Raw genomic sequence first — 144,179 nt, 5'->3', positions numbered from 1 at the left:
ATCACATCTCAGAGCTCAGAGCTGGAGCTCAACAAACCTGAGGTGCTGGACGAGATCTTGAAACAAGTGAGTCATATGTTCGACTCCCTCCTCAGAACCCTGTGCTGCTTTCACACATGCACTGAATTTCAGACATTTGTCCCGATACTGTCAGGAGGAGTGGTTTGTTAGAACACGAATGTCAAAGTCAGTTGCTTTGGACATTGGAGCTTTTCCTGCCAGACGCTTGGTAAAATGTTGGCAAAATGTGAGTTAAATATCCAGACAGTTTACAGATAAGACATTCTGATACAAGATGCAGAGATGGAAAGGTGACGCGGCCGTTTAAGATTAACTTAAAAACCTGGAAATCTGGAAATGTTCCTGTTGTTGTGAAGGCGTCTGACCCAGATGATCTCCTGCTGCAGCTACTCCCAACAGAATCTCCTGACATGTCCGAAAACAGCACTTGTTGTTGTTTTAAATCTTTTTTTTGTGTTCTTCAATTGTACATTTTGCGTAGAAATAAATGTACAATTCAGTATGTTTCCTTCTTATATGTTGATTTCCTGGTCTGCTCCTCAGATCAAGCTGGAGCTGGGGAGAATGAATGCGACTGAGGGTTTTTCATTGAGATGGACCAAGCGTCCTGACGGAAGGGTTTTGATCAAGGAGCCTGACGGAGGCAGCTGAAGACAGAAGAATCACAGACAGATTCTGTAACTCACTGCAGAAGCTCGTGTCTTGTTTATGTTGATTTTATTTCTGTTTTGAATCAATTAATATTTCTGTTATTGTCAATGTAACCCTATGGCTTCCATAATGCTTGTTTGATGCTTTTAATGTGAAGTACTGTTGTTTTAGAATTGCTGTTTGAATAAAGTTTTACTTTACACTGGTGGAATAAAGAAACTCTTGCATGCGACTTACTGATTCAGAGACAATATCATTCAACTTTCACAAATTACCCTTAGAAATATAATATATATATATATATAACCAGGAAAAGTTGTTGCATTAGCTTTACCTGATAAAATGCAAAATTAGTATATTTAAGGGAAATGCATTTATTAGGGCCCGAGCACTGAGAGTCACTGACAGACAGTGAGGCCCTATTGAAATTGTAAGGATTATTATTATTATTCAGGCAAATGAATTGGCTTTTTGAGGGCTTTATCATGCTCAAATTCTTACCAAAATTTGCAGAAGTTAGAAAGTGGTGAAAATGTACGTATTCTGGAGGAATTTTCATTTACTTATAGTTTCTACCATTGTTTTCGCAAAAAGTCTCATCTGTTGAAGTAAAGTCACTCTACTATAACTTATTAATTCAATAATACTTTACAATTGAATTAATTAGTAATATAAATATTACTGTTTAACATTGTCTTTCCACTGAAAACTGACCTGTTTATATATATACTTTCATGGAACTGATCATTTCAGTTAAAGAAAAGAAAAGGGTTCGGAGCAGAATTCTACATATTTTATACTTTCTTATCAAAATATGTTTTACCATCAAACCTCTTCCATTTATCGGGAGTTAATTTTGAGAAAACACATATTATGATTGTGTTACGTCACCATAATGACTCTGTTATAATCGGGTTGAAGTATTGTGATGTAACACCCCCCCTGCTGACAGTGGTACAGTCCACATGACAGCTGGCCCCAGCTAGCTTTAGCCTCTCTCTCTCTCTCTCTCTCTCTCTCTCTCTCTCTCTCTCTCTCTCTCTCTCTCTCTCTCTCCCCCCTCTCTCTCTCCTCTCTCTCTCTCTCACTCACTCACAGCCTCGCTTCACACCGACCACACGTCTCTGTCTGTCCCTCCTGTCCCCTCGTCCTCCACCGACAACCACCGACATGTCCTCGCCGAAGAAAGGAGACTTGTCCCCCAGCGAGAAGGAGCTGTTCCAGGTCATCACTGCAGGTAAGCCAAGCCCCCCCACCCAACCGGCTAATGCTAATCCCTCAGGAAAGCATGCAGCAGCAGCTAGCTCCTGTTAGCTCGAGTTGTAATGACAGACACACAAAACAACACAACACACTGTCAGTTCTGCTCGTTGTGAGTTGCTCTATGCTAAATCACAACTCTTCATTCAGTCAGTGGTTAGTTCGAGGGGGGGAAGCTAACGGTAGCTAATGCTAGCTAGCAGCCAGGGATGTGCAGCTTCCTGTCTTCATCTCCACCTGTAGCATGAATAATAAGTTGTTTGTACACAAGTGTTTGCTTTGTGAGTGTGTACAGCAGAGTGTGTTGTGGGTCAGTGGCTGTCAGTGTGTGTAACATCACCTCGGGGTGCAGGGTGTGGAGTTGTGTGATCTGCTGGAAGAGCTGTGTGTTGTGTTTCATTCCTTTAATACCAAGTTGTGTGTTTCTAGGAAACGTTCAGGAAGCGTCGAGGCTGCTGGGGTGTAAAGATGTCAGAGTCAACTGTTTGGATGAGGTAACAAAGTGATCTATATTTATATCTATAATATCTATATCTATATCTACAGATTAAAAAAGCTTTAATCCCTCCTAAATCCCAAGGGAGGGGGCTGAGGTGTCGATTTAGTGTTTAGTAATATTTCTATAAGCACAGGTAACAAAACAACCAATAAAATAAATTTAAAAATCACAACATGACGATCGTGACTTAAAAAGTGTAGAACACTTGATTTAACATTTTCATGTTAATTCATATTAAGCTTTTTAATATATTTGAGGCCGATAAGATAATATACATGTTGAAATTCACTTGTTACAGTGATAAATAGTCAAAATGAGGAACACAAGAGAACAATTGCAAGTGTAAATAGAACAGTTTAGGCAACAGAAATCATATATAAAGTAAAATAAGTTACAGAGAATATATACACTGCAGTCCAGAAATCTCAAATAAACTTAAAACTAAAGAAATTAGCTTAAAGTGCATTGAATACAATCTGATGTGAGTATAAAAAACATTGTTAAATAATTTGTTCAGTTTTTGTTTAAAGGTTTAAATCTGCAGTTTTTCAGGACCATTAAACATCATTTATTTTATTCACCTGTTAATTAATTACCAACTCATTACATTTTCATTCATGTGTTATATCATTCTCATATGTTTCCTGCATCAAATGACCCGGCAGGTGAACAGCTCCTCTCGTGTTTATTCCCTGACTCGACTGTTTTCATAACCTCAGAACTGTCATGTGTCACGAACACATCAGAGACGCTGAAGCCGCTTGTGCAACGTACGATTGACAACATGATGAGTTCCTCCAGCAGAGCTCGTCCTTTGTTTGGGGACATGTGTGAGGGACAAGAGGACTTGAGTCTTCAGGCTGAAGAGCCCTGGAGGAGATCCTCCTTCTCTCTGTCTGTCGCTCTTTGTGTTCACCTGTCACAATCAGGTGTTTCACTCACATGTTCTGTTAGGTAACTGAAGCCATGTCAGTCTTTTCAGAAGCTTCTGGACACTTCCAGTGGATCAACAAGTCTGATCATCTACTGTGAAATATAGCCGAACTAATGAGCTGTTATAGAGTTTAAACTTATCAGAGGCGACATTGCAACGCTGGTTTGTTAGTGATCTTAATAAAGACATTCATATTCACGTTAAAACTCTACTGTTCTTGTAGATACCTTTTAGTTTTCCTGATAAAGTGATGTGTTCGATGTGATGTGCACAGAGCTCTTCAGCCTTCTTGTCTCGTCCACAGTACGGGATGACCCCTCTCATGCACGCTGCCTACAAAGGAAAGGCCGACATGTGCAGGTTGCTGCTGCAGCACGGAGCCGACGTGAACTGCAACGAGCACGAGCACGGGTACACGGCGCTGATGTTCGCCGGACTGTCAGGTACCACCTCAGCGTAGCAAGTCAAAATCATTAAAATCCTCCTCCTCTGTTGGTCTGGAAAGTCCCTCTGTGGATGTGTTGTGACTTGTCCTCCTCTGTGCCTGCAGGGAAGACCGACATCACATGGATGATGTTGGACGCGGGGGCGGAAACGGATGTGGTCAACTCTGTCGGAAGGACCGCGGCACAGATGGCTGCCTTTGTCGGTACGGATGTGATCTGTCCTGACTAGGGTTGCAAAATTCCGGGAATATTCAAAGTTGGAAACTTTCCATGGGAATTAACAGGAATATACGGGAATTAACGGGAATTAACGGGAATTAACGGGAATAAACTGGAAATGTTGTGGGTAATTTATACTAACTGTATTTACCTTGTCATATACAGACATAAATATAAACATTTTGTTTTGTCATAGGCTGATTTGAGCCCTGAGGAAACTTTGGGCACTTGACTATATGCTTCTGCATCGTTGTGTCATTCTTAACATAGGTCTTTGCACAGTATTGGCTAATGTTCACAGCCTTTCCTTCTACATTGGATGAGGTGAAATGTCTCCACACATGAGAGAGTGCACGTGGCATTGTTCTGTAGAATAAGATGAGAAAAAAGTTTGTAAAAAAAACACTGATGCAATGCCAGAGATATAAATAGTTAGCCAAACAATTGGAATAGTCTGAAAAAAGATTTTACAATTGATGGATAAATGAATGGAAATAGGCTAGATGAACAATCCTCAATCAGCATGCTAATATATTTTCCCGAGTAATATCATGGAAACTGACCTGACTAGTCCTGAACACTACAGCAGGCCTCAATAGCCCTGCTGTAGTGTGCCCCAAATTCCCGAGCTTAATATTCCCGTGGAAAGTTTCCGGAAATTTACCGGAAACTTTCCGCCCCTTTGCAACCCTAGTCCTGACTCACACAGTTGTTTTCAGTTAATACATCATGCACACAAGGACGAGGGGCCACTTCTTTACGTGAATGTAGCTCTGTCTCGACCTCAACATGTGACCTATTCATGTTTCCACTTCCTGTCTCCGTCCTCAGGGCAACACGACTGCGTCACGGTGATAAACAACTTCTTCTCACGGGCCCGACTCGATTACTACACCAGGCCGCAGGGTTTGGAGAAGGAGCCGAAGCTGCCGTCCAAACTGGCCGGACCCCTCCACAAGGTCATCATGAGCACCAACCTGAACCCGGTCAAGGTACGACACCTCGAGACCTATATATATATATAAATATATGTTCAGATTTTACCTGTTTGTGTCCCTGTACAGCTATTAAATTAAAATGCTATATGAATAAACTTAACTTACATAAAATGGTTTGAGGAAATAAAAGACTGCTCATTGAAAGTTGTGTTAAAATTAGGGTTGCAAAGGGGCGGAAAGTTTCAGGTAAATTTCCGGAAACTTTCCGGAAACTTTTCACGGGAATATTAAGTTCGGGAATTTTGGGAATTTTGAAAAAAAAAAAAACTATGCAAATTAAACGCTGAGCAATAAAAACATCATTCAAAACTCTATTTTAAAGATGTATGGAACGTTGAATTTCAACCCTCCACTGTGCATTCTTCCATCACATGCACAGATAACTCCCAGCATCCTTCACTCTACAGCAGGGCTACTGAGGCCTGCTGTAGTGTGCAGGACTAGTCAGGTAAGTTTCCATGATATTACTGGGAAAATATATTAGCATGCTGATTGAAGATTGTTCATCTGTTCATCTAGCCTATTTCCATTCATTTATCCATCAATTGACATTTCACCCCATCCAATGTAGAAGGAAAGGCTGTGTACATTTACAAATACTGTGCAAAGACCTATGTTAAGAATGACACAACGATGCAGAAGCATATAGTCAAGTGCCCAAAGTTTCCTCAGGGCTCAAATCAGCCTATGACATAACAAAATGTTTATATTTATGTCTGTATATGACAAGGTAAATACAGTAAGAATAAATTACCCACAACATTTCCAGTTTATTCCCGTTAATTCCCGTTAATTCCCGTTAATTCCCATGGAAAGTTTCCAACTTTGAATATTCCCGGAATTTTGCAACCCTAGTCAAAATACATAACAAGTTTTTGGTGCAATCTGAATTCTTGTGTTTCCCCAGATGGTGATGCTGGTGAAGGAGAACCCCCTGCTGGCCGAGGTGGAGGCTCTGGAGAAGTGTCGCCGGGTGATGGAGCTCATCTGTGAGAAGTGCATCAAGCAGCAGGACATGAACGAGGTGCTCGCCATGAAGATGCACTACATCAGCTGCGTGCTGGGGAAGTGTGCGTCCTTCCTGAAGAACCGCGAGGACAAGCTGGACGGACTCGTCAAGAGGCGAGTGTCATTACAGACGTCAACTGTTAGAAAACTGAAATGTTAAATGAATCTGAGGTGGAGTAGATTTTAAGAGTATCGCTGTTTGGCTGCATTCACGTAGTTTTTAGTTTTAAAACTAATTTCTTTTGATGTTGTGTTAAAGTGCTGGGTTTTTTCCAACGTTAAGGTTTTCCTGATATCTCCCTGCTCTCTCTCTCTCTCTTGCAGTTTGCTGAAAGGCCGAGACAGCGATGGCTTCCCTGTCTATGAAGAGAAGTTCATCAGGGAATGTATTCGTAAGTTCCCGTACTGCGACGCCACTCTGCTGCAGCAGCTGGTCCGGAGCATCGCCCCCGTGGACATCGTGAGTCTGGAGTCGTTTATTAAAAGAGAATTTAGATTGAGTGAGAGCCTCTTGTAGATGTTGAACAGGTTTGTCTGTGCTTGTCTTTCAGGGGAATGACCCCACGGCTCTGTCTGTGCTGACTCAGGCCATCACGGGTCAGGTCGGCTTCATGGACGCAGAGTTCTGTACGTCGTGTGGAGAGAAAGGAGCCGAGAAGAGATGCTCCATCTGTAAAATGGTGAGAGATTCAAACTGCAGCAACTAAATCAGTTTATATGTGAGATAAGTTTTATGTGAACAAGATGTTTACCTTATAAACCAATGATCTATGGGTCAAGGTGTTTCATTGTTGACCTTCTGCAGAAATGTCTTTTATCTACATAGGATTATTTTCACTTTGTACATAACAAAATTAAAGAAGAGTGACAATTAAGATTTTCCCATAAGACACGACGAAATACTTTTCATAACTTTCCTATTATAATAAAACCTTTTGTCCACCAGGTGATCTACTGCGACCAGGACTGTCAGAAGATGCACTGGTTCACCCACAAGAAAGTTTGTAAGCAGCTTCAGGACCAGAGAGAGGCACAAGAAGAAGAATCAGCCAGACTCAGGATGCAGCAGACAAATGGTGCGTTTATGTTTCTATGACACAAATATGAAACGAATTATCGCTTGTTACAAAAGAAAGTTTCACAATAAGAGGTGAATACTCCATAGTGAACAGAAGTAGCATCGATACCACAGTGATTCTAACGACTTCAAGTTTAATCTGTCTGCAAACTAACTAGTGTCAGTCAGTAATGGATGCAGATATTTTTCAAAAAAGATAATTTTAAGGCTTTATGGAGCTTTGAATTTCTAGTTTTATCAAATATCCAGCATTATTTGCATTGAAAAACATGCAAAGGACTCGAATTCCAATTTTCAATCCAAGTTTTTGGGACCATATACCATCATGGAAATTTGTTTTGTAGTTTTCCAGTTGACAGTAAATAGTTGACAGTAAAAACAAATAGACACGGATGAAAACATGAACATGTCTTGTCCATTGCATGTGAGGTTCATAAAACTATATGGCTGCACATAACCTCCTGTTGCCCTCAGAGCAACAGGAAGGTCCGACCTCCAGTTCCGAGCTGTGTTTGTGTTTCTTTCTTGATTCTTGTTGTTCTTGGTTTGTACCCTCAGGGTTGAATGCACTTATTGTAAGTCTCTTTGGATAAAAGCGTCAGCTAAATGAAATGTAATGTAATGTAATGTAATGTGATGTTTCAGACGAGAGCGCCGCGGTGCAGGAGGCCACGGACTCCATACAGGAGCTGTCGGTGGAGAACAGCAGTGAAGTCGCTTCTTTGGACGTCTCAGAAACCTCAGCCCCCCCTTCCGCCGCAGCCGCTGACAACTGAGGACCATGTGACCGTGGGCGTGTCAGCCGCCACCTTCTCCAGGAAACACCCCCGTCCACCGACAGAGACCTGGCAGCGAGACGTGAAGCCAGACCCGGTCCGACAGGAGGGAGGAGCCTACATATTTATTATGGAGCTGAGACTCTCACACTAAAGCCTCTAAGGAAGGTTTGTGGCACAGCCGCCAACCGTTTGTCCTTTTTTATGTTTTCTGGTAATATCGTGGTATGTGAATTTGAGCCCTGGTGTAGGCTGATGTGTGTGGTAGAGGTCTGGGGGGAGGAGTTAAGGGTTCGTATCCATCTGCCTTAAGAAGAGATAGCAGCCTGTGTGGGGGATAAAGTGACTGATGTTTGTTCACAATTTACTTGATTTGATATTGATTGGTTGTTTTTTGTACTGATAACCTCGTGGTAGATTGTGAGTGGACAGCGTGGCTGCACACTGATGACCAAAAATGTATATTTTTTAAACATGAAGGATATAATTATGGCTTTATTTTGGAATTGATAGATGACGTTAATGCTCAGGATTTTCCTAATTTCTCATTTCGCTGATTCACCTGTTGACAGAATGTTGTTGTACAAGAAAGAAAGATACATGTTCATGACTTACAAACAAAACTTCTTTTACTTTGAAAAATCAGTGATAATCTTTGATTATTTTCCAGTGTACCGAGAAGCTGAACATGTGCAACAAGACTGTTTGTCCCGAATTATCATTAAATAAAAACCATCCTCATCATTTCTGCTGTACATTTTTATATTTTACAGTTAGTATTAAAATGGGTCTGCATTTAAGGTTGGTGTCCAGCAGAGGGGGCTGTTTCATCAGTATTCAGACACTGGCTCCTGGAGTTCACAACTTTTGTATTGCATCCAATTTCTAACAGTTGTGCCTCAACTGATATTTGTATTGGGGTAAAAGTAAATTATACCTTAAAATAATTCAGATCAAGTACAGATACATGACAAATATACTTCATTATATCCCACCAGTGGATGGTCACAAGTCTTGCAGATAATCAATCGGCTGATTGGCTGATCAGCTTAAGACTCAACATGTCTGTTTCAAACACTGACCATATAATTCCATCCATCCTCTATGTTGGCTCTTGTTGAGCGGTGCATCCACTAGAGGGCAGCAAAGAGTTTCTGCCAGCAAACAAAGTCTCTTCTCAAAACGTTCCACTGTGTTGAAATGTCTTCCTTGTGTCCTATGGTCGTCTCGATTGAACTAGTGGTGACACCCCCCCAGAGCACGGAGAGAAGGCTGTCAGTCCCTGAGAGGCTGCTGGTTGTTGTCTCTGGGGGACATGATGAGAACCTCTGTGGACGTTGGGGGACACCAGAGGCCCAAGGACACATTTTGGCCCCCGGGCCCTTCAGTAGGTTAATGTGGCCATGTTTGAACTAATATTAAAAGTAGGCTATTGTCATATCGTTCTCTCCTTCTATTGTTTGCCTCCTGTTGGGATCTTTTCCCAACTTTCTTTCTTGGCTTTGTCCTCGGTGCTGTAAATACCTTTTGCCCCCCCGACCATGCCTCTCGTCAATATGCTATTAACCCAGCCACCGCTCATTTCCCATGAGGGTTAGGGGACAACCAAATTCCTGCTGCCGAGTTTCAGTGGGCACAGAGAGGGAGTCCGCTCTCAGCTTTCTGTTTCTTTACACAGTGAAAGTACAAAAGCCGTTTTGGGGGGGTGGGGGGGTGCTATCATATTCACGTCTCAGCATTCAGGCAGCACGGCTCTCAGAAGAGGCTCGGGGGGGCGTCGGAGTGTGAACAGCTTCCTGAGAGGAGCCGACCGTGTTGTTTCTTTATCTTCTCTCGGAAGTGGAGTGAATGAGCCTCTGGTGTCGAACAGGAACAACAACAGACAGCGAAGGTGAAGGTGAACAACAGACACGGGTCAGTTTCAAAACATAAATCTGACGAGGAACAATTCCATTTACTCCAGTTTTAAAGGGTCTGATACTCCAGGATTTCTGGTCCCTTCACATTTACATCTCATCATTTATTTCCTTCCCTCTGTCCTCCTTCTTCCTCCTCTTCTGTCATTCATCACTTCTTCCCATTCTTCCTTATCGTCACATATCTGTCTTCCTTTCTTCTTCCTGGACCTTTACTCCTCTATTACCTAATTTCCTTCTCTTCTTTCTTTCCTCCGTCATTTGATATATTTCCTTCCTTTCTAATCTTACAGTTTTCCTTGGCCAATTTATTTCCATCTTTCTTTTATATCCTTCTTTCTCTCCTTGCTCTTGTTTGTCCAATTTCATTCTTTCATTCTTTCCTAAATTCGTTCTTTTTCTTACTTCCCTTCTTTGAAATCCAAAAAATAACAAAAATTTGAACTATTCAATATTCTCCTGCAAAACTAAACTCTTCTCTATATTTTATGAGTGTGTCTGCACTTTTCCCTGAACTTTATCTTCAGTTTAAACTTTGTGTTGTTTCTGGATTTGAGTTTGTTTCTCTCACTGCTGATTCCACTGATAACCTTTCACTCAGTAAAGAGAAAAAGACCTCGGGCCTCCTCCTCCATCTTCTCCATCCTGTGAGAGTCTGTGTGATCTGCGGATCAGATTTCACTCACATGAGCAACGATTAGTGTCCGTGCACGACGCAGCTTTTAAATCACTGAGACGAGCCGGGTTTGAATGTTCCACACACGAGTAATTATATCTCCTCTTGTTTAGTGCGGCGGACGCACAAAGACTCCAGTTAGTCAGAGCACTTTTAGACGTGTCACTGAGAGGAGCTGAGGCGCCAGGAGGACGTCTCACACTCACAGACACACAAACAATATCGGCTTTCATTCTTGGATTAAACGTGTGACCGAGAAATAAGACGAGAGGCTTTTGTTCAAACAATGACTCTAAATAAAGAAGAAGTGAAAAGTGAAGCCAAAGATTCTCCAAGGCCCCCTGGTGGCTGGCTGCAGTATGAGTCATAGACCTGGCCTCCTCCATGTTAGCAGATGGGACATGAGACAAACTACAAAGTCAAAGCAGACGTCAAATATGTTTTTCTCAAAGTTAAGGGAGTTGTTATCACACTGATGTTCAGGGGTCATGTTCTTTAATCAGTTATTTGTTGATATAAAAAAGAGGTGAAATGTCGTGATTGGCAGTTAATCCAATCTTCATCATCATCATCATCATCATCATCATCATCATCATCATCATCATCATCATCATCATCATCATCATCATCATCATCATCATCATCATCATCATCACAATAAACTTCATCATCATCATCACAACAAAAGTCATCATCATCATCATCATCATCATCATCATCACAATAAACATCATCATCTTCATCATCTATATCGTTATCATCACAATAAACTTCATCTTCACCATCATCATCATCATCATCACAATAAACTTCATCATCATCATCATCATCATCATCCTTGTCACAATAAACGTCATCATCATCACAATAAACTTCATCAACATCATCATCACAATAAACTTCATCATCATCCTCATCATCATCATCACAATAAACTTCATCATCATCATCATCATCATCACAATAAACGTCATCATCATCACAGTAAACTTCATAAGCATCATCATCATCATTATCACAGTAAACTTCATCATCATCCTCATCATCATCATCACAATAAACTTTATCATCATCATCACAATAAACTTCATCATCACCATCATCATCATCACAATAAACATCATCATCATCATCACAATAAACTTCATCATCATCATAATTATCACAGTAAACTTCATCATAACCATCATCATCATCATTATCACAGTAAACTTCATCATCATCCTCATCATCATCATCACAATAAACTTCATCATCATCATCATCATCACAATAAACGTCGTTATCATCATCATCATCATCACAGTAAACTTCATCATTATCACAGTAAACTTTATCATCATCATCATCATCATCATCATCATCATCATCATTATCACAGTTAACTTCATAAGCATCATCATCATCATCATCACAATAAACTTAATCATCATCATCACAATAAACTTCATCATCACCATTATAATCTTCATCATTATCACAGTAAACTTCATCATTATCACAGTAAACTTTATCATCATCATCATCATCATCATCATCATTATCACAGTAAACTTTATCATCATCATCATCATCATCACATTAAACTTAATCATCATCATCACTATAAACTTCATCATCTCCATTATCCTCATTCTCCTCCTCATCATCCATGCTCTAAAGCAACCCTCCAAAATAAAAGCACGTGGGCGTGTTTACATTATGAGTGGACCAATCAGATCGTCGAGACAGAGACACACCTGAGCTGCAGCCAGAGCTGGAGGCGGAGCTACAGTATAAAAGCAGCGGCTCAGCGGAGCCTCCGCTGCACTTCACCCAGCATCAGTGCACCTCAGTCCGGGTAGCACCGTCACCTCCACCCGCTGCACCTCCTCCACCTCCTCCTACACCTCCTCCACGTCCTCCACGTCCTCCACCTCCTCCACCTCCTCCTCCACCGCCCAGAGGCAGACATGATGCAGGTGCGCGCACACGAGTCGCTGGTGTTGCTGTGCCTCCTGCTGAGGAGCTGCCAGGCCTCCAGGAACCACCACACGGAGCTGCTGCTCCCCCAGGAGGAGGCCCCGGAGCCCGGGGAGCCCCAGAGCAACGTGTCCCTGAACCGAGCGAGGACCGGCGGCAGGGGAGAGGCCGCCGGGGAGCCGCAGGAGAGAGACGGTGAGTGGAGGAGGAGGAGGGGAGGGGAGAGGAGGAGAGGAGAGGAGGAGATAGGGTGAGGAGAGGAGGAGAGGAGGAAAGGAAGAGAGGAGAGGAAAGAGAGGAGAGGAGGAGAGGGTGAGGAGAGGAGGAGAGAGGAGAGGAGAGGAGGAGAGGGTGAGGAGAGGAGGAGAGGAGGAGAGGAGGGGAGTATGGGAGGAGGAGAGGAGGAGAGGAGAGAGGAGAGGAGGAGAGAGGGTGAGGAGAGGAGAGGAGAGGAGAGGAGAGGAGAGGAGAGGAGAGGAGAGGAGAGGAGAGGAGAGGAGAGGAGAGGAGAGGAGAGGAGAGGAGAGCAGGCGAGGGTGAGGAGGGGAGGAGGAGAGGAAAGAGAGGAGGAGAAGTGAGAGGAGGAGGAGGAGGAGAGGAGGAGAGGGTGAGGAGAGGTGAGAGGAGGAGAGGAGGAGAGGGAGAGGAGAAGAGGAAGAGGAGGAGAGGAGAGGGTGAGGAGTAGAGTAGGAGAGGAGAGGGTGAGGAGTAGAGGAGAAGATGAGGAGAATAGGAGGAGAGGAGAGAAGAGGAGAGGAGGAGAAGAGAGGAAAAGAGGAGGAGAGGAGGAGAGGAAAGAGAGGAGGAGAGGAGAGGAGAGGAGGAGAGGAGGAGAGGAGGAGAGGAGGAGAGGAGAGAGGAGGAGAGGAGGAGAGGAGGAGAGGAGAGGAGGAGAGGAGGAGAGGAGAGGAGAGAAGGAGAGGAGGAGATAGAGGAGAGGGTGAGGAGTAGAGGAGGAGAGGAGGGGAAGAGAAGGAGAGGAGAGGAGGAGAGGAGGAGAGGAGGAGAGGAGGAGAGGAGGAGAGGAGAGGAGGAGAGGAGAGGAGAAGGAGAGGAGGAGAGGATGCTCTGACATTTGCTGAGGCTGTCAGAGGTTATCTAAGGTTTTAATGATAGTTTATAATCGAGCTAGATGATGTGACCAAAGATTACATCCAGAAAAAAGTTTTGATATCATTGATATTGTTTATTATCAAGAACAACGTCACCGTATTGTTTCTTTCAACTTTAAAGACTGAAGCCATGATGGACAATTTCATAACATAATAGAATTTGAAGTTTTAGAGCTGTACAACAATGTAGACTGGTTCCAGTTTGGCAATATGACCAAAAATCATATGAAAATTAAAAAATGTAAATCGTTCATATCCATAGTTATCGCAATAAACGTCATGACATGTCAAGACAAATATTTAGTTTTGTTAGATAAGTGCAACAAAAATTAGTTTTGTTATTACATTATTGTTATAATAAATGGTGAAATTACTTGGCATCTCTTATTGTATTTGATAATATGGCCCAAATATTAAATCAACATGAAAAAATTATCATATCAGTCGATAATAATCGTGATAACTGTTGCTTTAAGGGCAGAATTTTGCTCCTGAGTGAAAGTTCTGGTTTTAAACTCTTCATCGGAGAATGAGAAACACTTTTAAAACACTTCAGAGATCTGAGACAGATGAATTATATGTTTCACCTCCTCACTGTGCACAATATATAAGTATTATATCGATATTTATTGGTATTTCTGTTGCATTGATAAGCGATAATTCTTGATGTTTGCTCATCAACAAACCTGATGTTAATGGATGTTTTGTGCTTGTAGGTACTTATTTTAACTTATTATAACTTATTTTAAGTTATAATCTGTTTATACTCCACAACCTTTGACACATCGGCTCCTTTCAGTTCTAGTGTTGTTTTAATCCTGAGGAATCATCTGATGCTCTTTGAATGAGGGTCTGTGATCTGGTTACTTTCATGCAGTCAAACAAGCTCTTTGCAGCTGATGAGGCCAAATTGAGGAGCACGAATAACAGACGAGAAAAGAGAAGGAGCAGAAATTAATCTGTTCCACGTGATTTGTTCTTCTCTGCTTGATATAATTAGTTCTGATTCATTAAAAGGTGCAAACAACCCAGAGCTCTGGAGAAAGTTCAGGTGTAGGTGTCACATTTCCTCTTTTTGTCTCAGGGACATAATCCCATCATCCCTTTAATCACTGAGAAACTATTTATCAAAAAAGAACTTCATAAATATCACAGAGTTTATTCTGATAAAAAAGTCAAGAGACCACAAACGATCCTGTCACTGCAGAATGTAATCCCATCCTATAGTTTAAAAGAGAATTTAATAGAGTTTTGAAGACGCCCCAAAAACCCCTGATACAGATCTGCACCAAGATTTAATTGGCTCTTCCATGACACAGACAACCTCCTTCCACCAAGTGTTGTCCTAATCTGTCCATTAGATTTGTGTAATTCTGCTAAAAACAAACACACACACAAACAAAAACAGATAAGGTTGACGGATGATCATTAAAATAAAGCCTCTGCTCAAGCAACAGAGATTATTTCTGGGATGCAAGGTGGTCACGGTGTCGTCCACAGGAAACCATGTGACCCCTGCAGCCCAGGAAGGGAGATAGTGGGGGGGGGTAAAGACATAGACCTCACATCTATTCATTCTTCAAACGCTGTCACAGAGAGGGGGCCATTGTCACTGAGGTGTATGCAGCTGTATGAATGGAGCTGAGCTCTGGTTACAGGGGTAGAGGGGGGGGGGGGGCAGGGGGGACAGTGATGTCGCCTGCAGCACAGAAATAATCCTCCTGGTGTATAAATGTATTATACACTGAAAAATAACAAGTTTAATTCCTTTTATGAAGGAGAAAGGTCACGATGCTCCTGAGCTCTTCAGGGTCCTGAGGCTGCAGAGAAGCTCATCACCTATAATAGAGGATAAAGTTCAGGGTAAAGAGCTGGAGAGAAGCTCATAATTATCATTTAGACCTATTATGTTTCAATATAATGAGATTGTGTTATTGTGAGGATTCGCTGCTTTTCTTTGACTGAAAAGACTGTAAATAAAGACGGACGACAAGCTGACACCGACTCGTGATTGGTCACAAACTCTGGCTCCGAATGACATCATCGGCACAAGATGGCTGAATCCAGGATGTTTTGGCTTAAGGCCAATTTATGCCTCTCCGTTGTTTCTATTACGGACAGATAAAACCGCCCTATCGGTCGTGAAACGTCCTCTCCGAGCGCCTCCGACAGCTTTTCGTACACGTCTGATTTTTCTAACTATCCGTCTTCATGTTGGAGACCCGACGGACCGCTCTTGGCTGTGATTGGTCCGCGAACGACATCATTTCCGTATGACGTCATTTCCGTATTTCCGGACCTCAAACTTTCTGTTTACTTGTAGCAACAAACACGAACACAACTATGATTCTACGATTAATGTGACGTGTGTGTTAAGCCAGCGGAGTTGTCCGGCTGACGGTGGCTCGTTAGAGCACTGAGGGCATGTGTGCACGGTCACAGACGGTTATAACGAGCTTTCAAAACGGCGCTAGCAGGCTAGGCTAGCGGGCTAGGCTAGCCACCATGCTAACTGCGGTGGTAAGAGTGCAAGAACCCGCCGTCACGACTTTAATTCCACTTCTATCATGACACTGTTTCTATAATACCGTCAGGTTAGAAGCAAACACTGGATAGTAGTAGTTAGTGTCGGGAGTCCCTGCTGACTGTGTGTGGAAGCTGGGGGGAGCTAGCTCCGGGTAGCTTCTAGCTACATGTAGCCTCAAGCAGATTCAAGCTGTGGAATCAGCAACACAGTTCGGAAACAAGACCGGGGAACCGCTGCGCTAAGAAACGATTACATCAGCATCTTGACCCGTTGGGTGTCACTTTATTTAGTTCTGTTAGTTGCCATGGTTCAGTGTGTGGGACGCAAGCTAACATGTCAACAGAGACACGTGGACTTCTTCTTCCCAAATGGGGTAGGCTTCTCTGAGCTCGTCTTCCGTTGCGCCACCTATGGGTTTGGCGGGGAATTGTTTTTAGACGGATAGTCGTCGGAGAAGTAAAAATCAAAAAGACTCTTTGTCCCCCGCTGAGACCTCTCCGAGAAACGGATACGTAGAAGTATATAAGAGCCTTTCGTTTCTGGGTTGTGGGAGGAAGTGGAGACGTGACGTCCATCTTTATTTACAGCCTGTGGTCAAACGTGAGACGTGAATGAATATGTTGTTATGTTGGAAAACAACTCACAATTCTCCGTCATTGTGTTTCCACAGATCGAAGCCAAATCGGCTGCAGAGAGCTGAGATCCACCAAGTACATCTCTGACGGCCACTGCACCAGCATCAACCCCATCAAGGAGCTGGTGTGCGCCGGCGAGTGCCTCCCGGCTCAGATGCTTCAAAACTGGATTGGCGGCGGCGGCAGGAAGTTCTGGGGTCGCCGGAGCAGCGGCAACCAGGACTGGCGTTGCGTGAACGACAAGACCCGCACCCAGCGCATCCAGCTGCAGTGCCAGGACGGCAGCACGAGGACGTACAAGATCACCGTGGTCACCTCCTGCAGGTGCAAGCGGTACTCGCGGCAGCACAACGAGTCGGGACACAAGCTGGAGGCGCTGGCGGTGTCGCCGCCGCAGCTGCTGCACAGACACAAGTCCAAGAGCAAGAGGAGGCTGGGGAAGAACCGGCTGAGCGAGAACTGGCACGAGACTGAACCCTGAGAGCCGGCAACACACACACACAGACACACAGACTCTGAATCCACACACACACACAGACTCTGAATCCACCCACACCTGCAGGAAGTGGTCATCCAGAGCTCGCCATTGTGGATTATCATTGACTGGGACTTGCTGTGAAGCTGGTTCCTCACTCCAAGCTCCGAGGGGGCGAGCTGAGGACTTGATGTTTGAATCCACACGGTTAAAGACAATGTGAACAGACGTGGGGGGGGGCACAGTCTGCAGAGCTTCCCCGGACCCATGAGCAACGCCACATTGTCCCATGATGCAGCCGTGTGCTCGTGTTCCCATTTTCATTTCATGCCAACACCAGTAAATGACACCAAACATCTAAAAAAATACAATCTTGTGTAAATACTTGTACATATATCGAATTCTTACTTGCCTTTTGAAGTATGGCCATGTGTATAAAATTGTACTATGTAAGATTTATGGTGTATGATGTAATATATTTTTCTGTGGCAACATTATACCGTGATACATACGTGACGTCAGTATGTGGGTGAAGTCGGGAAAAGCTTCTTCATCGTTCATTCTTGTAATAACTTTGAAATAAATATAACTTTTTATCACGTATTGTTGTGAGTGGAGAGTTTGATCTGCAGGTGGGTCGAGATGAAGAGTGAATATTATACATATTATATGTATCACTTTAGTACTGTTATATAAACACAGGAAGTTAGAAGGAGGATTAGAGAAAATGGTCTTTTCTGGTGAAATAATTCCCCGTAAATGACAATAATTTCTGTATCATGAATTTCCCACCAACATAAAGTAAGGTCTAAGATTCATCTTGTAAGTTTTTTTCATACAGCAAACAAGTTTCTTATTTCAAATGCATAATGTAGTATTGACATCTCAGGAGATTTCTGACTTGGGCCGACTTGGAGCTTTTTCTAATGATGCATCAGAATTGTGGATTTCACTTGAGCTTTACCAGAAGTGAAATGAGTTCTTTAAAAGTGAAGTTGAATATCTAAATCAAAAATAACGGATAAAAACCAATAAAATAAAATAAAAAATCAACTCAGTGTGAAATATTCAGTATAATTTATTATGTAAACTACACCTATTCCTGGTTAACGGAATGTTCAACCTACTCAACTGATATTCAGCTTCATTAACCAGGAAATACATTTATTAGTTTTCTTTGAACCATTGGAGGCTACCATTGCTTACCTTCCTGTGAAAAAATAATTCAACAGATTCCATATTGCTATTTCCTTTAACAGTCAGAAACGTAGATATTATGTTTTTCTACTTATCATTTTTTTAAAAATAAATAATTCCTATTCTGAGACTGTTATTCTCCAGTAAGACACAATACACAAATAAATGCTTAAGAGGCTTTAATAAGTCATTTGCTGCAATATATGTATATGTTTTGTATTTAATAAATGAATTAAATGTTATGTAGTAAAACGTACATGTTTATTAGCTCTTATAGGTGGTGGGGTAGATATTAAACTGACATTTTATTGACCCTCTAACAAGTATCCACTTTTTATTGAGTTTCCAATTTAAACAGGAAACAATAAACAAAAGACGTTTATTTTGAAAGTGTTCACCGGAAACGTGCGTTTGAATCCTCCACCTTGACAGCGCTGTTCCTCCACGTTGCGGTGTTTACCTGATTAGAACCGTAGATTCGAGCCGGTGATGGACCCGTCCTGACCCCGTCTCCTCCCCCCGGGGAACCACCCGGACACAAACCACATCCACATGGAGGAAGACCGCAGTGATCCGGACGGGCCCTCTCATCCCCGGGCTTTCCCAGCGGGCCAGGCCGGGCGGAGGGACCGACAGCTCGGGGAGCTCCGGGTGGACTTCCCGGTGTCGGTGGTCCTTCCGGCCGGCGGCACCGGGGAGAGAACCGGGCTCTCGACCCCCAAACAGTTCTGCTCGGTCCTGGGTCGCCCGCTCATCAGCGTCACGGTGCAGGCGTTCGAGAGGTACGAGCCCATAGAGACAGGAAGTTAAGATTCAACGTAAAGTAAATTAATATCCAGGGTTTGTTATTGTTTATTATAAAGAGTCTGGGATACAGGTGGAGAGTGAACAGCAGGAACAGCGCCCCTACCGGCTGGAGTGTGTCAGTGCAGGCTGCTCACACATTCACACAAGCTAAATGTCTAATTCTTAAACCAAGTCTTAACCCTAAAACAATAAAAAATGTCCCCAGAATGATGGTGTTGAACAAAAGTTGGGCCTCATAACTACAGATAGACATTTGCACAGACACACACACACACACACACACACACACACACACACACACACACACACACACACACACACACACACACACACACACAGTTCTGCATAATGTAGTGTTGACATCTCAGGAGATTTCTGACTTGGGCCGACTTGGAGCTTTTTCTAATGATGCATCAGATTTGTGGATTTTACTTAACTTAGCTTAACAGGAAGTGAAATTAGTTCTTTAAACTTGAAGTTGAATTTCTAAAGCAAATATAATGGATAAAACCCAATAGAATACACACAAACACACTTCTATCTTAGTGAGAACTGGACAATCATTGACATAATTCATAACCATCCAAACTAAATTCATAACCCTTACCTACACCTAATTCTAACCCTAAAACTAAGTCTTAACCCCCAGAAAACCCATTGAAAAAGAAGGCACCAGACAATATGTGCTCACAATGATTGTATTGAACCAAAATTGTAGAAAAACAAGCAGACACACACACACACACACACACACACACACACACACACACACACACACACACACACACACACACACACTGGTATCTATGTGATGGAAAGTAACCAAGTTCATTTACTCAGTTTCTGCACAAAAGAATAATTTTGATGTACTCTCACTTTAGGCTACTCTAAGTTTACTTTTAAGTTTTCACGTTTTCTGTCATTTGCTTCTACTCCATCACATCTCAGAGGAAAACATTGATGTTTGAATCTCTGGATGTTTGTAATCTCCACCTTTCCTGTTCTGTCTTCACTCCTCTTCTAAGCAGCAGTTGTTTTCTTGCAGGGTGTCGTGGATCCAGAGCGTCGTGGTCGTCGTTGCCAAAGAAAACATGGAGCTGATGACGGATATCGTCCAGCGCTTCCAGCACAGGAAGGTCCGGGTGGTGGCGGGCGGCTCCACTCGCCACAGGTCGATCTGTAACGGCGTGCTGGCTCTGGGTGAGGAAGAGGACGAGGAGGAGAGGCCGAAGGTCGTCATCATCCATGATGCTGTGCGGCCTTTTGTGGAGGAGGAGTTTCTCTACAAGATAGCGATGGCTGCTAAGGAGCACGGGGTCAGTATCGTAAAAGATAATTCAACCAAATGCATTTTATAATTTTATCTTAACTTTGTTTCCTCCATGATAATGATTTAATAGTTACAGAAAATGATTGAGCAACTTCTTTGCTCTATTTTCCCATCTGTCATAGTCTAAAACTACAAAATATTGATTTTATAGACAAGTAAAAGTAGTAGATCTTCACATTTGAGAAGCTGTAGCATCTATATTTGAGATATTAAATGTATTATTATTATTTTTAATGATTTATCACTATTATTGAGATACTGATGCTGGAGAAATGTGAATTTGTCTAAATTTTTTTACCTTTTTTTAATTAAAAAAAATTCATCCAATATCACTAAAAAAAAGAAACAAGAAAGTAAAAGTAGAAGCTCAGATCAGAAGATGTCTAAAATATAATATTTTACAACAAAATAAAGGAGAAAGAAAACAAATTCTGCCAGGAATTATGTGAAATGCTCCTTTTTTTCACTGCAAACATTCAAGCGTTTGTAGGAAAAATTACAATAATCAACGTTATCTGCAAAGCTCCCATTAGTGAAAATGAAGTGAAGATGTGTAACCTCTCCAGGGGCCTATGAAGGCAGGATGTGTCTATTTCCTGGAGCAGGTCAGAACGATTATAATGCGCCTACAAGGAAACAACCAGTCAGCCAGCATTGCTTCATGCTTGGAGAGCAAAGCACATTTAATCAAATCTCAGCCGTGGCTCATACTTCATTTCTTTCTTGAGCTTTGAGCTAAAAACCAGAGAAGTTCAATTACAACCCCGAGTATAAACAAATCCATCATCTCCACAGCGGTTATAGGAGCTGGCGTCCAAGCGTTCACCTCTCAAGGACTCACCGTGCCGCGTGAACATAAACAAACCAAACACCAAAACACGTCAAAGTCAAGATTTTTCCACTTTCAGACCAAAGAAGACAAATAATCCCGGTGATCGGCCTTTTCCATCTAAACTGTTTATCGGATTGACACGTCCGCTGCTCCCGGTGGTCGTGTTGACTTCGTCTGTGATAAATGGAAAACACGCCGCCGAGGGGAAGTTTGATGATGATTCATGTGTGGAGGTGCGGCAGCTGAGAGGAGACGCTGCTGAACGCAGGTCACACAGATTGCGAAGAAGGCAAAGAGCTCACGGACCAACATGCACGACCTGCGTGTGTGTGCCTGTGTGTGTGTGTGTGTGTGTGTGTGTGTGTGGTGAACTTTCACAGCAGGCGGCCTGGTCTTCATTATTTCACCCGGCTCACAACAGAAAGTCTGTCGGCGCCGAAGAGCAGCAGATTGATATCGTTTTTTTCTGCCATGTGTAACACGCAGAAGACATTCCACGCTTCCCTTTCATTTGAGTTCCCCCCCCCCCAGCGCATGCTCTCTGACTTCCTGCTCCTGGAAACTGTCTTTAATCATGTTATAGTGGGATGAAAATATTATCTCAGAAAAGTCGATTATTTTTAATTTTCCCAGGCAGGAAGTGCGAGAGGGGCGAGCTCCAGCTGGCCGTGAAAGAAATTCAACTTTGATATTTTTCTGATGCTTTCGACTGCATTTCCTCGTCTTCGCTCATAAATTAAGATTTGTGTTTAAACTATGAGGAGATTGTCTTATTAAAAACAGAAATCCTCTTTCCTCCTCTCAGGCCGCGGGAGCCATCCGACCTCTTGTTTCCACGGTGATAGCCACCACGGCAGAGGGTTACCTCGACCATTCCCTGGAGCGAGGAAAGTACCGAGCCAGCGAGATGCCTCAGGGATTCACGTACAGCGTCATCCATCGAGCCTATCAGAGGGTAGGACGCTCACTCACTACACTGTGATTCTCACTGTCAGAGGAAAGGTTCAGTGGGAAACTGGTACAATAAAACACCTCAATGCAATGATTCTTACTAGGGACGGGAATCGGCAGGGACCTCCCGATACGATACTATCACGATACTTAGGTGGCGATACGATATGTATTGCGATTTCTGTGGGTATTGCGATTCGATATTACGATTTCCTGGGATTTCTTTTGGTTATTTTTTTTTTTAAATACTGGACCATGGAAAAATGTTGAATCATTCCTTCAAATACAACACAGTCAAATTCACTTAGGGCTTTACAAGTTTTATTTCAAATATTAACATTAACTTAACGACTGCCGGGCAGCCAATAGAGAAAATAAATAAAAATGTTCCCTATTATTGTATAGCCCCTGTCAACTGCTCACAAACTGACAGATTAAGAAATGTAAGCCACTTAGGCTTCTTTTAAACAATAAATAAAAGGTAAATTAAATAGAATGAATAAAAGTTTACTTAAAATATAAACTTTGAAATAAACAAAAAGTAGGCTATTGTTGTTTGCATGTAGGCGATACAAAGCTAGTGCTTGGGTATGTTTAGATTCTTGTGCAAAAACAAGAGCTGGTCAACATGCTCTGGGGTGATGTTGCTCCCCCAATATATCACCCCCGGTATAAACCAATAAATATGTTTTTAAAAAACATCGATTTGGGAGGCAGCATGGCGATTTAAAATCGTCATTCACAAGAATCGCGATTTGTAACTGAATCGATTTTTCCCCCCATCCCTAATTCTTACTAACGAACACATTGAGATTGTTGCACCACAGTTATCTGATGAATTTATGCAACTGAAGAAGTCAAAACATGGATTGTTTTGAGTACATGCAAGTCGTCCAACGTGTTGTTGGTTGCTCGTGTGAAATATTTACAAAACAAGTCTCTGAAACCTCACGATATGACAGTCGGGTCGAGATTTATGCCGTCAAAAATTACACCACTTAGATGACAAAGGCCGTCATGCTCCTCATACATCACAGCAGGACTTCACAGTCCCTCATTGTTCAGCTGATATGCCAGAACCTGCAGGGTTTCACAGCTCGTGGCCCGGGTGCTATCGCTTTCACCCGGCCTCTTCTGCACGTGGGAACATCTTGACGTGTTCTCACTTTGTGCCACGCTGCAGCGGACCAGTGTGTGTGTGGAACGAACCCGTGAAGCTGGAAAAACTCTGAAATTACACGGCACATTTAGGTGGATTGGGATTAATAGTGTTGGCGGTTGAGTGTGTTTTAATGTGTACCTGGAAAAAAAAAATGGAAAGAATTTACCCGCTGATGTCAGCTGTAAACGTGTGGATCCTTCTCTCAGGAGCAGGGGCTTACTGCTGAGACTTGGCAGCGCAAACAAGTGTGAAACTGGAGTTGCAGAGGTTGACCTTATTTATTTTTCAGACACTTTGAGTTTGCTTTCTCAACCTCACCTCCGTTCGATGGTTCTTGCGATAGCCAAGTTTTTTGAAGAACGCAGCAAACTTTGAGCCGAGAGGTGATTGGAGCAGTGATTTTTCACTCCTGGCCGGTTTGGGATCTTAAGATCGCTCTGAGAGCCTTGTTGGCTTTGGCCTTTTCAGTAAAATGAGCTCACATTTTGCGCCGAGCTGTTCGAGGCCAGTCGGGTTTCCAGATATGAAGACAAACCGGGGAGGTCACCGGGAAGGTCACCGGCGAAGGGAGGGTGGGCTGGGGTCCGCTGAGAGACGGTGTCCCCCCCCTCTCCCCGGGTTGTTCTCCTCTTCAACCCTTCAAAAGACGGGAAAGTGTCAGGTTAGGACTGTAGGACATGTGCATGAAAAATCTCCTGAGAGCTGCACATTCGTAGCTTGACATCCATTGAGTGGAGGAGAACTCAGGGCTGAGGAGACAAAGGGGGAGACACTTTATCCAGGACGTCCCCACTGACGGCTTTTGTACCGGGAGAAAATGCTAAAGGTTAAATTACCTCAAGAACCGAGAGCATATTTCTCCTGTAATTTCTCTCTTCAGTTTCCAGGGTCGCTGGAATAAAAGACCCCTCTCTCTTTTATAGCTCGATAAAATATCACCCAGGTATAATCTCAGGTAGCAGGAACTCGTCTTTGTCTTTTCAACCCAATGAGCTCATCGCCTCATGAGATCTGCTCAAACCGAGCTTTCCCAGCAACGAGTGAGTGGGTACAATAAACTGGGAAGTTATTCATCTTGATTAAGATTAGGAAAATAAATCACGGTTGGCAGCGGTGACGTAAATGCACCCACAGCGAAGGACAGGCTGTTAATGCCGAGCTTCCACTGAAACTAGAGAAGCTACTTTTGAGTTTCAAGGGTTTCCAGTCAATATTCTAACAATGGATTAAATGGCTGTGAAGTGAGAAGCTTCTTTCACTTTCACCTGATCTGAGGTCCTGACATTTTGCTGAAGATTTCCAGAGCAACTGTATGTGAGAAGCTGAGAACACAAATGACCGAGGCAGTTGTTCCGGATATTTTCCGGAACCTTTCCCATCATACCCCCAAGTAAAATGTCAGGGAAACTGGAGGAATATAAATATCTTAGGATGAAAAAGAGGAGTCTACACGTGTAAGATGCAGATGTCAACTTGGAAAGACAATCTCCTGCTAAGCTGTTAAAGACAATCTGAAAAATGTAAGAAAACTTCCAGACATTTTCCAGAGTTCATGCCTGAAAACTTCTATAGTGACGGACCCTCAGAGAATCATTGTCTTAATCTGGTTTCTCTTATCGACTCTAAATAAAGGTGGACGACGCGTTTCCACTTCCTCCCGTTATCATTGAGGAGTCACGGTTTACGACCTGTACTGCAGCCAGCCAGCAGGGGGAGATCCAGATGTTTCTGGCTTCACTTTCAAGGAGCTGTCATATCGTCCATCTTTATTTTCAGTCTATGATCCTTCTCAACCTCTGCAGCGAACAGCAGCCACTCACAGGTTGGGTAACAAGCTGAGGACCTCAGAGAAACGTTTAGCAGCTAAACATCTACTGGAGCTGCTGGAGACCTTTGGCTCACTCGTTCCTCCGCCTGTTTATGTGGGAATTCCACCAACACAGATTTGTCTCAGCCCCAGAAACATTTGTCATAACTTCACATTTATTTAATTCCATTAAAATGTGACATTCAGCTGATTATGAGAGACGTGTTTTTCCCTCTCGCAGCCAATGTCATCCCAAGTTCTTTAGAAAAAATCCCCAAAACATCAAACTTTAACGTGCGGTATATCCTTCCAGTCGCATATGTCGAACTGCTTCTTTCAAATCCACGGAATAAGTGATTAATGCAAATATGAGCCTCACCACATAAATATACATTTATCACTCACCTCATAAGCATATTTGCATCCCGACCCCCTGGGAGAAATAAAAAAATTAATCAACAATAATGATTGATAATAATAATACAAAAAAACAACAATGATTAAAGTTGTAAAAATGTTTTAGAATAATTAGTTGTTCTTTTCCAATATTTACACTATTCAGCTCTCCAGAAACTCTCTTGTAAAGTCAACCAACACAATAAAATATTGTGTAACTCTGATGTTTAAACAGTTCGATTGAAAATGGTGAAACAATATTTAATCTTTACATAAGTAGGAAAACATTACAGGATCCTGGATCATGTTGCTTCACCATTAAACAATTATTTTACTTAAATAAATAAAACAACTCTCGCAGTAAACTACAATTAGGTTTTTACCGTTACTTGTTAATGCAGAAACAACTTCTTACTCAATTCTTACTTTCTAACTTTGCCCAATGTGGGAAAATAACTCCAGTGACCTGGAGAAACCCAACGTGCACATTCTAACTCTCAGCTCAGGAAGATAAGAGCGTTACCGTGCCAACCGTCCGTCAGCCAAAGAAAACATCGTCCTTCCGATGTATCTGCTGAGAAATGTGGTGACGGCAGCTTCATGTAACGAGCCTGTTTCTCTTCTGTGGAGACGATGATCTATCTGAGATATCTGCAGAACATTCAAGTGAAACAACAAACATTTAAATCAGAGAAATGTCAGATCAGTGAGTTCACAGCAGGTTTAAATTTCACTGAATCCAAACTCTTTAAGACGAGTGTTAAAGCAAGAGAAGTGAACTCACATATACTGATATTATCTCTTCTGTTTCTGCCTGACTCGTACCACTGCTTTAGAATGACATGTTTTATCGTTTGGCTGGTCCACCCACTCATTTCATTAGGATGAGGGGTCAGAAGAACCACTGACCAAATGAGCCTCATGACATTTTGTAGGTTGTAAAGATTCCTGTGACTCCCAAGTGTCCAAAATGACCCTTTGGCCAAAAATCAGTAACCTAACATTTCCATTGATTCAGGAAATAACAACAGAGGCCACATTGGCAGCTGACCTGATCACAGCTAATGTCAAAATCCAAACTTCAAATGAATGTGAAATCCAAACGTGAGAGGGATCGAACAACCCAAAGTATCTTAATCTATTCAGCAGCGTACGATGTGATGTTTTAAGGACATAAACTTTAAACGTGTCCGGTATTGGCTCAAAGAAAAAGCTCTGATCTCTGGAGTGTTTTCTTTTGTTTGATGTACTGGTCATTGCAGGATTAAGTCTGTTAAAAAAAACCAGGATTTTAATGTTATGTAATGAAGTATATGGCCCGATGGCGATGAAATAAAAGGACAATTTCAAAGGGTTTTTTAAGAGTTGTCCCTTTTTTCCAAGAAGAAGTTTCCCACAGGTTTGATTTGTCCCACTAGCACTTTGTCCCGCACAAAGTCAGACAAGGTTTTCATATTTTTGAAAAGGAAGTCAGTTACATTGCAGCTTCAGCTTCGTTCTGTACTTTGCCATTTACAGTGTACAACCATAATAATTACCGGACAACCACGCCACTACGTTGGTGTCGTGGTCGTCCGGTCAGGAACGTCTTCACCTGCTAGCGTCCTCTATTCTCATAATAAAACACTTTTACATTGATTGACTTACTTTACTAATAAGGTCAAGTGGGCATGCGACAGGTCAAGTTCAAAGTGAGCGCCCTCTGCTGGACCCGGGGGTGAACTTCTCCAGACCGTCTGATGTTTTCCCCAGACTGTATATTTTGAATTTGAGTGTGAACCTTTAACCCCTCGTTGAACGGGGACTCGATGCACCACAGTTGTTCTCTACGTCCCGATGGAAACTCACCGTCCGACAGTTGCCTCTCCTCTGTGTCCCCTCTGCAGTGCACTGAGTCCGACTTGGAGTTTGGCACCGAGTGTCTCCATCTGGCTCTGCAGTACTGTGGCACCAACGCCAAGCTCATCGAGGGGCCGCCAACGCTGTGGAAGGTGAGCGCGCCAGCAGCCGGGTTTGGGTCGGGGGTTCTGGATCTGGTAACACAGCTGTGCGCCTGCTACTTATTTATCACGAGGGTACAAAGAAAGCTTGTTAAATTAAAAGAGAAGGGTGCTGGCAGAGGAGGGAATCCTAATCTCGTGAATGTGACATCCGGGATTAACGTGTAGAAATTAGTTTAAATGTAAAGACTTTGTTGTGAAGCCTGAGGGATTAAACGATTAAATCCTAACGTTAAAAATGACGCTAATTACCCTGAGCATGAAAGCAGTTTTGGTTTTATGTGTTGAGGTTTTGGGATTCCCGTCTCCGCCCGGGTGCAATGAACACGGTCAGAGTCGTGTTTGTTTTGGTCAAAGAGTTGAAGAACGACATTTGAATGAGATTTAAAGAGCAACTTGTTTTCCAGACCAACCCTGACTTTGAACAAACACAAAGCCGTGACCCTTCGCCACGGGTCCGTGAGCCGAGAGCAGCTCCATCAAAAGAGACAATAACAAGTCATGTGGTGTTTTTATTAGCAGAGCAAACTTTGCTGAAACGGTTTCTCGGCCTCGGGGAAAGTCCCGGTCGGTTTCTGAAGAGATTCCTGGTTCCCTGGAAAGATTCTGTTCGTGGAAAAGTCTAATTAGATTGTTTCATTTGAATAAAACTTTACAGATCAATAAAAAGCAAAGGTTAAAGAAACGCTTTGTGTGAAGCAGAATTTTGTTAAACATCTTGTGACACTGGGAACTATTGACCTGGAGCAGAAGAAGGACAATGTTTCTGGAAGGAGCGACTCCAGATGTTATTACTTCAGTTCTCTGAGTAGCAAAAATCAAATTTCACTTTGTATTTAGATGGTTGGTGAAGCATCAATAGGCAGATATTTTGTATATATTTTTTTTAATGGTTTATCTTATGGTTTAGCTTTATTGACCTCCAGCGTTACCACGTTCATTTGTCCTTCAGGTGACCTACAAACGGGATTTGGCTGCTGCAGAATCCATAATCAAAGGTGAGATGCCTTCTTAATTTACCTTTCGTTATTTCCTGTTTGTTTCTAGTGGAAATCTTCATCTTCTTACATTATCTGCACATATTACACATGTTTATTTAAGAGTGAGAGCCACAATTCATTAATTCATAAAAAATACTGTTAATGTGCCAAAGTTGACAGATGTTACCAAAGCTGTCATAAAACATCTTAATAGATTCTTATATAACATGGGCAGGTACTATTTAAACATATTTACAGATAATACAAATCAGGGATATTAATATTAATAGAATTATGGACTAAATACAACATTGCACCACAACGACAGACACGAACAACGTTTTCACATTTGAACGTCTGAACGAAGCTTCATGTGTTTGTTCCATAGTTTCATTTGATCTGGTTACTTTTGGTTTCACGTTGTAATTTAGTGACTAAAGAATTTTACATGACATATTTACGTCTTATAACCATCAAGTGCGTCAACCTATACTTGACACTGATTGGTTTACATCATGTTGATGGAGGTGCAGACTGCAGTTGCTTATTTTTCTTCTTCTATTGTTTAATGCTGTCTCTACTTCCTGGGATTGGTCCAAAAGTCTGAACCATCAAAAAAGTGTTTTCACTCTTCATTTTGATTCGGATCCAGATCTCCTGTGTTGGTCTGAGGAACCTTTCACACCTGATATTTAGGTTCAGACTAACATGAAAAGTCTGAATGTCCAAACCAGACAAGGTGTGTAACTGAAACACAAAGAGACAAGCTCAGGATGTGAAACCTTACATTAGTCTGACACAGTGAAACCACAGTAAAGCTCATGCATGTACGTATGTAGACAAACTGCACATGAAAGGCTGAAGGAGACAATGCTCTGACATGAGTGGAGTGTTTTGTGTGTTTTTGTGCGTCTCTGTGTGTCTCTGTGTGTGGAGGCCGGGGCTGAATGGGCGACATTGAACCAGAGTTGCTCTTCACTGTATTCAGAGGCAGGAACTCTTTGTTGTTGCACAGGGAGGTGGCAGCCGTCTCTGAATGCTCTCCAGAGCAAGTCAGGACAAGGGAGACTATCACAATCAGAGAAATGGAAATAAACACGGCCCTATATTCAACCCCCCCCCCCCCACCAGCACCTGGGCCAACAAATACCTGTTTGATGGTGACACACGGTGCACGGTGATTATTCCCAGAGCCTCTGAAGTGAATGAATTCATTGTGTGTGTGTGGATGAAAGTTCTCACATATGTCACTTTGAGAAGCTGTCGAGTGTTTCAGGTTGTGTGCGTTTGGTGTTTTACAGTTGTCGTGTGCACACATACCTGCGTACTGTGTGTGTGTTTATGGGGGGGGGGCTCACTCGTGGCTGGGTGCCCCTCCTCTCGTAGAAGTGTGTGCACGTCGGGTTGAATTTAGGAATGTTTGAAAGGCATGTCCTCACTTCTCTGTTGCATCGGTTCTGATGAGCTCTGGGTTTGAGTCCAGGATCTTTCGCTGCTCACATAAATCTCAGATTGTAATGTTTTAAAAATGTTTTATCATATCATACTCTCTGTATATTATATAAGTCTATATACACATATTTATACATGTGTACATGTTATTATTATTATATTTACTATTATTATTATATATACTGTTGCTGCCATTATTACTATATACTGCTATTATATTGGTATAATTACTATCATATATAAATATATATTATGTTATATTATGTTCTATATATATACTGTACTATTTTTATATACTGTCTAACAATAACATTACCATCATATCATCAGTACTATTACCATCATCTTGCCACTGCACCTTATCTACCTATTTATCTTGTGTTTCTGTTTTTATTCTTTCTACCTCAATATTTTTTTTTTTTTATTCTATTGTATTGTCTTTTATTGTATTCAAATATACCGGCTGCTATGACGACTTAATTTCCCTTGGGGGATGAATAAAGTAATCTATCTATCTATCTATCTATCTATCTATCTATCTATCTATCTATCTATCTATCTATCTATCTATCTATCTATCTATCTATCTATCTATCTATCTATCTATCTATCTATCTATCTATCTATCTATCTATCTATCTATCTATCTATCTATCTATCTATCTATCTATCTATCTATCTATCTATCTATCTATCTATCTATCTATCTATCTATCTACCTACCTACCTACCTACCTACCTACCTACCTACCTACCTACCTACCTACCTACCTACCTACCTACCTACCTACCTACCTACCTACCTACCTACCTACCTACCTACCTACCTACCTACCTACCTACCTACCTACCTACCTACCTACCTACCTACCTACCTACCTACCTACCTACCTACCTACCTACCTACCTACCTACCTACCTACCTACCTACCTACCTACCTACCTACCTACCTACCTACCTACCTACCTACCTACCTACCTACCTACCTACCTACCTACCTACCTACCTACCTACCTACCTACCTACCTACCTACCTACCTACCTACCTACCTACCTACCTACCTACCTACCTACCTACCTACCTACCTACCTACCTACCTACCTACCTACCTACCTACCTACCTACCTACCTACCTACCTACCTACCTACCTACCTACCTACCTACCTACCTACCTACCTACCTACCTACCTACCTACCTACCTACCTACCTACCTACCTACCTACCTACCTACCTACCTACCTACCTACCTACCTACCTACCTACCTACCTACCTACCTACCTACCTACCTACCTACCTACCTACCTACCTACCTACCTACCTACCTACCTACCTACCTACCTACCTACCTACCTACCTACCTACCTACCTACCTACCTACCTACCTACCTACCTACCTACCTATCTCAATCAATCAATCAGCTGAGTCTCTCTGACTATCTCTCGTCTTCCTCCTCCAGAGTCTCTCTCTCGGTCGGCCTGTGTGATCACCGGTGGATCGGCCCGAGCTGTGACGCTGGCTGACGCTCTGCAGGAAGCTGCTGCAGCTCTGCACCTGGTAAGACAGTGACTGGAACAGATGAATATGCAGATTCCCTCAGTCCTCCCCCCCGCTGTCCCCTGACCCGCGCCTCCCGTCCTCCCTCCGGCTCGGAGTCGGCTCCACTTGGGTGGGCCCGGCCCGGCAGTGAGGCTCGCCATCTGTGGTCAGGCTGCTTTAATGGAGTCTGTCTGGGACGTCCACGCTGCAGCTTTCCCTCCTCCTCATTCTCTCTCTCCCCGCTCCCCCGACCTCCACCTCTCGCCGCGTCCAGGAGAGCAGATGTTGGTTCTACTTCCTGTCTGGTGGGAGTCTGCGTGATGAATGGCGTGTTCAGCGATGAGCTCTCTCGCCTTCTCCTCCTCATCGTCCTACCACCTCGCTGCAGTCGCACTTTGACGAGCTCCCAGTTTCCACCGCAGTTCACATCCTCTCCCCTTCGACTCTGAATCATTTTTTGGGCAAATCAAATTCCCATGTTGTCCTCGGCCCGTGTTGCAAACATCCCCCGGTTAATCTGTGAAACTGTTCCTAATAGACGATGGAAAACTGCATCCATATGCAAAACGGTGCAGACCGACAGGATGAGATATTAAATCTGACGGCTCAGACCACACAGAGGTTCCACATGGGACGTGTTCTCCTTCACCTCAACAACTGTCGGGTTTCCCTCGAGCAAAACCACGGAAACAGCACCTCCAGTCAACTCGTCTTTCTTTTAATAAGAACGACGAAGAAAGAATACGAAATAAACTTTGATATCCAAGCGTGTTGTAAATCAAAGCATCAGATGCACAAGGTTCTGATCTGCTGAGCAAAGATGTGTTTAGAACATTAAAGTGATGTTGACCTGGTGGTTGCAATAGAAAATGTATTTATTTTTATTTATCTGAAGAGTTCTTAGAAATCCAGCTGAGACACAAATGGACTGAAGAGAAAACATAAGCTCGGAGACGCTGAAAGAAAAGAAAACCTCCTCCGCTTTCTGACATATTCATTTTTTTATTGGAATTTACAACTTGAAACTTTATCTTTCAGTGTGAATCTGGATTTAATCTGGAGCGAATCTATATCTCATGTAACGTCCTGCTGAAAGAATCCCTTCATCACGTTCTTACTGTGGACGTCTTCCTCTCTCACACATACACACATGCTGCCAAATCCTACACACACACAAACACACAGACACACACACACACAGACACACACACACACAGACACACACACACACAGCCGATTCTTCATCTTCCGCTACTTCCACTCCTCTTTCATCTCCCCCTCCATCCTCCTTCCCTTCCCGAACTCCCTGAAAGAGATGTATCTGGTTCCGAACACGCGCACCGGATAAACAGACACCCCCACCCCCCCCATTCCCCCCCCCCCCCAGCCACCTGAGCACACATGGGACCGGCTCCACAGGCCGACCCTGATCTGTCTGTGGGGCCCCGGGTCCGGCTCTGAAGAACGAGATCTTGGAGCGAGTTTAAAGGAGGATGGACTGTTTGGATCAGGCTGGAACACAGAAAGATAATGCTCTGAAGCACTCCCCCCCCCACCACCCCATGTTTGGCCTTTGAACAGCTAATCCCAGGAAACATATATATGTGTCAGGATGAGCCAGGAACACACGTTTCTATACATGAAACCATGTGTGGGTGATTCCTCAGCCTGTGTCTGACCAGCAGGTGACGGGTGTGAAACACAAGCACATGAAGAACAGACTCAGGAAACCCTGTGGACTCCTGAGTGAACCTTCTACAAACAGGAGAACGTGAACACTACAGGTTGGATTTCTATGAAACTAGAAGCTCATTACATTATGGAGTGGATCTGGACAAAGGTGAAGATGTGATCCAGGAATCACCTCCTTCCCATCACCAATTTCCCAGGGAATAGTTCAAGGGTCTTCTTATTGAAAAACTGGCATAGTTACTGACTGATATCTTTGAGTGAAAGAAGTTTTAATTTAAGGGAACTGTTCTCTTTAGACAAAGGGCCATGATCAGCGGCACCTGAGTGGCAGCAATGTTTCAAAGTTTCTTATAAGGAAATGTGCCAGTAAATCATATTTTAAGTACTTAAAGTATCACAATTTGAGATATTTTTGTCTTAATTATTTAATACTGAGACAATTCTACAGTACTTTTCATGCCTTAATAAAAACCTATTCGTCCGATAATAGGGAAGGTTTTATAAAACTGAATGATAAACTCCTTTATACGAGTGGAAGCAGTTTGTGTGGGCGGGGTTATCTCTTATAATTAGGATCCATTATTCAGACATTTGGCCGCAGTGGATTTCAAACAAGTGTTCTCTCTCTTGTCACTAATCCTGTTTTATCTTGATGTACGATAATGTTCTTCAGTTCCACATCAAAACAAGTTCTCCGACTCGTGTATCAACAAAGTGAAGGTTTTAAACAAGTGCATCCGTCATTTAGACACAAAGAAACTGGGTCAGACTTCAAATAGGGAACAAGATTTTCTTTTTGTTTGTCGGTTCTAGTGAAATGATGAGATTTGCAAGCAGTTTTCATTTGCTTCTCAATGATTTCATCCGTCCATGTTCGTCCATCCATCTACCTGCTGCATACCTGAGGTCGGGTCATGGTGTCAGCAGGAGAATTAGGGTGTTCCAGATGTTCCTCTCGCCTTCTGTTTGATCCCGAGGTGTTCCCAGGCCTGATGGGATATGTAGTCCTCCCAGCGGCACTGGGTCTACCCCAGGGTCTCCTTCCCCAAAGCACCTCAACTCCGAGCTCCTTTTGACGTAAAGGAGGAGCAGCCAATAAACTTTATAAGTTGCCAATATGTCCGCTTAATTCCACTGGCTCCCAGTAGCAGAGAAACACAGAAATATTACGTCTTTGAGTAAAATGTCAATGTTGAATTCTATGTCACTAAAATGACAAAGAATTGCTCTCATTCTGAACCCAGTTGAAATTCAGCTTGGTTTCTCTCTGGTGAGCTGGTGTTTGTTTTTCCTCGGTCCCGGCCGTGCTGTGGTCGTCGAGCCTTCGCAGCTTCTTGGCTCTTTGTTCTGTTCCCTAAATTTAAATAAACATTCCTTCTTTGGGATTTCACGGCCACGCTGGTTTACATCATGTCAAATTTCTTAAACTCCGCAAATCTACATTTTTCGGCCTGAAAATGATTTTCCTCCCGAAGCCACGGGCGGTTTATCTTTCGGGACCAATTAACCCAGCGACATGTGTTTTCCATCGTCATCTCACATTTTCAATTACTCTCTGTTATTTTAATGGGTAGAGAAACTGTGTGTCAAAGACTGTGAATGTTTATTTCTCTGTTTGTCTGCTGCGTGTGTGAAATCAAAGTACCAAGCTGGAATTAGAGGCGCAGCACCGAAGGTGAATGTAAATCGGACGTGGCGGACGGACGCTGCTCGCCGCTCGCCGCTCGCCTCTCGTGTTCCAGCGCTGAAACTAAACGGGATGACGATCAGGACCTGAATGTCCTGGTTCCTTTTGAGCGAAAAAGCTTTTACGATTCTTGGCCGTGCGTCGGCCTTCAACTCAATTTGCAGAGTAATGAAATTTGAGTTGGCTTGTGTATGATTAGCGTCCCCGGCTTTTGCATATGGCAGAGATCTCCTGCCAGCTCAGAAGGATAAAGGAGCCCAGAAATGATTTTTTGACCTCTTCCATTTGTTCTAATAAGCTTCCGATTACAGCTGATGGAAATAAACCACTCACTCACACAGTCTCAAGTGTATTTCTTTTCTTTTTTCTCTAATCTTGAAATGATTCATGGCAGAAAAACAGGTGGGGGTGGGGGGGCAGTCACACCATATGACTGAAGAAGTGTCTCAGACAGGAACCAGAAGCCTCTTGACCTTTTGAGCCCCGGAGTCGATCCGTCACTCGACATCACAAACGTCTCTGCTCTGCCGCGGCCGCACCTGCTTCGAGTGACATCACTCATCGTCCTTTAACCAGCGGAACGTCAGCTGAACACTGAGCGTCCGAGTGTCTCTGTGTTGCAGGAGCTGGACCTGGTCTCAGATCTGACCGGGGACAACGGCAGGTATCTGTCAGAGGAATGCAACTTCATCCACGTTTCTGTGAGTTCCCATTCCAAGCATAAGCTTTTCTACGAAATAAAAAAACATGATTTGCTTCGACCAAAACATGTTTTTAGAGAAAATTTGACCTTTTCTTAGCCATGTTTCTTTATCCCCTTGTCTCCAGATTGATGGTTCCTGTTTGTCTGAAGTAGAATCCTTACTGAAGGATCTGGAGGCAGCGAATCGAGCTCTTCTTCACCCGCTGGTGGTCATCTGGGTGAGTTCACACACGACTTAGTTTTATTAACAAGGACGAAGCTGGATCCCAAATTCATGATACGCACTGATTCTGTAATTCTCCTGGAGGACGCTCACTACCTGTGAGACCAGTGTGGTTGTTTGTCTTTTGTTTAATTTGGCCGAACTTTAATCAGACCTTGTGTCTCTTCAGACTTCAGCACAACTGCTACTATTGACTGAGGTCGAGTTAAACACGACTCTGAATCACTTCCACAGATTGAATCAACCTTTCTCTGCCTGTTGGTGAACACACAGGACAGATTGAGTTTCAGTGAGGTACATGTAGCCATGTACGAGGTGAGCAAACTCTTTTCCTTGTAGACACGTCACCTGTTGTCCACCTCAGGTCCCTGGAGAAGCTCAGTGGCTGTTTAGAAACCGAACCCCTCTCCAGGGGGGGGGGCCGCCGCCGCAGCTCGACCTCGCTCGCTGTTTCCCCTCGTTCAAACTTTCACCGCTGCCAGAGAATCACAGAGACGAGAGAAAACACTCAAAACAAACTGAAATCTGCTCAGAGAAACATTTAAATATTTGTGAAAGGCCTGTTTATGCTTTTATTAAATTTGAGGACTTGACCCCTTTTCAACTAACACACACAGAGCAGGAGTCAAAACAATGTCGGGTAATGAGATGAAAATAAACCTGCAGATTTTTCTACGACAAAACACGTTTCACTCAAGAGTTCGAAAACATGTAGCTCTGGTTCAACCGAGGAAAAACCCTGCACCAGTTCTATTCTATTCTCTTCTATTTCCACTTCTTCAGGCAAATCAATAATAAATAACAATATAAAACCTAGTTGCTTTCTTCCAGGAGAATACATCTGTAGAAGTTTGAGGAGAAAGAAGAGAAAAGTCAGTTCTATTCTATTCTATTTCCACTTCTTCAGACATTGTATTCACAAAATCATTAATTGCCAGACAAACGGCAAAGAAATAATAAATAACAAAGATTAAAACTTAGTTAAAACTTAAAGATTAAAACTTAGTTAAAACTTAAACATTAAAACTTAGTTGCTTTCTTCCAGGAGAATATATCCTTGGAAGTTTTAGGAGAAAGAAGATAAAAGTCTTTTCTATCAGAGGATCCCACACAGTCGACTCTTCAGTCTGCGTCTAACCTGATTTCATGGTCACATTCGAACGTGAGTAAACCGAGTCTGGGAAGCAGCGACTCGGAGAAACCTGAAGCAGCCGCTGAGTTTCACGCTCATAAGCGCTGCGGCTTAGTTCAGGACCAGAGAGTGTTTTTCTTTTTTTCTCATACGAGGCTGCAGTTAGTTTACATACGAATCTGGTTATGAATCGCAGGTTGGATCACCTGGTTGTGATCAGCTGGGGGGGTGATTGGGTTTGAAGTGTAGGTGGTAGCCCCCCGGGGCAGACTAGGTGACGGAGGTCACTGTTTCAAACAGCCTGTGAAAACGAGGTGCCATGGCCTCGAGCAAGGCATTAAAGGCCGAACCCCATGTTGTTGATATTAACACCTCATGTCTTGTGTTGTTAGGTTTCATGAATCCATCGTGGACGTCTGCTCCAGGAGATTCTGTTTGACATAGATGCTTGTTTCTGACTGACAGGTTGAAATCATGTGTCTGTAACTCAAACAGACGTTTAACTGGTCACTGTATTACACAGCTAGTAACCATAGCAACCATGTTTTCACGTAGATGACAAGATGCATCATGAGCGTAACACACAGGAATATTCCACCTGCACAACCGATGCACCAAGCAACTGTGATACCTACATGTATACGTAGTTAAAAGCAAATATATTTATATATTAAGACATAAAGTACACAAGAAAACAGTAAAAATACTAGGGTTGTCCAGAGAAATGAGTAAAAAGTATACCTAGAGGAATTAGTCAGTTCTAAATCTCACTTTGATGATTTTAAAAGTTTGTCTGAGGCCAAAATAAACTGCAAACTTTGTATATTTGTCATTTTTGCTTAAAAACCAGCATAAATAACCTGATCATCAAAATAAGCCTGATTATTTTTCTGTCAATCAACTCATTGACTGATTGTAGCAGCTCTACATTGGTTGACATTGGGGAGTTTCTATACGTTCGCACATGTAAGTCGATGAATATCATTGTCACTGTTGGTGCGTATGAAAAGAAGATCTGTCTTCAAAACTTGTTTGGCTGTAAAAAGTTTACGATTCAATTTGTTCGTGGAAACAAAGTGATTTATGTTGTTGTTACAAAAGTCGGCTTCAGTGTTTCATTCGACTCAGAAGAATCCGTCTTCAGATTGAAAAACACCTGATTGATTTTCAAGCCCAAGTATTATAATTACATGTTTAGAGCAGATGTCTCGACTCGTGTGAATCGACTTCTCAACGTCTCACTGTCACAGGATTTGAGGAAATATGACAAAATAATTGCAGTGAATAAATCTCAATGTAAGTGGGACGGTTATGGAAATCAGCTCGCAGGGATGACACGGGAACGTGAGCCAATGTGTCTGGATTACAGCGTTTAATTGGTGAACAATAAACCACAGAGATTTACAACTGAATGAGAGTCTTTATATCCTCAGACAGGACCGAGCATCAACCACACAGCCCAGCTCGTGCTCCTCAAATCCTCCCTCAACACAACCCTTAAATAAACAGGCCTGTTGAGTCGCAACATGTTTGAACCAAGTATTTTAGAGATGAGCTGTAATTGCTCCATAAAAGGGAGATAATTGCAGTTCTGTGTGGAGTAACCCTGTGGTGGCCGGTGGCGTCTGATCCGGCGTGTTGCCCTTTGTTCTGTTAGGTGCAGTGGTGTATAAAGTACTTGAAAGCCATACTTGAGTAAAAGTACAGATATCTTACCTGAAAGTGACTTCGGTAAAAGTAAAAGTCACCCATCAGAAAATGACTTGAGTAAAAGTCTTAAAGTAGCTCATATTAAAAGTACTTAAGTATCAAAAGTATCTGGTGTTGAAATGTACTTAAGTATCAAAAGTAAAAGTACAAGTACCAAAATTAAAAATGCAAAGTGCTTTTTATAGTAGGCCTATACAGACACAAAACAACCCAAAATGTTTCTCCCCAAGATTTATCTCAACTGACTGAAAAATTATAACAACAATATGAATATAATGAATATAATGTATAATTTTACAAATTTTGAACCCGAGATATGAGAGAGAGAGAGAGAGAGAGAGAACCAACCTCCGCTGCTCAAGTAACGAGCCAGTTTGAGAATGTAAGAAGTAGAAAGTACACATATTTTTGTTCAAATGTAACGAGTAAAAGTAAAAAGTCGTCAGGAAAAGAAATACTCAAGTAAAGTACAGCTATGTGAAAAATCTACTTAAGCACAGTAACAAAGTATTTCTACTTCGTTACTTCCCACCACTGGTTAGGTGTGTTTGTGGCGTCCGGACGAGCCGGTGACGCCCGAGCCGGCGGCGGCGGCGGCGATCATGGGCGTGGCCTCAGCAGCCAAGCTCAGGAACATTCTCCTCTACGGCATCCGGCTCCACCAGTCAGAGGTGAGTTCCACCGGCTTCTCCTTTATCTTCTTTTATTTCCTCCAGTTCCTGCGCTCTGCATATTTGAGAGAAAGCCAAAGTAAACAGAACAGCAAACGTCTTTCAAGTGTCTTTGTTCACAGTGTCTGCTCTCGTTCCTTCACGCTCCGGGCGAGCTCGTGTCTTTTATCGCCCGGGTGCATGTGCTGGTGTTCGTGCACACGTGGACGAGCGTCTGTCTGTCGTTCAGGAGGGAATCAACGTGTGGCTGCTGCAAGTGTGATTTAGAGGAGAGGATATCAACTCTTCACCTCCCACCATGTGTGTGTGTGTGTGTCATGTGGTGTTGTTTGAACAGAATGCCAGAAGGATGAACAGCATACAGAGGTGCTTTAGGTTTTAAAAAAAAAAGTATGACCACCACACGCGTGGGCCGGACCTCCACCGTTCAGCTGTGTTGTCATGGGAACCCTCCGCCCGGGCTCGCCAAGCGCTCACCGGAGTCTTCAGGGTGGATGCGGTCGCCCCGACAATCCACAACTGACAGCTCGGCAATTACAGGATTATATACAGTTTTGAATTATTCATCTTGCACAGTGAGAGATGTCAGGATTCATGCTACCAGAGCCGTTGTGTCAAAATCACAACTTCTGGTCCAGATGTGCCGGGCAGAGCCGGAGACGAATGTTGAATATTCACGGCGTCGTTGGCCCTAACATTTGACATCTGGTTTGATTTGTGTTGGGAGATGTTCTGCAGCAGGGTGACACGTGAGGCTTCCTGGCGGATGGATCACTTCACAAGTCAGTGGTAAAAAAACCTCTGATCCTTGGGGCGAGCGGATGTTTGAGCTGGTTTTTTTATTCTGTCCTGAGCGAGTGAACGATGAGCTGAAGGAAAGCCCGGTCCTCGTGTGGCCGACGTCACGCTGTCGTTTAATTCAATCGTGTCCAATCACCGATGACACACATCTGAGTTCAATTCCACTATCGCATGTTGAGGGTCATAGTCTTTCTCAGAATGATGGCGGGTGAATTAGCTTCAGCTCCTCTGAGGGAGCAGAGCGGAGATGATTCGTGTTTTAACCGTGATGAAACGTCCTCCAGGAGACAGTGGAACAGCAGAATCCAGCCCAGTATAAATGACTGTTGGCCTTTTTGTTATAACGAGGATGATTCTTCCCAGATGGGCTCATCCGTACTTGTCGAGGTTTCCTGCCAACACGTCCTCTTTGCGTGAGCATTTGTCACAAAGCTTGTTTCATATCTTTGCTTCTAATAAAGCAGACAAGACAAGAGAGAATAACTCAGAACTGGGAAGACGGACGACATGATGGCTCCTCAAAAAGTGGAGCCAAAGTGTCTGGATTGCCGCCTGCTGATTGGCTGCAGTATGGGTCGTAAACCCTGCCTCCTCCATGTTAGTGGATGGGTCTGTTTGAATGGAAATATGAAATATAACAAATTATTTTGAACAGATAACACCTGAGATGGTTTCTGCACAGCTCTGTTTCCCAGGAGATGAGTTTATTTACAGTTTGTTTACAGCTTTGTTCTGTTTTATGATAGACAATTAAAAGTTTTTCTGTTTGAAAGTCTGAAAGGGAACCCAAGACACAATGATTTAATAATTATACCTATGCTGCTGTCTATAGTTTGACAGGAATCAACATTCCCCATTTAACCATTATGGATGAATGTGTTTATTTATGTTTGACACTGTAAATTATAGATTTCCTTTTTCCTTTTATTCGTCTTTGTGGCTTTGGGCCTTTTTTCTGTCTACCATCCTCTGCACCACAGAATAAAATAACATTAGTCCTCCTCATCATCATCATCATCTCAACGAGATCTTAGAAATTCTTCTATGTTGTTTCTGGCTCTCGGAGAAACTTTATCATGTTGTCAAACATCCACCAAAGTGCCTGCACTCACCACAGCCTCACAGATAACATCTGAAACGCTGCTACAGGCCAGATTAGCATTAGATTTGTTTTTCTTTCGGTGCATTTTTGTGAAAATAGTTTGTGTGGGATAATTGCTTATGATTGGCAACGGCAGACGCCAGTGAAACAAAGCACAATAGCCGAGTTGGAGCCATAATCTGTGAACATCTGAACCGCGACGCTGTTATAACATGTTAATGGGCGAACTCCCTAATCACCACCACTGAGTTGCCCTTGAGGAACCATGCATTAGAGCTGCTCACTGAATATATAATGCTGAGGCACAATTGGGGTTGCAAAATTCCGGGAATATTCAAAGTTGGAAACTTTCCATGGGAATATACGGGAATATACGGGAATATACGGGAATATACGGGAATTAACGGGAATATACTGGAAATGTTGTGGGTAATTTATACTAACTGTATTTACCTTGTCATATACAGACATAAATATAAACATTTTGTTGTGTCATAGGCTGATTTGAGTCCTGAGGAAACTTTGGGCACTTGACTATATGCTTCTGCATCGTTGTGTCATTCTTAACATAGGTCTTTGCACAGTATTTGCAAATGTACACAGCCTTTCCTTCTTCATTGGATGAGGTGAAATGTCTCCACACATGAGAGAGTGCACGTGGCATTGTTCTGTAGAATAAGATGAGAAAAAAGTTTGTAAAAAAACACTAATGCAATGCCAGAGATATAAATAGTTAGACAAACAATTGGAATCGTCTGTAAACATATTTTACAATTGATGGATAAATGAATGGAAATAGGCTAGATGAACAGATGAACAATCCTCAATCAGCATGCTAATATATTTTCCCGAATAATATCATTGAAACTTACCTGACTAGTCCTGCACTCTACAGCAGGCCTCAATAGCCCTGCAGTAGAGTGAAGGATGCTGGGAATTATCTGTGCATGTGATGGAAGAATGCACAGTGGAGGGTTGAAACTCAACGTTCCATACATCTTTAAAATAGAGTTTTGAATGATCTTTTTATTTCTCAGCGTTTAATTTGCGTATTTTTTTTTTTCAAAATTCCCAAAATTCCCGAGCTAAACTTCCCATGGAAAGTTTCGGGAAAGTTTCCGGAAATTTACCGAAAACTTTCCGCCACTTTGCAACCCTAGGCACAATAGATGGGAACATAGTTCATACGAAACTCTTTGAATAAAATATTTAATTGTGAGTGTTCTCGTCTAAAATCACCTTTAAATGTAAAAGTTGTTCCTCTGATAAAATCCTCCACCTCTTGTTCTGCTACGTCTTCAAATTGATATTGCAAAAAAAAAAGTGGGCTGTGTAAATATCAGGAATCTACTGTAGAAATCACTGAGGTAAATATTGTTAAAAATGTGTCGGGCTTTATCCGGGCATCAGTGAGGATTTGTGTCTTATGAAGGATAATATTTGTCCAGACATGAAGCTTACTTTTCTGGATTTAACTGGAAGGTTCACGTCGACCAGGACAAGGGGCCAGGACACAAGAACTTCTATTTCACACTACATTCAGAGCTGCATATTACTAGAAATTAATCTGTAGAAAATGTACATAATCTCCAATTTTCATATGAAATACCCTCCTTTATTTTCTGAGTGGAGTTTGTATGTTGACCCTGTGTCTGTGTGGGTTTATTCCAGGTTCTCCAACTTCCTCCCACAGTTCAAATACATGCAGAGAGTGATTCTCATTAAGTATCTAGACTGAGGCCGCCTCAGTTTCATGATGATCCAAAAATACATTTTCACTCCTTGTGATAACATAAGATATCTTTAAATTGGTGTTTAACCCTGTTGCTCTGTTGTAAACCTGTGTGCAGCACTAGTGCTAACTCACACAAGTGTCAATAACGGTTTTGCTCCACATGCATATTTAACTCCATAGATCCTTCTTCTACCCTCAAATAATATCCAGTATAGAAAATGGATGTAATTCTGTGTCCTTTATTTTCTAGCTAGATGGAAATTCAAGGTTTGAAACCGAAATACGCTACAGATTTAATTTTTCTTATCATTTCTAAAATATCTCATAAATCCCCAGTTGATGGTAGAATAAAGGAATTACATCAATCCCATGTGCACCTTCCAGATTTTTTACTCTAAACCTTGTTAAAGAGAATCCCCCCGTTAACAAAGAGCCTCTTTTGTTCCTCCCTAAATGATTTCATCCTCTGACACGACTGCTTGTTGTCAACTGGGAGAAGAGCGACTGGGGAAAGCGTTTAAGTGCCTCTTGCCTCTTATTATCTATCACTCCGAGGAATTATTGGACGCACCCACCGGCCTGGAAAGGAACAGCCACTTCGCTAATTGAATTTTAACCTTTTGACAGTTACAGTGCATGAGCGCATGGAATTGCGTTCGTCCCAGAGAAGTCGGGGGGGAGAAACGATCCCCCCCACTGACCTTCAGCCATGTCTCCCTGGATAAAAAGTGAGTTTTTCTCAAAGAAGGTCTGGAGAAGAAGGAGAGGAGTAAGTGAAACAGATCCACGGACAATGAAGTGCAGTCTCTCTCTCTCAGGGGACGTGTGATCAAAGCACTCCTTTAGAGTCCTTTTCCGTTTATGTTGCCTCCTCTTGTGAAGATGCCCACAAGCAAAACACATCAGGTGCAATCATAATGTGTGAAAACCTCAAACCGGTCCAGAGATGTTGACGGAGAACACTCGGACACCGGATCCTCATAAACTGACACGGTGTTGTGAAAGCGGTGACGGTATACGCTATCGGTGTCGGCCGTGGCGATAGGAAGTGTCATGGGATCCGTCCTCGCACAGGGTCCCGGCTACTTGTCATCCGCTGAAAAGGGAGTTGTCACAGTGATATATGGGTGTTGTAATCCCTGCAGTGAGAGCCCTGATGTTTACCCAACCCCATATTTCCTCCTCCTCAAAGAGCCCTGGCCGGGAATCCTAAACCTGAGAAGAGATTAGCCCGGGCAGGAAGAAAAGAGAGGGAGAGAAAGGAGAAGAGGGAGGGGATGGAAGAAGAAAAGGATAGTTCTCTATAGGTGTATTCTCCTCTACCTGTTCAGATCAAGGTCTGAAAGGCAGACAGGTGAAACCATACACGACCCGACGAAGCTCTTGCTGTGACACCGGTGGAGTTGTACCCTCGCCAGGGTCAAGGGACATCGGGACGACTCTGTGGTTTCAGGACAGAGACTGGGTCTGACAATGTCCTCTGCTGGTGGAACCACTGGTTTTAATCGGGAGACATGTGTGCATCTTCGTATAAATCTATGCAAAACATAGACTTCATGGTGACCTGACAGAAAAATTACAAAAAGGTTTTATTGATTGTCTTAATTTTTGGTTTTTGGCTAATCCTATAACTGACTCATTGTTCCAGGTCTAAACACTAAATTCTTATTAATGCTACCTCTACATTGCTTTCAGAGATTGTGACTGTACTTTGCCATGGTTGTTAAGAAATACATCCACTAGAGGGCGCTGTAGAGAGGACAGATTCACATGCTAGCAGTCCACCAGATTCACTAGGCTGCACCATAAGGAAACGTGAACAGGTTTTTAACATCTAATGAAATAGTCCCTATGCTAAAGATAGTGATTTCGCAAGGTGAGCTGATGGCATCATGTTGTGAAACCTTGGATGTGTGTAATATAAGTGTAGCCTGTGGGGAAAGGCATCATAGCTCCTATTGTTAGGCATTAAAATGTTTTTTCTCATGTTTTTGTTTCCGTGATGCCCATTGAAAGTATGGTTATGGCTTCTTTCCCTTTTAATTCTATAGGGCCCTTGTCTTATTCTCCTGACATAACCGCCCAGGGGCATTGCCAAGATGGCTGCCTGAGTGGCGAGACATGCCTTTAGGGACTCGCCTAAAGACTTGTCGTCCCGAGAGACTTAGAATTGAGTTAATAAAGTCATTAAAATGCAGGTTCCACTGCAGAGTTCAATAACCAAAACCTGGTCCTGTAGTTAATGCTCTCAAAGGAAAAACACATTCCTGGAGAATTTGCTAAACACGTCGCCGAGGGCAGATGATTTCTCCAGAGATCTTTGTCCACACACTTCTTCTCACACTAAATCTCTCTGGCGACACACGCAGCTTATCGTGGTTAGGTCCAACAAAGCAGGAAGGTGAAACCCTACACAAGCAACCCAAGCTGTTGCTGTGACACCGATGTATTTGCACCCTGGCCGGGTCAAAGGAGATCAGGGACGGCTGCTGCCTCCGAGGCCTCAGCACACTCCAGACCTTTCTCTGAGCAAATCCAACAATCGCCCTCAGAGGAATTCCTGGCTGGTGTGATGGAAGGGAATGGGATGGTTTAATGTACCCGAGAGTCTTATCATCATTCCAGTTCATAAGTAGAATAGCACTCAGAGCACAGACCTCCGCCAAGGGCCCTGTTTGGCAATGTCAAAGAATGTGATAAAGGAAATTCCCCGGTTCTGCCACACTGTGTGGATCCGTGGCTGAAAAATCATAACCCCCCAAATGAAACCACATTTAAATGCAACACTCATTGATATCAGTTCTCTGAATATGTGATTTTTCATCAAGATCCATGAATTATTCTTTGGGAAATCGGTGGAAATGTCCAGAAATGGAGACGATGATGAAAAATCTCTTTGTATGAATCTGCACCAAAATGTATTGATTCATTTGGTTCTTTTTTGGCCAATGTCTCATCCTTACACCAAACAAACAAACAAACTAACTAACTAACTAACTAACTAACTAACTAACTAGCGAACTAGCGAACTAACGAACTAACGAACTAATGAACTAACGAACTTACTAACTTACTAACTTACTAACTAACTAACTAAGTAACATTTAAACCCACCAAGCAACAAAGGGACAGGGGTGAGAGCATAACTTCCCTGGCGTCCTTAACGAAATTTGCATTCGTGCTTCTTCTAGTCAAGGTTGTCTGATAACTGAAGACAAAGTTCAAGCGAGGACTGAGGAAGAAGTATCTTAACTCTATCTGTAAATCTAAAAGCAAGTCCTGGATATATATCTAGTGCTCGATTGGGACTCTACAGTTTTCCTTCCTCCCCTGGAACTCAAACTCGATCATCTGCCCTCAGCATCAGGGTAACAGTGCAGAACCCACCCGGCTCCTCTGCTGTTTTTCCTAAGCACTCGTCTTTGTTCTGACGATTATGTCTTTAAAGCTTTGTCTAAGTTCCCTCCTGGAAACGTGGATGATAGCGCTCGGCTCCCTCTGCGAAATCCTGACATCTCCATAAATACAGAAGCCCGGGGATCCGACCCCTCCTCGGTGATGTATTTGTAGAGTGTCGGGGTCAGAGCCTCGGAGGAGCCCGGCGCTGCTGCAACATGTGCAGGATATCAAGCCTGATCTTCCATGCCGAGAGTGCTCCAGATGTGTGAAACTTGACCACTGGAGTTTGGCTCAAGGAATTAGACATACCAAAGCGTTTGTTTACTCGGCTTTGATTTCTGAGATTAAAAGGAGCAGCGAGCACACTGTCTGGGCTGATGGGACTCGACTCTTGACTCGGCTGCTTACAGACAACTGGGAAGTGACATTCCAAGAGGGAAGGAGTGTTCCAAATAAACGGCGTGTTCTTACGGAGGATTAACGTGAACCAGCTTTTCACAATTAGTTTGTAAACATTCAATCAAACCCAGTGCGGTGAAATACATGTCTGTGTTTTTGTTTTGCCACTCGCCGGTGAGCTGTTTCTGACCACCCACCGGAGTCCTGGTTCGAGTTTTCCCTCGGCTCTGCAGAGATTATGTTTTCATTTAGCAGGCCTCATCAAAGCCTGTTTCCCTGGTGCTCACCTTCCTGCTCTGCGAGTGCACATATTTGTGTGTTCAGTGTATTGAGATGAGGGGGAAACACCAGCCAATGCCCTCGAATGCTGGAAAGAAGGATCTGCTCTTCAGTCAATTTTTGCAAATGAAAAAGGTGGAAGTGGTGAATGCTCAGGGGGCGAATACCAGCGCCAAGGCTTAACAAGCTACATTTGAATACCAGAACATCTGATTGCCTGAAACTGGTCATGACCTAAGGAAAAATATCTGAGTCCTTTGGCAGTAGATCTTCTTTGAATCATTCACAGTCATGCCCAGAGCTTTGGCCTTTTGAATTGATCACATTGCTGCTGCTCCACCTTGAATTGCAACAATAGAAAACAAAGGAATAACTTATTTTGAACCTTCTGGGTGGTTGAATGAAAAGTTGGTGAAGCCATGTACAAGATAACTTAGCCACATTTCTGATTGCCCTGAAGATACCTACACCACCCAGGTTCTGATTTAATGATCAGCCTCAGATTTCATACACAGACGCCACATCAGCAACACAATAAAGATATTTATTATACGCAGATGAGCCACACTACAGTCAGATGCTGTAAGACATGCGCTGAAGTTTGGATATAATCCTGAAACTTGCAGGATACAAATGTCTCAGGATACAAAATCCACTGGTCAGATTAAACACAAGCCCATACACTTCCTGGGGAAACCCCATGTGGACTGTTTTATCTCCAACACATACACTTTTAACACTTTTTACTTTAGAGTCTACACACAAAGCTGCTGCAGCAACAGCCATAAATCCTTAATGCACAACCATAAATCAGCTTTTTCTGCTTTGGGGCAAGATCTTACTTTCCACGAAATTTCAGAAAAGTGAACAGCACCGGATCAGATTTGAAAAATGGCTTTTTAATGGAGGAATTGACCAACCAAGTGTTTTTGGAGCCATTTCCCAGCAATTTGAAAGTTCAGTCGGCTAGTTAAAAAAAAAAAAAAAAAGTGAAAACGGCTGGTGAGTTTTGGGAACCGCTGCTGAAATCAGATTTACTGCTCAGATTGAGAGACTATAAAGTCATAAAGACCCCGATTTCAAGGTTGGATTCGGGAACTTAAATCTGGTCTTTTATTTAATGTCCTCAAATGAATCATCCGGTCCTGGAGTTTCCCGACGACGGCTCATGTGAGAATCATTTTTCCTTTTCCAGTTTTTCTCGTAATTGCCCGTTCTTGTTCTCGCACTACATCTGTCGAGCCACACGACCTCGTCCTCCTGGTGTTCGCTCTGCGGTGCACCGAATATTTTGTCAGCACTACAAAAACATGGGGTTGCACCTATGTTTATATACGTGGCTCGCTGCCTACTTCAAATCACAATCTCCTACTTTGTATTGAGCATGAAAGTGAGGGCATTAAAAGCCTTGGCCAGGATGTGCACTACACGTTGTCGGGTGTTGTGAAAGGTTCCTGCACCTGCCTCTGACCTCAGATGATCCACGATATCGCCTTGTTTTCGGCCTGTCTGGTTCTCTGTAAGTGATACAGTGTGATAAGTAAATGAGGCATCCGTGAAGGGTGTGTGAGCTTGTGGGTCTCTCTCACCACATGTGGGATTTGGTATGTCCCAGTTCACAAATCCCACCCATGCTTTCATGCTTTCATACCTCCTCCACTGTGCCTCCATTGTTCTTGCTCACTGTTTTGAGGTATGTCTTTCGGTGAGATGAATTCAAACAAAGTTGTCTCTCACCGGAGCTTGTTGGAAAACTTCCGACAGAGGGGATCCGCCGGAGAGACAGACCCCCTCTGTGTCCCATTCTTAGCAGGGTTTACCTTTTCTGAAGAGGGTACACACAGACGGAGAAGTTGTACATTAGACGTGACTCACAAAATGCTCTGTTTGCTCACTGGTCGCCCCAGACAGGATATTTTGGAAGCCCGTGTTGAAAGAGCTTTGCCGGTGTAGCGTGAAAGACTCTGTGGCAGCGATTGTTCTCGCAGTGGCTTCTGAAAAGCAGTTATCAGTACAAAAGTTTGCTTTTTCTATGGCTGGAAAGTCTGAGGGAAGTCGCAGTCGCTCAGAAGTCGGGTGGGATGCAGACGTATTCATTTTCCTACATTACGATTCCTTTCAGATGAAGTGAGGCAGAGCGGGAAGGACACGAGTATCTAAAATACAGACGCCGCTCCGGCAGCGACACTAAGTACGTTTTCACGAAATTCAATAAAATAAATTCCCCTGGAGAGGCTTCATCTGAAAGACGTTTGAAATAAGACTTTTGTCCTTGTCATCTCAGTCTCAGCGTGGAAGCAAGCACATTTTTATATCTACTTCTAAACCCTGGGTGTAAGCATGATATTCTAAAGGTTGTTAAGACCTAAAGCTCAGCAGTGAATATTAGAACTGTCTGGAGGTTTCTCCTCTTTTCTCTTCTGTGAGCCTAAAGCTCCTGAATATGATTTGTTGGGATTATTGGTCAAATTTACCTTCCCCAAGCAGATTATGATTTCATCTGTGTGTGTTTGTTTGAAGGATTAAATATAAATAACTTGAAACCTGCAGAAATCCTGAATAAAATGTAGTATTATTAGTCACTGTGATACTTTTACTTATGGATACAAGCTCGTCTTCAGTTAAATGATAATAGAGGATAATAATTGTGTTCAACTTCTTTCCCTCTGACTGTCACACATGTGTGAAAGTAAATATAATAAGCAATAATAAGTACTTACGAAGCAATTAAGTAGCAATTTTGCACTTAAACGCCTCCTCGTTTATTTAAGGTTTTATGGTCCTGCTTGTGTATTCTTGTTTAGTTCCTTCCCTCTTGTACTGATTCTAAAAGTACGAAACCATCCTAATTATCAATTAGATAAAGGTTTAATCTAACATCTAACATTCTCTTCTTCATTTAGTACTTTTATCTGTGATATTTGAGGATTTAATCCCATTTACCAGCCTGTGTTCCAGTCGGTACAAACTCCTGCTGTGCAGCCGGACATTCTTCGGCTGATATTTCATATTTTAGGGGGGAAGAGTAATTTTAAAACATCTCCAGACATATAAACATGAAGTCCTCGTCCATTGTAAACATCATATAGCTTCAATAAAGATCTGCAATGAGACAGAATATATATTATCCCATGTGGAATAATGAGATTTTCAGACTTTAATATTTCCTAAGTGGAAATAAAGGAGGTAACAGTGGAAATGAAGGCATTATTAAATGCACCTCTTAGAATTGTAAAAAAATGTATTTCCCTGCCACCATTGTTCACTATCTCAGCGAGTCTCTACCAGACCTCGGCTGTGTAAAATCCGAGGCTCTAATCAGACTTTTGGGACTGAGTAATTGGACCTGTTCCCTCTTTCTCTCCTCTCTGTTTGGCCCCCAGCTACTGCCTGTCTTCAATGATACACAGAGAGGGGGGGGGGCACCGGGACCACAATACCCACTCAGGGACGAGCTGTCAGAAACCATGAAACACTATCCTCCCTCAAACCAAAGCACTGGGTGTTTTGGAGCAGAGCTGTTTCTCCGGGATTCAACACGCGGGTCATTCAGGGAGAAGTTTGTTCTCAGGAGAAGTTTCTCTTGAAAGACTCCCGTCCTCATGCTGATGTTAGTAATGATACTGCCCTCAAGTGGATTCTGCAGCTATTAGAGCTGCTGCACGCTCATATCACAGAGGGGGGGGCAGTGACATGATGAAAAGAGGCGATAAAAAACGCTCTAAATGTTCTTGGCCGTGTGGGTTATTGTAGCTGGTGTCACTCTGGCAGTTCTCTCCAGTTCTCTCGGCTCCGGCTCCGTGCCCAGCGTTTCCACGGGCTGTTTTTCAATTAGGACCCCGGCGCTCTTGGCATTTCATGAAGGCAACAGAAGTGGAAGCTCTCAGAAGCCGTCCTCGGGGGGGTTCGACGATCTCGGAGTAAATGACGGCGGCGTGCAAATTGTCACTGCTGAGGATCCTAATTGCCTGAAACCTTTGAGCTTCAAAGCCGGCTCGTCTTGTGAGGGCCGCTCCTCTCCTCTCAGTCTCAGATGGAAAAGGTTGATTGCGTCTGTGGCATTTAAGAGCAGAGAAAGTCTGAGGATTGCTTATTGTGTGGTCCGCCTGGGACCTGTCGCCTCATGACTTGTCAAAAAATCCTCCCTCCCCCCTTTTTTTTAAACTGTAACGCAAAAATAGAAGGTAGTGATTGAAGTTCCATTCCATAAACTTGTGGTTGCCGCTCGGGAATAACAAGGCTGTTGCATGTGTTGGTGCATTCACACACATGGGAGTGATTGAGAACATTTCGCTCTTGGTTACAGTCCGGTCACATGATAATATATTGGGGTTGTTTATGTTTCACAACAATGCTGCTACTCAGTTCTGTATTATGACTTTCTCCTGGACTGGAATCCGGTTCTTTGCTGCGTGAAGTCAAAATAAAAAATGAAGAAACCCCCATAAAGCCCCCCCTACCCTGTGCTCCCTCCATGCATGCATGACTCGGATCCTGTGGTATTTTCCCCTCGACACCAGTTCATAATATTGTTTGCTGACAGTCTCTGTTTTTTAAAAGTGAAATCTGTCAAGAGGAACTTTGTAAATGGCATCGAAGCCACCGAGGGATCGGACGTGTCGGTAATCGATGTAGCAGAAGACGTCTGTGGAATTTATTTTTAGATGATTCACGTTTAATATGGCGAACGCTCCTGCTGATAGTCCTTCCACTGATGTGAATAAACGATGATACGTGTGGCTGGGAAATCCTTAGCGTGAGGATTTGTGGCAGGTAATGATTAATGAAGTGGAAAGTGAGTTTCCCTCACGAACCCATAATCGTAAAGAGAATCTCGTAAACAGAAATCCTCGTACAGACTGAAGTCAAACTCTGGAACATGGACAGATGTCTACCTGCGAAGTGAGAAGCTTCTAATTGTATTTTACAATTAAATGTAGATAGCCTGTTATATATTTGAAGACCAATGTCGTCTGTATGAATATGAGAATGAAACAACAAGGAAATGTTTGGACAATCTGAAGTGGTACATAGCTGTTAATATTGAGGTGATATAATATATAGTAATTGTTGATTTTCAATCATGAATACTGACGTCTGTAAATACACACTTAAATATATTTCCCATATTATAACACTCATTCTTGCCAGAAGTGCCATTTGAGTACTTAATGCTTTATGTACTAATTTCTAGATTTTTTTCAAGACCTCTGTGAATCTGACTGAGGGACTCGGTTTCATCTCAAAGGTTCAGCTACGCCTTCACTTCAGGTTTTATCTCATGTTTATCCAAAGGCCCAGACGTCTCCTCATGGTATCTCCATGTCCTGCTAGAAGAAGACAGACAGTGGAAAACCCTCTCAGTCAACGCTGGAGGACATAAGCTCTGATGATGATGATGATGATGATGAAGATCTGGAGACATACAAATCCCTGCAGGATCACATTCCACCTCAGTGTGTCTGCGAAGGTGCAGGCTTATATTTAGATATATATGCATAGTCATGCACAATGAAGTGTGTCCCCGGCTCGTGCTTTATTTAGGACTTTTATACGTCTCAACACAACGAGCCAGCGAGCAGCTTATTAGCAATCTGCTTTCTTCATCCTGGACGGCGCTCAGTGGAAAGAGGAGGAGCTGCACCGAGCGCCAGCGGGTTGCACGGCGCTTGAGAGCGTGCACAGCGAAGCGAGCAGCGGTTATTCCATTTGCAAACTTCTGAAATCTGTGAGATATGCACACGTCTCCTCTGCGTGTGTTGCCGTGGAGAAACTGGATCCGTGTCGTGCTTCTCTCTCCACCACATTTCGAATCCTGAGTGACGGCTTCGATCCGTGCCACGAGTGGATGAAGACCTCACATCGTATTTGTGTTCCGCTGTGCAAGCAGCTACACGATCTAATAACAATGCCGTTTTATGAAGCGTGATTCATATTTCAAAGGCCCCAGTATCTGGAGTGGAAATAATTCAGAGCTAAGGCTTAGACAGGCTTGAAACTTTGATCTTGATTTGCCTTTTTTTTTTGCTTTTCTCTTGGTTTCTCGTGTGCAAACTGCTTTTTTATATTCTGCCTTTAAGAAAACAGACGTCTCTAATAGAGTCATTAGCTGCGGTTTGACGGTCGACTGTCGAGACACCCGCCGCTCTCGTGACTTTCCCCTGGTGCTCGTCAGTGCACTTGGGTGGTAATCGTCCGATGATCGAGCTCATCACATTCATCATCCCCTCGGCCTTCGAGCTCCTCCTCCTCCTCCTACACACACATGTAACGTCTCACATACTTTGCGTGTGAAGATGTAATTGCTTTTAGATAACTATCGGAGGAATGCTTTGAAGATCCAAACGAGAGTAAGACGGCGTCAGATCGAGCTCAACACTTTGATACGTCGCTCCCGACTGATCTGGGATGAACCGATGTGTTATCGACTCACAGATGAAACCACAGAGCAGGAGAACCTCGCATTTTTTCTGTTTCTTTTGATTCTTCTGAGCTTTTTTTGCCAACTGTGAATAGAACAGCGTATTATTCTAGCGATCACATTTTGTTTTTCTGTTTTTCTACATTCCCCCCGTTGCTTTAATCAATGAGAAGCCTGAGTCACTGATCTGTTCTCCCTGGGTCGGTGTGGAAAATCCATGTCATCTGACTCCTCCGCTGGTTCTGATTAGGGACCAGTGCTCCGGGACTTCTGGATCCCAGGTCTCTTGCTCCCATTAACCACGGTGAGGTTCTGGTTCCACGCTCATCGCCCTCGCACCTCGTCGTGTTCCCGTCCCCGATCAACCCGAGCCGCTCGGTGGATTCGGTTTTCACGGCCGAGAGACGACAGTCGATCCTGCTCTCGGTTTCCAAAGGTGTGAGACCGCTGACACGTGGCTGAGAAGCAACAAGCGTGAGGAAACTGGATCTGACGTTTTACGAAAAGCAGAGATTCTGTCTTTCTAGTGGGAGATATTTATAGAATATCTTGTTATTTTCCTCTGTGGAGGTTAGAACCAGAACAAACTTTTTTCAATCCAGCTTTAATGATTTGATTCCACTGGATAAAAGAACAAGTGTCAGACTCGTTTGTGTTTTTCTTGTCAAATAATATGAAGCAGATCCAAACCTGTTTTTGATGATAGTTAAAGGTTATTACAACTTTTAGTAAGTTTGGTTCTGTCTTCTCCAAAGTAATCATCACCAAACTCACATGTAGTTTCTGTTGTACCTTACATGTTGGACTTGTGGTTCTAGAAACCTTTCTCTATATATTCTCTCTCTCTCTCTCTCTCATGTTGTTACATCAAAGACTTTGTCCGAAGTCTTGTTAAACACCACGAATCATTTAAGACAAAGTCCAGGTGAAACACGCAGCCTGAATCCATGTGAGGAACAAACTGGTGGTTGGAGCGAAGTGAAGTTCACTGAACTGCAGCACTTTGTGAAAGATGGAAAACAGGTCGTCCTCGGCCCTCGTTCGAGAAACCGAATCAAAGTCCGGAGTGGTTGTTGCCTGAGGAACGGAGTCAGGGGAGTGGAACCATTAAAAGTGCATTGTGCAGGCGGTTTGTGGAGAAAAGAGGAAGAAGAAAGAAATACAGAAGAGAGGAATCACGAAAGCAAAACAACCACAACAGACCGACAGCCGACCACGGTCTCCTTTTGTCTTAACGTGCGGTTTGGTGTGGATCTGTCCAATATCATGGTTTGTTCACAAGCTTCAGAGGACTTTGAGAAAAAGAAAATGAAAGTGAGTTAATTCCGTGGTGTTGTTGTTTCCCCTCCTTTGGGAAAATTGCTTCCGTCTGTTGATTGAACAAAAACCAAGTAAAGAAAAACAAGAATCCTCCCACCAGAGTCTGTGATGCAAATACAATGATGGTGATTTGAGGTTGTAATTCAATTCATCAGAGGTGGTTAGGGTTAATCAAGTACTACAATATAAAACCCATTTAACTCAAACCACCTTTTACTTCAATTAAAATAAAAGAAACATACTAGAAACGGGGCTAAAGCAAGAAAAGACGTGTGAGCATGTAAGAAAGTCAGAGAGGAAACGTGCACAATGAAATGAAAGAAGTTTTCTTAATTTGAATGATTTAGAGGACAGCAGATGTTTTGTTTCTCTGCTTCCTCATCAGTGATTCTTCATTTTCTAACATGTTGTTACTTCCTGTCACGGTTATTCGCACTGAGCCTCTTCTCCGAGTCGAGTTTCCCTCTCGTCAATTTCGTATCGATACGTCTTTCTTTACGGCAACTTGTGTTGCGTCTAAGCTGAGAATCTCCTGCTGCGTCTTAATATGTGAAACTCAAGAGAATGTCCAGACCCAATTTTGTAGACATTCTCTGTAGTTCATGTCTGAAAACATCTTTTGTTGTGTGTGATTTGCACTCCTACATTTACAACAGGGAATCTGAATTATTGCACATTTAGGTTGAAATCTGTCTTGACGTTTGGAAGGCGGCGTTCGATGATGCTGTTTTGAAAAAAACAAAAAAAACAACTGATAATTCCCCTCTATAATGCATTAAAACAAAAGTAATGAGATTTCTTTTGTAAATTCGAGTTAAAGCATCGTAGAAATATAAATACTTGAGCAAAGTACAGAGAGAATATGAAACAAGCAGGAGGATTCTTATCCTCAGGAACATCCTCGAGCTTGTGGGAAGTTCAGCTTCCAGGACACCCGTCACTCTTCATCACTAAGTGGCAGCTAAAGCCAAATATTAAACATCATTTCCTTCTGAACAACGCGGGTTCGGTTCGACTCTGCTTCCTGCTGGTTTGAACTGGCCGCTCACGCTCACTGGATTCTGCTGGAAATCCCTTAAACTCAAACTCTTGTGCAAAACATTTGTAATGTACGCCTCAAACCGAGCTCGTGACTCGTGAGAGAAACGATCAACGTGAACAAATGTGAGTCTGCGTGAGGGTTTCTGAAGTTTGCTCCTGCAGCGTCTCACTAACGAGCGAGGCGGTGCGTTGCTAACGGGTCGTTCTGTGGTTTTATGTTCTCTCTTTCCTCTCTTTTCTCTCTCTCTCTCTCTCCCAGGACCCCGAGCGTTGGGAGAGGTCAGTTTCGAAGGTCGCTGAGATCACTTCAGCTCTGATCCGGGAGAGGAGCCCCGCCTTGGTGGGACAGCTTCTGCAGGCGTGAGGAGAAACAGCAGCAGCAGAAACAGAAAATCCCCTCATCATGACTCAGCGATCCTGAGGGATGAGACGCTCACATGACTCCTTCTGGTCCGAGGGGCTCGGGGACACAGCAGAGGTCCAGATGTCCTCACTTCTCCTCCCGAGTGGGTGTCGAGCTCCAGAAACCCGGAATCCGACTCTTCCCATGATGCAACTCCACAGCTTCTGTTGTTAAACTCTGTTGCTCAATCCAAATCCCCCCCCCCTCCAATTTGTACGAGCAAAACAAGACTTATATAACTAGAACGGCCCAACAGCCCTTTCATTATACATCAGGCTGTACCAGCTTGTCAGATTTCTTTCAATAAGATGAACGAATCGCTGGGAAATCTGTGAAAACGTCAAAGAAAACATCCAATATCGCAATTTTATAGGTAGTGAAAACAATAATCCTGCATCTGACGCAGATCTACAGCTGAATAAAATGGAAATGGGTTGTGTAGTTTTTGTGTAATCCTGCAAATAAACAAAACAAACACACACAAAAACAAAACCGAATGAGTGTGAACAGGAAGTGAAACCAGATCTAAAAGACAACATTACGTTATGATATGAAAGTGTCTTCAGGGACGACTCCACCCTCACAGAACTGTGTTTGTTCAATAAACACTCAAGTGAGAAAAAATAAACTGTAAGATGTCTATCGGTTCATAAAAACTCCTGTGTTCTGATGCTGAACGTTAACATGTGATATATTTTTTGTACTCTATTAAATCTGCTTGTTTTTCAACCTCTGCTGTACCTGTGCTCTTCTCTCAGGAGACGTTCTCCAGCTGTTAACAATAACATGATGTGTACTCAGGTGTGGAGGAGGTTTGAGATGCAGGTCTGCTCGTCTGCTCGTCTGTCTGCGACCTCATGCATCACTGCAGCACTTAATGAAGCAGCTCAGGAGGAAGAGGAGGAGGAGGAGGAGGCCCCTGTTTCCTGCAGTGACCCGACTCTAACACCACCAGCACCGGCGCCTGCAGCCATGTAACCGTGCACAGGATGCTGGTGGGGAGAGAAAGTGAAAAGGTAGATTCATGCTTTTATTCCCGAGGTTAAGAGGTGGAAGCCAAACTGGAGGTAAAAGCAGTAAAACACCCTTATTCTCATAATATTATCGCTTTAATATATAGTTTCCTTTATCTTTAATCTCATTTGTTTTTCTACTGTTAGAAGTAAGAGAAAATAGATCTGCAGCTATTTTTGTTTTCATGAATTAGAAACTAATTCGACCGCATTTTTATCACTAATACTTTAATTCAATCTATCACTTAGTTAATTTGTAAGATGCATTTAGAAAAGCTCAGAAGTTTCAAGTCTCCGCAAGTCTATTTTCATATTGTTCAAAACATTATTTGATGTTGTTGCCTTTAGAGCAAAAACAAGCTCTGAACAGATATTAGATATAAAAACAAGGTGAACGAGATGATTGACAGGTGACACATGAATCATCAGGACAAGGAAGCTTCAGGATCTCTTCTGAAAAGACTCTGAATGATTCACTCACACAAAACAGCAGCATCCAGGATATGGTGGCTTCCTCTTTGTGCCATGAGAGGAAGTTCAGATGCTTCATCCATCTTTATTTACAGTTTATGGGTCAACGAGTGTTGATGATTAACTTGTAACTTCAGCCTCAAATGAAAGTTGTTGAGTAAAACCTCTAAAATAAGGAGAGAGTCAACAGAAGTTAAATGAAAATACAACCAAACTGTTCTAAGTAGTAACTGAATGAATGAATGTTCCATATCTGGTGATAAAGCATGATAAAATGTTAATATATTGATATAAAAAGTCAGGTGACATAAAGAATGATTATATTTTGTGTGTGGTCGTGTATTAAAGAAATGATTGTGTTCATCGTGTGAATGTATTCATCCTCAGGATCATGTATTTGTCTCAGAAGGTGGGAAAGAAAAAGCGGCGCTGGACATCAAATAGTCTTTTTAAAGGTGTTGAACATTCCTCCGACGGCCACAAAGGCCTCGTGGCTTTGTGTCCACCTCTCACTTCCAGGCCGGCTCCGGTTTCCTGCGTCTCTCGCTCCTCTGCAGCTCGCTGGAATTCCAGCTGTTGATGGAGCGACGCCTCGGGCGAGAGAAGCTCCGTCTTCACGTCCAGGCTCCTGTAATGAACTCCTCCCAACGTATTCTTAGATTTCAGGTCCTTCGCCGGAGACGGTAACCCACGGTGACACGTGATGAGAGCTGCAGGCGGCTGAACGTGGGAAGTGGGAGCCAGCGTCTGCTTTTCTTCTCTTAGTTACTCTTGCATTCAGGTTTTTCCACTTTGTCCCTCATGTGTATGTTTACGTCACCTTTACCTCACTCATCTGTTCATGTTGTTATTTTAATAGATCTAGGACATAACTCCGGTTTATGGTTCAGAGGAATAAGAAATATCAAGGCTTTGGAAACTCAGGATGATTATTGGGATCTGTTCTCTGTTGGTTCCGGTTTAAAAGGATCGTAGATAACAGAGATATGATGATTTTATCCTTTATTTCTCCTATTATGGGGAAATTTGTTATAGCAGTAAAGGGGAGAGTAGCAATAAGAAGCATCAATAAAAGTTATATATAAGTAATATGAATATAAAGAATAGAACTGTTATATTCAATTTAAATGGATCATAAACAGGGTTGCACATGTACAACAGAAATTGGGTTAAATTAAATTTAAACTAGGTGCAGGGCTGGTTGTACAGGATTTAGTACTACATAATTTGTTAAGTATAATAGCGTGTAATATAGTTTATTATATAGAAAAATAGTATAAAATATAGAATATCAGCAGATTTATTATTAAAGTAATTCATATGATCATAGTTTACAGACCAGTGATGAGTTTGATAAGTTGCTGTCCTCATAGAGAAGTTTTCTGCTTCTGCAACTGAACATTTAAACATCAAAATTAGAGGATGAAGACTTGTAGAAGTTTGTATTTGACTCTAGTGACCTCTAGTGGATAAGAAGTCTGGTGTGATGGGGCTGTTACGCCTTCTTTCACCACCAGGGGGCACATTGGACTGCTGTCAACAAGTGGAGAAAAAGTACCTGCTGCTTTCGAACAGTTTGGATTCTTCCGGTGAGTTTGACACCAAATCTGCATCTAAACAAACTTTTTCAACAAACTTTTTAAGCTTTTGCAACAAAGATTTAAACTTTTTGTGAATGTTTGGTCGTTATTTAATGAATTCTCCTTTAATCATTTACAGTTTTAAGTTCTTCTCTGTGGGAGAGGGTCTGGGATCAACAGGCCGCTCGTGGTTTTGTTTTGTTAATTGGATTTCTCCTAAAGGTTGTAAACTAAAAGACAAAGACTCTCAGAACAGAAACAGGGTTTTTCACTGCTCTGGTTGTTTCCCTCTGATCTGCTCATTCTTGCTCTTTTCTCTACTTTACGATGAAGTTTGTCGACACTGAAGCTTTTGATGATGTTTTTCTCCAGTGGGTTGAAAACACTCTCTGGTTTAAAGTGTCCAGAGGGGGAAACAATGGTTGTGTAAAAACCACAGGTCCACCACAGCTCCAGTCTGGATGGAGGCCTCCGTCCTTCTCCATCTCTATCGCTTTTCTGTCAAATCGAATACAGACATTTAAAAAACCTCCTGTGACCTTTTGTCTTTTGCTTTAAAGGACAAAACGAGTCATCAATTATTTTTCCTTGGAGCAGAACTTTTGGATTAGTTTTAATAATTGAGAAGGAAAAAGGAAAATCCAGCTCTTCCTAATTTCCTGTGATTAACCTCTGATGCTGAAGGTGCTGGCAGATGCTCCCGGTCCTGTCGGAGCCCGGTTAGCGTGAAGCTGAGCAGATCCTGAAGCCTCAGTCCAGGTCCTGTTTAGATAGTGCCAGTGTCTGAGCTGCAGAGAGCGAATCCAGATCCCCAGAGTCTCACTGGGTCGTCTCCGCCCGGCTGGGTCGTCTCCGCCCGGCTGCAGACGGCTCGTCCTCGGCTCTGATTACGGCCTTCGTTTTTATAACTGTGCTCGAAACCAGAGGTGCGTTTGTGCCTTTTTCATACCAGCACGTCCTCAGTGCCGAGTGGACGTGACAAACCTAAATTTACCCCTGGCTGACGGATTCCCAATTCTGGATCACAATAAAAAGCGCTGGGCGTCCATGCCAGCAACGCCCAGCACGGGGCACACGGGGAGAAACCACCAGAAAACAGCCGCTCTTCCTGGAAACTGGAAAACAAACAGGGCCGAGGGGGTCAGAGGAGCAGATGGAGAGTATGAAGAGACCGGACGGGTCAGGAAGCTCCGAGCGGCGCCGGTGCCAAGTGAAATAAAGCAGGCGGGAATACAGGAGGGAAGGTGTTGAGGAATTTGACCCGGTGAGGTCGGCGCACGCCCTCAACACGAGGTGACGGGAGAGTGAAGCTCGCTCAGATCTGTGGGATCCAGCGTCTGTTTGAGACATCACTGAAATCCTGTCCTGGATCAATTCCCGTCAACTCCAATAATGTAAACGCAACGTAAACATGTGCAGAGTTAATGTCCCCCTGAAATCACAGGGGGCGCAACAGTGCCCCCTAGTGGAGATGCCTCTTTAACATCAGGGTGCCATGAAAACAAAACCCTCAACAGTCTCAAACCACCAGATTCTGTGATTCAATGTGAGTTTTTGCTTCCTCTCATCAAACCACGTTCACCACAGTGGAGCTGGTTGTAAAGTTCACGTCACACTTTCCCCTGAAGATCCATCAGCGACTGTGATGTCGGACACGTAAACATGTCGGGACCGAGTCGACAACACGAGTTCACACAGAGAGCTGTGATCCTGGTGGTTTGGAAACCAGAAGCATTCTGGGAAAATCTCATATTGCACAACCCTCTCAGATTCTCAGACCCGAGACTCTGGGATGTGGTGGACTTTAGATAGTTTGTCCTTTTTCAAGCATCTGTTCACCACCACGTTGTGATGTAAACATGCAGATTATAGTATCGGCTTTGTACAAATTAAATATTTAGTATTGCAGAAAATGTTTATGTCCATCGTATCCCAGTTGTTTTTAATCATAAACTCCAATTCAAAGCTGAATGACCACTTCCTGAACTGCAATAACTCCACCAAACCAGGACCGTGGCATATTTGCATATTTGCATATTTGCACTATTGCACATAATTGCATTATTGTTGTTCTATTTTTCTCTTCAGCTATATATATTTATATATATATATTTTATTTTCTATTTTAAATTTTGAAATTCTAATTTATTCTATTTTAAACTATTTCTATTTTATTTTTTTGGTTGTAATTACTTGAGCATTGCTAGAAGAGAGCCTGTGACTCAGCCTGAGCCTGATAATAAAAATCTAGAATCTTGAATCTTGAATCTTGAATCTTCCACTGTCCACAAAGTGTCCAGATACAAGCGTCATTTGGAATCCACACGAGCAAACATCAGAGTGATAAGAAATATTGACCTTGACCTTTAAATTCGGTTCAAATTATAATTGGACATCCTAGTTTTCTCCGTACCTTGATTTTAAAACCACAGCAACACGATTGAGCTGAGGGTAAAAAATATAAATATGTTTCTTTTTTAATGTTTTACCTCCTGATGATAGTGTTTCCATCGGCACTTGAACACAACAAACAGTGTGAATCAGCTCGATGCTGGAAACCAAACAGACTCCAGCGAGTGGATGAAGCAGTAATGAAGAGAAGATGAGAGGCCTCCACTCGGAGCTGGAACAGCTTTCGGTCACTTGCGTGTTGTTGTTCAATTACCATAAAACAGTAGAAACTGGCAGAATTCGACTCTATTGTGTTTTTTTTTATTGCGCTGTCTTCTCCCCCCCACACACATCCACTCCTACATATTTCCCTCCATCCCCACGAGCTGACCGCTGCTAAAGGGCCAAATGAATTCCACATTTCCCCCCCCCCCCCGGAGCTGTCAGTGCTGCACACACAACCCGGGCTCGGCTTTATAAATGAGACTCAGCAGGACGCGGCTTCTCTCGCTGACAGCTGTGTCTGAAACAACCTGCTGGAGATGGAGATTGGGTCGGTGGGTCGGTGTGAAGCTTCATCTCCCCCCCCCGAGTGGTGTGTAGACGTGGACAGACCCCCGGGGGTCCACGGTGGAGCTGCGGCCCACCACAGCTGTGCTGCGGGCGCCTGGCGTTGAGTGGTAACGTTGTGAGGATCGGTCCCGGCTCGCTGCACACGAGAGGTTCTGTTCAGTTTGTCTGAAATGAGGGATTTTCTCTTCACCGTGGAGGTAAAGTCTGTGTGAAGCAGCTAAACTCAGATCCAGTGGAAGTGAAGGAAAGATCCAAAGTCGCCAAACACATGAAAATCTGAGGTTTAACGTCCGAATATCAGTGTCGGAGGAAATACTCACATCCTTTAACGTTTAAGTGAGTTTAGGGATAACCAAATAAAATGAAACCAGTTTTGTTTTCTACCAACTTTCACCACTAATCTTCACTTTCGACACGTAGGAGCGTTTCCTGAATTACGAACCAACCTCCTGAAGATTAGATGTTCCACAGGTACACAGCTAAACTCAGATCCAGTGGAAGTGAAGGAAAGATTCAAAGTCGTGACACACATGAAAATCTGAGGTTTAACGTTCGGATATCGGTTCAAAATATGTCAGATAAACGGGTTCGGCCATCTTGTGCTGGAGATGTGAATTGAGTCGGAGCATTAGTGAGTCGTGGTATCTCCTCGACCAATCACAATTCAGTCTCAGCTTTCAATCATGATTTTTCACCATCTTTTTATGTCATCAACAAAATTAAAACCAAACCTGTCAGGAACATGAACACGTGAACAAACACCAGTGTGATGATAGCCGATAGCCACTAGTTGTGTCATGATTTGCAACAAAAGTCGAATTATCATTTGTCATTTGAGTCCATTTAATAACAGTACATGAATATTAGTCCTTTCCTCTCTGCACAGTGTCTCACTACTCGACCTACGATCTCTGATTTTCTCTCCTGATCTCTGCAGAGCTCGTCTCTCTTCACGTCTCAGATCCAAACCTCGTCTCCATTAGCAGAACCACAGAGAGTTCAGTCATGAGATGAGAATTGGTCCAAATGAGGTCCAACAATTATCCACAATTATCGGAGGAACGCCATCGCACATCAGCTCTGATTATTTGTGTTCGGAGGCGGCGGAGAGCTGCGGGTTAATGGTGCTTCACCGGAGGTGAAGAGGAGGATGACTCATCCTCTGTGTGTGTGTGTCTGTGTGTGTTTCTGTTGTTAATTTGTCTTTGTACAGGAAGATAAAACCGTCTGATATGTGGGAGAAAATGTGTTTACATCACAAAAAGAAAAAACTGGAAACTGAAAGGAAACTGAGAAAGAAGAGCAGAGACTTGAGAAAAGAAAGAAGGGAGTAAAAAGAGAAGTGGGAAGGAAGGAAACAAAGAAAGAATTAGAAGGATGAAGTTAAATTAAATGGACGCAAGGGATTAAGGACGAGAGAGCGAAACTGGATGGAAGGAAGGAGGAAAAAAGAAGGAAAGGAAGGACAGAAACAAAGATGAAAGAAAGGAAATAAAACTTAAGGGAATAGAGAGAAGGAACGAAATGGAATGAAAGAAAAAGGAAGAAGACAGCAAAAATAGGACGGAGAAGGAGCAAAGGAAAATTGTATTTATTAAAAATGAAACGGAGGAGGGAAGGAAACAGAAGAAGGGAAGGAAGAAGACAGTGAAAAAAGGAAGCAAAAAGAAGGGAAGGGAAACAGAAGGAAGTAAAATTGAAGGAAGGAAGGAAGGAAGGCAAAAGAAGAGAGGAGGGAAATGATGAAAAATCTGAACAAAGAGGTGAAAAAATGGACAAAATATGGAGAGAATCAAAGAAAGAGGTTAAATAGAAATAAGGAAAGAAAGAGAAGAATTATTTCACATTATTCAGCCTCAGAAGAACCCAGTGATAGAAACTGGTGGAGTGAGAGAAATCTTTGAAGCCAGTAAAGTTCAGTGACTGGATCTGAAACTGAGAGTTAGTTGGAAGCAGCTGTGGATCTGCCCCCCCCACGCCCCCCCCCCCCGATGGGCTCTTCATCACGCTGACAGCCTGTGGCCTTGTTCCTGATTCACTCCATGAACTGTCAGCAGAGCTCGACTCGGCGTCTCAGCTCGGGGTCCGTCCACCGCAGCTCGGACCCTCACTCTGACCACACTGACCCGCAGACTGAGAGGGAATCGAACCGCAACGTTTCCATATTAAAACACGTCCGATCGTTTATTCTCCGTACGAGCTCGACAGACGTGATCCGACTTAAACCTGATTAAAAAACATCTTTCACGTATTAAAATGTTAGGAGGATTTAATTATGAGGCCAATTCAGACGTTTTGAAGAGAATCACCTTCAGCAGAGACGGTTGTGTGTTGCATGGTTCCACAGGTACGATACTAGATTACTCCCAAACAACACAGTGAGAGTAGTTTATAGTATTTATACGAGTAGTCTAAAAAGTACTGAGTCCAGGAGTATAAGTGTCTGGAACAACTAGTGGAAGAAATCGTTTTTATTTGAAGTTTGACGAATGGGTTTCTGCAAAAGAAGTGACTTCAAAACTGGAATACTCACAAAAGTAGGTGAAAGTATTGAGTAAAAGTATTGAGTAAAGTATTTTTGCAAGTAGGATAAGAAGTACTTAGTTCAGCAAAGTAATTATATATTGAAGATGTCGCCCATCCACCACTGAACGGGTTGAGTCTGATCATTTCTTTCATAATTATAAACTCTTAACATATTTAGTTCTAACTGGTCCCAGTGGATTTAACCAGTTAATTTCAAATGAGGATGTGAAATCTGTCTCTCACCCAAAACGACTTGTGACACATGAAATCTTAAATGTGTAATTGCTGTAATTGAGTCAGTTTGTAATGATCAGAAGCAGCTCAAACAAAAATAACAAGTAGTAAAGTTTAAAGCATTAATTCTCCTGTTGTGTCTCGTTTGTTCAGTGTTAAAGGAAGATTCCATGTTCATCATCAGGTTTAAATACTGGACTCATGACCAAATATTACAAAATATTCGACCTCTTCACCCCTGGTTGTCTCGCTTGAACTATTGCCTACACTGCCCCCTATAGTTCCTGGTGGGTACTGCTCTATTTCATCCACACAACAACGTTTTCAGAGAGGGAATTTTCCAAAAAAAATCAATATCCAAACATGGAAAACGGAAGCTTCTCTGTAAAAAAACGATTTTTTTTTTCAACCTGAACGTCGCCTGAAAACTCAGCTGCTTCTTTCTCTCACTCTGTGTTAAACACACACACACAGACACACACACACACACACACACACAGACACACACACACACACACACACACACACACACACACACACACACACACACACACACACACACACACACACACACACACAGAGACACGCAAAAAGTCTTTACTTCATTGAGACAAATCCCCAGTTGATCTTTCCCAGGAACACGTCTCCCTGACTCAGGACTCCTAGCCTCCCCCCCCACCCCCCCCCTCTGGGCCCCGGTGAAGGACGGCAACTATTTCCCCCACAACGCACAACCTCAAACACAACAACAGCAAGTTACTCATCACAACTTGCCATAACATCTTGATTTGTGTTATAGCGTGGGAGCTGCAATCCACACACACACACACACACACACACACACACACACACACACACACACACACACAGACACACACACACACACTGGGCTCTCCGCAGCCTTTGAGGGATCAGATCATCAGCTGTGCATTAGAAAAAAGAGAACTCTGGTTTTTTTGGAAGCTTCTCATATCTCTCCCCCGAAAAAAATGATTTACGAGTCCGAGTCGCTCGCGGCGCTCACTTCCTGTCGGAGTCTCCAGACGTCCTCCTGCGTTTCGCTCTGTCATGTCCCGTCCACACACGGCTGCCGGTGGAATTTAGTGCTCGGCTGAATCCGTCTTGTCCGCACATGTGTTTCTCTGCAGGAGGCTCGGCAAAGCTTTACCTCTTTTTTTTATAATGCACAGACTCAATTTGGGTTTTTCTTTTATATTTCTTAATCGTCTCTGTGGCAGCGAGTGGAACATCTGCACTGAGAGAAGATTCTAGAGAAACTCAGACACACGAAGATGCTGAAGCAGAAAGCCGCTGCTAATATTTCTGCGTCTGAAACATCCTCTTTGGATTTTCCTTGCACGTTAACTGTTCGGCCTCCGAGTAGCGACGTGCTCCAGTGATATTTATTGATATCCAAAAATCCCCAGAGCGCCTAATTGGCTGCTCTGGAAAGCGACCCGACCTGCGACGGCTCCGTCAGCTGCCAGCTTCGCTCCTAAAATGGCCGCTGCGACCGCAGGCCCTCGCTCGGCCCGGCGGCTGTAAATCCTCTCTCTCTTTCTCCCTGCGCCTGAAACGTCTTCATTACTCAAGTCGTTTTGTCAGCCTCACCATTGGGTGTAACAGAAAACCAGGCTGACCAACATTTAGCTCATTTCCTCCTCTGAAGACCAGATATTGCGCCGCCGCCGCAAAGGTAGCCGGGGTTGCCAGATTGGAGCCCTGGGTTGCCAGATTGGGGACCCGGCTAATCTAATTAAAGAGAGAGGGAAAGAGGCCCGAGGGTTCCGCAGGACTGGGCCTGTGGTGGAGCCAGGACTGGTTCTCCCCCTTTTCTGAAAAACTACGCACCGCAAAATACAATGTGGTAATGTCTGCGGGCCTAATTCTTCCGGAGGGGAGCGAGTCGGCCTCCGAGCTGCAGACGGCCACATCCCTCCCTGCAGAGGAGAGCGAGAGGAGAAGAAAGACAGTCCGAGGATGATTTATGTCCTGCTGTGCAGACGCAGAAATAAATCCAGCGACCCGGCACAGAGGGGGAAGCAGACCATAAAGCACAGGATCAATTCAGAACTGGTTCCCTCTTTTGAAAAAACCCCCAAATGAGCTAAAATCTCCTCCCATGTCAAAACCAATCTCTTTGTTTTATGTCGTCAAAGCGTTTTTATGATGGCGTTCCCGTTCTCCGGAGGGAGGCGTGGCCTGACGATGACAGACGAGCTTCGGTCTCTGGAGTGAACTCTGCGATCTCCGAGCCGATGATTAGGGTCGTCGGGCGGAGAGCGTGCTGATGGCTGCGTGGGAGGCGGCCTTTAAAGAGAGGAACCGCTAATTTGAGCCATAGAAGTTATTGGGGTTATTGGTCCTCGCTTTACCTTCAGCTCCGAGCGGCGCCCACCACCTGTATGCTGTCTTAGATCTCACACACAGACACACACACACACACACACACACTCCCACAGACACACACACCTCCAGGTGGCTGAGAGCTGTGCATATACTTCACACCCACTCTGCTACGATCGGTTTCACCTCCTCGCATGCGTCCAGTAAAGTGTGCAACTTTTACAAGTGGGACAGCGGATCAGTTTCAGACTCCCCCAGAAATCCCAGCTTCTTTCCATCTCTATTAAACGGACCCGATGTTGACCAGTAAAATGATCACTATGCTCGTGTGTGACCTCTTCAATGTGACAAGGGGACACGCACTGAGGTGAAGACTCACTGAAGTGGATCCTAAGAGGCTTTTTAATACTGATTTTAATAAAGTTTTAATAGCACTTCTGGGTTTTGAGACTTTTTGAACAAAAACAAGAAAAACATTATGACAAAATGTACAGGTAAATAATTTTTGCATCATTTTATAATAAAAAAGGTGCTTTATTATTTATTTTAGTGGATAACATTCAGCGTTTTATTTTGGAATGATACTAAACTGATTTACTTTTCCAAATTAAGTGCACGCTATCTGAAAACAACTGTCTTTAACTAAAAGTAATATTCTATACTAATTTCTAATGTGATTCTGAATTTTAACTTTGTTGTTAACTTGTCATGAAGTCGCATGAATCAGTTTCTCTGGATCAGATCCAGGTTTTTCTTTCTCTTTGTGTCAAAACCACAAAGTTATTACGCGACAGCTTTAACGTTTAATCTTTGCTGGTTTAAAGGTTCAAATAGAAACGATCTGAACACGAATGGTTCCACAGACAAAGAACACGTGATGGTTCACAGATGAAAGTTAAGTTCATTTAAATATCTTTAACAGAAAACAGATTCCACTCTGGTTTACTGTACTTGTTTGACCTCCTGTGTGAAAACAAAGCATTTTGGCTCTTTACCAGTAAAGTCGCATTGATGATGAAAATAAAAACTTTCCTCTTATATCACATTAAAATCACATCTCGACAACATGGTGACGTCATATTACAGAAACAAATATAACCATTAAAGAGAAATTAAGATAATTGAATTGAAAAAAGCATTGGTGTTGCTGGTGGAGACCAAAATGGAGCCAAAGAAATGCTCATATTCAACGAGTGGCCAGAGACATGACGCCCAATGAATGATAGTGTGTGTGTGTGTGTGTGTGTGTGTGTGCGTGTGTGTGTGTGTGGGTACGCTCATGTGGCCAAAAACGTGAATAATGCAGCTCGACAGTTTATACTTCTCAGATCTAAATAGAATCTAATGAAAAAGACCAGAAAAACAATAATAAACTTCGAAAAACAAACCAGATAATTTCCATTCTGTGTTTTTAGCCTCGTCTTGATTTCCACAAGTCGCCTTTCAAAGAGTAAAACAACATTTCCACGAAACGTTAAAGTGATGGAATCGTCTTCAGGACGTGTTTCCGATCTTATCTTTGTTACCAAACCTGATCCTGAGTTGTTATTGATATATTCGTGATTGGTATCAATACGCAGCTAATCCCCCTCGTTATAATATCGTTCTCACACGTGGTCCATCCTGCTCCGAACCCTTCATCTCGTCCTCCTCTTCATCTCATCCTCCTCTTCATCTCTCCGACTCTGACTAATTGTGCTTTGTTGTGATTAAAGCCACCAGATGCTCGGGGCAGAGCGGCCAAAACCCCCGTCAACCCGCGGCTCTGCTTCTATCGCAGCTCTTTCTTGTGGAGAGCAGCAGGAATGTCGGCCATCTTCCCATCAGCACGGGACGCCGCAGCACGCCGGGGTTTTAAAGAGCGTGTTTACACTGAAGCGTTCCGCTGATGTGGGAAAGATTTATTACTTATTTACTCCTCGGTCCCGGTGCTGATCACTTTCGATGTCTCGAGCCAGACCACGAAGTGATGGCGGCGTGTAAACACACCCGCCGTGAGCTGGAATCAAGGAATGTGTGTGAGTGTTTGCGTGGGTGTGAGAACCAAGCAAGGAAATTTGTGTATTTATACCCACGCCTGGGTGTGTTTGTGTGTTTGTGTGCGTGGATGTGCAAACTTTGTCTGTGTTTATGCATGCGTGTCCCTGTGTGTCCTCTTGTGCTTTGTAATTGTGTGTGTACGCCTTTTAACTCGTGTGTGTTTAGCTGTGTGATTGTGTGTGTGTGTGTGTGTGGATTGTAATCAGTGCCTATAAAGGATCAATCAGGTGGAAGATAAACACGGCCTGGTTGTGTAACACTCTCACACACACACTCACACACACACACACACACACACACACACACTCACACACACACAATGAGAAAGAAGATGGACGTCTTTACAGTATTTACACAAACTGCTGCACTTTCAATACGTCTGATGTCGACCGTTCAGGATTTAAAAATAATTCTGCTTTTAAACTTTGCTTTAAGGAGGAAAATTTATATGTTAAAAATTAAATAGATTGTTGTAATGAATAATTCTGGTTTATTCCAAATTATTCGAGGCTCATTTTCCTAGTTGTGACAGATGTAAGAAACAAAAGTTGTTGTCAGATTTTGAACGAGACGGCAGTTAAATCAGAATATGTGAACGACTACATAACCACGTGAAGTTAAAGAAAATGAGAAATACTGGTAATAATTTTGTCATTAAGTATGAAAGTGAAGTTCAGTGTTCTAGTGATGTTAGACTATAATAATAATTATTACTAATCATAGAAATCAATGTAGAAATTACAAAGATTATTCAATTATTTAATGCAATAAACCATTATTATCTGATCACTAACTTATCAATTATCACAAATATAATTACAAAATGTGTAGTTTTTCCTAAATTAAAACATACTTTAATCAATTAGAAATTGGCTGATGTTGAGACTAATGTTAATAAATGTTCAGCTGTAGGAAAATCAAAATTAAAAGTTTTAAACATGGGACAGAACTTAACTTAAAGACTTAAATTTAAAATATCTGGCAATTGAAATTAATTAACATTAATAATTTTAATTATATCTGATATTCCTCTTCCTCAAGGCTTTTGGTACAAGATCTGTAACATTTGAACTCAAATACATTATTTAAAAAATTATAAAAAAACAACATAAATATCATTGGTACCAAGTAACCCAGACAGGGAATAGATATATAGATTTAAATAATATAAACGGTAATAAGCTAAATGAATAAAATGGGAAATTAGGAATAAATAAACATTTTAATTTCATCATATTTGTTATTTTATTTTAAAATTCTAAGATTTAAATGACCTTAGGGATAAGAGTGAGCTGTTATTTGTCCAATGTGTTATTCCAGATAAAAATACCTAATCAATTAATTAAATACAATAACTATAATTTTTAATTCATTCAGAATCATCCACTTCTGCCTCTTATGTTTTTAAAATGTAAATGAAACTGACGTGTTTTCTCCTCGTGTGAACTCGTCCGACACACGACACCTGTTTCTATTTTTAACTCTCCTAAGAGCCACGGCCAGATTTCTGAGGAAGTTGATCTCAACACAGAATCCTAAATTACCTCTCGTAAAAGAGTTCAATTTCTACCATTAAAAACTAAAAATTTACTGGAGACATTTTGTGCTTTTCACCAGTCGAGCGTGTGCAGAGTGTCATCACTTTACCTTCGCTCTGATTGGAGCAGCAGGTCGGCAAAATGAAGATAACAAGAAAACATGTGAAAAGAAGAAAATAGAACAACATTAAATTTAATTAAATATATATGTACATGATATACGTGTGTATGTATAATAAGTGTTTTCATAATGTGGCGCTATGCACAGTTATTTAACCTCTTATATGTTTCACGGTTAAATGTGTTTCTCAAACTTGTTTTGCCGTTTCGGGTAAATTCCCATGAAGGATCTTTGGTCGATGAAAAACATCCACAGCTGTTGTTTGTATATTTGGCAAATTGCTATGAATTCCGTGTCAAAATCACAAATAAGAGTTTATTTATTCAGAATTTATTTATTCGACTCATAGAACACAGAAAATAAAGCCAAGATCAAAATCATCTAAGTTTTTAGTTCTTTAAAAAAAGAAGAAACTGATTATTTTACTGAAGATTTCATAATTAATCCACTTGTCAATGTTGAGCGAAATATCATAAACAGTGACGCTGATTCATTGGGTTGGAATCTTATTGTGAAATTGATTAAATTACTGTTTGCTTACTGAGATCTGACAGTTTTATAGCAACAAGTTAGACTCGTGCATTTTATCTTCCTGTCTTTTCTCTCCATCACCTGAATGTTATCAGTTCACAGTGGATGAAACTCACACTTTTATTCTTCTGTCACTGGAGCTTCTTTTATTTTTCTCAACTCAAACCCTAAAAAACCAGTGAACTGTAAATCAGCCTCATGAAAAGCCGCCTGTGATCCAAGTGGCCGTCGTCCACGCTGGTTCCTGAGCGAACACTTCCTCTTTGTCTCTTCTTGGACGAGGAGCTGCAGACATGTGGACGTCCAGGTGCTGCTGCTCTCGTCCTCTTCCCACTCTCACCCTCTCTTCTTCTTTCACTTTCTGCATCTCAAGCATCGAGTCGTTTCATGTTGTTGAGTCAGAAAGTTTAAGAACAAATCAGGATTTAATCTAGTTTCAAATCCAACTTCAAGCTTCTCTTTGTCGAGTTGTCTTCACGAGTGGTTGAAGAGTCTCAATTTCCTCCTGTTGTTCAAAATGAAGCCAAAATATCCCTGATACCTGCGCCGCCATCTTGTTTGAGTGATGTCACAAGTGAGGGATGTCACAAGAGCCAAAGTCTGTGCAGAAGTGATTATAAGTGTAAAGTCTCAATATCAAGGTCCTGCAGAAACACACACACACTTGGTTTTATATCAGTGTGATAAGAATAAACTTTATTTGACGAGTACTTTGACTTCCGTGCTCAATCCACTAACATGGAGGAGGCAGGGTTTTTGACCTATACCGCATCCAGCCACCAGGGGGTCATCAGACGTTTTCTGATCAGTCTGTGGTTTTCCCTGCAGGTGTGTGTTGCAGCACAGACCCTGTTGCATTCTGGATCCACGTGATACGACTCTACTGGACCTTCTGCCCACATGAAACATCACAGACCCCCCCCCCCCCGGGGTCACGTTGGTCTGCTGCATTCCAACAGGAAGTCCCACCCCCTCTTCTTCCTTCTCCTCCTCCTCCTCCTTTTGTTTTAATGAAGCCCCGGGGACCTTCTGGAAAAGCCCTGGAACGGAATGCAGTCCATCCCGTCCAAACCGCCGCCTCCTCCTCAGTCCCTCAGAGCTTTGGACCAAACCCTGCCCCGCCTCCTGCACACGGCCCGGTCGCCACGGCAACGGCAAACAGGACAGGGCCGGGGTCCTGCTGGAAACGAGGTCTATGGTTTCACCAGATGTCCCCGGCAGCAGAGACGCTGGGCTCCGGGGAAGTTTTATAGCGTGACTCTCTGTGGATCTGCTCCACAGGCAACACATTTTATATATTATCGGGGTCACAGCTTCATATTTTGGGTTCTTTTATGCAGCGTCGCATCGTTTTTAACAAGCCGAAGCGCCGAGGGGCCCTCAGCTGGCTGTAGGTGTCAAAACATAAAATTCAGGAAATCAACACTGTGCCGTGTAACGACCCATCTCACCCCCCGTCGGCGTGACAAAGGTATTTCATCCATACGGCGTGCCTCTGCATCCTCCCATTGTCCCGGCCCTGCGTCACGTCCACGCCACCCGAAGCACCGGAGCTCCGGCCTCCCGGCTGGGCCACGACATGGGATTGTTGTGGATCACAGTCGGGGGAAATGCTCGGGAGCTGCACTTCCCAGCGCGAGAGGAGCAAGGAGCAGAACGGCTCCCCGGAGGCCGCTGACCTGCCCGGAGCAAAGTATGCAGAGGTCGGCCGGGTTTCTATTGGTCGAGAGCTGAATCTGACAGAGGCCGAGCGGCAGCAACGACTCCAGAGCTGCTGAGGAGACGAGTGTTTATCAGCAGATAAACGTCAAGCAAACAGCAGATTCTATAACGTGGAATTAAGAGCATGTTAACTTATGGGGGCGAGGAATTTTCATCTCTGGGAAGGGAAACAAAATGACTCATAAGTATTTGGTAAAATGGTTAAAAGTGGCTGATATTTTAAACTTGTGGTACTTTTTGTTCCCATGTCCACAATTTACTACGGGTCAATATTTAATATATGAAACATGATTAATATACAAAGTAAGATGCATTGTTTTCCATTAGAAAGAAGCTGCATCTCAACCAACTTCAACAGAAAGAAACTGCACCTTAATATCACATTAGTAACTCCCTCTGTTAAAACCGATTCTCGCAAAGGTCAAGGGAAACAAAATGACTCACAAGTATTTGGTAAAATGGTTGAAAGTGACTTTTTAAACTTGTGCTACACAACATGTCAGAGGGAAATGTGGAACTTTTTGTTCCCATGTCCACACTTTACTTTGCAGATAAAGATTTAATATATAAAACTAAATTGTTTGAAACTAAAAATGTAGTAGCACTTAAATGGCACTTACTTATAGCACTTTGTAGTTTTGCTTATATTTTTGAAGAATTTGTACTTTCTTGATTCTTGTTGTTCTGGGTTTGTACCCTCGGGGTTGAATGCACTTATTGTAAGTCGCTTTGGATAAAAGCATCAGCTAAATGAAATGTAATGTAATGTTATGTAATGTAAAACAGGATTCTTCTATAAAAATAAGATGCATTGTTTTCCTATAGAAATCAGCTGCATTTCAACCAACTTCAACAGAAAGAAACTGTTAATCTCACATTAGTAACTCAGAGAGAGACTGCTCCCTCTGCTGAAACCGAATCTCGCAAAGGTCAAGAATGCTGATGTTGCAATGTTCCACATACTGAAAAGAAAAATCACGTGTTGTGCGTTGTTTCCCAGCCTCACGCCCCCCCGCCCAATTGGTTACAAACCAATCAACAAACAAACTATAGTGTCACTCAGTGGAGCTCATCCTCTTCCATAGGACTCATCTTAGTTGATATCTTTACTGAGGCAGTAACCTGAGGGTTCACATTGAAAAGTACAGTAAAATGTGCAATTGTTTGAACGTACGTCAAGTCTTATTTATTCTTGTAAGAACTGCGATTACATTATTTATGTGCAGTGACTCTGGGGCTGTGAGGAATCCGGCCCGAGGGGCTTCTGCCCTTTTCCCCGGAGCTGATCCTCTGTTGTGGTTCGTGGCTTCAGACCAAGTTCTCAACCCACTGAGGTCACAAAGGTCGTCTCCAACGCCAAATAGGACTCAACTCCAACGCTGCTTTTCTAGTTTTAGAAAAGTTGATGTATGTGAGATAAAACTTTTGAAACATCAATCATCTTTTTCCCTTTTTGATCACATTAAAAAAAAACATTTAGCATTGTCAAAGCCAGAAGAAATAAAACTTACAGACGTCTTGTTGAATCCTCACAAACTATTTTTGCATGTATTTTTACAATCACACGTTTGCACTTGTGATCATCCAGATCCTGCAGAATATCACACGCAGCTGAACATGAATCACAACAGTTTCAGTTACACACACGTTCCTCTTTCATCAGCTGCCAGTAGAGGTCCCTGTTCTCCTGCTGCTCGCTGCTCCTCCTGTGACCTCCGGGCTGCAGCACCTTCAGGTCCTCAGGTCACAGTTATGAATGGTTCCAGATCCTCCTGATGTCGTCAAATTAAACAGTTAAACCTCATGAAGAGCATGATCAGTGTCTGAGGCAGATTAGCAGCGTGAGATCTAATGTTGCTGCTGCAGTCGTCACAATGTTTCTCAAAAACCTTTTACAGGCAACAAGCTGATGAACATCTGACCGAACAACCACAGTGAAGCTTCACATGATAAAAAAACACACAGGAAACAGAGAATAATCCAAACAGCGACAGCCAGTAATCCTCCAACCTGAGGCTTTAATACATATCTGTCCTGAGATGATAAAGAATCAATATATTGAGCTGCAGCTTCACATCAGTTAATCTGAGCGACTCCTCAAACTGAGCAAATTGTGGATTTGTGTTGACTTTGTCTGAAAAGAGTCTGGATGCAAACTGAGGATTATTATCATTATAATGTCTATAATTCATTTGAAAGAACTGTTAATACCAGTAGTAGTTTTAAATGTGAGCAAACAAACGTCGAGCTGAAATAAAGACGTGTTCAGTTCTTCTGTCTCACATCTGCTCAGGCTCCTGTGAGGATATTCATTTTCCTGTCAACAGAAGAGTGCTTGTCTCCTGTCTCTTGACCTGACAACAAAATCACTTTGGTTAAGATCAGTTAAATATGAATAAATACACAAAGTCTAAAGTCACTGCTCAAATATAACTAGAAAGTTTAAAAACTTTATCGATGCTGTAGTCGATTCGATATAATTGGATATTTTGCGGAAAATAAATGAAAAACATTGTCAGTGAACATTTAACCCATATGTTCAGAATCATAATTCCAGAAACATTAATAGACAACATGTCCTCATATTGTTAATATCAAGAAAGGATCGGTCTCTTTGCTGTGGCAGATAATTTGTGTTTGGATGTGATTTCTCAGAGACCTGAGTTGGGAATCGACCTCTGACCCGTGGTGACGTGTGAGTGAGATTCTCCAGCTCGGAGTCGGTTCTGTTCGGTTCCTTCCAGCAGGAACCGAACAGAACCTTCCTCTCTGGGCTTCGTCCAGGAAGCTGCACGGACCTGAGGAGAGAGAGGGAAGCTGTGAAGTCATAAAAGGTTGACTTCACTCTCCTGAATGATTTGCCTTCATTGGAACAGCATGTTGAAGCCGGAGCATCAGAGCTCCACGCCGGATGACGCAATGTGGTCACCGCTCCTCCGCCGCCGCTGAACCGACGCCGTGTTGTGAGCGTGCAGCAGCAGCAGGAAGTCCAGCGAGCCGGGGTTTGGCTGAGTGGGCGGGCGACTGGATCGCACAAATAAAAAAGTCACTAATGGGCCCGTTCACAAATTGAGCCGTCTGGAGCTGCTCGCCGCCTGGCACCCGCCCACGCGCTCCTGGGAAGACGGCGAGGAGTGTGAAGGAGGCCGTCACCAGGGAGGGCGCTGACAAATTTAGTCTGGGAGGAAACGGGCCTGCAGCGCTGCGGCCGCCTGGAGCCGGGGCCGCTTTGGGGTTTTGGCGCTCGCACCCGGGTCCAGATCTAAATGGGAGGCTGCGAGTGCGGCGACCCCGGGGCTGTTTGAGGTGTGGTCGGACTTTGAGGTTCTGCACAGCATCACGCACGTCTGCTCCGGCTCCAGCGCCGCCGAGCTGGAGGTGGGGGGGGGGAACCAACCGCCCCCCCCATTATAGATGGTGATGTCACCCCAGCTGTCCGCGGCCATTACAGACTCAGAAAATGGCCGACCTCAGAGCGGCAAGTGTGTGAAATGACCTCATTAGTCCCGAAAAACAGACGTTTTCTCAGAGATATGATCACATGTCACATCGGAGCTGGTTAATCTCTGACACGTCAACGTTTGGAAAATGAAAATCAGATGGTTTTGGGTCCGGTATCGATTTTAGTCTGGAAATTATTAAATTAAATCCGTGTTTTTCCTGTCAATTTAGGTGACAACACAATGAATGAAGGAAAAAACTACATTCCTGAAAGGTCCCAAGTAATATTTCAACATGAATTTAAATATGGTAGCTATGGAAGCCCATCTCTGCCACTGGGATGAAGAAAAAAAAAATGTGTATCTCATAATTATGACTAAGCATCTCATTATTATGAGATAGTAATTATGAGATGCTAAGTGTTTAGTCTCTGACATGTCAACGTTTGGAAAATGAAAATCAGATGGTTTTGGGTCCGGTATCGATTTTAGTCTGGAAATTATTCGATTAAATCTGTGTTTTTCTGTCAATTTAGGTGACAACACAATTAATGAAGGAAAAAACTACATTCCTGAAAGGTTTCCAATAATATTTTAACAAGAATTTAAATATGGTAGCTATGGAAGCCCATCTCTGCCACTGGGATGAAGAAAAAAAAAATGTGTATCTCATAATTATGACTAAGCATCTCATTATTATGAGATAGTATCTCATAATTTAACTTAGCATCTCATTATTATGAGATAGTAATTATGAGATGCTAAGTGTTTAGTCTCTGACATGTCAACGTTTGGAAAATGAAAATCAGATGGTTTTGGTCCAGTTTTGATTTTACATTCAACATGAATTTAAATATGGTATCTATGGAAGCCCATCTCTGCCACTGGGATGAAGAAATAAAAAGGTGTATCTCATAATTATGACTTAGCATCTCATTATTATGAGTAGCATCTCATAATAATGACTTAGCATCTCATAATTATGACTTAGCATCTCATTATTATGAGATAGTAATTATGAGATGCTAAGTCATAATTATGAGGTACCAATTATTATTTTTTTCATCACAGTGGCGGAAATGGGCTTCAATAGGTAGCTCCTAAACAATAAGATAATTACATTTTGTGATACAGAAAAGTTAAAAGAAGAAACACAAGCATTTAACTTTAAAAAAATGATTTTGCAAACTGAGACTCAGTTATTACACAGATGTTTTTTCCATCTCAAGCCAAAGAAAACGTGATTAAAAGATGATCAAGCGCTCGGAGGCCGTGGAGGTTTCTCCTTGATGCCGTCCTGCTGTCACTCGGAGCTCCTGCTGCTGTTCTTCCTCCTGTAAACAACTGTCTCACTTTGTCATAATTCAGCGACTTCCTGCTCACGGACAATGTTCCCGACTGCTGCTGTAAATCTGCAGCTGAGCTCTGAGAGGAAACGGGCGGCGGCGGCGACAGTTTCCACGCCGCCCGGCCGCAGATGTTCATCTCAACAACTGCAACACTGTCACTGCAATGAGTCGCAGGATCAAACCGAGGAAACGTGTGAAACATCTGAAGCTGATGTGAAGCAGAGATACTGTCAGAAAGAATCACAGCTTTTAAATGTTTGATTTATTGAGTCCATGAGCAAATTGTTTCTTTCAGTCGAGGAATATTTGTTATTATATTATTATTTCCTTTAAATTCAGAGGTTTCAAGATACTTTTTAGTTTCCTATCAGAGGCCAAACTTTACAAAAATAACTTTTGTTTTTGTGCAAACTATCTCATTTTGGATACTTTAACTTTACAGCTGCTACCAAACACATCTTCTCTCATCTGACTCGACTGAAGGATCCAGATCGACAGACGGACACACTCTGCGAAAAAACTTTCCATATTAGCTGGATAATTTTCTTAGAAAGGGAAAATGTCTAATAATGAACACACACACACGCTCTCTCTCTCTCTCTCTCTCTCTCTCTCTCTCTCTCACACACACACACACACGCTCGGTTTCCTTAAATGCTCCATGTGTTAAACTGTAAAGTCCAGAGCGACATCAAAGTTTTGTGTAGTGAAGCATGTTACACAACCGGGGCTGTTAAGGTTTTTTATTATACAATTTGATTCAGTCAATACAAGACTGAAAATATTATATTATTATTATATTATAGTTTTGCAATAGTTATAGTCATTGCATTTTTATTAATTCTTCTGATTGAAGATACACAAGTGGTTTATGAAACACTGAGTATATTTTTATTGCATAACTTCTCCCCTGAAGACGTATTTTATTTGTTTCACTTTGAAATATCTATATAAATACAGTTATATATCATATCTCTTCATGCATCAGACTCCTCACACACAGGAGAACAAATCAATCAAGTCTGTCTTTTTTTACATTTACAGCAAAATCCCAATTTGCCATATAGGGTTTAACAATGTCCGACATCCTCTGACGTTAACCTTTGACCCGAGGGAGGAACAACTCCCCCCAAAAAAACTTTTTACAGCGGAAAAAACCACAGAAGCCTCAGAGAGCGTCGAGGGAAAGAAGAGCTGGAGCTGTCGTGTGAAACCGAGCTCGTCAACAGAACCAGAGCTTGTGTCTCTGTCCAGGTCCGACAGGGACTCAACCCATATTTACTCTCACAAGATCCTAAAGATCAACATGTCTGATTTGTGTCATCGTGAATTATTCGCTGAGAAATCAAGGAAAATGTAGAATTTGTTTTTCACCAAGTTAAAGACGGTGGTAAAATCCCAGATCTGCAGCATCTTCCCTGAGACACAACACATCATTTCACTCAGATTTGTGCAAAACAATCTGTAGTTTTTGTGGAATCCTGCAAACAAATGCAGACTAAAAGATAACTTGACATTTTAAATATTGAAATATGTATATAAATACTTAAAACAATGCAAATACATTTAAAAACACGTATATCTGCTATTAACTCAGTGCCTGACAAACCCTTTATGAAATGTTGATGATCATAAGTGATGATTAGTGTTATTCAAAGTATTATTCAGAGACGTCATGAACGCAGAGGCCACACTTCCTCCTCCACGACCTCATCGTTTGATGGATCTCAGTTAAAGCCGGTGTCGAGTTTCTGCCGAGGAGGCAAAACTTTATCCCGGAGCGGAGGCTGCTCGTTTTCCACTGAACGCCAAACCCCGAAAACGCTGAGCAAACGACCACGTTAGCTTGTGAAGCCGTGAGAGAAACGGGCTAAAGTGGCGGTTGCGTGTTTGTGTTTGGTGAGAGCGGCAGCGAGCTGTAATCCGCCCGGCGCGTGTGACTGACAGCCACAGGTTGGAGCAGCAGGCCCGTACCTCCGCCGCTCCGCTCGGCCTCCCCGGGCTCGAACGCACGTCACGAACACCACGACGTCCGCTGACTCCGACAGCTGCAGCCGCTCGTCTTAACAACCTGCTCTCCTTCTCCTGCTCCTCAGCTCACGTGTCGTCACGTAGCAGGGAGCAACATGTCACTGATGCTTTGGGCCAATATTCACATTATCTTCAGATTCAAGTCCAGATTCCTGACACATAGTATTGAAAAATGTTTAGCCTAATGGATGCTGTTAAAAATCCTGATGATGTTTTCTTACACCTGACATCTATTGCACTTCTGTCCGTCCTGAGAGAGGGATCCCTCACATGTGGCTCTCTCTGAGGTTTCTACATATTTTTACCTGTGAAAAGGGTTTTTAGTAGTTTTTCCTGACTCTTGTTGAGGGTTAAGGACAGAGGATGTCACACAATGTTAAAGCCCCATGAGACGAATTGTTATTTGTGAATGTGGGCTATACAAATAAAACTTGATTGATTGATTGATTGAGATTCAAGGTTTCCACGAGACAGAGGAAATCAAACTACCTGGTGTTTAATTCAGGATAAGCAGCTGTTGAAAGGAGAAACAAGAATATACGGAAAATAGACTTATCTTCAAGTTTCAAGAAAATAAAAGTCAGACCTAGACAAGGTGGTATTTTCACAGTAAAAGCCCGGTATAAACCTGATACTGTATTTAGTTTAATCCTATTTCACACACAAACTAACACGTTTTCACACAGTGGGAGTTTCTGACTCAAGTTCCCCGACCAGGGCTGAAGAATCCCAGAAAAACGCCGCCGCCGCCGGCGCCCGGATTGGAAACACGTGTGTATTAATATCTGCTCGCGGCCCTGAGCAAATAAAAAGCTCCGCTAACCTGCTAATAGCCTTAATCTGAAAGACAAACAGCAGAAAGAGTTTGACACTCGCTCACCTGAGCTGCTTTTCCTCGGCTGCCTTCGGACGTTTTGGAGGAACTGGTGGTGGCTGAGGAGGCATGGGGGGGGCAACAGGCCGGTGCTCTATATCTGCTAAAGTCATTTTCCCCTCAAAGAGGAATTAAATTCCTCTCCCAGGCGGCTCCCAGCGCCTGTGGCACAGCCCGAGTCGTCCAGACACTTCCCCACAGAGCTCCGAGTTATTGTGAGCGTCCATCTGCAGAAAAAAAGCTCGGCCGTAAATCCTCACTTTGTTTTGTGTTTGTGACGAAAACTCTTTAGACTCAGAGACAGATTCACCAGGTCGTGTTATCGTCTTGTTGTTGTTGTTGTTGTTGTTTTGACTTCCAGAGATCGGAAATATGTGGGTCAGATGATTTTTCAACTTCAAATAACAGCTTTTAAGTGTCTAAATTCCCACACACAGATTCTAAATTCTCAAACTAAACCACGATTTTATCATTTTTTAATCGCCTTTTTGCATTAACATTATGTAAATAAGTTTGTGGGTGAATCCTTTTATTCTTATTTGAAGTTCCCTGAAGCTGCAGAGACGATAGCAGAATCCGTTGGAGGTTCCTGTTCCTGTTTTTATTCGCTCTTCACTTCTATGAAATGTCTTTTATGATTCAGAGAGACGCTGACGTGACGACTGACGAAACGTCTCTCGAGTGTTTCATGTATCGTGGAGGAAATATTTTGTCTTTCCTAATGATTTCCAGGATTCCTCTTCTGGCCACCGGTCTGTTCCTAATTTAAAACTATCCTATAAACTGTTTCAGGCTTTTTAAATAAAATATGCATTAAATAATGTTTAACAGGAATGAAAAACATTCTCACACAGAGATCGGCTGATTCACTTGGACGGTGGCTGGTTTACTTATTTACTTTAATTGATTTTAATAACTTTCCCAAGGAGGTTGTGTTTTCACCATGATTTGTGTGATTGTCGGAAGGATTAAGCAAAAACTACACAATGGATTTGCACACAACTCGGTGGAAGGATGAGAAATGGGACGAGAAAGAACTCCTGAAGTCAAAGAGGCGAAGCCAGGATTTTTTATTTCCTCACTTTCACTTCACGGTGGATGACGAACTTCAGGTGAGTGTGTGGTCGACTAAGAGACTTCCCAACTTTATACTTTATACTTTATACTTTATACATTGTACTTTATACTTTGTGATAAATACTTTTTAGTTCCTCGTTATTATTTTTGGGAATAAAACATTTCATATTCTCTTTAAAGCCTCAGACTCAGAGGAGCAGTCTCACGTCCCGGGACTCAAACCAGCGAGTGAGTGTCCACAAGACTAACTGTGTTTAAACAGGGTCAGGGGGGGGGGACATGCTGAGTTAACCTCTGACACCTCTTGCCCTCACCCCCCCCCCAGCCCTACCCATAAACCATTAAGGCTGTTTTTCTTCTAGCAGAGGGTGGGGCTGGGGTGGGGGGGGAAAGATGGCCACCGGAGGTCCCGTCCAACAAGTCCAAAATAAATTGCCTTCTTTCTTTCCTGAGGCTCAGCCATTTTTAATAGTGCAGATTTATTGTGCAGTGCTTCTCGGAGGGCGATCGTATGTATGTGGTCAGTGGCGCGTCTGCAGCCTGTGACCCAGCCTCCCTCTCACGTTACACCCTATTTATAACATCCCCTCCGCCCGGCTCCCCTCGTCCTGCAGATCCTAGGAACCTCCTCCTGCTGCTCCCGAGCTCCAGCTCCAGAGCCGAGTTCCTCCCGACATCCGAGAGGCTCCTGCTGCTGTAGCTCCCGGTGATTCTCCCGGTGATTCTCCTGCACGGCCTGGACGCTCCGGATTACCACAGGACACCCGCTTCTAAAACTCTACTTTTCTCTACTTTGACTATTTCCAACTTCCAGGGGGAAGAAGGGTTTTTCTGTGTTTGCTGAGCGGAGACTTGAGAAGCATCTTGGATATGTGCTGGTGATCCTTCTTGGTTTCTTCTTCTTTTTTTTGTTGGTTTGGTTGCTTCACCCGTTTCTCGCTCGCCCCTCTCTCTCATCTTTTGCCGGAGGGTCGGTTGTGTGTGTGTGTGCGCATGCGATGGATCACACGCTGTTCGGCTGCCTGCGCACCCCCCACGCCCCGGCGCAGACCCTCCACCCGGCCTTCACCCAGTCGCCGCTGACTCTGCACGGCCGCTCGGACCACGTCTCCTACCCGGACCTGGCCTCCTCCTCCTCCTCCTCCTCCACCTCCTCCCCGGCGCCCTGCATCATCTCCAGCTACCCGGTGGACGACGGCCTGTTCCCCGGGCACCACCACCACCACCCCCACCACCACCACCACCCCCACCCGCACCCCCACTCGCAGCGCGGCCACCTGCCCTCCCATCAGCAGCACCATCACCACCAGCCTCAGCACCATGCGTCCTGGCACATCCCACAGATGCCTTCGCCCGGCGCCGGCGGCACCACTCGCCACAACCTGTGCCACCCGCACGACGCCGGGCCCGCCCCCCCGGACCTGGGCCACCCGGGTGGGCCCAGCATGTGTGCCAGCACCCCCAGCCTGGGCAGCGGCAGCACCCCCACTGGGGCCTCCTGTGTGCCGGCGGACTTTGGCCGACAGACTCTGTCGCCTGCCGAGGCCGAGAAGAGGAACAGCAAGAGGAAGAGCGACAGTTCAGGTAAGAACAGCTGAGACGAACTCTTCTCTCCTTCAGGGTTTAGAAGAGATTTTATTCCTCTGACATTTCCTCTTGCAAATATTATCAATCCCATGTCCAGCGTGTCTCCGCTCAGTCTGTGAGATAAACATCATCACGTAAATATCAGCGTGAGAACAGATCTGAGGAACAACACAACACATCTGTACGAGTCCTTCAGGATCTGTCAGCAGCTGCAGAGAGATAAACACACAACTCTCTGAGAGCTTCAGTTTGTAGGTGTTGGCTGCGGCGGAGGAAGAGCGATGCAGCCGGACCCGCGGCGAGCGGCGAGCGGCGAACGCCACATCACGACCCCGTTGGCCCCCCCCCCCCGACCGTACCGGTGTGTTCGGGTTTGAGACGAGATCACATCTGGTTTGTTGCGACTTCTCTTCACGGGGAAGAAAACGAGAAGCACAGTAAAGAATTAATGTCACGGATTGTAAAAGATTAAACCGGCGCCCGGGCGACGCACTAAACACCCCCCCCACCCCCAACCCCCCCGACTGACGCAGCAACTTTTTATTTGGCTCAATCACTGCGGTTAAAATAAATCAAGTCTAAAACTTAAATGAAAGAATGAGAAAAAGAATTAATCAGTTCATTACATTTTACATTTTAAAGTTTAGTTAAAGTACAAAAAACTGACATAATGCAAAATGTTATTAACTAATTTAACAATAAACTTCTGTAAATGTGGGATTTTTTATACTTTTTACATGGAATTTGAATTATTGAATTATCCCAAATTAATATTCCGGCACATTTGTCTAAAATAGACTTAAATTTAAAAAGTCAGAGACATTTATTGCACAGTTAAACTTCCACGGATATTATCCAAAGACAAACTGTGTAATTGGACAAAGTTAAAACCACTTGTTAGTAAATTAGTGACTTTACAACTGAAGGTGGCTGCAGATGTTTATAACATGTTTATAACATGTTTATAACATGTTTATAACATCTGGACCGTTTGCAAATAGAGCAGCTGCTTTAAAGTCTCAACACAGGAACACACACAGAATTATTTAACCTGTACATTATTAAAAATACAGCCAAAATAAGATTAATCTCTCTTCTGCAGGACTGTACTCACGCAGGTAACACAACCTGTCGACCCGCAGCACATTCACAACCTCGGCCGTCGCCACATTAATCAATCACGCCGTGACGAACCGCTGGGCTCGGGTCACGGGAGTTCTCTCAGGAAACGTGATATTAGCGAGAGTTCTTAGTTTTCCATGGAAAGTGCGCTCACCGCTCTCCCTCCGTCCATGTGAGGACCGGGGGAGCGTCATCGGGATCCCGACGCCTTTTAAAGACCTCGAGTGTCACCTGCACTCCACCACACGCTGGGACCACTCATCGGGGGGGGGGGGGGTTGTGGTCATCGCTAGGGAGGGTGTGTGTTTGTTAGAATTTAGATTTTAATAGAAAAGAAAGTGGCAAATATTAGAAAGAGCATGTAGAAATCATCGTTTCTCTCAGATTTGGACACTTTGTGTAGTTCCACAGCTCCGTTTGTGCTCGGTGTCGTTTTATCCAAATGCAAATTGTTGCAACACAACATATTAAATCCACAGATTTAACACACCACCTCCTGTTTCCTGTCCTGCTTCGTCCGATCCCTCGGCCTCTGGATCCCACTTCCCCTGCAACACTAGTTCCTTCCCACTCCTCACAGGCCGGCTGCCTCCTCGGCTGCACGCTCACACCAATCACGTTGATTATCGGGGGGGGGCTAACGAGGCTGCGGACTCCATCAGCTGTCTAAATATCACACCGCTGCCACTCGCATGAGATACACCCCCGATCGGGTTTCACCATCTGGACCAGGAACCTGAGTGAAACCCTGAATTCAGATACAGGAATAATAACAGAAAACCCGAGAGCTCATTTCCATGCTGGTTTTTTTTGCTCAAATATGAAGCGTCTCAGGTTTCCGCCGCTAACACTCGGTTGTGATTGTTTCCTCGGAGGAAGGTCAAGAGGTCGGCTAATGACACGAGCCACCTCCTCGGGATCCTGGGGGTCTGGTTTCTGGGGAACCTGTTGATTTCTGTTTTTTGTGGCCGAGCAGCGGGAGCCTGTGGAGTGTCTGCTCCCCGGCCCTCTGGGTTATAGGGAGCGGTCGTTCTTTAACAAGTCGCTGGATTCTCTGGAACAATAAAAGGTGCTTAACGTCTCATTTCGTTGTAAAAAAGGAGGCGTGAGCTTCTCGCTGGCGACCGAATCTGCTTTGAAAAGAGAAACCCTGCGGATGTGTTGAAGCAGTTTCTCTTGGTTCTTAATGAGCTGCTGTGATGTTATTTCACCCGAAAACACAGAAGGAAACAAAACCACAAACTAATTGTTCAACACAACACAAACAATCTCCAAGTCGACGTAGACACAAAAGAATTGCTCGGGTCCTTGTCTGCGTGCACGTAGCGCTCTCATATTGTTTTCTCCCTTTCTTGTGGCGAGATGAAAGTTTCGGCGGCGCCCTAATTGCTGCGGTGGCGTGGCCGTGTCATAAAAGCCGGCGGCTGGTTCTGACTCCAGGGCCTGCTGGTCCGAGGCAGCTGGTCGTGTTATTCTTTTTATTTCTCTTTACACGATGTCTGTGTTTACCAGAGAGCGAGCGGGTGAATACGTCTGAGGCCCGGCGTCCATCAGCCACGGGTCGAAATTACAGGGAGAGAGAGGCCAGGTCAGGTCGGGGGGGGGGAGGGGTGGAGGCTGGACACAGGCTGCGGGTCAAGCAAAGACCTGTTTCATTTCATCGAGCTGATGTGGGACTTCTTGCAGTTTATATATCTGTTTGTGTTTGTGTCCTCGGCTCTAAAAACGGTGCTTTTACAAATAGAACTTTTGTAGAGGAGCTTCAGTTTCCTCCTCGGCGTCTCGAGGGAGTAATTTCACCGTGGAAAACAAAACACTGAGGTAATTAGAAGGAAGATCCACTTTCTGGCAGAGAGGCAGAACAAACCGGGGTCCCTCCGGTCCAGGGGGGGGGGGGGGGGATCTTGGGCGATGGTTTCTCCTGTGACGTGGCTGCAGGACTCTTCACAGTTTGGCTCGACGCTGGATCAACACGCTGCTGCAGATCTGAGCTGCTGATGAGTTCACATGCAAACGCTGCTCGACTGCAACGAGAGAAACGTCCAACGGAGGAAAAACCTCAGAGTCTGAGCACAATAGGAAAGTTTGTGAGAGTAAATGAACCGAACGGGTTTTTTTCTCCAGAGAGTTTTTGGGGGAAAATACCAAAAGAGAAAGTATTTTCTGGGGCGAAGAGATAAAGTGGGGATGACACTTTTATTTAGTTTTTTATTCACATGGACGTTTCTCACATTTTCTTTTAGATAAAACATTAGAATAAAATAAATATGTTGCAAGTCCCTTTCTTTTTTATTTATATGTATTATTTCATATTTTATTATTTTAATCAAAGGGATCCCTACACTTCCCCGATAAGCTTCTTTTAATATTACTGTAACATTTTATTTATACATGCATGAAGTTTCTAAGGTCCTTTCCTGCAATTTCCTAATCGCAATTACAGGAATTATTGTTTTCCTGTCTTTCTGGAAAATGCATACAAAAGGAGAATTAAAAATGTGCATAAAATAAATAACAAAAACTACTTTCTAGTCGTGATATTTTCTCGCAGGTTTGAGAGTAAAAAACCAATCCTGCACCAGTTTTGGTTCAAATCTTAAGAAATCAAGTTGCAGCAGCAGATTCCTTAAAGACGAAGACAAATTAAATCCATGTTGTAAAAGTCGGCTTATTGTGAGAGCACAGCTGCCACAGTCACACACACACACACACACACACACAGACACACACACACACACACACACACACACACACACACACACACACACACAGACACACACACACACACTCACACATGTGCAGCCGCCCGCGAGTCCTTCCAGCCACTTAAAGTCTTCATAAACAATGACTGAACAATAAAGCGTGAGTGACACCCCCCTTTGTTTCTCTTACCTCGCTCCTTTCTCCCCCTGCTGACTCGCACCTGCCACATAACATTTGCATTAAGTTTTTTTTTTTTGCCAGAGTGTGTGTGTGTGTTGCACATAAATCTGCTCTGAGTGGAACAGAAACCTGTGTGGTGTTTGGTTTCAGAGTCCCAGGACGGGAATTACAAGTCCGACGTGAGCAGCAAGCCCAGGAAGGAGAGGACGGCGTTCACCAAGGAGCAGATCCGAGAGCTGGAGGCCGAGTTCGCTCACCACAACTACCTGACCCGGCTGCGGCGCTACGAGATCGCCGTCAACCTCGACCTCACGGAAAGACAAGTACGTTCCCGTTAGCACAGGGAGGCCATGTTGTGAAAACAGAGGTGGACGACGTGTTTTCCTGAGTTTGGGCCGTTGGGCTCCAGATGTGGCCGTGTGACGGGACCAGGGTATTCCAGATGTTCCTGTCTATTCTTTCACCCGGGGCCACAGTCAAAACAGGGAGAGGGGCCGAAGGGGAAGCGCTGTCTAGCAAGTCACTTCCTCTCGCCCACTGTACCCCAGCGAGCAGAGGAAAAATAAAGTTGCTGTAAAACACAGACACATGACATAAATAACAGGAGAGCGGCGGTCGGGGGGGGAAGGAAACGCTCGTCCAGCCCTGTTGTTCCCTGTTGTTCCCTGTTGTTCCCTGTTGTTCCCTGACACCCGAGTGGAAGCTGTAAGTCACACGCTGCTGACACCTCTGATGTTCTGCAGCGTGATAGAGTGAAGAGAGGATGAAGAGAAACAGATCAGATACATCAGGGTTTCAGGTGAAGAGTCGGATTCAAAACACAACTTCAGCTGAGTGTCTGTGTCGTAAAAAATCGGGTTCACATAAAACTCACAAAAAAGAAGCTGATGAACTCACGTGAATCCTCTGATTTGTGCAGCTAATAACATCACCGGTGGCACCATTCCATTTAGCTCTGGGCTCCAGACTTTTTTTATTGTGCATTGACTGGGACAGCAGAATGGAACAGAGCCGGCTTCTCCTGTAACGCCTCATTAATACGTCAGGAAGGTTCAAGGCCAAAAGAAAGGAACTAGAATGATAAATTAAATAATATAAAGAAATTAAAGTGCGATATAATGCAGCGAAAAATATAAATAGTCTAAAATTTCATCTCATAAATTAAATTAACTCTGGTTTATGGACCTTGAGTTTCTGAAAATTAGGAATGATTGTTCCTTCCCTGGTTTCCTTAAGTTAAATGCATCACGTCTGATATCAGAACATCTCAAGCCACTGTAAACTATCGATGAAAATGTAAATCACGGTTTTTATTTTTAAAATTTTAACAATAAACTATTGTAAATAAATACAAATAAAAAATAAAACCCAAATAAATCCAAATATATTGAAAATAATCAGGTTTAGGCAAAATATAAACATATTTTCTTCATTGCTTAGGTAAAATAAAAGTTGATACTGATCCGTGAGGCGGTGAAATCCTCATATCGGTCGTTATTATCATCCAACATATATATCGATTGGGCTCCGGTGTTAATAATTGTGGCCACACGTGATAGAACTGCCCAGTCCGTCCACCGGTGGTTCGATGCCGAGTATTTTCCCAGTGACTGAAACCATCTGCAGGTGCGTTTTTAACGACCTCTCAAACCAAAGTGAGCCGTAAAAACCTGCTCCGTCACATTTAGGAGCGAACTCATCAGTTTGCGAGAAGCAAGAAACTGACATGAAGAGTGAGGAATACATCGAGTGCGTCAGAAGAACTTCTGCTTTCGATTAGCATCACGAAAAAAAAAAGACTCCGTCCACATAACTCCAGTCAGCTGAGCCGCCTCCGTTCCACTTCCACCGGCTCCCAGGCCGCGGCCGTAAATCCGTCTGTGGCAGCGAGCGGCACGAAGCGTCTCCGGCTCAGGGAACGCCGCTCGGGTGTGACCTCGGCTGTTCTGTCGCGGAAAATATACAGAGGGAGATAGTGAGGTAAATATTGGCATCGCAATCAGTTTGAAGGGAATCTGACGGATGTTTTATGGATCCACAGGCCGTGAGGAACTGGAGCCGATTCAGAGATGGCCGAGGTGGAACAGCGCTTGTTGTAGTTTTTAGATTTGAAGCCATGAGCATAGGAAAGAGAAAAGGGAATTGAAGTTTTGGATTGAAGTTTTCCCAGTAATTAGACGTTTTCAGATTGATAAACATTTCAATAAAAACCAGGTTAAATTCGGTTAAACCTTTAAATTACATATAACACAATTTCTGCATTAAATCCCTAGATATTACTCATGACATCACCATGACATCACCCAGGTTCAATCAGCTGATCCTTGTGTGTCTGCACCGAGCAGACTCCGCCTCCTGATGAGCAAACGACCCGTTTCAAATCAGAGCATCAGTCCTGCTCGGCCTGTCAGAGGTCAGGAGTCTCAGGGGGCGTTGTGGTGTTTTAACGGAGGGGGGATCACATGTTCAATTCCACATCAGACCCCCCCACCCCACCCTCCCCCCCACCCCACCCTCCCCCCCCAATGCTTCTCCCAGAAAAGTCCCGGAGGCGTGTGAGGAATCCGCGGTGACACCCGGCCGGCGTACGCCTCTGACGCGCAAAGACAAACGTTTGTGCTGTCAAACTGACTTCCTGTGCCATGTGACCACTTGGGCCCCCCCAAAAATAAACCCACCTCACCCTGCGTGACAGCAGGGGTGAGCTCGGCCTCCTCCCCCCCCCCCACCCCCTTCCTCAGGCGCACGTGTCAACACTCCGAAGCCGCTGCTGCTTCTTGACGTGCAAACTGTTTTAAGCAACAGCTTAATCATCAGTCTGAGAGACGCAAATACGGCCGAGGCTGTTGAGTCAGGGAAAAACCAGGTAGACGCCAAGTGGCAGATGGAATGGAACGAGTTCACAGGAGAGAGAGAGGGAGGGAGAGAGAGAGAGAGGCCTCATCGCTGCTCCTTGATATTATTTCGGTGAGTGTTTGTGTCGCCGCCCACTCGCCCGTTGAATCTGACTTTCCCTCTGTGCCCTCTGACCCGCAGGTGAAGGTGTGGTTCCAGAACAGGAGGATGAAGTGGAAACGGGTGAAGGGCGGCCAGCAGGGGGCGGCGGCCCGAGAGAAAGAACTGGGGAACGTGAAAAAGGGAACTTTGCTGCCGTCCGAGTTCTCCGGCATCGCCGCGCTGCACCACTCCACGGACTCCTTAGCCAACGAGGACAGTCACGACAGCGACCAGAGCTCCGAGCACGCCCACTTGTGATGCAGCCCGCCCCGCCCCCCCCCGCTGACCCCTCCCCCTCTACCCCTCCGAGTACAGGCCCCGCCCCCTGCCTCAGGACTGCTGTTTGCTGATCGGCCATCGTCATACAACGATGCTAAACAAGTGTACCGGTGTACAGACGGGTGGCGTGTGTCGGAGAACACGTCATCGTGCTAAATGTATATTTCAAGAACTGAGCACGTCAAAGCAAGATGGTGAAATATAAAAAAAAACACATTGGTTATAAGTTTCCTTGATAAAAACTATAAAAAAAAAAAACGTGATTTACTATACGGGACTTTTTGGGAAAACGTATCTAGTCAAACTGTTGTAAACATTCCATGTCGCTGCGCCTCCATCAGTTCCCTCTGTGTAAAAATGTAAAGTACGATGTGATTGATCCAATCAAGAAGCGGGAGATGAAATTTGCCGAGCTAATATAAATGATCTGTAAATACTTCTCAGTATTGTCTTGACGGTAGTTTTATATCCACGCAGGAATAAACACTGAGTTCTTTTAGTCGACACGTTTCTGACATTTTTGTAAACAAAACCTGAAAAACTGAAATACTTATCAAACCTTTTCAGTGACAGTTGCAAATTGAATAAAATTTAACCAGTGGAAAATGGAATATTTCTCATGATTTTCCTTGCGTGTGCTCGTCCGTGGGAAACCCCGGGCTGATGGACGTGTGTGAAATGAATTAAACATTTCGGCGAGCGCAGAAAGCCGGTGATGGCGTGGCGTGCTGACTTCACCTTCGCCTCGGGGTGAGGTCACGACTCCTGCCGAGACTCGGGGAGCGAACCCGCAGAAGGGTCGTGTTCCGTTACAGAATCCAGTTGAAAATAATTTCACGAGTGGATCTCGTCTTTCACCACATTGTGATTGTGCATTCTAATTCGTGCAGGAGGTCACATGACGTGACATGTGCGGCTCGTCTCTTTTCATCCCTCTTTTCCCCCTGAAGCAAATCCGTGGGATGAATGTGATCCTTTCTTTTTCTACGTTGCAACTGTTAAAGTATTCACAAGAATTGAGGACACTCACCTCTCACACTGGTTCGTGAATTACTACAGATTATAAACGATATGTTGTTAAACACTCATTTTCAAACAGTAAACCTGAAACTGTTTATTTGTGCGTTTTAATTGATCTTTTTTAAAATGTCTCATGATTCTATGGTGACTTAACAGTCTGATCATGAGGTATCATCCTCTGATGGAAAGTCACAGTTCAATAACCGTTACCATCGAAGCACAATACTAAAATTAAATTGATTGGTTTTAACCTTCCAGGAACTCAATGGCCCTGAGAACTCAATTTAAGAAAACACGTGGAAATACACTCTCAAATTATTCTATTCCATTTTCATCTCGCCACGTAATAAACATGAGGAGTGGAGATAAACATCTAAATATTGTTTGGAACAAAAACATACACAGGTTACATTAGAGTGTACACACTAATAGGTTCTGTAAATATAAAACAATGTAATAATTTCATTTCAAATCCAAAAATTAAATCAAATATCCTGGATTCTCATCATATTCTGTGTAAATTATTGCAGCCGACAACTGGTGAGTGAAACCTTTCAGCTTGTGTCTCCTCTTAGTTCGGATACGGAGGTTTGGGAGAAGAGGTTGTGACATTAATAAAATATGAAAACAAAAACTTCCCAACTTTGTAAATTACTGATTAAAACCGTCTCTTTCTAGAACTACTATTGTTTATTAGGTGAGGGATTGATGGTGAGACAATAGATGCATAACAAATATTAAAATCCCTTGTAAAACAAAAATTTGTATTGTTTTTACTTGCGACTCTTTGCTAAGAAGTAAAGAATATGTGTACTAAGTATTATCTATAAAACTTTAAAAGCTCTGAGGTGTCTCGTGCTCTAATGAGCCTCAAAGCATGAACAACTGTTTAAATCGCAATTTTCCAGAAGTCACATTTTCTCGTCAACACTTGATTATTTGGGTCATAACCCACTTTTTACATAAACCCACAGCTGTACAATATAATAATGACCTTTTCCTGCATAATGACAATCAGATATGCACAGTAGAGAGAAGAGTCCTCTGTTGGTCCACTGTCAAACCACTGTTCATCTGCTTAGAATGAGAACTAAGAGTTTCTATACTCAAACATGTTTTACATCTTAATCCTAAAACTGAGCAGAACTCAAACATCTGTAATTTATAACAATGATGACAGAGGTGAGAAGTACTGAAGTACAAATACTTAGTTACTGTGATTAAGTGACCTTCAGTGGGAACCTTTTTACCTTGATACTTAAAGTACATTTCAGTGACGCTACCTTTATGCTTTTACTGCAAAGAGGGCAAATCAGTACCTATACTATCTATTTAGTATATATATATATAACTATTCTATTCATAAAATATCTGTCTATTGAATCAGTACTTATAAGTTATATACTATCTATCTATTTATCATTATACTTCATATAGTATCTCTCTCTCTCTTTCCCTCTATCATATATAAATCTATCTATCTTTCTCTCTATGTATCATTTATTATTACCCTTCATATAAAATCTTTACCTATAATAATAAACTGGGATCATTACATTAGTCACAGAGGATCCGGAGCAGAGGTTGAAGTCTGAGTCTCTGGGGAACGATCAGGAACCTGCGGCCACTTTAAGCTTTAACTTTAAACTCAAACATCTGTAATTCATAACCATGATGACAGAGGTGACAAGTAGTGAAGTACAAATACTTAGTTACTGTGATCAAGTTACAGACAGTGGGAACCTTTTTACCTTGATACTTAAAGTACATTTCAGTGACGCTACCTTTATGCTTTTACTGCAAAGAGGGCAAATCAGTACCTATACTATCTATATAGTATATATATATAAATATATAACTATTCTATTCATATACGTCTCTATCTATCTATTGAATCGAATTGTACTTATAAGTTATATACTATCTATCTATCATTATACTTCATGTACTATCCATTTATCTATTGAATTAATACTTATATTTCATATAGTATCTCTCTCTCCCTCTATTACCTATTAATCTATCTATCTATCTATCTGTCTATCTATAATGTATTATTACCCTTCATATAAAATCGTTATCTATAATAATAAACTGGGATCATTACATTAGTCACAGAGGATCCGGAGCAGAGGCTGAAGTCTGAGTCTCTGGGGAACGATCAGGAACCTGCGGCCACTTTAAGAGAACAACACTTCCTGTTTGTGAGCAGAACTTTTCTCATGGGGGGAGTTTCACAGCTGTCCCACTTCACTACACACAAACACACACAGACACACACTCTGTGACAGCGGGCTGCAGACTGCTGGGACTCACACACACTCACACACACACACACAGACACACACTCACCTGCAGCAGCGCCGCGGGGACTCACCTGCTCCATGGCCGACTTTAGCAACATGTCCACGGGGATCCGGGCCATGTTCTCCCTGCTCACCCCCGGAGAGTCGTCGTTCCACCGGCTGGAGGACGTGCCCAACTACGTGCAGCAGGTGGGTGTAACCACAGGTGTGTGTGTGTGTGTGTGTGTGAGTGCGTGTGTGTCCTCAGGTGATCCCTGAAGTAGAGGAATTTAATTCTAAAGTGTGTATTCAGGTGATGAGACACTTCACTGCTCTGAAGCTACAGACACAGTTAGAGATGCTGCACCTGCACACGATGCAGTCAATATTAAATATTAAATATTAAATCCTGCATGTCTATACTGGTTTCAGTGGCCAAATCCCAGTTCTAATGAGGCTAATCATAATGTCCGAGGCTCTGGTGGAAGTTAGTGGTCAGATGGGAGCTGTGGTTGGGTCAAGATTGAGGTTAGGAATGAGTTGGTCCTGGTTAATATGAGGGTCAGGGTTCTGGTTTGATTTTCCACAAGTCAATGCATCGTCCTAATTGGAATAGCTGCACAAACCTGTGTGTGTGTGTGTCCTTATATTTATATCTTTGTGAGATTTGCTTGTAGAGTTAAGTTAATTTATATATATATATATATGTGTGTATGTATAGGAGAGACAGTCTAAAGCTTAGTGTGTTCAGGTGATGAGACACTTCAATGCTCTGAAGCTGCAGACTCAGTTAGAGATGCTGCACCTGCACATGATGCAGTCAATATTAAATATTAAATATTAAATATTAAATATAAAATCCTGCATGTCTATACTGGTTTTAGTTGCCAAATCCCAGTTCTAATGAGGCTAATCATAATGTCCGAGGCTCTGGTGGAAGATAGTGGTCAGATGGGAGCTCAGGTCAAGATTGAGGTTAGAAGGAATTGGTCCTGGATTATATGAGGGTCAGGGTTTTGGTTTGATTTTCCACAAGTCAATGCATCGTCCTAATTGGAAAAACTACACAAATCTGTGTGTGTGTGTACTTATATCTTTGTGAGGAGCATTTTCTGCATACACCTAAAAACGTACCTGTCATTGGCCTGTGTGAGGGTTATATTTTACTTTTAGAGTCAGGATTTTATATTTATATATAAATTAAATGTAAGAGAGACAGTCTAAAGCTTAATTGACCAGTAAAATCTTCCCCCATCATATGATGTCTTATGATCAGTGTGATGAAGAAGTCAAAAGACGTCATGCATATTTCACAAATGCATTTTCCAAGGTATCTCAGCCTCCCTCAGAACAACAGACTCACACATTATAGTTCAATGAGTCATTGTTTGTATGGATCCACTGATTCTTCTTTAAAAGGTTTAAACATCATAAGTTTAAAGACATTACTGTGGCTTGTTTGTCCGTTTGTCCTTTTCTCCATTTGTCCGTCCAGTCCAGTCTTAAGATTGTGTTATCTCAAGAACGCTGTCAAGGAATTAATAAGTCCAAAAGTTCTCTTGCACCCGTAGATAAGATGAGGTCATCAAAGGTCGAGATCCCAGTGACCTCATCACGCCGTCGCCTCATGACGCAGGAAAACTCGGGATTGCTTCCAGGGAATTTCTTAAAATTTAGTCCTAAACTGTCTCAGTTATAGTCACAAGGTCACAGTGAGATTCATACGCTTATTTATGACAAATGAAACTTTTTAATTTCCTCAAATTGTTCTGAGTCACTACAGCTGTACACACATGACTGGCTTATCTGTAAATTCATGATACTTCCTGAACAGATATGAAAGTAGATTTTTAATTACATAATCTGATGAATTTCAACATACTGTGTTAAAATATAACTAAATAACATGTTGAAATTGAAAAAACACAAACATCTGTACAAAAACTGAGAGAAATTTAAATTAAGTTTTTATGGGTTGCAACAGTTAATTATATAAAGAATACTTGTATTGATTATTTTATAACCTGATTATCATCGAATAATCAAACATTTTCCTGTTGAAATTGTATTTATTAAATTTGTTCTATTTTCTTATTTAATTATTTAATTGTTTTTATTGTGTCATACTCTGTTTTTATATTTCTCTGAGTACCAAGAGACTCCTAAATTTGCGAGTCATTTATTAATTTATTCTATTTCCTGCAGTTTTATAGACCAATTAGTTGATTAATCAATTGAGGATATTAATCATTTATGCCAATAATACTTACAGCCCTAAATTTGATCATAGTTTCATTCCCCCGGCTCAACTGAAATATAAAAACACAGATATACTGCAGTTCTCATGGCTGTACTCTAACTAAAGAGAGAAGTGAATTTAAGTATTTACTTCATATAAGTTCATATTTAAGTGTCGAACTTCAGTCAATCTGCAGTCGAGGTTTCTCCTTCTTGTTTCTGTCACTTCACTGTTTCTCGTTTTCCTTTTTATCGTGCGAGTGTCTGGTGCAGGTTTCAGCAGCACGTGTTTGTTCTGAGGTTTTTTAAAGGGCACATCAGGGGAGGAGAACAATTGCCCTCACAGCAGGAGGCCTCGGAATCCACCACCGAACATGTTGAAACAAACGTGTGATTGCCGCGGGGCATGTGGTTATAAAAGTGTGTGTGTGTGTCTGTGTGTGTGTGTGTGTGTGTGTGTGTGTGTGTGCGTGTTCGCCGTTTGTGACTCAGCACTGTTTACAGCTTTTCCCCGTGTCATTAATTACTCTGCACATTTGTTGCTCTTGGATCCCAAAGGCCAAATTAATTAGACAAAACAAAACACAATCTGCTAATTTTGTATTTGTTCTTGAATCCTCAGCTGGTGTTGCCAGGTCTCTTCTCTTCTTCTGCTGATTTGAAAGCAAACAAAATATTTCTGAGACAGCAACGATAAAAGTTTCTTGGCAGACGACATGTTTGCAGCCAACATCCGTGACCTTATTAAATAAAAAGGCTGTTTGGGGAAAAAAAGCAAACATCTGGTGCATAAACATCGTGTTTTATATAAGGTTGAGAATAAAATAAGATTATTAGAAACCACAACAAGCAGTAACACACATGCTGCAGCATGAAGGAGGCTTTTTGATTTTGGGTTTATTTGTAAAAAGATTAAAAAAAACAAAAAACAAAGGGAGAGACATTTTCATTGCAAGTTCAGAACAAGGGACAGAATCGTTCTTATGAAACAAACTTCTTCCTCTTCTCCACTTCTTCCTTGCACATGAGAACGAGCTGCTGAATAATGTTGTCAAGAAGTCGGAGCTGCAGAGGTAAAACTATCCTCTAGCCAGGAGAAGGGGGGCGAGGGGGCAGTGGGGGGTGGGGGGGGTTGTAGGCCAGCGTCCAGAAACAGAATGTCTCTCTCAGCGGGTTCGGAGTCGGCTGCCAGATGTTGGAGTGTTTGCGTGTGATCGCACGTCCCTGCAGTTGCTCTCTCGCCTCTGCACACGCACACACACACACACACACACACACGCACACACACACACACACACACACACACACACACACACACACACACACACATACACACACACACACACACACACACACGCACCCACACACATCCATCCAAACATACACACACACATCCACACACACACACACACATCCACGTCGCACACCTGCATGCTCAAGTGGAAGCCTTCACATGTGAACACACACACACACACACACACACACACACACACACACACACACACACACACACACACACACACACACACACACACACACACACACACACACACACACACACACACACACACACACACATGCACCCACACACATCCATCCAAACACACACACACACATCCACGTCACACACCTGCATGCTCAAGTGGAAGCCTTCACATGTGAACACACACACAGACAGACACACACACACACACACACACACACACACACACACACACACACACACACTTCCTCCCGACCCACCTGCAGATGTGTTCCTCTGCGATCCCGGCACACCCCGGCTCTCGGGGGGGCGGGCTGGGGGGGGGCAGCTGAAGTCGCACTCGTGACCTCGTCCTTCGCTAATTGGCTCCATGTTTGACAGAACCCATTAAGAGGTTATTACACGTTTCCAGAGCAGTTAGAGGTGGAGGCGGAGTCACTGACTGTTTGCTCGCTGCTCGCCATTTGTTTTCGTCAGAGCCGGTTACTGAACGTCATCTGTTCTCTGACACTTCAGGAGAAAATAGAATTTTAACCATTTTAATCATTGTTAGTGATCTTCTAATAAAAAAAAAACAAAAAAGACATCCAATGTATGTTTGAGTTTATGAATCATATGTTTGTTGTTGTTTTTAAATAAAGGGGACTTTTACTTGGACATCATCCATTCTCTGACACTTTGGGAGAAAGTAGAATTTTAATCATAGTTAGTAAGCTTCTAATAAAAAAATTTCAAAAAAAAACGTCCAATGTATGATTGAGTTTATTAATAACATGTTTTGTGAAAATGTTGTTTTTAAATAAGTGGACTTTTTAACTCTGGACATTCTACCACCAACTGCAAACAGGACAGTGTCTTTAAAAACAAATCATCCTTATTTACCTGCTTTTATCCAATGACTCTAATTTTGCAACTTTTAACCCTCACACTTTCTAGAAAATATATATGTTTAAGAAATTCTAAACAGATTCTGTAGTTTTCCGCAAAGATTTTTATTTAGATTCTGGCTAAATGTTGACAGAACTTAACATTTTGATTAAAATTTTAATGACGTAATTTCGGACTTTGGCTCATTACTGGTTAAAGCTACAGTTACAGGACTTTTTCCTTTTTTTTAGATTTGACTCTGAGACTATTAATGAAAGTCCAGGTAGCTGCATGTCGTTATGAATTGTTAAGCAGAATAAGCAGAATAACTTCAATCTTGAACTTAAGTTTTTATTAAACTTTTCTTAGGCATGGTACATGGCAAATTAAACATGTTTCTTTATACAGGAACAAGTAGTTTATGGTTGAGAATTGACTCTAATAATAACAGACTTCGCACATATTTGTCTCAAAAATAGGCAGCTATTACAAAACAAAGTGAGTACATAATGATATCCACTCATACCTTCGTTGCATACCTGCACACCCCACCATACATGATATAGCATACATCATATATATGCTGAGGTATACAGTATAACAGGATCCCACTTGGGAGAAACACAGCAAAACAATAAAAACAGAGTCCTAGTGGGGATCATTATTTACCTTTATGTAATTCCAAAACCTGTCCCAAGGAGTCACCCCCTCCTCCCTGTCAATAACTTATATCTTAACCTAACTAAGATGACTGTGTTTTATTAATTTGATCTATAAGTTGTGAAACATCTCAGCCCTCGTGTAGTTTAGCTTCCCCCTGACGTCAGTGAAAGTGAAGATGTGTGTTGTTGTTGTGTTCGCTCTGTGGTTTGTCTCGAACCCCCTGAGATCACCACTTCCTCCAGAGCTTCTCCACTAAGACAAATGTTTGTGATCCTCGATCTGCCAAACACGCTGTCGGCTTCAGACCCGACGCCAGCCGAGCAAACATCACGCATCACAAGACCTGAAAGTCCTGCAAGCTTTGAGCTCCTCCGCCAAAACAAACTCTGGAGCTGAAACTGTCTTGTTTTCACAGTCTGTAACAGCTGATTCATGATTTTGTGTGTTTGTGTATGTGTGTGTGTGTGTGTGTGTGTGTGTAGGCCACTCCTTACTTCATAGGCCTGATGGTTCTGGAGATGGTGGTGGGCATGCTGAAGACCGGCGCCACGGTGGTCACCATCAGCGACGGCCTCACCTCCATATCTTCTGGAATGATCTCCAGACTCCCAATGTGAGTGTTCAGGCTCCTGATCATAGACTGTTGAGAGTCGTGATATGTAAAGATGGTGGAGCAGAATCAGTCACGTGCTTCATGGCTGGACTTCCTTCCTGTTTCTCGTAGGTGTGTTTATGAGACAGGAAACCGACATGATTCAGGTAGATGGATGAATTCTATTTAAAGGGACATCATCACCTGGTGTGAGACAGAGAGAGAATGGTGGAGCTCTACGAATGCAAGAGCAGCATATGCATGGGGAGGAGCATATGTTTGTCACCCTCACTTTAATACATTCATTCATCCATCGTCTCACCTGCCCATCCATCCATCCATCCATCCATCCACACATCCATCCATCCTTCCATCCATCCATCCATCCATCCATCCATCCATCCATCCATCCATCCATCCATCCATCCATCCATCCATCCACACATCCATTCATCCACTTGCTCACCTGCCCATCTACACATCCATCCATCCATCCATCCGCACATCCATCCATCCATCCACACATCCATCCATCCATCCATCCATCCACACATCCATCCATCCTTCCATCCATCCATCCATCTATCCATCCATCCATCCATCCATCCATCCATCCATCCATCCATCCATCCATCCATCCATCCATCCATCCACACATCCATTCATCCACTTGCTCACCTGCCCATCTACACATCCATCCATCCATCCATCCACACATCCATCCATCCATCCATCCACACATCCATCCATCCATCCATCCACACATCCATCCATCCTTCCATCCATCCATCCATCCATCCATCTATCCATCCATCCATCCATCCATCCATCCATCCATCCATCCATCCACACATCCATCCATCCACACATCCATCCATCCACACATCCATCCATCCTTCCATCTATCCATCCATCCATCCACACATCCATCCATCCATAAATCCATCCATCCATCCATCCACACATCCATCCATCCATCCATCCATCCATTCATCCATCCATCCATCCATCCATCCATCCATCCATCCATCCATCCATCCATCCATCCATCCACACATCCATCCATCCACACATCCATCCATCCATCCATCCATCCATCCACACATCCATCCATCCACACATCCATCAATCCATCCATCCATCCATCCATCCACACATCCATCCATCCATCCATCCATCCATCCTTACACCCACCCTCCACTTATCTGGTGTCGGGAGGTGTTGGTGGCAGATGAAGCAAACTGGTTCTGACGTTAAACCAGCTCCTCCAATGTATTGGTGCATCAGATCTTGTGATTCGGACGTGTAGCTCTGATTGCCCCTCCCTCTCCTCAGGTTGCTGGTTCGAGGCTGTGAGCTGACCGCCTACATGTTCGTGTGGGAGCGGTTCCGCCTGGTGGAGCTGCCCTGGGACTCGGCCTGGACCTGGTGGCTCACCTTCCTGGGCGTGGACTTCTGCTACTACTGGGTCCACCGCAGTGCTCACGGTACCAACCACACCGATCTGCTGCAGTTTATTGAAACATTTCCTCTTACTTGTTTTCTCGTGTTTTCAACGCCGTGTGGTTTCAGATCTGTGTTGTTACCCAGAAACAAGCAAGCGTCACTCGAGTGTTTAAGAAGTGAAATTGACAGAAAATCGACCGTAGACGTCAGAAGTGATTCTCGGCCTCGTCCATCATCGTCATCATGTGGAGGAACACTCACGTCTTTGGGCTTAAGAAGGTGCACGTGACGGCTTTTGAAGTTTGCTCCTACGCGGCTGTGGTCAGCCTGGAGTCATGGTGGTTACCAAGGATTTGAATGGTGACCACGTTCCCTGGTGGAAAAAGTATTAAAATGTCAGTAGAAACTGTTTTTTCAAGCCGCTCCTGCTGCATGATCCTCGTCTGCACCGACCAGACACATGCTTAGTGTGTTTCGAGCAGTTATACCTAATTTAAAATATGGATAACGAGGATGCTTCAAAGATGGATCTCTGAATGGAGGAGCTTGTATTTGGGTTTTGAATCAAACGTCTGCCCCTGAGATAACAGAGACAGTAAAGTACAAAGTGAGTTGATGATAAATGGCAGTTGAAGGTTGATTTAGTCTCCGTCCCTGCAGGGAGGAGTCGTGGAGATAGCACACACACATCATGCTCTCCTGGACGCTGCAGAGGAAGAAATTATTTTTGAGTTACATGCAGCTGGTGTGGAGCCGTGCAGATGTGAGAGGCCGTGGTCTCCAGAGGACTGCGGCCTGAACCCGGAGCTGTCACAGCAACCGGCCGTATATATAGTCCCGGCACTGAAGCAGCAGCATCCTGCAGCAGCATCACTACGCCGAAGAATAAAAAAAATCTCTCCCCCGGATGCAGTATTTCTTAAGTAGTGGCCGGACATCTTTAGAAATGACTCTTTCCGTGTGTGTTTGGCTGATGCACGAGCCAGATGCTCAGCTGCCACACGGCACACACGGGGTTTAAAGTGGTATTTATCTGTGGCCCGGCACTGATGTGTATTTGTGTCAGCGGCAGATCAAGCTGCCCGACGTCGCGTCCACAGAACTCTGGAACCAAAAGTCCAGAGCCGCGGTGTTGACGTTAGAATTTGGCAAAACAGAAGCTGTGTTTTCAGAATGTTAACGGTCCGCTCGCCAAGACGTTCCCGACATGATTCTGAGGTGAGAGAGAACATCACCTCAGGAAGCTTCTACTTTACAGCTCTGGTTTGATCTCCTGCCACCGTGACAGAGGACGGGTCTGGAGATTGTGTTTCAGTTTGTGTAGTTTGTGTATCTGTGTGAGGCTTTTTTTCTTGTTTAACACAATAACTCCACAGCCAGAGACATCGTTTTAGAGATAACCGATGATTGTTTTTATTATCAATTAATCTACTGAATATTTCCTCAATTTGATAAAGTGTTAAGTCAATAAAACATCTTCAAATAATGAAAAGCGCAAATAGTACTGGATGTAATTTAGTGGAAGGATGTTTTATTGTTGAGGAAAGAATCTTTTAAACTTTGGTGCTTGTCCAGGATCTTTTTTCAACTTTCTTTAACAATGTGCATTTTATTTACACATGTCGATGATTGCTCAGAGGATTTTTTGAGAATATTTAGGGGCTTGGAATCTGTGAGTTCATACATTTTATATCAAAATGAAAAACCAGATCTCGTGTTTTTATTGGGGTTTGTTAGTTTGCAGGATTCTGCAAAAACTACTGAACTAATATCGATTAAAAAAAACTGTTCACGAGATCAATTAAACAATTTATTTGTGCCTTTTTGTAAGAAGAAAGATTTGTTGTGTTTCTATGCGTGCATGTTTTACTGTTCTTAACGTTCAGAGTATTGTTTTATTAGAAAACCAAATCAATAACTCTTTTCTCTTTTTCTGAGAAAATTGGCCAGTCAGTTTTTTGGGATCAGTCACGGGTCTCATGCAAAGTCACATCTTAGTTAAACCATGAATCAGAACCGTGAAACTGAATCACTTTGATAAAGGAGCTGATGATAATCACTGATGATCCCTGTGTGGGACTATTTCTTTGAATTACCATGGTAACAAGTGATATGGAGTGAGTTATGATTTAACGACGTGTCATCCTTCCCTCATTGTCTGACGATGCATATTACAGGACTGACACTCACACTCGTACATATGCTGGTTTATTTCTTTTCATGCTTTAAACTGCAGAATCATTTTTATGTCTCAGTTAATAAAAGAAAGTTTCCACTTTCATTTCCTCCTCTTCCAGCCCGTTGGGGTTGTTATCGTGGAACACTGTGGCGTCACAGATAATTCTCCTCCGCTCTGTGGCTGCTGCGCTCGCTCCCGATGCAGAAGCCTTATTTTTCTTTTTCTATCCTCGTTACCAAAGGAACGTGACTCGCTCCGACCGCAGCACGGAGACGACCAGGGCCTCACTCCTCACTCCGGTCAGCCCAGGTCATCTCGGTCAACCACAGTTTGACCTTCGGGCTTGTTCCACAGCGAGGTTCAAGCTAAATGTTTTCCGATGTGTGGGAAGAGACGTTTTGCACAATAAAGCAACAACGTGTGCAGGAGGAGGTCAGACGGGCTCAGCAGTTTGATGGGTGTCAAATTATCATTCTGCTTCGGTGGGTCTTGTTTTATTGCTCATATCATCGTGCACTTTTACACCCTGACCAGTGAGAAACGTCTATAATCGTGTTGTCGAGACGTTTGAGCCATAAATATTATAAATATTGCAGAAAACCTCAGAAACAGGGAACGAGTGACGTCGTCTGCTGGGGAATACGAGTCCTTATTAGCCCGAGTGTAAAATATCAATTCCACTTTCACCAGTTTTACGGCCCGCTGTTCTTTTTCCTAGTTTCCCTCTCGTGACTTCCACATGAGAGAACAGCTCGGAGATAATTAAGTGGAAAGTGCTTTGTCGTCTGATCCTCCTCTGACGAGACGTGACTCCTCGGCTCGGCTCGCTCCAGACACCGGGATCCTGGAGATATGAGCAGATTGGGAGGAAAGCGAGCTGCACCAGTCTGGATCATTTAGGTCTGGATCTTATTCAAGCTTCTGTGTTCAGTGGAAGAAAAAAGACTGAGACTCTTTCTGATACTGCTGCTAAATCCATACTTGTAGAACGGTACCGGTGCCAGAACCGAGCCGTGCATCGCTAGGTGCTAAATTAAAGGTCCAGTGTGTGAGATTCAGGTGAAAGGGATCAGATGTTGATTATAAAATAATCCCAGTGATGTTTTCACTTATGTTTAATCATCTAAATTGAAAAAAACTGTTGTTTTCTTTACCCCAGAATGGGATTCTTTATATTTAAATACTTTATATTAACATCGGGAGCGGGTTCTCTCTACTGAGGCAGCCATGTTTTTATACAGTAGTCCAGACTGGACAAACTAAACCTTTTTGAGTTTTTAATGACGTGTTTGGAAGCTGCAACGTGACACTTCACCACTAGATGTCACTATATTCTACACACTGAACCTTTTAGTCTGTCCTGCCTTGCTCCTCGTTCTTCTTCTCTCGTGTTACTGGCGGATCACAGACAACTTAACCGACACCAAGCTGGTCAGAGTCAGGTCCCTGCTCTGAATTCCCAGCTCTCTGCTTTAGCTTTAGGCCTTTTTGTGATTGTGTGGATGAATGTTTTCTGTAGTGTAATGTTATTGGAGAGGCGGTGGACTAGTGGCAGAAACTTGGACTTTGGGCAGAAAAGGTCTCTGGTTCGTCTCTGGTTCAACTCCACGGAGAAACAACAAAAAGACGAACCTGGATTGATCTGTCCAAAAACCCAAGAGGATTCTCCCTACCCTGTCTAGTGCCCCTGAGCAAGGCACCTTACTCCCCCAACATCTGCTCCCCGGGCGCCGTACATGGATGCTCACTGCTCTGTGTGTCCTGCACCAGATGGGTTCAAAGCAGAGGTTAAATTTCCCTCCTTGCATGAGTGTGCTTGTGCGTGTCTGTGCATGTGTTTGGGACAAATAAATGTATCTTAACTGGACTGTGAGCTGAGCAGCCGTGGCAGTAGACCGGTCAGACAGCGTCATGAGGCTGCGTGGGAACAGGCGTCTGATTGGCAGCGGGTCTCGATTTCAAACCCAGTGACCGGACTGCGTTCGTGACCTTTCGCTGACCTTGTGGACTGAAGACAAACACCGGCCGTGGTTAATCTTTAGGGAAATGTACAATCTGGACCTGAATTACCTTTGTGCACACAGACTCAAGCAGAGTGTTTGTTTACCTGTAAACATCCTCGATGTCCCACGGCTGATCTGCTGAAGCTCCAGTGAATCCTCTCTGCTCTTATATCTCAGTTTTTAATGTTCTACAATGTGAAACTGCTCTAACTCCTCAGATAACACAACCCTGGATAAACATTGACCACAGGTTATTGAATAATTCAAGGGCATCAAGTTCATCTTTAAACACACTAGTTCAATAACCTGCTGACCAAACAGGAATCGAAAACAAATTCCTAAAAAGCCACTTGTTTTTTCTCCTGCTCTACCCCCCCTTAAATATATTCAGAACTCCTCTGTTCTGCTCCGGCTGAGCAGGAGGCCGACCCCGGTTCAGATGCGGCCATGTTGTTGACAGGCCTGTTGATTCTGTTTATCCTAACCTCATATCGCCAGCACCACTAATAGCAGCTCTAGTCTCGGGCAGCATCTATATCCGGGCACGCCAGCCAGGCTGCAGCCATTCATCAGCCAGTCAGCTGTCCGGGCTCTGATTATATGTGAGGTCATGGAGTGACGCTGCCGTGGCCTCACCGCACCGGTGGGGGGGGCCGCTGCCGCTCCTCCGGGACCCTTATAGCTCCGGAGAGACATCGGAGGGTCCGCTCGGGAAATTCTGTCACTGCTCCTTTAATGTGGAGTGTGGAGGCAGAACAGTGAGGTATTGATATGAGTGGAAAGTCAGTCAGCTGTTGGTGTTGGAGATTAAGGCGATTTGATGTGGTTGGAAACGGAGAAAGACGCCATTGTTGTGCTTAAGGTCGGCGTTTTTATTTATTTTTAAACCGTAAATCTGAATTTCAAGTTGACTAAGTTTCGACTTAAGTCCTCAAATGCAAAATTCAAAAAAAACAATTTGTTTTCTCAACATTTGTCCTTAAACAAGTAAATAAATAGTGTAAAGCTGCACTTATATATCTTCGCCTTTTTTATTCACTTTTAAACCAAAAAATCTAAATTTCAAGTTGACTCTGGAAGTTTCGACTAAATTCCTCAAATGCAAAATTCAAAAAAAACAATTTGTTTCTCATCATTTCTCCTTAAACAAGTAAATAAAAAGTGTAAAGCTGCACTTATATATCTTCGCCTTTTTTATTCACTTTTAAACCAAAAATCTAAATTTCAAGTTGACTCTGGAAGTTTCGACTAAATTCCTCAAATGCAAAATTCGAAAAAAACATTTGTTTCTCAACATTTCTCCTTTAAACAAGTAAATAAACAGTGTAAAGCTGCACTTATATATCTTCGCCTTTTTTATTCACTTTTAAACCAAAAATCGAAATTTCAAGTTGACTCTGGAAGTTTCGACTAAATTCCTCAAATGCAAAATTCGAAAAAAACAAATTCTTTCTCAACATTTCTCCTTAAACAAGTAAATAAACAGTGTAAAGCTGCACTTATATATCTTCGCCTTTTTTATTCACTTTTAAACCGAAAAATCTAAATTTCAAGTTGACTCTGGAAGTTTCGACTAAATTCCTGAAATGCAAAATTAGAAAGTTCTCAACATTTCTCCTTAAACAAGTAAATAAACGGTATAAAGTTGCAGATGCCTCTACTACCGTCCACCTCCACTTCCTGTCTCCTCCCGCTCCCGATCAGCTGCCACCTCACGACTTCCTGTGCAGCTCGCACCTCCTGCACCCCCCCCCCCCCCCCCCAGCACCCCCCTCTTCCCTCCTGCAGACAGCAGCAGTTGTTAAGTCAAACAGATGTGCTCAGCACTCCTCGGTCGTGTCCTCCATTCCAGAGCAGCCGCTGCAGCTGATGTGGATGTTATTGTTTAAAGAGGAGCTCCTCCTGGCCGTGTGGTGGGGGGTGGGGGGTGGGGTGGGGGGGGGCGGAGGGCGCAGGGGGGCTCCATAAATCTTCCTCTCTGACGGCGAGTTCCTGGCGCGGCTGCAGGTTTTTTTTTTTTGCGGGGTTGACAAAAGAACCCGCTGGTGGTGTCGGTCCGGTCTGGTCAGGATGTGGGGGTCTCACACGACAGCAGCAGCAGCAGCAGCAGCAGAGACCCCCCCCCCCCCCCCCCCACAGTGAGAGGCCTCACGGGACGCAGAGATAACATCAACACTGATGTAGAGGTCACTGAGCTCACACTCTCTCCGGCGGCTGTGTGCGATGAAAGAGACAAAAGGGGGGGGTGGGGGGGGGGGGAGGGGGGGGGGGGCGTCTGCTGAGAGAGCGTCTGGTCGGAGTGAACTCAGAGGGAGAAGGTCCTCAGGGCCGGAGTGTGGAGCACTTAGAGAAAGTGTAGAGAAGAGAGAGAGAGTGTTGTGATGGAGGAGGAGGACGCTGAGCTCAGCAGGGGGTCCGGCTGTCTGCTGCCCCTGGTCCTCCGCTGCTCGCTGGACGGACAGACTTCCTTCTGTCAACACTGGGGACAGACAACTGCTGACGCTGCTGAGGACCAAGCTGAAGTGTGAACATGACGGATGAAGGAGAAGGAGAAGCATGTGGAGTGTTGGAGGTTTAAAGGAGGAAGCTTTTTGTTGAGGGTTTCAATCTGTGAAATCAGAATCAGAATCAGAATCAGAATTCTTTTATTTGCCCGGTATGTTTGCACATATAGGAAATTGACTTGGTGTCATTGGTGCACTGAACATAAAACAACAATATAAAAAAACAACAATATATAAGAAATATAATAAAATAAAATAAAATAGAATAAAGTAGAATAAAGTATATACATATATACAGTAACAGAGTAACAGTGTGAAAGAAATGCAACAGATTGACTGTGAAAGAAAATCCCCATGTTTACTCATATTTGGACCTAATGACCAGAAAAGAACCATGTATTCGATTTTACTCTTTTATCATTTTTCATTTTAATGTGAGAAATGCAGGATTAATGTAGATATTTTAGAGGATTTCGAGAAATGAAAGAAACAAACTGAAAGAGTCGTATATTTTTTGTTTGGGGTCTTTGGTCTAATTTAGTTCCTTTAGTTTCTTCATGGATTTTGAGTTTTTGTATTTTTATCTGTTTGAAAACCTCAACGAAATCTAATGAATCTCACTTCACCTCCAGCATCTTATAAAAGGAAGCAGGCGTTCCTAATAAAGTGCTCAGTGACAGTCATATCTTAAATAACACTTCATCTTTTTGCATCTAAGTGGGAAAAGAGAGTGAAAAGCAAACTTATTTAGATTTTAGTCAATTCAAACTACAATATTTGAGATTGTTGTAGAATTTATTGATATAACATAATCCCTGAATCTGCACCAAATGTGAACGAGTTCTTCTAGAACCCAAACCACCCCCCCCACTCCCCCCTTTTCCAAGTTTTATGGAAATCCATCCTGATGTTTTTGTGTAATCATTCTCACAATCAAACAAAACAAACACACCGACCAACGAGCAAATGGAAACGTCCTGTAAACAACTCGAGATCTTAGCTCGCCACCCGTCACTTTCTACCCTCCGGTGTTCGCCCCCCCCCCCCCGTGTGGCAGCTGTAAGTGGCCCTGACCGGCGTGAGTGTGTGTTTGGTTTAGTGTGTGTGTGTGCGACTGAGCCGTGTGGACAGCATGAGGCATGGCAGCGGTGGGGGGGTGTGGGGGGGTGGGGGGCGGAGTTGGCCGACCGTCCCGCCGAGTCCAGCGCTCGCTGTTTGGGTTGGCGTCCCATCCAAGGGCCCACCCGTCCAAACACTGGAGGGCCGTTCACAGCCCATTAGCTCCGTGAGTGACGGGGGGGGGTGGGCCGCTCCCCCCTAGTGGTGGGGGGGGGGGCTGCACATGAAGGACGCGGCGTGTTAGTGCCAGGTCTCTGTCGCTCAGGGTGGTGATGGAGGCGGCTGATTGATGGAACTGTAAAAGCTTTTCACGAGCTCTGAGTGGAGCGACCGGTTGATTTGAATCTCCTTCTCCTCTCGCTGCTTATTTTTCCTCGAGTCCAGTCACACGTTCTGTTCACAGCAGCATTATTCAAAGTGCAGTTTGATAATTATTGGCTCATAGCGGAGCTGGATTTACGAGGCTCAACAGGACCTTGGTTTCTTGCGTTTATGTGACTTGTGTAAGTGCCGCCGCAGCCGGGGGGGGGGAGGAGGAGGAGGTGCACGTTGTTAAAGTCCAAACTCTGACTGATTATGACATATAGGCCTTGATTACGTGTCAGGATATAATTCAACAACTCAATTTAGAGAAATGTAGACGATGACATCACCGTGCGGCCATTTTCTTCTCTGTAATGCACTGAACGCTGCGGCTGTAACGTGTTCTACTGCTGCTGGAGGGTGTGATACCTGATGGTGGGTTTCATTTGGGCTTCTGTAAAAACACAGGACCAGCTCCTGATGTAAATATAAAGAGTTTAAATATAAAGGGCTCATTCTAGATCTGGGGTTTTCAACTGGTTTTGTCCCAGGGACCAGGATTCTGACTAGAAAGTAATCCGCGGCTCACTAATGTGCCTACGTGTGTGTGCCTACGTGTGTGTGTGTGTGTGTGTGTGTGTGTGTGTGTGCGTGCGTGCATGTGGATAGAAGGAAGTTTTAACATTCGGTTTTCCATGTTGGTTTTATTTAAAACCTCAAACAAATCTACATATATCTACTTAAAAACCTCAAACAAATCTGTCTAAAAAACAACAAGAACTGTTGATTTTCAGTGCTTAAGAATTGAAAACAAAATTAAAATACAGTTTGTAGTTGTACTGCATCTCAGAACCATATGTATGTGTGTGTGCATGCGTGCGTGCATGCATGTGAATAACATCTGGTTTTCCATGTTGGTTTTATTTAAAACCTCAAACAAATCTAGAAAAATCTGTGTAAAAAACAACAAAAATGGTTGATTTTCAGTGCTTAAGAATTGAAAACAAAATTAAAATGCAGTTTGTAGTTGTACTGCATCTCAGAACCATATGTACATCAATATATAACGTTCATGACTTAAATGTACAGACATGAAGCTGACATGTTGAGAGAACGTTAAAGTAACGGTGATCAATAACAATCAACATAAACTGGGGCTACAACTGAAGAGGGAAGATGACAAAGTAATGCAGAATATGTCACAAATGATAATCATACAATATAACACAACAATTGAGGCCTACTTAAGTTTAACCTCATGATCACCAGCACCTTTATATTATTTTAGACATATTTTTCTTATTTTAGATATTTTTCACGATATTCAAGAGTAATCTGGAAATGTGTTGAATTATCAAAAGCGAATTTCGCGGACCCCCTGCAATGCCGTCGTGGACCACCAGGGGGTAAAGAGAGTAAAGAACCACGATTCGTACGATTTAGATGAAACACACCAGCTTTTTGTTCAGTGGAACAGAAGCAGGAAGGAGCGACCTCTCCTCGGACACGTCGGGAGCATCATCATTTGGGCTACTGTAAAAAAAAGAGAGAGGACCAGCTCCAGATGTAAATATGAGTGTTTAAATGTAAAGTATTGGAGTAAAGAAAACAACGATTCGTATGATTAAGATGAAACACACCAGCTTGTTGTACACAGGGTTCTTACGGGGTCTTAAAAAGTATTAAAAAGTTTTAAATTTATTAATCGGAATTTTAGGCCTAAAAAAGACCTAAAAGTCTTAAATTTGATTTAGCTAGGTCTTAAAAATGAATTGGATTAGGAAGCTACATCGCGATAACTTGCTCTCCAGTAAATGTGCTTTGAGGAAATGTCCGCGCAAAGTAAGCAGTAAGCAGTACGGTAATCAGTCCCCCCCAACAATTCGTATGGAAATAAATCAGCATGGAACCATCACTGACTTTGCAGCCTCCGGTGAGAACTTATCAGGAGAACACCCAGTGTGTTGGTGAGGTCGATGTAAGGACTGTATATGAGGAAATTATTCTTTTAGCCGGTTCTGATTTCCAGCTCCGCTCCAGGTGTGTCTGCTAAAACACGGCTCAGACGACTTCTCTCTGTTAATGTTCTTTAATTTGACAACAGCACAGTACAACATATGCTTATGAGAGGCAGGGCAGGATATGGGTGGGAATATGTGTGATTCTATAAAAGGAAAGATACGTGCGTGCAGTGTACAGTACACTCGAACAGAAGCAGGAAGGAGTAGGGTTGCAAAATTCCGGGAATATTAAAAGTTGGAAACTTTCCATGGGAATTAACAGAAATTAACGGGAATAAACTGGAAATGTTGTGGGTAATTTATACTAACTGTTTTTACCTTGTCATATACAGACATAAATATCAACATTTTGTTGTGTCATAGGCTGATTTGAGCCCTGAGGAAACTTTGGGCACTTGACTATATGCTTCTGCATCGTTGTGTCATTCTTAACATAGGTCTTTGCACAGTATTTGCAAATGTACACAGCCTTTCCTTCTACATTGGATGAGGTGAAATGTCTCCACACATGAGAGAGTGCACGTGGCATTGTTCTGTAGAATGAGATGAGAAAAAAGTTTGTAAAAAAACGCTAATGCAATGCCAGAGATATAAATAGTTAGCCAAACAATTGGAATCGTCTGTAAACATATTTTACAATTGATGGATAAATGAATGGAAATAGTCTAGATGAACAGATGAACAATCCTCAATCAGCATGCTAATATATTTTCCCAGTAATATCATGGAAACTTACCTGACTAGTCCTTCACTCTACAGCAGGCCTCAATAGCCCTGCTGTAGAGTGAAGCATGCTGGGAGTTATCTGTGCATGTGATGGAAGAATGACCAGTGGAGGGTTGAAACTCAACGTTCCATACATCTTTAAAATAGAGTTCTGAATGATGTTTTTATTGCTTAGCGTTTAATTTGCGTATTTTTTTTTTTATTTCAAAATTCCCAAAATTTCTGAGCTAAACTTCCCATGGAAAGTTTCCGGAAAGTTTCCGGAAATTTACCGGAAACTGTCCGCCCCTTTGCAACCCTATGTACAGTACACTCGAACAGAAGCAGGAAGGAGTGACCTCTCCTCAGATCCACCGGGAGCATCAGTGCTGTGACTCTGAGTCTTGCACTAAGTCTCCTCACTGTGCTTCAGCTCCTTGTTGCTCCGGAGCAGTGGAGGCTCGCTGGATTCCAGATGGAGGAGCCGTTCCTCAGCGTTCCTCTCTCTTTCTCTCGCTGGGAACACGGAGACTCTGGTTCTCACCATTAACGGGGCTTCCCTCCTGAATAGGCCCTGCCAAACTATGCAGCGTCCCGCCGAGCTTGGAGATGAGGACATGGGCTTGCAGTGAAGCCTAGCGGTTCCTACTTCCTATCAGTGACAAGCAGCATCAATCTTCACCGCCCTGTAGTCCTGTTCGCTGCCAAGCTCCACTGCAGCGAGCGGAGAGAAGCTGCAGGACTCAGGCAGTTGGAATCAAACAAAGGCTGGATTATCCTCTGAATGTGATTCCTCATCTCCGAATCCCCCCCGGTGCAAAGAGGGAGGAGCCTCATAACTCTACTTCTTGACCTCTCCTCTCTCGTCTCCTCGTTTCCTCTCCTTACTGACTGTGAGTGGTGTCGAGAGGGCAAATAAAGATTAAAATAAAAATGTTTCTATTTCGACTCCATCCAACGCTACACCCCCCCCCCCGTGACGTTTACTCTCTCACACCTGATGCAATAACCCTGTTAGAGAAGTGAGGTTGGTTTTCACTCCTCAGCTCCTCCGGGTTTCCCCCGAATCGAGAAGGAATTCCACCTCGGTGTCGCCGATTGGAAAACACTTTCTCTTCTCAGCTGAGTGTTTGTTCAGGTGCGGCCGACCTTCGACCCCTGGGTCTTTACGACTGTCGGCCATGATGCAGCTCACGGGATTATTAAACGATATGACATCCGGACATCAGAAAGTTTACACATCTTCCACCGCAAACTAAAAACACACCTCTTCCGACTATACCTTGAATAAAAATTAAAAAAAATACTAACAATTTTTTAAACTTACAATTTAGTAGCACGAAAATGGCACTTACTTATAGCATTTTGTAGTTTTGCTTTATTTTTGAAGAAATTGTACTTTCTTGATTCTTGTTGTTCTTGGTTTGTACCCTCGGGGTTGAATGAACTTATTGTGAACTTATTGCTTTGGATAAAAACGTCAGCTCCATGAAATGTAATGTAAAGGAGGAGTTGGAGATGTGGTTTTTCGATGATTTCTCAAAAACAGGAAGGGAGGAATCCAACACTGGGCCAAGTGTGAATTCATGACCAGCACAGAAACTTTAAAACCATATTCAGGTTCTGATCATGTTGGTCATGGGGCTGAAATTGAGGAAAATAAGCAAAAACCAAGAGAACCAGGACATGACAAGTTTAGCTGAGCACAAAACTGGATCCAGGGAAACATGTTAGCTAACATCTTGGTTCTTGACTTAGTATAAAAACTCTTTGCGGCAAGAAATACAAACTCCGAGCTAACATACCTCACAGTCTTCTTTTTTAAATTCAAGTTTAATTGTTGGATAATTGATCTCTTTATGACAAATCCCATCGCGCATCAAGTCCAAACTTCACCTTCGTGTAATAACTTCTGCTGCTTTTATTACAAGGAACACAACACTCTGGGCTTCTGTGGTCCTGTAATATTCCAGGGATACAGTCGGTTCTTGTTCGGCTGCAGAAGCCAAAGCGGACGCGAGGAGCCAAGAAGCCCAGGCCGGGCGCGGTGGTCCGGAAACGGCCCCCCCGATCCAGTGAAACTTAACAAGCATGTTCCCTTTGGATGTTAAAATGAAGTGTAACACCGATATTAATGTAGCAAGTATCACAACACAGTGGAGGAATGTAAACTGGAGCTCTGGGACACCGGGCTGGACGTTAACCAGCTGCACCCGAATACCCGCCGTCATAATAGCTCCAACACCCCCCCCCCATCTCACCCCCCCGACCCCCCCCTGTGGCCAGCTAAACTCCAGCCTCGGGTTTTTTCATGACGGCCGGCGGCCAGGAGCAAAATGTCTCCTTCTGGGGCGTGAAGGGGTCCGGTTACTGATCTCGGGGAGAAGCCGGATTGATTGTTGAGATAAATCAGCGGTGGTGGTGATGTGGAAGCAGCTGAAATGTGTGTGAGCGTCTCAGGTTGTGCGCTGGATGTGTGCGTGCACGGCTCCACGCCTGCTGAAGTGATGACCTCTCCTCAGATCTGAACTCTTCTGATGCTTCTTGTACTTGTGTTTGTGCAGAGGTGGCCGTCCTGTGGGCTGCTCACCAGGTTCACCACAGCTCGGAGCACTACAACCTCACCACGGCCCTCAGGCAGTCCCTCACCCAGCAGCTGGCATCATGGGTAACGTCTCACTCTCTATATTCAAGGATAAGGAATCACATTTATTAATCGAAACTCATTTATCCAGCTAGCTGAAGTTTTTTATTCCTCAGTGCCAGAGAACCATTGTTGCCCAAAAACTATAAAACAATCATTATTATTAAATCACTGAGTTCCTGGATTCAAAATAAAGTTTCGAACTTAATTTGAAGCAATCACACAAACAGCATCTATCTTAAACACTCACTACAGAACCAGGTTCCCTCATCCACGAGTAAAAACAGTCTCCAACAAATGTACTACAATCCTGTGTTGGATATTGTTTTTAAAATTGTTATTGCCCAACTGTTTATTAAACGATTTGGCCTCAATAAGATATAAAACTACATATTATTCAGATTAACATCTTTGGTAGAGATGAGATGACTCACAATGTTTGTTTCAGTTGTAATACTTGATGTGTAGGAAATGATTGAACATCAAAGTTTGTTTATTATCACGCAGGAAAAAAAATCTCTTCAAGAATAAACTCGTAATATTACAACAAAGATTAACCTACAAGTACAACTTTATTCTAATACTCGTATCAAAGAAAACACTGGGCTGAAAACTGTCCTTGTAATATACAGTATGTGATCACAAGATATTAACAGAGGTTTTCCTTTAGTGTGAGGTGTGAGGTGTGAGGTTCACACCGAGCTGCTTATGTCTGGTGTTATATTAAATTAACTTACCCCCCCTCCTCTCCTCAGATCTTCTACATGCCCATGGCTCTGGCTATTCCTCCGTCTATCTTCGCTGTTCACATCCAGTTGAACCTGCTCTACCAGTACTGGATCCACACAGAGGTAAACATCACGGAGCGCTTTAGTGTGTCTGAGTTTGTGTTACTAGTTTCAACACACACACACACACACACACACACACCCACACACACACACACACACACACACACACACACACACACACACACACACACACACACACACACACACACACACACACACACACACACACACACAGCAGCTCCTGATGAGAGAAGGTGAAGGAGTGTTGAGGCTCAGGCGTCATGTCCTCTTTTAGTCTACTTGACATTTGATAGGTTAATAGTAGATATTTAATGCTTTTTAGCTTTTATTGTTAATTTTAGTTCTCTAAAAACAAGATGTGGATTCATAAAAATATCCTATTAAAATTAATAAACCTCGATGGATAGTGATTATATAAAATAATGATGCACAACACACAACAAAACAATGATACTAAGTGGTGTCGGTCAAATTAAAGTTATGTGGTATAAGAAATATGAATCATTTTGGACATTTTTTAATTATGAGGTGATCATTGTGTTAAAGCCCTGCGTATATAATAATAAAAGATGACCAATTCATGATTTAATGATGAATCACAACAATCTAATAAATACATTTAAACCAAAAGGTTTTTGGACAGAAGAAAACATCGCTGTGGGTCTGAGTGTTTGTAATTTTAACAGATCAATTATCTAAAATATAAAAACATCCAATCATAATCTATTTTCAGGGTCTTTAAAAAAACAGGTTTGTAGATATGGAAGAACATGAAAGATCTGAATCAGCCTCCAAGCTCCAGTGTGAACTCTCTCTCTCCCATTCGTTTGTCTGGCCAGAGAGAAAAGTCTGTAAAGTTATCTCCCCCCCGCCCCCCCGCCCCCCCCCCACCAGTGCCAATACTAATCCGTCTGCTGGGCCGAGCCTTTGTAGACTCCAGTGCTTCAGTGGAACCTGTATTCAATAAAAAATAATGAGAGTTTATGAAATATTCCAAACAGAAGCATGAGCGCCCTGTCTGCCTTTAAAGTGACTGAGAGAATCACTTTTACAATCCCAGGGATCGTTAGAGGGAATGAATGGATTTGGAACCGCCCTCCATCTTTTAGTGCACTATTAGTGAAACCAGTCATAATACTCACGGCTTTCTGAGGGGATGTAATTTATGCCTCTCCTTTATGGGCTTTACGTTTTCTTTTTCTCTCTTTTTTTTTTTTTTTGATGTCATGTAATTTATTGGCGCAGTGTTCTCTGCAGCCGTAGTGAAGTGGTGCAGACCTCTTCTCCTTCAATATAAAAAACTCTCAGGCTCCACTGCCAGACGCAGACATTACATGGAAATAATGAATCACAGAGAAATCCTGTGCATCCGCGCACGTTTCTCCAGATTACTGAGGTCACTGGTATCGATGGGAAACCTCAGGATATCTGCGACGCGACCGAGAGAGAAACTTGGAAGTGTGTGAAATATGATCAGCGTGACCTCTGTGACCTCTAAAGCTGCATCTGGTGGATGAGAAGTAAATGATTCATGTGCGTTTGGTCCTTGTGCAAGTTTTCTCTATGTGTGTTTATAGGTTTAACTGTTATCCACAGTGTTCACATGTCCACTCCCACAAGTTCTCATCAGTCCCACCACTGTCATGTGATCAAATAAACAACTGTTGTTCTTTATTAAACAATTTAACAATTTTTTTTTCAAATCAGTAAAATAATTAAACAACTCACCACAGTTATACAGGCTAGGTATCTCATAATGCATATTTCCTAAAGTTATTCCCATAATAACCAATGAAGGTTTGATTTCCTTTGTGTCTCTGTTTTGCTTTGTTTGTTTGTTTACTTATTAGCACAAACTAAGCGAAATCTGAAAATTAATTCCCACTAACTTTAGGTGAGGATTAAAGAGGTGGATCCAGAATTTTGTGTCTATCTTCAGCTTTGTGTCCTGAAAAAATCTTTTCAGAAATGGGTCATTTCCCCCAAAAAGGTTTCATCATCCCCAAAAATATAATACCAATATAAATGAGATGTGCAGAATATTGCTTTTCATGCACATCAGAGGTTAAATTGTAATTTTTGGTGACCACCTGATAGATCTCCTACCTCCACAGACTGCCCTGGTATTTACTGATGATGTTCATGGTCCCCAGTGGATGAAACTGTTCTATTATGGGTGTGACACGTTGCAGTGCATTGATCAGATTATTATCACAACATCCTTTGAGTTTTGTGTTGTATTGTTTTACTTCAACAATGTGTTGACAGTTCATTTTTTGATGTTTAATGTTTATTTAATCGCTTTTATTTACTTCGATAACAGAAGTTAATCAGATTATTGCTTTTATATTTGATGTGCATGTTCTGTGCATCCTGTCCTTCAGCTCATCACTGACCTCGGGCCTTTGGAGTGGATCTTCAACACACCCAAACACCACCGAGTTCATCACGGTGAGAGACCTCATGTTTCATAAGTTAACGTGACAATCTGATCCTCTCATTTCATCATATTTTACTGCCAGGATTTCTCGGACTAAGCTTTTATGTATCCCCACGACCATGACGAGGCCCGGGAGCTCGATATTTGGCCGCGTTGGAACCTGGTTATTTGTGGTCGTGTTTAATTTGGTCCGGTCGGTATCGTTGTTGGCAGGTCGGCCGCTCGGCCGTGGGAAAACAGGAGCGACTGGAATGAACCGGAGCATTTGGGTCCAAGGATTTCTGTGTTTATTATAACGTCTGTGGTTTAACCTCCTTAACATGTCTCTCAACAGGGAGGAACATTTACTGTATCGACAAGAACTACGGAGGAATTCTGATCGTGTGGGACAGATTGTTCGGTAAGAAAGATTCCGTAATTATGACCGTTAAAATATTTTGTGCGAGGATAAATATGTTAGGTAGTGACTGTCGGATCAGTACGGAAATGATTGAAACCGCAATACCTGCACCAGACAGAAGGGGTCAGTCAATACCAAAGTCTCACATACAAACTCTTAAATTTCCTTTGTTTAACATAGACTGTATATAAATGACTGTCCCCTGGTGGTTGGCTGGAGTATTGGTCAGAAACCCGGCCTCCTCCATGTTAGTGAATTGGACTAAAAGTCAAATGAATCTTTGATTTGCCTTTATTTGTTGCCATGGTAATTGACTGTCACATTAGATTTAGCCGTTGAACTGGTGAGTGCAGAACTTCTAAGGCTGTGAGAAGTTATAGGTTCATATAGAATCTGCTCTGGTGTCTGTGAGGACTTCCCTCTCATTACTCGCTATTTAATGGAAACCAAAAGTTGTGGTATCACCATTTATTACTTCGACATGAAGGGAAACAGTGACTCTGTAAACTGCAGGTTTGCCTGGAGCTTGTTTTTACCCGACTCAGCTATTTTGGCCTGTGAGAAGTAACAGACTGAATTTGAGGTTAACTTTAACCTAAGACATTTATTTTAGCTCAGTAGCTAAAAAACTGTTTTAAGAGTTTGATCCTTGGATCTCAAAGGTTTTTACTTTAAAGTTTTGGATTGTTTTCATAAGTTTGAGGTTTTGATGCCCTCACTGAAGTTTGGTAAATCTCCTTTTAAAATCTAAAGTGCCTGATAAAACCTTTAAGCGTTGTTCTGAAAAACCACAAAACTCCACAAGCTTTATTTCTGAAGCAGATAAGAGACTTACAATTAAAACAACTCAAGAGCTTAAACCTTTGGCTTTTATTGTAAACCTCTGTAGTTCCGTAAAAATAGGGACAGTGCACCGACTATATAACTGGATGTGTGCACTGAACAATTATGTATTTATTCATGTAATTTAGTTTTTCAAAATGTAAATCTCTACGTGTTCTCTGCAGGTACCTTTGCTGCAGAGGAGGAGAAGCCGGTGTACGGCCTGGTGTTCCCCATCAAAACATTTGAAATCCTCTACGTTCAGGTGAGTCAGTCGCTGGCCGCCGGCCGGGCCTCGGCGTGTAAACACTTCCAGTGGATGAGACGTGAGCTCATGTTTCCCTTGTTGGCTGAGTTGGCCGTGTTGTAACCATAACATTATCACTCCACTCCAAACACGCTGCCCGGCTGAGGTGGAGGACGCCAATGAAACCAAACGGCGAGGAGCTGGATGTTGTGATTGTGTTCGCTGCTTCTCGCCGCTGGCAGAGCCGAGCGTGAAGGACGTCCTGTCCAATCAGAGCAGAAACGGGATTGATTGTCACACTTATGGCTTCGTTAGCACTGATCAGCTCCATGTAGCATTTGATTGTGAGTTGTTTTTTTCTTCTTTTCCTCTCTTGTAGTTGCATTACTACTCCTATTTGTGGAACGTGTCCAAAACGTACAGAAGCATCAGCCACAAGCTGTCCACCTTCATCATGGGTCCGAGCTGGAAACCTGGGAAATCTCGTCTGGGAGACTACGAGGACAATCCCGAGGTCGGTAAAAACCTTCCTTTGTTTTGAAGGAAGAAAACTTTCATAATAAAGTCCTCAGGCGTGTTTACCCGTCACGTGACGCATTGTAAACACGGGATTTTTATTAGTTTAGATTTTCCTCTTTTTTAAAAGGTCCAGACACTCACAGTGACTCAGTGTTGGTTTCAAGTGGTTTTGTGTTTTTTTCCTCCTATCTGCCGCCTTGTTAAAGATCTAATATGCAACAGCTCTTGATTAAAATGTCTAATAACCACACGACCTTTGTTATTTATTCTGTTTTGTGTTTACATTATACAAAAGGTTCAAACCCAGAGAAATCAACAAGGTAACAGTAGATTTTCATTGTCAATGTTGGTGAAGACAACAACTCTTAACGTCAATTGGACAATCCCGAGGTCGGTGAACGTTCCTTTGTTCTGCGTGGTCGCTCCTGAAGCAAACTTTCATAATAAAGTCTTCAGGCGTGTTTACCCGTCACGTGACGCTCTGTAAACACGGGACTCGATGACGCAGAGCATTCCTCCTCCAAGGATTCGCATATTCTACACGTTTTACAAGGAACTGCCACATCAAATATGAAGCTGTAAAGCCTTTTGTAGGGAGAACACAAAAAGTTAATTTTCACCGTCTTTTAAATGCAGTCTGCGGGATTAAAACCGCATGCAGTGTGTGTGTGTGTGTGTCTGTGTGTGTCTGTGTGTGTGTGTGTGTGAGTCTGTGTGTGTGTGTGTGTGTGTGTGTGTGCAGAGAGAAACACAGGCTCCAGTTGAACTCTCCGGTGGTTAGCTTTGAAATAACGCTGATGGTGTCACATATTTCGCTCGTTCGGGCTTCACACTTAGAAAAAAGAGAAAGAAAACTTTAACTCTAACCCTTTTGCCTTTGTGATTAAATTGGCCCCTTAAACCCAGTGGGGTGGGGTGGTGGGGGGTGATTCTAAACACGGCCCCGAGCTCTGGGATCTGAACTGAAATATCTTGAAAGGGCTTCATGTAGACGTCTGCTCGGTGAGGGAGAGAGAGAGAGAGGAAGCAAAGCGAGAGGGAGTGAAAGGAGGAGAGAGGGTTGAACGTGTTTCAGCTCCGTGAGATTAAGCAGAGCAGCCGGCTGGAATACCTACAGGGCCGGGGATCGGGGGGGGGGACCCACATGTGGTGGTTTTGGATCCTCAGAATCCTGGGAAACCCCCAGAACGAAACACAGGAATCTGCGATTTGGCCAGTTTCTCTCTTTTCTGTTTCTCGATTCCCAAAAGAGTTCGGCCAGTTTCAACACGAAGCCCCGAGGCCTAATCAGTTATCGAAGGAGGAGAACAAATGAGTCAGGGAGCTCGAACAGAGAGACTCATATGTTCCTCCGTGTTCGGGGGGGAAACCGCTACACACACAATAAATCCTGGACGACTTTGTAGATGGAACACAACAAGATAATTTGCACCAGGGTTTTTAGAAGTGGGAAAAGGTCGTAAGACAAATTTGAGGCTGTTCTGGCTTCAGCACTTGGCCGACAACGTTTCTGTCCGTGATTTTTATTAGTTTAGATTTTCCTCTTTTTTTTTAAAAGGTCCAGACACTCACAGTGACTCAGGGCTGGTTTCAAGTGGTTTTGTGTTTTTTTTCCTCATATCTGCCGCCTTGTTAAAGATCTAATATGCAACAGCTCTTCATTAAAATGTCTAATAACTAGGGCTGGGCAAGTTAACTCGTTTCAATCGAGTTAACTCAAGTGATGAGTTAACTGGATTAATTATTTTATCTCGCATTAACTCAGGTTTGATTATTTATTGTTTTATTGTGAAAGTCAGGCTTTTATTTTGTGAAAGTCTGTTGCTGACTGCTGCAGAACAGGAAAAAAGAAAATAATTGGCGGATAAACAATCGAGTTAACTCATCACTTGAGTTAACTCGATTAAAACGAGTTAACTTGCCCAGCCCTACTAATAACCACACGACCTGTGTTATTTATTCTGTTTTGTATTTACATTATACAAAATGTTCAAATCCAGAGAAATCCACAAGATAACTGTAAATTTTCATTGTCAATGTTGGTGAAGACACAATGTCATCAAACGTCTTTTGATTATTAGTTTAATTCTGTAAATATAAAGATGAATGACACGATGTCTCCCTGAAATTGAAGCCAAAGCCTCTTGGTTGCCCCCTGGTGGCCGGCTGCAGTGTTTGTCATTAACCCTGCCTCCTCCATGTCTGTTAACGGGACATGGGTCAAACTTAAATAGATTTTTCCTTTAGATGTTTTAATGACAACTTTGATTTTAATTAGTTCTTTGATGCTATAAAACAGGGCGTCGTCCATCTTTATTATTTACACACTGTTCCTCTTCTCACTGCTCTGTTCTGTAAAGTCTTTAAACACGAAGTTTCTCTACACGTCATCCACAGAGAGAATCAGTCCAGAAAATTAAGGGATTAGGGGAATTAAAAACTTTATTTATTTTTCCTTGTGCAGGTAACTGGGAAGGAAGTTCCTCACAACCCGAGCTGGCCGCTGCTCCTGCAAGGTTACGTGGTCGTCCACTTCCTGCTCGTGCTGCGGAGCTACCACGACCTGTTTGAAAACAAGACGGTAAGAAAACTGAAAAAACGTGATCATGTTGACGTCTCTAATTCCCAATGAACTGAAGTCGCTGGTGACTCGAGTCTGCTCACACGCTGCCTCCATGTTTAGGCTTCTGTAATCCCCTCATGTAAAGTATGACAAGGTGGTCCGGGGGTCTTAATTTAAGGCTGCTTGTTTGTTTGCCAACATTATTTCACCCAATTATGCAGTTTGTTGTGGCGGCTCCACGCTCGGGCAGAGTCCTCTACTTAGCCGGCAGGAAAACGAGCAGTTCTGTCTCCCATCATGACAGAATGACGGATCGGCATTCCCCTTTAGAACAACCTTTGTCTATTATTTTCCACTCCGCGAGCCAGAGGACCCCCCGTTCCTCCTCCTCCTCCTCCGGACAGAAAGAGAGAGAGAGAGAGAAGCAGGTCTCCTCGGCAGTTATCTTTGGAAGGCGTTGTTCCCCAGGCATAGTTTTGGTTAGCCAAAAAAGCGCCGTCACGCCCAGACCCTTCAAACTCACCCAAATAAAAACGGCCTGTCTTTTTTTGTGATCACTACCTTCGTGGTGCTCCTTCAGTTGTGGTCCCCCACCCTACTCCTCTCACACACACACACACATTCACACGCACCTCCCTTCCAGGGTCGAGGGCTCCCCTCCCTCCTGGCGAATGGAACGCCAGCTGGTGGTCCGGCAGGGAACACAAACGCCTTAATTGTCGAGTCAACCGTTTCCCAACCCAAATAGCCTTCAGGATGCAGCAATCAGGACTTGGAGGGAAAATAACAAAGTGAGCTGTCCGGCCCGACAATAAATCACGTTGCCGTTTTTATATTTAAACCCACATGTTTTGCTATAGCCACTTATTTAGCTTGACAATTGATGATACGCTGCCGGACAGTTTATGGGCTTTGCGTTAATTCATGAAAACAAGGTTATTTCAAACAAGTGAGGCTACTCTTCAATTACATCATCAGCCGGGGGCCAACGTGTACGTTTTATTATAGGTTTCCTGAACGGTTTCTATTAGAGGCAGAGAGGGAAAATGACCAAGTGATGACTGCTCCTCTCAGAGCGACTTTACGTAAATGTTTTCATGTAGAAGAAGGACTTGAAGATATAAGATGCAATTTAAAGGCACAAAAAGCGACAAGAAACATAATTTAAACCACACCTGGACTCCTCGTTCCCATATTGACATAATAAATAAGATTATGTTGCTTATAGCTGCTCAGTTTAGTTGACAAGTGTCTGTCACCAAGGCTAATGAATCCTCGTAGACCTTAGAAGGAACCACTTGTTGCAGCCTTTGTTTCTCGGGGATTGAAGGACTCATCCAGGGAGCCTTCAAAAAAGATTGATGCGTCCCTTTAATTGGGACACATTAGAGGCAATTTCATACAAAGTTATAATAAAAAATGTTAGTAATCAGAAGTATAATCTGTGTGATGAAACATTGTGTTAACGTCCCGAACTTCAGCGTCTGTGAGTAATGAGTTAATCTGCTTTCGTCTCTGGGGACAAATAGAACAACACAATCAGAGCTGACACCAGATGTTTCACTTTCAGCAGCTCGACACTCGATCACTTTAAAAATTAACACATTTACAAAAAGCACAAATCACATCCCGTCCACTTGGTTCTGTAGAATGTAAACGTGACCACACGGACGGATCTGAGGAGGATTCTCTCCTCGGGCTCAGCGACTCGATCCCGTGGACCCCAGGGCGATTAATTATACAAATAAATAAAATAAATAAAGAGTATGGGACCGATCCTGTGTGTTCTGCTGAGCTTCTGCTCTTATTAACCACAGATAAGTTCACATAACCTTTGATACCAAAATAATTGTCCCTGCTTATTACACCTCGCGCTAAAAATAACTGTATCCGTAGCCTTTAAACCCGGATGGAATGACGGCTCAGCTTTAACAAACTTTGACAGTCTGGAAGCGTCTCTTTTTCCTTCAGCCCGATAAATGGATGGAGCCCAAAATCCCCCCCCCCCTCCCTCCCATCCCCAGTTTGAATCACGGAAAACATAATCATATCATCTTTCCCCTGTGAGGCCTCAGATAATACGCCCCTTATGGGGGTTTATGGATAACGACTCTTGGATAAACACTTTAAAAAAAAAAATATTGTTATATTGCATCCTGTTGATGGGTTGATTTTGTGTTTTCTATATCGGGCCGGCCGGGTCCGTGTGGGAGCAGCCGGGGGAATTTGGCTGTTAGGTTCCGTATTGAGTGTCGGGGAAATGTAAACCCGAGCTGACGGCCCCCGGCCTCCTCAGGAGACCCCGGGGGTTCCAGCTGCTGCCCTCAGCCAAGGCCGGAGGTTAGAGAACACCAATTAGACCGTACATCACGTTGTGTACTTTGTGTGTTTGTCTGTTTGTGTGTGTGTGTGTGTGAGAGAGCTCGGGAACAACAAAAAAACCCAAGAAGCTCGGTGAGAATCTGCTCGGGATTTCTGCTCCGACGCTGGTTGTTTTGGCTCTGATCTCCAGCTATCGGGATTCAAACTGCTGTCTCCTCCGCTGTGGTCGAGTGTCGAGACCCATCTGGGACGATTAGAGCGTCTGCGTAAAGCAGGCGGCGGTGTGTGTGTGTGCGTATTCTGCTGCAGGATCCTGCAACTGCCAGGACACTTACTCTGAAGGTCAGGCGTGTTTGGGTTGGCAGCGGCAGGTAAACAGTCAAACAGCGGTTTACGAGCGCTCTCCCAGTCAGGTCTCCTGTGAGCGAAACCCAACCAGCCACGATATTGATTTAAGCTTTAGATTCTAATGTGTTTTTTCCCCCCGTCCACATTTCTCATGGCGTCCGACTGCGCCTGGGTTGTAGATGCTGTCCCAGCTGAGCGTCCTGGGGATGACCAGCTACATCCTGCTCACCCTCACCGCCCTGGGCTTCCTCATGGACCAGAGGTACGGACTCTTCTTCAGGGGTCGACTGGGATGGAAGCATGGGACACATTGTTTACATTTCAGTGGGAAATGATGAGGAAGGAAGAGTCTGGATTTGGAATTAGGAGAAAAGATAAATCTGGAGGTTTCAATGTGGCTGTAAAGACAGAAATTAACAAAACCATACCTCTGCTAATACTGATTAATAATGAAAATTATTCAATCAATGGAAAATTACAGCTTTGATACTGAAATTGATTGTGAACAAAATTGCGAAATATTGACCTGCACCAGCAGCTGTGAGGATTTACTGCAACATCACATTTTTAATTTAAGTGATTTTGACAACAATAGAAACTTTATTATATTTAAATTATTGTCATTTACAGGATTAAACAGCTTATAGTTTATGAAAAGCACGTAATCTAACTATTTCCCTTTTTATTTTATTGATCAGTTGAACTTTCATGCAACTTATACTAATGCAACCTCACGAGCCAAAACGGTTAGATCAGAAGTCCAGGAAGTCCAAGTCCAGACGTGGATCATTGACACAGGCCAATTTATCACATTATATAACATTAATATTAGTATTATGACATTAGTTGCAAAGCATTAGATTCTTTTGATACCAGATTATTTCGGCAGACAGGTGGAAAGTCCATAAGGACGGAGTCGGGTTTCTGTGACGTGACTATCGTGAAATCAGCTTTTAACAAAAAGAAAAAAAAACACCCACAGCTGGAATTACAACAGAAGTTTGACTGAATTCTTTCAGAGACGTTTCTTTATTTTCCTTCATCACTTGAGTTCACAGCTTGGATTGAATGTTGGACGTTAATGAGCTGGAGTCTGTCTCCTCTTCGTCTCCGAACCGAGCTGATGAAACTCTAAACTAAACATCTAATAACAACTGGAGAAGTTTGTTCACTTCAACACATCATCACTGATGTCGACCTCCTGATAAATAAACCTTGAATCCTTTCAAACTCAATCAACTCTGGATGTTGAGGCGACTCCAATTTAAGAAAAACGTGATTATTCCTGTTACATCATAAAAGTGAAATCCGAGGTGAAGGTCGATTAAGGTCAAGATGTCGGATGTGAAATGTCCCCGAGTCTCAGGGACGTGTCTCTCATCGCTGTCTCTTCCTCCTCCTCAGGCCGAAGGCGGCTGTCCTGGAGATGCTGCGCTGTGTCGTCATGGTAACGATGCAGAGGTATGGATACCTGGCGCCGCTGCTGCCGTCGCTGGCCGTGCCCACAGAGGTAAGACGACCGGGGGGGTTTCAGCGTTACACAATATTAAATATCTATTTTCACATATGCAGTCTTTTATCCTCGGGTAAACAGAACTTATGAACTTCTCCAGTGGTAAAGTTTTGAAATATTCCTGATGGACTCATAACATCCAGACATGAATATGAAGTTTGTGGTCCCACAGTTGAAATGGACATAACTCGCGGTCATGAGATGTCTTCAAACCCGTAATAATGATCCCAGCACATCATCATCATCATCATCGCTCTTCATCACTTTGCTCCAATGTCACAGAAATCGTACAAGTTCAAATTCCCTGTTTTTCTATCTCTGACCACTTCCTGTCTCTCGTGGACGATTCAGTTCAGGGTCAGAGGTCAAAACCAAAACCCAAAAACGATCCGGGTCCGTTCAGGTATCTGAGCTGGAGCCTGTGATCGTCTCTCACCGTCTTCAGAACCGTTCCCGAAGAGGTTTAATAATTTCTGCTGCAGCTTAACGACATAAAGTGGAAATTGCTCGTTCATTTGGTTTTAACACTGGAGTTTGGCGTCGGGCCGGCCGCCGTCCATCAGCTTCCTGTTCGCCGTGAAGGCGGGAAAAAACTGTTTGTGTCCAGAAAACACGTCAAACCACAGACTGTGAATTAAGGTGGACGACATGACATGAAAACCCCGCCTCCTCCATGTTAGCGCTTGAGACATGGACATTGTTGGTAGATTTTTCTCATATGGTCGCCTTTACTTTAGTTTTTTTTATCACACTTAGGAGGAAGATAGATAGATAGAAAGATAGATTGATAGATTGATAGATAGATAGATAGATAGATAGATAGATAGATAGATAGATAGATAGATAGATAGATAGATAGATAGATAGATAGATAGATTGATAGATAGATAGATAGATAGATAGATAGATAGATAGATAGATAGATAGATAGATAGATAGATAGATAGATAGATAGATAGATAGATAGATAGATAGATAGATAGATAGATAGATAGATAGATAGATAGATAGATAGATAGATAGATAGATAGAAGATTACTTTATTCATCCCCGAAGGGAAATTAAGTCGTCATAGCAGCCGGTATATTTGAATACAATAAAATACAATACAATAGAATAAAATAAAAAATATTGAGGTAGAAAGAATAAAAACAGAAACACAAGATAAATAGGTAGATAAGGTGCAGTGGCAAGATGATGGTGAAAGTACTGATGATATGATGGTAATGTTATTGTTAGACAGTATATAAAAATAGAACAGTATATATAGTTTATAATATAACACAATATATATTTATATATGATAGTAATTATACCAATATAATAGCAGTATATAGTAATAATGGCAGCAACAGTATATATAATAATAATAGTAATTATAATAATAATAATAATATGTACACATGTATAAATATGTGTATATAGACTTATATATACAAAGAATATACAAACAGAAAGAGGAAAGCTGCTTTCAGACATGCATGGAACTTGGGTCTAAATGAGAAGATCAGTTCTCGATAGTGGGATGAAAATCTTTATTTATATCGTCTAAGACCTTGTTAGCCTGCAAGTTGTTCATGTAGCATGTAGAGTGTGTTCGGTGTGTGTGTGTGGTTGTGTGTTGTGTGGTCTGCTTTGTGTGTGTGTGTGCAGTATGTGCGAGCCGGGTGTTAAGTCCAGCCCTGCAGCTCTGTGTGATCTACGAGTCCAGATGCGTTTGCCCAATTGACCATAAAATTGGCGTTCCTTTCTGTCTCTGGCAGCCCGACTGTAGATGGCGGCTGACCTCTCATTACGTTCCCTACCTCAACCCCCCCCACCCCACGCCACCCCTCTCTCCACCCGCCCGCCGCCGCCGCTGCTCGCCATCCCAGCCAGTGTGAACGAGAGCAACACCTCTGGAACCAATTAGCTCCGTCTGCTGCTAACCGGCGCTGGCTGATGTGATTTGCACGTGAACGCTAAATCTCCACATCTGTTCTCTCAGGTGCTCAGAAGACAATCGAAGGGTTTCCCTCCTTTTTCCTCTTTTTCTCACCGTAAAAAAACCCCCGAAAATAAAACTGAATGAATTACAATATTTGAAAGGCCTCGTCTGGAGTGAAGTGCAGGTCCAGTCAGCTTCACAGCCGGTGGGAGAGGTTTGATTTATGCTGCTCGTGCTGCGCGGCCGTGTCACTCTGACAGCACGCCGGGTTTTACGAACTCGTTTCCTTTAAAGCGGATCATTAGGCCTCATTTCAAGTCGCAGTCCATCAGACTGAGGCCGAATAAATGTCGCTGCTCGCAGGTGGCGCTCGTTGAGAAACGTCTCACGATTGGACTTGAAATGGTTCCTGACATATTTGTGCCCTTTGTTCAGAACTACACCCCCCCGCCCCATACCCCTTCAAGGTACTTTAATGATATACGGCTCTGACGCGTGAGGTGAGCGGGCGTGCTCTGAAGTCGGGCCAATCAATTAACAGTCCCTTGAAATGGAGGAGGAGGGGGAAACTCACATTTAATTGTATTCAGGCTCATGCGGCCGTACAGTTGGGTAAAGGGGGGGGGTTGTGGGGGGAGGGGGGGGACTACAAAAAAGAAAACTACAAAAACGAGGTGGGTCTGTGGTCCTTGGAACCCAGTGGTGTGATATACTGCGCCCTTAAAGCTCTCAGTGGTATTTATAGTGGCTCTGGAGATTTCCCTTGTAAAGCTGCAGGCTTGACCTGTAAACCAGGGCCGCCTCTCTCTCTCTCTCTCTCTCTCTCTCTCTCTCTACCAGCCGCCCACTCGCTCGCCCCAAAACCCCAACGTCTGCTCGGCTCGCATGAAGGCATCGCCGCGGCAACAGTGTGTGTGTGTGTGTGTCTGTGTGTGTGTTGGGTGTGTAGCTGAGGAGACGTGTTTGTGTGTGTTTGCTGTCGGTCAATATGAAGATTTTTATCTGTCTCCACCTTCTGTTTAACTTCTGATTAGAAAACAAGGAGATTGATTATATATCAGCAACTTTTTGGGATGTGTCACATTAAGTTGCTCTTTTGTTCATGACCCTTTGGCCTCAGGTTATTTGAGTTGTGAGTTTTTATTTCATGATTTAACATTATAAGTGTCTTTCACACGATGAGGCTGTTTTCACTCCTGAATATTCTGGTTATTATTTTCTAGATTCATTGTTTGGGCTGTTGAATATTATGTAAATATTAAATTGCTTTAGGAGTTTAGCAGTTGTCTGAGTTTTTTGCTCAAAGTGACGTCTTCTATGTAAAGTGCCTTGAGAGAATGTATATTATGATTTGTTGCTGTACAAATACAATTGAATTGAAATGAATATCAGATTATACATAAAGCAGTGAAGGCCTCTCTGCTTGAAAAAGGTACATTTTCTTCTTCAATTTAGATTTTTTTTTTTTTTTACCATAATGGTATTAAAGTTTATTTTTTTGGGTATGAAAACATTTATTTTAAAGAATAAGGAATTCAAAATAGCTGTGCATTTATGTTTATTTTCTTACTTCCACTTCTATATATTGGTCTATACTTTCTTTTTATTCTAACTTGATGGATAAACTGTGAAATATAACAACATGTTGGGAATCTTTGCCAATTTAAATATTCCCATTTCAAAAGTCAACGACTTCAAAATAATAGAATCTACCATCACGGCATTTATGTGAAATCAGCACCTTTCTGAAAACCTGCCAACAGAGTTTAATCTCAGTCTCACGTCTGTTGCACCTGATTGTTTTATAATGTCTGGTGTTCCACCCTCTATTCTATTTGTGTGTCCACACGCACAGTGTTTCACTGAGGGAGCGTCGGGGGGGCCACTTGTGAAGTTTGGACTGCAGTGATGTAACATGGTTTGTATAAGTGTTCGGGCCCCTGGTTTTGCCCGAAGGCAAAAAGGGAAACATGCAGCAGTGCTGAGCGTAGACGCTGGATTTCTGAGAGTAATTGAGAAGTGATTTTTTGTTTAAATGCCGCTGAAGTTCCAGTAATTTCAGAGGAGAGCTCATAAAAATACACCTGTCTTTGCCGGGAGCCATTTGGGATTTTGAAGGAAGCGTTTGGGCTGAAATTCAGTTGTTTTGAAAGAGTTTAGCTGTCAGGTTTTATTTTTAATAGCTTTAGTTCAGTGTACTGTTAGGATCAAGGTAACAATGTTAGATTTAAAGGGACAATACGCTTATTTGCATTCTGGTAGAGATCTGGATGAGAGTGTTGGAAGTTGCTGCATTAGCAGGAAACGTAGCATTGGAGTCAGCGCTGATGCTGGTACAGGAAAATCTCTAACGCTAAGCTAAGTGGCTGCAGGCGGTAGATTTATATTTTCAGAAAATAAGAGCAATATTAATCTCCCCCCAGAAAGCAAATAAAGGTAATTCCCATGTGTTTGAAACTACCTGCTGGCTTTGCATCAGAACCACATTAGATCTACAGAAGTGTCCCAGCTCAGACAAAAATGTTACTTTAGTGTCTCCATGTTGGTTTCACTGTTGTTGTTAAATAGTGAAATCTGAACAATAGATTATATTAAAAAGATGCCCTTCACGTTTAGATGTCAGCAGCTCCGAGAAGACTGAGACGTTTAAGTCTGACACCGGAGCGGCACATCTAAATCTACGTAATCCGCTTGAATCCAAAAATCTTAAACGAATCCATTTAAATTGTTTTCAGAGCTTCACTGGATTTTCCATCTTTTCATCTCCCTGCTGATTGTGTTTTCCAATCTCCCAAGAGCCGCCCGGGTCTGCCAGACTTTAAAGGGAAAGACAAACGCTGCTCAGGCCAGAAAGAGGAGGTCAGAACAATATTATGAAGTTCATGTCAAAAACAAAAGGCTCCCCAGCTCGCCACAAAGTGGTTTCTCCCCCCCAGCTGTTATCTGAAGGTGTCGCTTCCACTCGCCCAGATCTCAGGTGCGCGAGGTCAGCGGCCCTCTCTCTCTCTTCTTGCTTCTCTCTCTCTCTCTGTGGAGCAGGAATGTGTGGTAGCCAGCGGCAGGCCTGAGGTTAACGGGACCGTGTGGAGCTGTGGAAAAACTCTGCGAGCATGACATCACCCGAGAGCTCGCGGGAATGGAAAAGAAAAAAGGAAATCTCCTCCCATGGAGAAAATGGAGGGATTTGAAAAGAGGAGCGCTGGGTAGGAGTGTTCCGTCGGAGTAAACAGCCGGGCGGTACACAGTGTGAAATATTATCACTCAACGTGCAGGGGATCGTGCCCGTCAGAGAGTAACCGCTTGGTTTATGTTGTCAAACCACTTGCCAGGTAAAGCTGAAGGAAATCCAACAGCAATCGGCCCTTTGGGGGATTTCTCTCCGTGTTTAGTTTGGCTTCACCGGGTTCGTGTCTGTGGCCGGAGTCGACTTTCTTTTTGAATTTGTCTTCCTATTTGTGCTTTAATTCATGGGTGAAATACAACAGTCGTCCAGTTTATGATGCAACCTCGGAGCCAAGACGTGAACCTGAGTGAACCTGATGATTTCTGCTGCTCTGTTCTTCCTCCTCCTGCTCCTCCTCCTCCTCCTCCTCCTCCTCCTCCTCCTCCTCCTCCTCCTCCTCCTCCTGATCTCACAGAACTGTAAAGCCAATTTCCAAAGACGTCTGCTCGCAAATTCAAGTATAAATAAGTCAATGATTTTTTGAATGCAGAATCTATCAGTGGAGCCGCAGCATATTAATTCAGCGATCCTTCTTCCAGTGCGAGCTTTCATCACTCGGCTCTCGGCTTATTAATCTCCTTCTCTTCACGGCGCTCTCCGGCTCACTGGCTCACCATCGCACGTCTCGTATTGTAGTAAAAAGAACATTCTTCACGGCCCCTTTTTCACAATAGCCTCAGTTTCCTGCCAAAAGTGAGCTGGAAAAAGTCTGGTGCTGCCAGGATCCACGAGCCGCAGGAGGTTCCAGCTCTGGACGCACTTCAGATCTAACGTTGCAGCGTCGGGAATCGACACGGTCACACAAAGACTGAACGACAATAATATTATCCCTCACGTCCAATTACGTGTAATGAGAAGGTCGACGGTTGAATGTTTTTTTCAGGAGACGCATCAGTCCAACTTTCTAGACCCTGATATGAAACGTAAACTTAAAAGACAAGTATTTAACCCTGTCTCCTCCATGTTAGTAAATGGGACATGCATGGGCGGAATATGAAAGTCAGAGTCCTGGTTAAATACGTTTTTCTTGGGGATGGTTCTTGTAATTTTTTCTAGTTTGTATCTAAATGACTGAATCATCATTTCCAAACTTCTTAGACTACAACGTCTGGACGGGCAGCAGATATTTCAGATTTCTCAGTTTTAGGGGCTCAAAGTAATGTGGGTGTCATGTTAAAAGTAGCAGAGGTGATGTGTTTTAGAACTAAAACATTCTAGTGTGGATGTGGCCTGAATTTCAGAAGCACTAAGAGGTCAGGTCAGTGCTATGCAAGACAAATACTGTCCATCTACCTTTTTAAAAGCAGAAACAGGATTTAAGATATATCAGGAAGATAGAACTGGATTGGGTTATTTTTCTTTTGACACTTTGACGTAGAGCTCCTGAAGACATTTAATAAATGTACTAAACCACATTTTGAAGGCCCGCTGCCCTCTTTTGGTGGCCGTCCCTGCAGACTCTGTTCTGTATCAGTAGACGATCCCAGTGATGTGAAGCTGACTGGCATTAGGACCCAGCGTCTCACAGACTGAAACATCTCCTGCTGACTCGCTCTCCTGTTAATTATTGATCGCTCTGATGATTTCCTCGACCCGATAACTTTCTCTTTCACCTCCGTCCAAAACTCAGCGACAAACATATTTGTGCAGCACAAACAGAGGCCTGAAGTCCCCCCCCCCCCTCCCGTGCAAGAGAAACTGGCTGTTCCGGCTTTCTTCCTTTACCGCGGCTGTTCAAAGCGCCTGCTGTTGATTTGTCAGCTGCAGTTTTTTAAAGGAGACATATGCTGCTCATATTCAGCTTCAGGTGTTTTTGAATTGAAAAGTATTTTAAATTCTCTTAATGTTCAGAAAACATATCACTGTCCTCATCCTGTCCATCGCTGCAGCTCCTCTGTTCAGCCTCTGTCTCAAACACTTGGGTTTAGCTCCTGTCTCTTTAAGGCCCCCCCCTCTTTGGGCTTTTTACCTTTGCAGAACTTTTACTGACACAAACTAGGATGTCACTCAGAGACAGTTTATCTCCATCAAAACATCGAGAATCCCTGGATTGGCCCCCTTAAATTGAATATAGCTTCAGCTCAATCTCACTGACAAACATGTTGATTTGTCAGCTGCAGTTTTTGAAGGAGACACATTCTGCTCATATTCAGCTTCAGGTGTTTTTGATCGAAATGCTATAATTTACCTGGTGAAGACAACAATCTATGGAACACATTAGAGGAAGGAAAAGCTGAAAAAGCTTCATGTGTCTCCTGCATAGTCGGGTGTATACAAAACAAATAGTTGCATCTGCAGAGGAGATGTCATCAAGGTCAGTCCGTAGACCACGAGTCATGTGACTCCGTGAAGACTCTGTCCTGACCGTCTGACATTTTGAGTTCAGGTGCACAAGCGTCCCAAAAAAAATCCTGAACCTCCCAAAGGCCTTGAACTGATCCTCAAGTCGTCTCTACCTTGTCGTTGTGAGTTACCTGCTGTGAAGCTTCTATCGGACCTGACGGCTCCAGAACTCCTCCTCCCTCTGTGAGCCTGTGACTCCCCCCTCCCCCCCCCCGGACCTGCTCTTTACAGGGACAGACCCTCTCCCTGCTCAGGTCCCGACCCGACGGTTGGAACAGAGATGTTTTCTTTTCTGACGCAGCAAGTTGAGCTGATGAATCTTATTTTTAGAAATCGTTAGGTTTTAGTTTTTTTGCCCTATGGCCTTTTTCAGCCTCGCACTTTTTTCGACCAGCTCTGCAGGTCGACTCATTATATCTGTGGCGAATGTTCGTGAGTTGACCAGATTTTTACATTTAAATGTCTCTGACAAATAAACTTCCGACACCTTGAACCAAGCTGGCAGAGATGAGACGTGTTTCTGTTTGTTTAGCTGATTACAGCTGCACCATTTGTGTTGCATTACCCACAAATTGGCCACGTTGATTACTCGCCTCTTTGGACCTTCCTACCCAGAATGCCACACATGTGGCAGGAACGCGGAATGGCTTCGAGAGCCGTTGGCTTCAATCTGCAGTCGGAATGTTTTTATAAATATCCCGGGATGGATGAAAGGAGTCTGGGTAAAGATCGGTCCTTACGGGTCCTCGGAGACTCGTTCATCTGCTCTGAGAAGTCCCACTGAACTAATCCACCACGGAACCAGACATTTTCTCTTTGCTCCAAAGGGTTTGATTTTATGGCAGTGAATGTGACTTCCTGTCCTCTCCTCCCTCCAAAATGTGGGCCAGCTAGTGGCTCCTAACCCACAGGTCGGCCGCTGCAGCCACCCGGAGACGTGTGGTTAATGATTCTTCTTCAGGCCGAGGTGGAGCCGAGCTGCTGGGGTCGGACGTGGAATCGAACAGATACGAAAGTAGTTCCTCTCAGGCGTGCGTCTCGTGTTTTCAATGAGGTGTAAGAGTCTGGATGAGTCGTCGTTGACCTTTCGACCCTCGAGCAGACGCATGGTGAACGAGAACAAATCCCAGATGTGAAACAGAAAAACCTCTAAACACCTGTATTTTTCTAAATTTGCATTTAATCACTTGGAGTTCTGCAGCAACTGTGTATGTGTGTGTTTTGTGTGTGTGTGTGTGTGTATGTGTGTGTGTGTGTGTGTGTGTGTGTGGGAGTGTGATGGTGATATTTCTCATGGCTGTGCTGCAGAGCAGGCATTAAACTCGCTCTCTTGTGGGACGTTAACCTGCTCAGCGTATCCTTCCTGAGTCGGCTCAGACTGCCCGAGCTCAGAGACTGTATATCTGCTCGTAATGAACAGACAGGAAGTCCTCTCTGGTGTGTGTGTGTGTGTGTGTGTTTGTGTTGTGTGTGTGTGTGTGTGTGGAGGGTACATGTTTCTACACACATGTGCAGGCGGAGGCGAACACTGCTGCACATGTGTTCAGATACGGACTTCATTTGTTTCTACAAGAAGATTTAAAGTGTAATATCTACATAGACTTTGCATGTGTGTCGGTGTACGTGCACATTTGTCTAATTGACTCATCGGGTATAAGTTGTGTATTTCACATTGTCCTCTTTCCTCCTCTGTTGGAAGTTAGTCTGATTCTTTAACGGAATAAAACCAAATCCAAAGAGCGAGAGTTCAGGCTGCGTATAAAGACTCGAGCTCAGGATCGAACAGAATCTACAGACACTTTCCACCAGTTTCTAAACGTCCAGATGCAGCAGCTTCCACCCACTCGTCTCCTCACTGCAGCCAGGTTATAGGACTGAAAGGCTCGGAGTTATTTTCCGACACAGCTCAGGCCAGGTCCGGTCCGGTGGACTGTGGGGGGGGGGGGGGCTCTGGAAACATCCCATTACAGGTCATATATCACACGTCCGACAGCAGCCGCTCTGCCGTGTTTTCGTTTCAATCACGAGTGCAGCTGGAGCGGCTCGGACGTGTTAACCCACTGGAGGCTGGAGGACAGTCACCGGGGGGGTTCGAGCCCGGGAGCTCCGTGCTACGTATCCATCAGCCACACCTGACACGACCCTGGTTAATGTAGGGTCTGATCACTCTGGCTCTCAAGGTCATAGCAGATCGTTGTTTTGCATACAAGCTGCAGAGGGATGATATTTTCATGTTTTACTTTGGACCATAAACCTAATTCATGTCAGGCTGCGATTAACATGATGTTTCCTCCATCGTGAGACACATGAAGCAGCAGGTACCTGCTCATTGGAAGCTGGTGGGGGGGGGTGTCTGCATGTCATGACCCAAAATGGGGAACTCGATATAAGCATAAGCAAGTGTGTTCATGTGGCTCTTAATAATCAACGTGAAATCATCATATTGGGTCAAAGATTGGCTTTAAATGTTGATTAATTTGGGGAATTCAGATCGCATTTGATATGTAACTGGATACAAAACCTGGAACTTCTTTAATCCATAATCTGGTTTGCTAGACAGTTTTTTATTGGTGGTGCAGGAAGGATATACTGTTTATCCATATAGATCAGTTTTAACATCGTGAACCTCTGTTAACCTCTAATAAGGACATTTGAGTTTTACAGCCTTATTACTGACTTATCACAAAAAGTGTGGATGGATGAAAACACAGAAAGAGTTTATCCTCTACAGTACATTTCACTTTAATGCACTGTCCTGAATCACCACTTTAAGACATTATTGACTCGGCTTGTCTGACTCAGACCTGGACTGTAAATCCAGATGGACGAGTTGTCTCCACTTCCTCCAGACAGGAAGTCCAAATGTCCCGTATACCAACGCTGACATCTCAGTCTGATGCCGATACACACACTCGACCAATCGCTAGTTATTCTCAGTTGTAAATATCAATCACTATGAAATTCAGAGGATAAACAAGATCTTTATGGTTCATCCTCTGAGGAGCCGGCATATGATCCAATAGATGTTTTTTAGATACGTAAACAATTCTGGATAACAGTGTGGCTATAGCGAATTGATCCACTTTGTGAAGTAAAATCAGAAATTGGATTCTAGAAAAACCTCCACTTTATTGAACCAGACTTGAAACAGCCAGGATTCTGTATTTCTGAGAAGCTCTTGAGCAAGGCACTAGCTGTTGACCTCATCTGCTTCAGTGGAGCTGGAGAAAAACAAAACAAGCCTCAGCTTCTTTCGTGTAAATAAAACCCGACAAAGACACAGAGAGAAAACTGGAGAAACCACAGGTTTGTGGCTTTCTGTATTACTACCCTTTAACCAAGTACTTTCTGCCCCAAAACAAAGTGAGTGTGAGCTGATCTGCTGAGATCTCCACTTTGGGAGCCGCTGCCGTCTGGACGCCGTGCTTATTTTGTAGACGATCAAACCCGCTTCCTTCCACTGTGTAATCTGTCCCACATGGATTTCCTCCCGAGTCCTTTCAATGGAAACGCAGAGGGGCAAACCAGGAGAAATGGAAACGCCGAAAACATAGGTGCCCTCAACATGCGGCTTCGATAGAAACCTGGAGCGTGTTCCAGTGAAATGTGATTTGTGAGGTTCTGCCAAGGCGGCGCTCGGCGCTCGATCCCAATCCGTCTCCGAGGTGGACGCCATGTTGTTCTCTAATCCTCCATCTGTCTTTCCTTCAGGGAATTTGGACCTTGTAAGCCATCATGTTTAAATTGTATTAAGTGGACTTATGCGAGACAAGAGGGTTGTGAAACGACTTCATCCGGAACCTTTTGCTGGAATTCAAACGTCAATACAATTTTAATTTGAGGGTTTTATACGTGATTCCTCCGGAGAGACACGGCACTGCCCACAGGATCTGAGGAACCTGCTGGAAGAGTTAGAATAAAAACATCTAGAGGATCTGAAAAACTCATCGCGTGGCCTCAGTATCTGCTGGATCCATAAATACAGTTTATCTGTCAGTTTATCTTGTATTTTTATAAGTTTCTTTACCCAGTTACTGTTAGTTTGTCAAGTTGTTTTATTCACTTTTTCTCCTCATAGTGGAAATATTCAAAAGAAGTTTATTGCAAATCAATCAGAAATGATCCCTGTATTTATGCTTTACTCTATATATACTCTATATCTGATTTATTTAAAAAGAAAAGTTTTTTCCTCCAAACATTATTATTGATAAATATAGAAAAAGGTAAAAGGAATTAAATCACTGAAAATCCTTGATAAATGTTTTGATAATCTTTTAATGTACGGGATCAGGAAGTCATTGCTGTTCATTATTATTTGACATATCTTAATATGTAAATATTTTAAAGCTTCATATCTTTACTTGTGTTACTTAAATGTGGTGGAAGAAGTACTCAGATACTTAACTTGAGCAGATGCTGTACCACTTACTTGTCAACTTTCTAAATATTGTACTGTTTTCTAATCATCTTAATCAATTTTACTTCTTAATGTATGAAAATCAGTCGTTCTTTATAAAATCATCAGTTTTTCATGTATAGGATTTTAAAAGTAAGTGAGTACTACCACAATTACTACACCTGCAAAGTAAACGTAGTGGAGTAAAAGTATAAAGAAGCATGAAATAGTAGTACAAGTACAAGTATCCTGTACTTAAGTAATACTTATTTACAGTGCACACTGGACTGAATACAGATTTATGATGTGATTTACTTCTCCTCTTCGCTTTATGAATTATACCGGCTTGTTTTGTAAACAGAGAGAGAGAGAGAGAGAGAGCGAGAGAGAGGTTACCTCTCTCTCTCTCTCCCCCTCCTCTCTCTCTCTCTCTCTCTCCCCCTCTCTCTCTCTCTCTCTCTCCCCCTCCTCTCTCTCTCCCTCTATCCCTCTCCCTCCCTCTCTCTCTCCCCCTCCTCTCTCTCTCTCTCCCTCTCTCTCTCTCTCTCCCCCTCCTCTCCCTCCCTCTCTCTCTCTCTCGCTCTCGGAGGAAAACAGCTGCCCACTCCAGGAGGAAACATTACTTTTCTTTCCCATCAGGCCCCTCTCTCTCTCTCTCTCTCTCTCTCTCTCTCTCTCTCTCTCTCTCTCTCTCTCTCTCTCTCTCTCTCTCTATCTCTCTATCTCTCTCTCTCTCTCTCTCTCTCTCTCTCTCTCTCTCTCTCTCTGCCTGTGATGGACAGCGAGCTGGTTTTGGCTGGAGTTGCGATGTAGGATGCAGTTTATGGGCCAGAACGCAGCGGGGGGGGTGGGTGGATGGGTGGGGGGGGAGCTGTTTCTGTTACTCTCTCTGAATAGCCGGGTCCCCTATGGCGGCGACCTCTCTGACCCCCCCCCCCCCTCCATCTGGGGAGAAGACCTGCTCCGTAACCTCCGATTCCACTTTCTACATCGTCTTTCTTTATATCACATCGCAGCTTTAGTTCACTCAGGCCAGATCATGTATTACGTTTGTTATTATATATAATAATCATAATAATAATAATAACTTTATTTATATAGCACATTTTAAATGCAATAGGCAATATGTACATGTATAAGCTGATGACACTCTTTATTCAGTTAGTGTCCTAATTCTGAGTCTCTATAAAGTTTTACATTATGTTAAATCTGATATTAATTTTCTGTCTCTCTCTCTCTCCCCCTCTCTCCCCCCTCTCTCTCTCCCTCTCTCTCTCTCTCTCTCTCTCTCTCTCTCTGTTGTCCAGGCCTTTGTCTCCCTCTCTCTGCTGTACTGGGTACTGCAGAGCGTCTCGCAGCTTCACAGCCTCAGGAAGAAAATCAACTGAACTCGATGTGACTGATGGATTCGTCACGTGTTTCCAATCAGTGGCGTCCATCAACTTTCTAATGGAGAATATATATTGCAGAGTTTATGTTTAATTATCACTAATGAACTAACTTTAAATTAAACCATGTGACATAATAAACACATAACTTAATCATTTTCTTTTCTAGTTTGGAATTAAATAGTTATATTACTAATAATAAGAACTAATCTATTGAGCTGTTTACTCTGAGCCACTGTGAACAGAACCACTTTCAGCTTTATCTATACAACAGACTTTATACCTCTTCACGTTGATGCCTTTTAATTTCACTGTTCTCCTGCAATATTACACAACACTGTACAGTTTATATGTGTTCGCATCTAAGAAGCAATAAAACCGTCGTCACTTCCAGCTTCATCCGTCTCCATATTTGACTTTCCTTAAAACTCAGGGCAGAGAATATTAAAAAATATGGAGCTGTGGAGGTTGTGCAGTGAGATGTTTTTCCTCCTGCAGCCTCCAGATCTTGTGTGGGAGCAGCGAACTGTCCTCAGCAGATGGTGCTGTTGTTATTACCCTTGTCCTTATCATTTAAATCAGCATATTTCTGTCAAGCTGCACATCTGCACCTCACTGGATCTGGAGACTAAAGACTTGAGCTTCTCACATCTATAGAAAACATCGAGAAACAGAGTCTGAGATCAAAGAATGAACTGATTGTAAGTTTAGGTGTTTGAACAAAGAAAATTGTGTGTTTTTTTCTTCCACTATAAAATTACTGTAAAGTTGGACAAGCTGTATGAAGTATCAATAAAAAGATATCTTAACATATATACATGTGTGTGTTTAATATGTATATACATGCACACACTGTAAATGTCAATGAGTATGATATTAATCAATATATGCTACAATAATATACTCGTACATACGTATATATGTACATGTGGATCTATATAGATGTATTTCTATACCAACAACGATCACATTCCAAGATATGTAAATGAAATAAGGTGAAAACCTCCAATGATGTACAGTTACACAACATTCAGTGTAAATCTGTTTGTGTGTGACATCGTGAGATTAATAATATGAATCAGTGTGACATTGTGTAACGTTAATTATGATGATATCTGCTCACATCTGTTGTGTGTGTGTGTGGAAAAGGGCGAAGGAGCAGAAGCAGGTGTGAATGTTAATGATGCGTCAGATTAGCAGCTCCACAGATGGCGTCGTGTGCAGGAGCGTTCACGGTGATTCAGAGGAACAACAACGAGTGAGAGTATCAGACAGATGCAGATAACAGCTGTGGCATCTGGATATACAGTACAAGATATAAAGATCTATAATATTCAAATTTCCACAATGCAGCCCAAAGTTCATCGTTTCTTACTGTTGCTATAATCTTAAATAACGTGGTTCTTCTTCTTCTTATTTAAGCTGGTGATGATTGAAACTCTGAAAGTTTTTAAAGAGATCTCTAGAGAAACTTAAAGAGCATTTGATCATGGCCGCAGGTTCGAACCTGGAATTGTGCTGTTAGGCAACGCCGCTGTTCCACCGTGGCGTCTGGGTTAAGTTGATAAAAATGATTGAATTACTGTTATAGAACCTGTTATGAGTTTTAATGAACACAGATTATTCAGTGACTGGTTTCAGCTGTTTGAGCATCATGTGATCACCAGTAGCAGACTGGGAATCAGAGAATCTACGAGAGGAAACAATTGTGGACGCCCGATGTTGTTTCTTTGATTTTATTATCGTGCTCTATTACTTTCCTCGGTGTCAGCGCTCTCTGCTGTATGAGCCGATTTGAAATTGTGCTTCTGCCGTAACGCGGTGCTTCCACTGATTAACGTGACAGTGATTAGACAGTTAACACGGTTTCGGGCTCGTTAATGTTCAATCTATTTCTATAAACCATTTGTAGACGAGGAGAGAGAATGGAAGAGGAGCAGCGGGACTTGTTTTTCACGAGGCCCTGTGGAGTTTCATCTGATTCCTCATGACCTGCACCGAGGAGGTTATGTTTTCACCTCGGTCTGCTTGTTCGGTTGGTGGATGTTTGTTTGTTTTTTGCAGGATAACTTAAAAACTACTAAATGGATTTCTGCCAAACTTGGTAGAAGAATGTAAGATGGGGCAAGAATGATCCAAATGCATTTTGGTGCCGATCCAGATCAGGGGGTAGATCAGATTTTCACTTTCTTTAACATTGAGGAAAAAGGACGTTTTTTGGACATAATCACAGATTTCTCAGGAAACAATTCACGGATCTTGATTTCAGAAATCTGGCTTATGTAGCAGACAGATGTATGAGTGTTGGAATCCTTCTAAAAATCTGGATTTCTTGCAGATTTTCAGCTGCTTTAGGATCTGGACGAAGGCTAGTATCCATTAAACTTTATCCCTTTCTTTAATATCAGGCCCTTGGCAGATAGACGCTCTCTACTCGGAGCCATTCTAGTTTCCAATGTCTTCAGATTTAGTGCAGAAATAAAAGCAGATTTAAACCATAAAGCCTTTAACTCTCTTGACTCCAGACGTTAAAAACAAGAAGATGATGAATATAACCGTGACCCTGTTAGAGTCTGAGAATCTTCTCCAGGCAGCCTCGGCTCCCTCTGCTCCTCGGCAGTTTTAATGATCTGTTGTGTTATTGAAGTTTCCCACCGAGACAACGAGATGAGAATCTTGACGTATTGATCGCGGAGGAGAAGGATGTGGCCTTTACCTGTACATGAAATCCTACTACTAAGTGGTGAGAGAACGCCCCCCCGGGGTCTCGCTTAATGGAACGAGGGAAATGTCGCTCAAGACGGACGATCGATCACGCTGTCAATAACAATTGGATCTTGATGTAATTTAGAAGAAGAAGGAAAAGGGAGCAGGAACAAGCTTTTTAAAACCAACCTCTGAATAACCCAACTGACGCCAGTAGATTCCCAGACTCGTTTAATGAAGTTATAAATATCAGCTTATCGGTTTAATCAGAAAATATATCCTGTGCTACTGTGGTTATATTACAATTTAATATCGTAGTGCATATTTATCCTCTGAATGTGAGTCTGTCTGTGTTTATTGCTTTTTTATTTTTCTGGATTGTTAAGCAAAAAGCACTGAACCAATTTTCGTCTGTTATGAACACAAACTGCAAATAAAGTTAGATGACGTGTCTCTACTTCCTCCCATTCTCCGGGAATATAATGCAAAAATGTTCCAAATACAAATGAATGAATATGTGCTGTAGCGATCGAGGGGTGGAGTCACGGTGGCGAGGTCCCGCTCAACCAATCCTGGGTCGGTCTCAGCTGTCAATCATAACGTTTCACCTGGTTTTATCATCATCAAAAAACTGAAACCAAAAATCATAAGGAGCATGAAGACTTGAACATCTGTGTGAATATAACGACTTCAAGTTACAGACATCGTCCTAGTGGAAGAAATATGCTGCAATATCGTTTTTACATTTCTGTCAAATTCTAAGGAAATATTCTGTGGCTCTTGATGTAGAAAAATTCTTTTAATTTTAAAATATAATTCCAGACTTTGAACTCTGAAAATATGCAAACTCAAGTTATAATGTCTGAAAAACTAGAAAGACAGAAAGATAAACGAAGTGAGAACATAAATATTCACTCTTCCTCTTCTTCTTCACGTGGCCACCGGTTAAAGAACGAATATGAATGAATATGATCACATGTCAGTTCCATATCATCACAGCGCCTGAGTTCTCGTATGAATTTGTTCTCTTCACTGGGTCGAGGACA

General features: G+C 43.1%; 5 protein-coding genes across 5 annotated transcripts; all 5 read left to right on the top strand.

Moving 5' to 3' along the window:
* The first annotated feature begins 1,749 nt into the window (after positions 1-1,749).
* Positions 1,750-8,617, top strand: ankmy2a (ankyrin repeat and MYND domain containing 2a). Its single transcript, XM_061081250.1, has 10 exons — positions 1,750-1,909; positions 2,362-2,426; positions 3,670-3,808; positions 3,916-4,014; positions 4,862-5,022; positions 5,936-6,150; positions 6,361-6,496; positions 6,588-6,716; positions 6,983-7,112; positions 7,760-8,617. The coding sequence occupies exons 1-10, from the start codon at positions 1,843-1,845 to the stop codon at positions 7,888-7,890; spliced, it is 1,272 nt and encodes a 423-aa protein (XP_060937233.1). The 5' UTR covers positions 1,750-1,842; the 3' UTR covers positions 7,891-8,617.
* A 3,817-nt stretch (positions 8,618-12,434) lies between these two features.
* Positions 12,435-17,199, top strand: sostdc1a (sclerostin domain containing 1a). The gene is made up of 2 exons (XM_061081989.1): positions 12,435-12,639; positions 16,754-17,199. Exons 1-2 carry the CDS (start codon positions 12,435-12,437, stop codon positions 17,197-17,199), a joined length of 651 nt encoding a protein of 216 aa, XP_060937972.1.
* Positions 17,200-18,825: 1,626 nt separating this feature from the next.
* Positions 18,826-57,050, top strand: crppa (CDP-L-ribitol pyrophosphorylase A). The gene is made up of 10 exons (XM_061081494.1): positions 18,826-19,172; positions 20,243-20,513; positions 22,165-22,314; positions 27,562-27,666; positions 28,628-28,673; positions 31,570-31,667; positions 35,652-35,729; positions 35,857-35,949; positions 39,339-39,467; positions 56,224-57,050. The coding sequence occupies exons 1-10, from the start codon at positions 18,943-18,945 to the stop codon at positions 56,326-56,328; spliced, it is 1,305 nt and encodes a 434-aa protein (XP_060937477.1). The 5' UTR covers positions 18,826-18,942; the 3' UTR covers positions 56,329-57,050.
* Positions 57,051-83,222: 26,172 nt separating this feature from the next.
* meox2a (mesenchyme homeobox 2a) lies at positions 83,223-91,071 on the top strand. The gene is made up of 3 exons (XM_061081971.1): positions 83,223-83,808; positions 87,967-88,139; positions 90,853-91,071. Exons 1-3 carry the CDS (start codon positions 83,223-83,225, stop codon positions 91,069-91,071), a joined length of 978 nt encoding a protein of 325 aa, XP_060937954.1.
* A 3,255-nt stretch (positions 91,072-94,326) lies between these two features.
* Positions 94,327-141,242, top strand: agmo (alkylglycerol monooxygenase). The gene is made up of 13 exons (XM_061081172.1): positions 94,327-94,607; positions 100,131-100,261; positions 101,576-101,727; positions 115,085-115,188; positions 115,920-116,015; positions 118,361-118,427; positions 118,751-118,816; positions 119,824-119,903; positions 120,265-120,399; positions 122,869-122,985; positions 125,817-125,899; positions 127,042-127,147; positions 140,347-141,242. The coding sequence occupies exons 1-13, from the start codon at positions 94,497-94,499 to the stop codon at positions 140,425-140,427; spliced, it is 1,329 nt and encodes a 442-aa protein (XP_060937155.1). The 5' UTR covers positions 94,327-94,496; the 3' UTR covers positions 140,428-141,242.
* The last annotated feature ends 2,937 nt before the right edge of the window (positions 141,243-144,179 follow it).

The sequence above is a fragment of the Limanda limanda genome, chromosome 11, assembly GCF_963576545.1.
Source record: "Limanda limanda chromosome 11, fLimLim1.1, whole genome shotgun sequence".
In the NCBI taxonomy this organism is placed as follows: domain Eukaryota; kingdom Metazoa; phylum Chordata; class Actinopteri; order Pleuronectiformes; family Pleuronectidae; genus Limanda; species Limanda limanda.
Note: the sequence above shows the minus strand (reverse complement) of the source record. Positions and strands in the feature narration are given on the sequence as shown.

Coding starts and splice junctions, on each gene's coding strand:
- sostdc1a (XM_061081989.1), top strand. CDS start 12,435: ATGATGCAGGTGCGCGCACACGAGTCGCTGGTGTTGCTGTGCCTCCTG. Junction 12,640..16,753: donor GGAGCCGCAGGAGAGAGACG/GTGAGTGGAGGA, acceptor GTGTTTCCACAG/ATCGAAGCCAAATCGGCTGC.
- meox2a (XM_061081971.1), top strand. CDS start 83,223: ATGGATCACACGCTGTTCGGCTGCCTGCGCACCCCCCACGCCCCGGCG. Junction 83,809..87,966: donor GAGGAAGAGCGACAGTTCAG/GTAAGAACAGCT, acceptor GTTTGGTTTCAG/AGTCCCAGGACGGGAATTAC. Junction 88,140..90,852: donor TCGACCTCACGGAAAGACAA/GTACGTTCCCGT, acceptor TCTGACCCGCAG/GTGAAGGTGTGGTTCCAGAA.
- crppa (XM_061081494.1), top strand. CDS start 18,943: ATGGAGGAAGACCGCAGTGATCCGGACGGGCCCTCTCATCCCCGGGCT. Junction 19,173..20,242: donor ACGGTGCAGGCGTTCGAGAG/GTACGAGCCCAT, acceptor GTTTTCTTGCAG/GGTGTCGTGGATCCAGAGCG. Junction 35,950..39,338: donor ACCCGCTGGTGGTCATCTGG/GTGAGTTCACAC, acceptor ACCACTGGTTAG/GTGTGTTTGTGGCGTCCGGA.
- agmo (XM_061081172.1), top strand. CDS start 94,497: ATGGCCGACTTTAGCAACATGTCCACGGGGATCCGGGCCATGTTCTCC. Junction 118,428..118,750: donor ACACCACCGAGTTCATCACG/GTGAGAGACCTC, acceptor GTCTCTCAACAG/GGAGGAACATTTACTGTATC. Junction 118,817..119,823: donor CGTGTGGGACAGATTGTTCG/GTAAGAAAGATT, acceptor TGTTCTCTGCAG/GTACCTTTGCTGCAGAGGAG.
- ankmy2a (XM_061081250.1), top strand. CDS start 1,843: ATGTCCTCGCCGAAGAAAGGAGACTTGTCCCCCAGCGAGAAGGAGCTG. Junction 4,015..4,861: donor ACAGATGGCTGCCTTTGTCG/GTACGGATGTGA, acceptor CTCCGTCCTCAG/GGCAACACGACTGCGTCACG. Junction 6,151..6,360: donor CTGGACGGACTCGTCAAGAG/GCGAGTGTCATT, acceptor TCTCTCTTGCAG/TTTGCTGAAAGGCCGAGACA.